We start from the raw sequence: 144,179 nt of genomic DNA on the forward strand, positions 1-144,179 counted from the left end.
TCAAGATTGAGTCCCAGGTATTTTATTGTGTCCGATGTGGGGAGAATTGAGTATATACTTTATTTATGTGACATCGGTTGATCTAGCAAGTGATAGAACGACTGTGAATTGTTTTGTTTAAAATCATAATCTTCTTTTTCAAACGTCCAGAAAAGAATACGTTTTAAGACTGAGAATTGATAACAACTGTTATTTATATCACAGTGTAATGTGTATTATTCATAGAGTAAGTATACTATAAGTATAGTATACTAAGTATGGTATTATTACACATTTTGATCAAAAATAATGATTGTAAAAAAAAACATTACTATAAAATATTTAATAGCAATATGTGGGGTATAAACTACGCCAAAATTAGTGTAAATATGAGATGTAGAACGTATTTAAAATGTAAAGATTAATAAAATATTGTTTTAAATAAGACACAAACCTAATGTGTTACCCGGCGTATAGTATAGGCAAAAAAGGTACGTTTTAAAATATTTTTTTAAATATTAGATTTCAGTCGTAGGCTATTATGGCTTAACAACGTATAAAACTTAGTGAAACGAAGTCAGCATTAGGATTGTTCGGGTTTGCATATATTTCATAGATTTTCGGTTTTGGGAGTAAAAGTATAGGTACTATAATTCTATGTTTCTACGGTCCCCGTTAACAAATTTTCAGTAGCAATAAATATTTAATGTAAGTTTATAAAGTAAATTCAAGCTCCAAAATAACACAAAAACAAACTTCAAGTGGTTCCGCCGCCTTAAGGGTGTAGTGGTCGTTTAAGTTTGGGAACCTCTATCTTAGGGAGTCACTGAAGACTATTCTAAACCTATAATTTACCAAGTATATATGTATAATGATATTATAGTGATTAGAGTAGGTTATTTTACTATTATACATTAGTATTACATAAGGTTGAAGTTCATAATAGCCAAAAAAAATATTAAAATTTATATTAAATAACAAAAAAAATTATTTTTGATTATTTATACATTTTTTATTACAGTTAATAATTCATATTATTACAAGAACCCTTATTTATAATTTTCAGTCCTCACTTAGGAGTAGTTGTAACTAATGTTTACCATGAAATACATTTTTGATGTTTTTAGAGTAAACAAAATATTGTAGACATTAATTTAAAAAAAAAAATTGTCAATCAAAAATTTAATTTGCCTATATAAGTCAAAATATTATGAAAATTTGATGGTGGAAAGAAAATGCAAATTTCCTTTTTATCTCGGCAATAGGTTCACCAGTATATTATGTACAGCATTGAAAACACTATGAATCTGCTAATATTAAATATATTTCAACTGATTGTTTCTTTAGGTGCCCAATTCTATCCATTTTTGCGTGATTATTTATTCAGGAATTTTAATTGTCAAATTAATTTCCCATGTAAAATAAAGCAGTTTTTCTTAATTAAATAGTCGATATTATTCTGTTAACATTTTTGAACTGGGTCTATATGGTTTGTTCAGGTGATTCCACTACATATATGTCTTCATGTAATAAAATATTATTTTTACTTCAAATAAATAATTATCAGATACTGTTAATTTGAAAAAAAATAAAACAATTTACAAACATATTATGTTTATTTTTTTTATTGTTACAAAAAACCATTTCATACTAAAGCCGGAACATAGTAACCACTATCCCTAAGGACTTGGTTGTATGGTTCGACTGCCTTCTTCACTTTCTTGTTGGCTTCTCTGGTCAATTTCTAAAAATAAAAACAGTTTAATATAATAAAATAAAAAGATTTAGGTGGGTTCTTACATTCCCGGTTAAGTGTTGATGAACGTTAACCGACTGTAAAAATTTAATTAGTGGCAGAATTTTGCCGGTTAAGTGTTCATTAACTGTAGCCAGACATTGTAAGAAAGACTAATAGTCATAAAAATTAATTATCACAAACGCCGGAGATGGGAAAAATAGAATATGAAACTTTACTCTTATGATAAAGAAATGTAAAATCTTAAAATATTTCATAAAAAAATGTATGAATATTTTATAATTTACTCGAATATTACAAATTATTTCTACACCAAACTGTAAACACTAAACATGTTATATTAATAGAATGATCAACTACAATAATAAAGAGTAAACTTACGTGTCTGATCTTCAAACGCTGGGCACGTTTGGCTTCACGTTCTAAACGACGTGCTTCATAGTCTTTGACTACATGTTGGTATTTCCATCCAACTTCATGTGATAAACGACCAACATCGCAGTATTTACGTCCACGTTGCAGACTCAACATTCTCATAGCCAAAGGTACTACCATTGTTTTTTGAGATGTATAACGAGCTGGGATATCTTCATATGCCTTCATACGTCTTAAAGCTTGTGCCCCACGAGTTGTTTTATGAGGGATCATACCTGAACAAATATAGAACAAATTTGAAATGTTAATAAAATATGTCTTATGTCTTGGGCATAATGGGAATGTCATTGTCATATGATGCTGTTTCTCTAGATTAACAGGGTGTTTGGTCAATATATCAAACCAACAAAAAATACTAATTTAATGGAACCATGTGAAATTTGTGGTTTACTAGTCCTTATTTAGAATTAAGAACAGTATTTTGATCAATGTGTACATTGTAAAAATCAATAACCAGTTGTTTGTATGGTTATATGTACTTATAAAATCACCACAAGATTAATTTTTAACCACCAATTACCCTAATTTTAAACTTGGATGCACTCACAACTAGAGAAACAAAGATCTCTTTCAATAATAAGTTAAAATAGCTCAAAAATTAGAATCTACAAAATAGATAAGTATGTCAGCAATATTAGGAGTTTTGGTTCGATCGGCGCATTCCCACTTTATACCATGTATTGAGTTCTCCGGTTTTTATTAGGATATATCCGGCCAATGGCGGAGAACTCAATACACGTTGAAGGAGGGGATACTTAACGGGAATGTGTGTATCATTATGTTGCTGACACACCTATCTATCTTGTCAAGCTCCTACTGTGTTTCAATAGTGTAAATTTCATATATTATAAAATAAAAATAGCATAAATAATACACTATATAGAAACATTATTTAATATACAAGCATCCCCCCCTACTAGCTTCAAATAATTGTTAAGGTTATTTTCTAGAAAACGTAGAAAAAAGCTCATACATTTTGGGGAACACTGGAGTTCTGCAAAGCACCATTAAAAAAGCTGATCTATATCATCTTTAATACAGTTGTAAAGGGTAAGACTAACAAATACTAATAAACCTTAGGTAATATTCTATTTATGTTGGTTACGATGGTAAATAGAGCATTAAAAAATATAATATTTGGAATAAAGATAACGATATTTCCAATTTTTACTATGGGTTTTATTGTCTTAGAATCATTTCCAAGTATCCTGTATACCAACATTAAGGCAATATGTCTCAATTAAAAAGTATTAAAAATAAAGTTTCATAAAAGCATTAAATGCATAGTTTTCAGGTACACAGTATATTAATCAAACGAATATGTAAAGTAGTTATATGGGCTACCTGTTATTACTACGTAAATATTTTGTGGCCATTGAGTACAACTATTTTTAGATGTGTTCAAGATTCTTTAATTAGTAAAAGTATGTTTTCAATTATATTATAAATAAATTTTTTAATTTTCTTCTCATTAATAAAATATTTCATAGAATATGTTAATACCTCAATTAATGTAGGTAAGGTAAAAATAGTAATAATCATAGAAGAATATAATAATTTAAAAACTTTGTCTAAAGCACCAGATGCCCATGTATTGTAGAATCAAACCAGTTTAGTATAATTGTAGTATTATTGATTAAATTTATAATACATAATTAGTACAAATTGTGTTGTATATTTTTACTATTCAGTATTTATTTGATGGTATGGCTGTTTATTTTGAATAGCCATAACGCTTTCGGTATTCTTAATACAAATTAATATCTGTGATATCTTAGATTTTTTTAAATTATTTTAGACGTGTGAATTAAGACTCTCGATTACTCAATTTACATATCAATATCTTTTAGTACTCGACATTTGTGCCTTCGAACAGTGAGACCGGACATAAGGCACCCAGTACTCAACTTTGTCACTGGGTGTCCGATGCTCTAGATACAGAAATTAATAAATACATACGTGTATAATATTAAGTCATCATACAACTATAACCATTTATTTTACAAAAATAAAAAGGGAGGCCCTCATTTAAAAAAAAAAGGAAGAAGAGTATACTCTAACCTAGAGGATTTATATAGTAGTATACATATATAAATTTCTTATGTAATATTTCATAATTATATCTAAACCTCAGATTTAAATCCAATTTAAAAAGATGCATTTATGACCTAAAAATTTCAAAAATGATTAGATATGTAAAATTGCGAAGGTACATTTACATATAAATATACAAAAAATTAAATTTGTATTATACTGAACTATGAGCTTCTTTAATATTTTGAATTTTAAATGATCAACGAATGTCTGACAACAGGTTTTAATAAACTGAAAATTAACTCCCGAGGTGATGACTAGATTCCCCGATGTTAAATAGTTCAAAATGAATTTTATTTTATATCATGTTGTATTATGTTTCATCAAGTAGATTTGCCAAGCCATAAGGAGAGAAATTGGGCAAATATGTCTAAAAAAATTCAATTAAAACATTTACTGAATACAACATGAAGTACTTGCAACACATTTGTAGTTTGGAAAAATTGTATTAAACATTCAAAAAAAAAAAAGGAAAATGTATTGAAATCTGAGCCCTTTAAATGATACAATAACAAGATATTTAGAGAAGTTACAACTCTTTTCATATTTAAATTATTTTCATAATTGTCATCTCAATTAATGTAAGTAAGGAATTATTTAATAATCATTAAAGAGTTTAACTAATAACTAATGTGTAATATGTATATTACATTTATAAGGATCATGTTTCTCATAATAGATTAATTTTTCATAAATTAATTTCAAATAATGTAAGTAAGGATAATAATTAATGTTAATCATAGAAAACATATTTTGATCCTCTTAACTTAATGTATTGTTATTTCAAGTGTAAAATTTAATAAATCTCTTTTCATAAACATTTTATTTTCAAAGACCATGTCTCAAGTAATGTAAGTAAGGATATTATTTTGAAATCATAAAAGAGAGAGGTTCTTTACATAATTATTTTTAGTAACACATTGAATGCGTGTGATGTGTTTACAGATCAGTTTATATGCTTCCATGTTGTTTAATAAATATAGATTTTAATGTAAATTTAAGGTGAACATAGCAAACAAACATAACAAAATGGTTTATAAATAAGTAACACATACAAATCACGATGATGTATAGTTGCATAAATTGTGTTAACTAAAATTAATGAATAAGGTGTTGTTAATTAAATTAGATCACATAGGTTATTCAACTAATTTTATAGAACTTGCATTAATAACGTTAAAAATGAAGTGTTAGGATGCTTATTTTTGGAGTTAAAGAATACAAACATGGTATTTTATAAATAAAACTTCGAAAAGCTTACCACGAACAGTTCTTCTGAATATACATCTGGGAGCACGGTGATGGAAAGGTCCACGAGCCGGGTTTACATTACATCTTTTTCTCAAGAAGGACAAGTACTTAATCTTGTTCCTATTCAAAGTATATGTATTAGGTATAAACACTAACGTTAATTATTGAAAATTAATTTCCAAACCTGTAAAAACTACCAGCAATGTTGATTTTGTCACAGTTAAAAACAACGACTTTATTTCCTTGCAGGATTGCTTTGGCTACGTATGAAGCCAACTTTCCAAGCAAATGTTCTTTAGCATCTATGTAAATGCGCTAAAAAAACAATGAACATTAAATTTTCAATAACTGAAACATAAATTTGATGAAAGAAGCATGTTTCACTCAGATGCGTGCCATAATAGTACATTTAAAAAAATCAACAAAAATATTCTCGGGGCCCTGGAGTGCTTTTCATCAAATTAACTATCTAAATAGTGAAAAGAAAGAAATCAATAATAACTAGATATTTCTTAATATCTACGACCAAAAGTTAACCACAAAACAGTGAAAAACGAAAATTTTAGAATGTAAATGTTAATTAATGTAAGGAACAGTCAAACAGAACATGCAATACATACCTTGTTGAATAAACCATGCTTCGGTGCCATTTTAGTTGGTTTAAACTAAAATGGAAAATTAATATGAAAAGTAACGCGAACGATCTTTTCACGTGCGACGTAAACCAAATGGCAGATATTTTACGAGCTTGTGACAGAATAGGTTAAGGAATAAGGAGTGCGTTTACAAAATTTTATTGTCGACAACCACGTTACTGCGGTAGCAGTTTAACCTCAAAATTGCGGTCCTTACTTTTTGTTCCAAAAAATATTTGTTCCTATGTTGTTATCACACTTTTTGATGTCTTGCACGAATTAAGATATCGTAACCGTGGTGTTGGTTTTGGCACAGAATAATTATTCTGTGGTTTTGGCGTTTTGCTGCTGTTCGTTGATAACATGATTCATAAATAAAAATCTGCACAGTGCGTCCATTTGTAAAAGTACATTTCATTTGCCATCTATTCTGTGCTCGTTAGTTGCGACTTGGCGAGCTAATGACAGAGTGTCACAAGTGTTTTGACAGCTGCTGCTTGTTCTGGTCCTCGCTCTCTTTCCAGTTTCCTTTTCTGTCGGTTGGGTTTGGTACTTTGCTCATTGCCCAATGCTCATTGAGGATCACTGATTACTGTTAAATAGTCTACTTTAGTCGTGGTATACTGCTGTCCATAACTACTATGCTACCGTCAGGATCTCGTACTTGTACCCGCCATACTTAGTACGCAGATTTATTGTTATTTAGTATGTGAAATGGTTTTTTATTTTTAGCTTTCGCACTACAAATTATTGTCCTCAGTGTATATATTCTTTTTTAAAAATCCTGTAGAGTGAAATAACTCATCGCACCACGATGAATCGCCCGAATTATAATCAAAACTACAAATTGGTAGTCGTCGGAGGCGGCGGTGTTGGGAAGTCTGCAATCACTATACAATTCATACAGGTACTTAATTAGATAGAGCTGAAATAGACTATGTTGAGTATCTTGATTGTATAGGTCTGTATTATGTGCATGTGAATTTTGGTTATTTTGTTAACATAGAACTTAACATTCTGTTTAATATTGGCTTTCAAGTTATTACATTTAAACCGTATATTTTAATATATTATACCCATTACCCACTTACTTATAACAAATCCCTGTGTAATGTATTTACAATTATATGAAAACTTAGTTGTATAGATACCGTGTGTAGCTATAATGTAAGTAGGTGATTTGTCTAGATATTTTGATTTAAATGTTTTTGCTAATCTATAAAAGGATAACATATTTATAATTTAAGATTTCAGTTCAAAAAATGTTATTGAAACATTTACAAGTATCTAGTTATTATTTAAATTAATATCATTAAGCAGTTATTTGGACTAGGCACCTATCGGCTATCACTACTTAGTGGTTAACATGATAAATCTATTATAAACTAATATATTTTGATAGAACTTAGACGTAACAGAACTTCAAAAGATAGATTATTCTGCATCCAAAAAATAAAAGATAACATTATGTTACATATTATTAACTATTTAAATTAAAAATTATAATTACTAAGTAAAGTTAATTATATTATGACTATGATTTAATTTTTTATACTTCCTACTTATAAATTATATGTAAGAAAAAAAATGCATATAGTTAAGTCATTTAATTTAAAGAAAAAAGTTTAAACTTGATTTTTAGAATGGTTTTCCATATATATTATATATCATTACTATAATTGTTTTGACCCTCGCAAGATTTGAACTTAGAAGTTTATAATTTTAATATATTTTTATAAATTGATGTAACTTATTTAAAATTTAAGATTTGTTTTTGATGAATACAAATGTATATCATGTTAAAATGATAAAAACAATTGTTGTATGAACTCTTATGGATGTAACTGCTACCAAAAATGTGTGGTTAAATTGCAACAACTAATTGCATAATATGTGGGTGTGAACATTCCCTTGCCAGTGGGTCCAATTCAAGGTACACTGTTATACCTACACAGATAATTCTCAACTCCTTATATGGATTTACTATGTATACAATATTGCAGTATATTATATACTTAAGTAAGATGTTTGATATTGTAATCTAATGAATAAAAAATTTAGATGTGGTTTAAATTAGCCATAAAATGAGGTCATTGATGTCATCTGTAAAAATCATACTACCATATTTTTCTATTTTTATCCATAACTACTAAAAACTAAAATCTTGTTTTTGATCAAATAAGTATTTTTATATATAGATTTTTATGGGACATTATTACTACCATATTTTAAATGAATATGTGTATCATTTACCAAATACAATATAATAAATAATATTATTTTAACACATGAGAAAATAATACTATATTACTACAGACATGATTTGCGATTGTATTATATTAAATACTATAGCTGAGCAATAATTTTTTTCAGCAATTGGTATATTTAAAAAATTTAATAACTTATCATAAAAAAATCTGATGATTAGACATTTATTTTATAGTAGTATATTTTAGTTCTATTAATAAGTAGTGGTTACCTCCTATTTATTTTTAATGAAAATTTGAATAACTGATTTTATTTGAATTTATGTTCATAAATAAACATTAATATACTGTATAATAAGTTTGAATGTAATAGATATTATATTACTGTTTTAGAAATATTTCGTGACAGACTATGATCCAACAATTGAAGATTCATACACAAAGCAATGTGTAGTTGATGATGTTCCAGCAAAACTAGATAGTAATTTTTTTTGAAGAAATTACTAAATACTTAATATTTGCAATAATGATGTATTTCTAATTATTTAGTTTTGGATACTGCTGGACAAGAAGAATTTAGTGCCATGAGAGAACAATATATGAGATCTGGTGAAGGGTTTTTATTAGTGTTTTCTGTAGCAGATAAAACTAGTTTCAATGAGATGGAAAAATTTCATAGACAAATACTTCGAGTTAAAGATAGGGATGAATTTCCTATGCTGATGGTTGGAAATAAGGCAGATTTAAGTAGTCAAAGAATGGTATGTTTTAATTGTTAAAGGAGTTAATTGATATAAATGATAATTATACAAATATATTTAAGGTTTCTATACAAGATGCACAAAGTATGGCCATGCAACTAAAAATACCTTACATAGAATGCAGTGCTAAAGCAGGGATGAACATCGACCAATCATTCCATGAACTTGTTCGAATTGTAAGAAGGTTTCAACTATCTGAAAGACCACCAATCAAATCTACGCCACAGAAAAGTTCAAAAAAGTGTTCCATACTTTAGCAGTTTATGCTGTTAAATATACAATGCGGGTATACTACATACCAACCCGCACTTAACTAAATTATTGTGTTCTCAATTATTGTCAATTTTAACCATTCACATTTAAAACCAAGTTTTTTCACAGTATTAAATATTAATATCTAGTCGTACACCTATTGTACATTTGAACAAATCTGTTGACATACAATTAACCTATAGGGTATTACAATTTATTTTTTCGTTAATACATAACATAATTTTAAGCGTTAGGATAGCATGTTAATTTTAACAATTCAATCCTATTTTGTTATTAAATAATTAATTGATTGCTAATTTCTTTAAGATTGCAAACGTAATACTTATTAACCAAATTTGGCAACATAGAAATATTTATATAGTATCAAAACATCAAATATTTGTACACACATAATGTAAATGGACGAGTTCGATCTTTATACAATTTTTGTCTCCTCCTTCAACCCAACTTAAAAATTGTAATGTTTGAACATTTTTTTCAAATGTCAACTTCTGGTGCAAACTACTTAAATCTTATTATTTATAATGAAAAATAATATAAAAGGCTATAGATAAATGCAATTACATTATCAGTTGTCAAAAGTGCATGTTTTAAGTTTTTTGTTATATAATTTGACATTTTTTATTTTTTCAAATTATATTTTTAATTGTTTAACAGTTAATGTGTTTTATATTAACAAATAATAATCAAAAATACAATACCTAAGCAATTTTTTTAAAGTTACCTACTATTTGTTCTTTACAACAAAACAAAATTTGTTTATTTTTGTATTATAAATGTTAACGCATAAATGATATATTTTTAATAACTCTTGTATATTAACTATTAAGTATGTAATGATTTACTTTATTAAAACTTTTTTTTTTTGTTAAATACTTAACTACTTATAATGTTTGGACAATCTGGATTCAAGATCTTAATAAAAATATAATGTCAAACAATAAAATTGTATTTTTAAATGTACATCTCTTAATTTAAATAGTAATATATTTTAGAAATGATACCCAACTATTAAAATGTATACAATTTAAATGCATTGGTGTATTTTAAGTTTATTTGAACTTAAAGTACAGTAAAATGGGATAAATTGCAACACCACTGTTCATTTTGGAGACTGTGAGTTTGACATCAGGTATTATGTATATAACAAATTGTATGGTTAACAATATTATTTATTGAGTAAAAAATTAAAAAATATAACAGTTACCTGTAATTTCATTAAGATTACATAACACTAAAAATCCTGAGGTCAGCAATCGAATACATAATTAACAACTCAAATTATAATTAAGTCAAAATGTTGATTCCCCTTTGTATTTTTTCACTCTATGTAGATTTATCAAAACTAATACAATTTAAAAAAAAACGTTATTATATATGTATATTTGTAAATATAGCCACTTCCAGTGAAAATATCTATGTACACCACTGCAAATCAAAGGATTCAACTATTTGAATGAAAAATCTAAATGTGAAATTTTGAAATTAAATTCAAGTTATGCATTCTTAGTTTCAAAGTTATGATAGTTTTAACAAATTAGGATAACATGTAGAATAGAAGTTGAATCATCCAACAAATAATTGTTATAAATAAATGTGGTGGTGGCTGGTGATGTGTAGACCAGTCTTAATGTTTTTCTTCTGACTATTTCTATTAAATATTTTATTAATATATAATAGTTAATAATAACCTAACCTCGCGGTAAAATAAAAAAAATAGCCACCTTATTCAGAAGACAACCATTGATAACTTATTTCTCATGTTTATAACCAAAATTTAAATTTAAATTAAAAAAGGCTACACGAAACAACATTGTTACCAACCATGTCAGTATCAGAAATTGTATTTTCTAAGATTAATAATTTATTTATATAACTATCTAAATGGTTATATTTAAAGTGGGGGGGGATAATATATATAATACATAAATATTATATTGTATAACCAAGGTGTTGATACCATTAATCGAAAAAGGAACATACATTTTCGAACTGATTTATAAGAGGTACTAATGTTAAAGGAGGGACCCTTTTATAAAATGTACATAATTATTAATGCTTAACATTTATAACAGAGTGAAAACTAGATAATTTTATTAGTTATTGTAGGTTTAAATGCCAAATACTATTTGATAAATGATAATTAAACTAACATATTTAACATTTGAAAACGTTCCAGAGTTAATTTAGTATTAAATTAATGAATAACTTAGAACTGAACCTTTAGATAGTATTTAAGTATTTTCAAGGATTAAGAAAAAACACAAATTTCACAAAGTTTTTTTTATTCAATTTCAATACAAGAGATACCAAAACCATATTTAAACAGCAAGAAGTTCTCTCTGAACTTTTCTCCAGTTATCCAATGGTCCATGATCAGGGCGGAATTTAACATTGGCACCATCGGGAGCTAGTCTTCCATCTTCCTTCAATGTTTCATATTCTTCACGGTCATATTTTGTAAATCCCCATTTTTTGCTTACATAAATCTAGAAAAATATTTTCATTTTAAAAAAATATACTTTTATATTATAATTATTATTCAATATTCAAATCAACATTAATAAATATTTTGATAAAATAGTTGTATCATTCTGATTTTTAACTTTAGTTTGGTTTAACCACAATTAATGACTCTTTATTTCTTGTTTTTGCTTTAAAGTACTATATCGAAGATTTACACGATGCATAAACAGGACAGAGAACATGAATACATTTGATGTGTTCCTCATTTGGTAGATTCAACATAAGTCAATACACCAAATACGCCTTGTAAAAAACAATACGTTACTGATTGGCTTTCATACATTGCAATAAGAAACAAGTTAAGGCATATAAACCGCTGGTTGACACCTGTTCTTAAAGCGTTAACTGCTTATTGGAACTGGTCATGGGTGCCAGTTTATTGATGTCATTAAAATATAAATATTTATACGTATTGCAATAGACCTACACACATTAGTATTAATAATAATGCAATTATGTACAAGCCCTGCTCATAAAAACTATTTTAACAAGTTTATTAAGTTAAAATGGTATTGGAATTGTGAGAGTGGTCATGGGTTGAATTGTTAATTTAATGTTTATTAAATTTATCCACAGGTATTTTCCATTTAAATTTCTAATATTAAAGATGAAATTAACTACTAGATTATACTATTTCAATGATATACATACCTTTTGGCGACCAGGGAACTTGAATTTAGCACGACGTAAAGCTTCAATAACAGCTGCCTTGTATCTATCAGATGAGCGAACACTCATGATTGGTTGACCAATATGTACACGAGCAACTGTACCTTGAGGCTTACCAAAAGCTCCTCTCATTCCGGTTTGGAGCCTAAAAAATTACACGACTTTCTTAAATACATCACTGTTATACCTAATAAAATATATTTTTTGTTCTGTTATTGATATTAAAGGTTTTATTTATTTCTAAGGAAAATTTTGAATTTTACTCTTATTTATGTTTGATTTAAGGATGATATCGTAAATATAAAGGTAAAAAGTGAACACCCAGTTAAAATATTAAATTACTATAGGTACATTTTTAGGAGTGCTATTGAACATGTCATAAACTTGGGTTTATCAAATTTTTAAACAAAATAAGCATATCCAACATTAATACAGATTATCAAGCACATAGAGGGCTCTCAAATTTAAATGTAACTTGAGGGGGTTCACAAACTCCCTGTAACTGTTATCATTTTGTATTTATTTGTATGTACATACAACATACATAATATATGTATATATATAAATCTACAACTTTAAACATACACTTATGTTAGTCGATAATATTATCAAATATATGATGATGCAACGCTAAAACCACTAACCCTTTTCCATATCACAGCAATCTAGCTTTTGTTTCAATTGAAATAACCAAGAGTAAACAAATAAATACATACCTATCAGCTCCAGCGCATGACAACATCTTATTGATACGAATGACATGGAAAGGATGGAGTCTCATTCTGATGTGGAACTGATCTTTACCACAATGTTTCACCATGTATTTATTGGCACAAATACGTCCAGCTTCCAAAGCTTCAGACGACAATTGTTCATATTCATCTGATACCTATGAATAATAGTTGTTAGAATACTTTGGATATAACTAACATTAAACATTACTTACAAGGTGAACACATAACGGAAAATCATCTACTCTAGCCTTCTTTTTTCCCAAGTCGAAGATCCTAATTTTGGGATCTGGCACACCACGACAAAACCGTGACTTTGGGTACGGCTTGTTTTTGCAGTAACGATAACTATTGAAAGAAGTAATGAACCATAATTAGTACAGTATTGACGAAGGCGTAAATTAGTGGTATTCTGATTCAAAATTTCGATGGTTCTAATAAGGTATTGAACTACAAATTTGGTGAATAATATGAAGTGACGAAATTTATTTCAGTCCATTACATTAACAATATACTGAGAATCAACTTATAAATTATCAGGGTTCTACTAAAAATGTGGCGATTGAGACAAGATGAAATAGAAAGGTTTTTTACTTACCATCTTGCAGGACGACGGCCCATTTCTGTGAACAAAAGGTTAAAACAATTTATAAAGAAACGCTTTTAATAGTAACGACGTAAAAAAAGTTGCTAAATTGAAGGATTGAAATGGATAAAACTTATAATAACTTACTTGGTTCTAGGCGCTCCACCAACGATTCAGAAAGTGTAAACGATAAAACAAAATAATGTTTATCAAAAGAGGACGTCGGTCGTGCTGGAGGGGAAGGTAGAAGAATTGAATTTTTAAAGGAGATTTTAAGCACGCTGCATGAGTAAATACATCATGGAAGAAAGTATGTCAAAGATATTTTAAACATTCCGCGAAATATGAATTGCATTGGGCATTTAAAAATGTATTTGTATTTAATTTTAATCTTATATTAAAATTGTTTTTTGACATTTATGTTTAGCAAATCGATATTTTAAAAATATTTATGAAATATGATAACCGGTTATTTGAGTTTCAAGCGGTGTAAATATGGTATTGTGATTTTTACAATAAACCTTACAAAAATACACTATAGGAAAGCTCTTCTTAACCCGTTACTTTAGACATTAGACATGTTGTCATTATTCTTTAGTATACAAAGTTATATAACTCAAAAACACTACTGATTTAAAAAGAATATAAATATTTTTAAATTAACTTTATTGTGTAGGTAAAGTAAATAGCAAGCACCACTCAGCATAGAATTACAAAAAAAATAATTGCCTTTTATTATTTGGGGATGTGATTAGTTAAAAATAATAATTTTTACATTAAAATTATTGGTTATAATAATTATTAAAAAGAAATTGTCATTTATGTCTTTTATTCTAATTATTTATTATAACAAAGTCACTTTAGGGCAAACGAAATATTATAACAGTACTTAACTTAACCTTGTTAGTTAAAGTAACACAAGTATGGGGACTCGATAACTAGTTAAGGTAAAATAAGTATATTATAGTATAAACTTGAGTGCGGCATTAAAGTAATATTCTGAGCAAGCTTATAAACGTACGCAATTGCAAATTTTGAAAGGAAATAACTTTTAAAATAGGTTGTGATATCCGAACATTTTTTTTTTGCACAATCGTTCTTAACTCATTGAAATATGTATGTTCCAAAAATAAATTGTAAACAAATGCTGGATAGCTTAAATAAAATATGCCCTTGAATCATTTATGCCTCAAAAATCGGACCAAATACAGGATCCAGATATTTTTATGGCCTATAGGATAGTGAAGATCACAGATTAGTTTTGAAAATACTCGTTCACATTTAACTTTAAAAGAAAAGGATTAGTGACTATGATTTAATGTATAATACATTATTAAGTTTCAAAACAATTTCCAGTTAAAAAATTTCAAAAAGCATGATCTCAATATCACTATATCTGTGATTTTTTTGCTAAAAACAAATTAATTTATATGTACACAAATATTAGTGGACTGTATTGGAAATTGGTTTTAAATTTAAAAGTCATAAATTTTAAGCAATATTCTCCATGAGTCTTACTTCCCTAATTTTCGCAATGAAAAAAAAAAAACCAATCAAAGTATAAACTTATCCAGTAAAATACACATTTTTTACTTTTCATTTGATGAGAGCCTATTTGTATAAAATATTGTACATACCAGTAGCGTAGCTGTGGACCATTTTTTTTGTGGGGGGGGGGAGCAAAATGTTGGATACTTCACTTTAAAATCATTGAAATGTAGAAGTTTAATACTCAAAACTAAATATGCAGTAAGGAAATGAGTAAAAGGTGTCTTACCTTACCTAACCTACCCCCCTCCCTCCCTCACAACACAAATATGCTGCTGGTACCCACTTTTAATGATAGAACAAGTAAACAACTAGAAATAGTAAGGCACCTAATGGATAGAACAGACAAAACATTTCTAACAACTAATTAAAGTAATTGTATCAAATATATAGTAGAATTAATAGTTTTGTAGTGAACAGAAAGACATGCAAGTTTATTGAAGCAAATCAAAATAGTGATTAACCAGTCAGGATTGCACATATTTCTATACTAAAAAAAATTGTGACACTAATAATAATACTAATATCTATTTACAATAATACCACCAACTTTTTTTTTTAAATGGCGAGTTAAGAGCATCTCAGGCCACCGTGTGTCTTTCCTCTCTAGCCCAGGAGCTTTGACGAAACCCATTCACCAAAAATAATAATTTTACTATTATGTTTTAAGAAATTTTTGAATAAAATCACCACACACAAAAATGATAGAGAATAATATTTTTGAGGCTATGACCAGGCCCAAACATTAAGTTTTGAGCCCTTGTACTGAATGTTCTTGCAGGCTCTATAAAATATTTAATATAAAATAAGTATTCCTATAAAAATTAAAAATTCATTTCAACATGCTTTTGAACTTCCCCCCCTAAATTTCTTGACCCTGAGTATGACAATTAATTTGTCTTAGACTATTTAATATCCATTGAAATTTGAAACATAATTTCTTTCAATTTTAAAGGGAAATGATAATAAATTATGAATTCTCAATCATTTTTGTGGTAGGTGACTCAATAATTACTTGAATATAATAAAAAAAATTAGTTATACATGTATGAGCTTAATCAATGTTGCGAGTGGATCTGGGAGAAAATAAATGTTGCGCTGATATCCCCTTAACAAATTCTTGTGCTGTAAATTATAATAAATAAAAACAAGATTTAAAATGTAGACAGATATTTCTTTCTACAATGTAAGCATAATAAACCTAATAAATATGTTTCTTTTTGTATTACATGCATGAATAGAATTTGAAAGATTATTTATAAAAGTTAAAATTATGCTGCACAATTATGATTAATCTGTTAATCAATTAGTCATATTAAATCAAAAATTCAAATAATTTGGCAATTGACTTAATTGAAGTATAACTATTGATACTTTGTTATCATCGTATTGTATACAATTAATTATTAATTCATTTGATGTAAATTAATTTTATTCAGCTAATTTCAAGGATATTACACTCATGCTAATGTAGGTAGATTTCACATTTACATTCTATTAAACTGATGCGAGATTCATGAAATTTCACTAGCAGAGATTAAACATTACAATAATATGTATTATGTGTCTAACCAATAAATGAGATAATTCTGAAGACCAACTGATTATTTTCATCAATACTTAAATATTCTTCTAAATTAATATTTTAATATTGTAACTCTAAACAAATTAAATTATATAAAAATTATAATTAAATATATTTCTTTATGAATAATAACATTTTTTTCTATTTCCTGAAAAACTAAAAACAATATTATATAAATATAAAAATCAGTTTTACATTTTTTTTAAATAATTTATTAAATTTACATATTATATCAATAATAGATACAAGGAAAACCTTAAAAATGTTTTGTAAATTGACATTTTGAGTTCATTCTGTTTTTTTTTTCACAAAAAATATTGGGTTCAATTATATTAGGTTAAAAAAAAAAAATAAATAAGTACACAATAATAGTTTTAAATAAATGCGGTTTTTCATGTTTTTCATGTGGTTTTTCGTGATCTACGACTCTTCATTGTTGTAATACATTGGGGACAATACCATTTACCTTTTGGTGGATCTGTTATACCGACACATTCACAATGATACCATTCATATGGACACTGCAAGAGAGAATATTATTAATTTAAATAAACATACATGAAATAAGAGTGATGAATAAATGTTGTTTTCTTTTTAAACTTAAGCCTGGGGTGCCAATGTTATGTTGTCTACAAAAATACACTTAAAAGGAAGTCATACCAATATATGTTGTCTCTATCTTACTCAAGCACAAATTTTTGTTCACAATATTCAATAGTGTGCTTTTATTTTTTATATTTGAGGCTATTGACCTATTATAACATTCAAATGTAAGATCATTATCTAGGCCTCCCAAGAACGTTTTTATCGATATTATTAGTTTTAAGTTATGACCTTTTTGTATTATACATTTTAAAACAATCATAACTAACTTAAAAATAATAATATCAATAAAAGGCTATGTGGGGCCCTAGATAATAATCTTATTCTTAAATTGTATAATAGTCAATTAACTTTAATATCAGATCTAACAGCACACTATTGAATCTGGTGAACAAAAATTTGCTATATTGTACGTGTGTAAGACAGAGACAACACATGCAGGTATAAAGTCTAAATAACTGGAATAATAGTCCCAAATTATAGAACCAATCAAGTTTGAAATTTTTGTTTTAAACTAATAGAGGGGAATATTCCACAGGCTGCAGCACAATAAAGTCAGTTTTTTTATTTTTGAACCTTAAATTCAATTAAAAGACAGTTTTTAATTCTTTTCTTCAACAATTATACAAGGTCTGAGATTTTTAATTGTGAAGTAATTTTCGTGGTATAAAACATTATAATTTATATTTATTCCCCTAATAGGTATTAGGCAGTAGATTAATGGAGACATTTTAAAATGAAGGTGGCAACTAAAATATATAATATATTAATACATTATTTTCAAATTTCACAGCATTTTGGTAGGTCCCTTAAATTAATTTAAACTAGAATTAAACATTAAATTATGTTCAGTTATCCTAAATCGTTTGAATTCCTTGTGATAGTATGTATTATTTCCAGTTGATTAAACGCTTTAGAACTATTGACACTTGACAGGGATAAAATATGATTCAGCGTTAAAGTAAAATAAACTGTTTTTGGTCTAAACATCTATATAAATGGAAAAATCTTGAAGAGTCTGCGACATTAAAAGTAGTCTCTGAGTATTGCGACCCACACTCCTTACCTTATCTGATAGCCTAGGGATGCTCAACATAAATTGTTTTTTATTGCATTCAACAAAGCTACCACCATGCAACGCATATTGGGGACCACTGAGGTGCAACAGACACTAGTTATATAATGAATGATGGTTACATTATTTAATGTTATTAAGAGTTGAAATAATCTTAAAGAGCTCGCCAAGCAATAACATCCCCTGACGCTATAAAACTTAATGGCTTTACTCTACACGACGCCAAATCTTTATCTAAAACAATCACAAGCAACATATGGCTTCGGGCTTGGAGACTAGGTTCTACAAAACTGAACGAAATCAAAAACACTACTCTAACATGGCCCTCTCCACCGAACATATCTAGGAAAACAGAAACGGCAATCAACAGAATGCGAATTGGGCACTCATCGTTGACTCACCAACACCTGATGAAGAGGGAAGACCCCCCTATCTGCACAAGCTGCGGCACACAGCTCACAATCAAACATATCATCACAGAATGCCGCCAATTTGACAGAGAAAAACAGGAAGCAGGAGTACCCCTCATTCTCGCCGAAGCCCTCCAGCCAGCCAACATTCAAAACACGATATCAATTATAATCAATTCTAATTTAATTAACCTTCTGTAAAATAATTTGTATATTAATATTAAGCAATTACCTTCCTTTGTAAACCCATAAATTTGTAGTAGCCAATGGCCCTAGATGCCGAGGCTTTTATTAATAAAAAAAAAAAAAAAAATCTTAAAGAAATATTCTATAAATTAAATAGATATATAATTTTTAATATTGACTATTCATCACTTGTATTAAACTAACTTGAATAATAACAGATATGAGTATTTAAATAGTTGTTTACATTTTGGATTAATAATCTAATGTATTGACTATTGATATATTATTCTTATATTGATTTTTTATAATTACCCCTTTATTATCACAAGCAACCATTGTACCATAAGCAACTTGATTACATATACAATAACGAGGTTCATTTGGATCAATTGGTTCATCCACATCTTCTTCAGTGGACATCTGTGAATTTTGAGTACCACCCCGCCTACAATGGATTTCCCAAAAGATTGATTAAAACATCAATAATATTGATAGGATTTGCTTATGATTTACCTTCTATGTTTTCTGGTTCCATCCATATTAGGATTGACTAAATGTGCAACACCAGCTAATTCCTTACTAATAGGCAATTCTGATGGCAGAACACCAGAAGCAGAGCTCATTTGACCTGTCAATGTAGCACCAGAATTAATTGCTTCAAGAGATGCTTTTAAACTAGCCGTCCTACGGCCTTGAGACAACTAAAAATAATACAATTTACTGTTAAATATTAATATTGAAATTATTAACAAAATTAATATGGGTTTAAGCAATTTCTATGCATTTCAAAGAAAATAAATACTTATATTTAATGCAATTTTAATAGTTTGGTAGTGTAAAATTAATAAAAATGTTATGAATAAAGAGATCTTAAAAACTCTAGATTACACGATAATAATATAATAATATAATAATATCCATGAAAATTCTTGAAATTTGTGTTTTTGACCACATATTAAATTATTTAAATTAAAACTCGATAAATTGAAACAATTATGATTAAAATCAATCACGCTTATCATCGGCTTATAATACAGAACCCCAATTTAAAAATAACCCCTGATTGAAATTTCATAAAATTATATTATCGACATTAGATTGTGTACAGTTGGGATTCATTTTTAATATTAGTTTATCACCTAATAATAAGGTACTTAAGTTAGATTTCATAGGTACATTTTACAGTCTTGAAATCAAATTGAAATAAACAAATTTCTTAAAGCCTGGTATTTTAGACCGTGAAGCGTGTCTGATCTAGGATTAACCTGGAGTATAACATGGGACAACTTAATAGGTTATTTTTTGGTAGAGACATGAACCAATTCAAAACAAAAATTCAATAATATCACTAAATGAAAATAAAAAATCTCAATTCTTAAAACGGTAATTACTAGAAATACCACTTTTAAAGAAATTCATAAACTTCCTAGTTTTACTCACCAATAATTAAATTTTTATCAAAAAATAAATTTATAAAGAATTATAATAAGTTATAAATTATAGAAAGAATAAACTCCTTAAATTGACTAGTTATTCTTCTTTGTTAAATTTAATTTAGTCTAAAACAGTAATATCCATTTTTAATTGTTAAATCTCTCATTAACAATCCTTATATTATTTAAACTAATTATATAGTAAATTACTTGTTGCGTAGCAACAATAGCTTGGGATGCAGCTGCTGCAATTGCAGGGCTTCCAGCTCCCATATGTCCCAATGTGTATGCAAGTGAAGATGGGACCATTCGAGAGTTTGCAGGACTTGTATCACGGCGTGAAGGTGATGCAACGTCACCACTACTAGTAGAATTTGAAGCTATTGAAGTTGATTTTTGTTTAGAAGTGCTAACATGGTTTAATGCTTCTTGTTTATCTGGAACAACAAAAATGATGTTGGTATTGAACGAAATTTTTTTTTTAAATACTTTTAAATAGGTAACTACTACCTAGTACTTTAAAAAAACAAAAAATCATAACTGACTAAATAAATGCTTTAACTACCTACCACCAAAAAGACATCTATTCAATTGAAACTTATTTTCTTTTTGATTGGGAATTATTATATTACTTTGTTCTGAATCCAAACTTCCTACAATAAAAAAAAAATGATAAAATATGATAATTGATAGAATATTGTACCCATTGTAACTTAATAACAAAAATAATTTTAACTTTTTACTTTTTTCAATAACTCCAGTGATACCACTATTATCAGCTTCTAGTTCCATTTTAAATTTGTGCAATTCATGATCTAACCGTCTCAAATATTTTGACATAAGTTCATGCATATGGTTAGCCAACATAACTTTTTCCTCTAAAATAAATACATTTGAGATTATGATGTAAAATAAACACTAAATTAATATAAATTTACCAGATTGTTCGACAGATTTTTCTCCTTCTTTCATGATTGCTTTAAAATTATTTTCTAATTCTTCTGGTTTCATACTATCTGCTTTTAAAAACAATGTATCCACATTTTTTTTTATGCAATCCATAGAGTCTGAAATACATTTAGTTACATTTTACAATATTTTTTTGAAGTTAATTGAATATAATATTAAACATTTTATATTAATAAAAGGCGCAAATAATGTACTTTACTCCGCCCTCCACGGATTTTGAAACATTTTATTATAACCAATTTTTAAAATACATGGGGGGCGAGGCAATGTGCATTTTAGCCTGTCAAAATTCAGTATAGTTAAGATTTAAGAACAATGGTGCAATCAGAATTTGTTGCTCGGTTTCAGAGTTATAACATAATTTATCTAGCTTCATATTATCTGCTTTTAAGAACAATATATCCAAATTTATTTTTATAAAATCTAAAATACATTTTACAATATTTTTTGAAGTTATTTGAATATAATATTAAACATTTTATATTAATAAAAGGCGCAAATAATGTACTTTACTCCGCCCTCCACGGATTTTGAAACATTTTATTATAACCAATTTTTAAAATACATGGGGGGCGGGGCAATGTGTATTTTAGCCTGTTAAAATTCAGAATAGTAAAGATTTAAGAACAATGGTGCAATCAGAATTTGTTTCCGTGTTACAACCTAATGAAGCTATGGATTTTGCATATACATTATACACAGACATTTTTATTTATCACACTTGTCTTGAAACTTTTTTTATTAATTGTTTTTTATGCAGAATTTGATGGAGCAATCAGCTTTTGGCCGCCATACTTACTTTTATTGTGTATAAAAGTAGAGTCTTAAGTTGTGCTTATTGGAACAATTTAAAAACCTAGTATCAAATTCCATAATTGAAAAAAGGCTGATGACACTAAAAGAAATGTTTGTGGTCAATCATAATATCATATAAAGAAATAATATCTAAATAAGACATTTTAAGTACAAATTATAAGAAAAGTTTATGTGCAAAGGCAAATATTGTGGCCAAAATTACGAAGTAAGTATTTAAATTTAATTTATCTCAAAACAAAAGTATAAGATTAATAATATTAAAATATGTTTTATCACAGTATTGGGTACTTTTATTCATAAAGTATACAAATATTAGGATAATTAAAAATGTACCTAACATACCTGACATAATTAATTATAAATGACAAAACTATGTATTATACTATATATATCATGTTAAATATTATTTTGATTATATTATAAGATTATTCAGATTGAAGGGCATAAAATTCAATTTTTTTTTCTTAAAAATTAAATTTTATATATTTCAAAGATATCTATTTTTTTGATCTTATTTTTTAAAACAATCCAGGAAAAAAATATTAAAGTTTGATTAAACCATACGATTCTTTTGCTAGGTAAAATATTAACTATTATGATTCTTAGAATTCAAAATCATAATTATTTGCTCCAACTTGGTCGATTTTCATTTAATTTTAATATAATTTTAAAAAATATGATCAGCGGCTATGTTGAAAATATTTTTATTTTTTTTTTATAAATATGATTTTTATTTTGAAATATTACAATCCATACAGGTGTACAAAATGTTGAAAATTAAAACTCAGTTGCATTAAAAATTATTTTTTGTAGTTTTTGAATTTTTGAAAAAAAAAAAAATGGAATCTTATGCCATTTAATCAGAATTTCCATATTAATTACTATAAAAATAACTGCATTTAAACATATTAATTTTTCATTGTGATACTCAGAGTGATAGGGGACTTTTGGGACAAACTCTATATATAGGCTCCGTTTGGGAAACTTGATGGAAGGACATCTCAGTTAGAAGCTCGGTCTAATCTATATAGTATATAGGGGGAATGTTAGGGTTTAACAAATAGGTAACTCCCTACGCCTATCAGCTCTGATCGTCAAACGTCCTACAGACCTCTTGGTTGTGGCCTCTGCTCCCAAACCCCAGAGGAATGGAAATTTCAACAAGTAGTCACTCACTTCGCCTATCAGTTTGTATCAAAAAACTCGAAGTCCTCTAGACCCCTCGGTTGGGGGCTCGTCTCAACCTAGATGATGGGAAAATGATAGTTATAACAAGCAGTAGGGTACTCTCTACGCCTACCAGCTTCGGTAGTACTAACTCAAGGTTAAATGGCCTCTTGATTGGATGGTCTTTTTATTTAGACTTATTATACACAAGACCAATAAAATAAAAAAGGTACATTTTTTTTTGATGCACCTTAAAAATAAATACAGTGGTAAACAACTGATACCTCCGTCAAATTCAGCGTATAAAAAAATTGTATGCTCCAGAAAAATTCAAAATCATGAGAGGCCAGGTGAAATAGAGGGCTGCGTATGCGCTAAACGAAAAAATTATTGTAAAATCCCTAACTTGATGAGGTTGTAACTTCAAACGAAGTCTAAGCGACAAATTTTAATAGCACCATGAAATTGGCAAGCGGGAACTAAGCTGCATTTACACCATACAGATTTAAGTAGAGTAAATACTTTCTACTTGTAAGTCCATTTCCCTCATTTTTGTGAAACGATTTCTCATCTCTTGTGGCAAGTGTTCGATATCTTGAAACAGATAAAATAAGTTAATGACATGAATTGGTATGTTGGGTATTGAAAATAGTATATATTCTACTTACTTTCGAGATAATCTTCTAAATATAACATGGTAAGCTAGATCGAAAATAGTATCCAATGAGTGTATAATGTTTTTATTTTATCTATTCCAAAAAAAAAAAAAAAAGAAACAAATAAAAACAGCAAAATCTATAAACATGCGTTATTTTGTTATAGTCAAAATGTTGTTTACAATAAAGAAAATGGTGATTTGTTAGTAACAGCGTCGCTTACCATTAACCATTACCGTGGTCACAAACTCTTACATAAAATCAGAATTGATTAAAAGGGAGGCCAGATCAACACTGGGAGCGCTGTCGTACCATATGTTCTATAGAATAATAATTATTATTATTACTCTATGAACTACTCTTCGACCATATTATCCGATTATTATAAACTATATAACCAAGTGATCAAGACTTCAAGTATATAATGTTTAATAAGTTGAAGGTCTTACCGATGACAGATGAGTGATGGTTAGGCCTTAGGCGGGTTCCTAGTGGAGTCGGGATACTATTATGAGATAGTATGTATTTTTTCGACGTTTCGTATTTTCGTATAAGTTTTACTTAAAGTGAAAAATATTGGAATATATTTGATAATATGAGTGAAATTTGTACTTACCAGAATATACAGTTACCTATGTCAGAGTATAAAGTTTCTATAACAAAATTAATTTATTATAAATAATAAAATTACAACTAAACATCCCACATCGAACGGCAGAAATTATCTTCACCGGGGCGCGTTTTGTTTATCTGTTTTCCCAGGGTGAACTGTTATTTGTTGACGTTGCCCCAAAAGGGGTGGAGAATTGGGTGGTGATTTTTTCAACTTTTTGCTACACTAGCGCTAATATAACATTTATATATTTATATATATAACATTTTATCAGAGTTCGTGGTTTTGCCACTCTTCGATAGCAAGAGCGCTAGTGCCGTAAAAAGGAGGTAAAACCGCTTGGAACTGCCTTCCTTTATCGCTAAACCACGATATAGGCAATCATTTTTATGTAAATTCAGTTTTCTACGAAATCGATTTTGATATTTGGTGCAACTCTAAAAAATAAAAATATTTATACAAGCAATTTTAAGATTATTCTTACATGTTTAAATTAGCATTTTCTATACGTCATAGCCCACACTCCATAAGCGCAATTTGGGCATGACTCCAAAAATTGGTATTTTAAATGAAGTATTTTTTTTTTTTTTTTTTTTTTTTTTTTTTTTTAGAAATTCCTAGCTGGAAAAGCTATCTAAGCCTATTGATAATGTACATACAATTTTCTTTTTACATAAGTGCGATAAAAGTGCTAAAATTAAGTTGAAGATATTATTAAACAATAAATATTAATAAGATACAATATTAGTATTAAGTATAGGTTAAATCTAGAATTTTTCTGGCTTGATGTATACGATATGTCGGGATTGGTGGTAGGTCATTTGATTCGGTCGTGGGGTCTTCCTCTCTTGAGACGGCGAATTTTTGGTGGTCTTTCGACTAAGTTGTAGTGGGCGGCGCCATTTGATTTCGTAAGAGAATGAAAGAATCTATTTGCTAGATGATTTAAGTGCTCGTCAATAGTAGGGATGTTTAAGTCCTTATGCAGGGCTTTGTTACGTACGAAACAGGGTGCATCAGTTATTATGCGGAGTATTTTGTTTTGAAAAATTTGAATTTTATTTAAGTGGCTATTGGCACAGCTGCTCCATATAGGACTTGCGTATAATATTAACGGTCTCAGTACTTGCTTATATATAATAAGAGAACATTTTTTACTAATAGTTGATTTTCTATTTAGTATTGGGTAAAGAACCCCTAGTCGTTGGTATGCTTGCTGAAGTTTAGCCGATATATGAGGCCACCAGTTTAGTTTCTTATCGAGGATAACGCCTAAGTATTTTACCGACGATTTCCAACCTATTGGCTCGTTGTCAAACTTTACTGGTTGAGGTGTTTGTGTTCTGCGTAGGGAAAAAAATACCGCTTGACTTTTTGATGGGTTTATGATAATTTAAATGAAGTATTAAATCCTTCATTAGTTACCTATCTAATCTACATAATTCAGTTAACGTTGTTTGAAGTAATTATTTTTTGTGAAGTTAAAGCAACGATTTATTATTAGTGTGTCTTCCATTGTAGATATCGGGTCCAACCGCAGAACATAATAAATTTTTTTATAGTATTACAAATTTGAAATAAGTCATTATAGACCATAATGACCTTACACTAATTAGTAATTTAGACAATTTAGTTAAGGTCTATGCTAATTAATTGCTTAATATAATACATATTACATTGAATATAGATATAGGTACTCAATGATAATACTGATACGTGATAACGTTTCGATTTATTTATACCACAGTTTAAGATATTCCTACGAGATTTAACCTACAGTGTAGGTAAAGGATACTCGATAACATAGATTCTGAGCGGAGTGATGAATTTATCGATTTTACAATGATGTGGGTTTTTATATTAAGATATTTAATTTATTCATTCATATTTTTTTGTGTCTGTCATCATGGTTTCTTGCAGTAAAAGTTCTTCGATTTTCTTCAACAGCAACTTTTCTGGTAGGAAAGTGAATTTAGTTGGTACATTCGGAAGGTCAAATTTAAAATTGCCAATAGTTTTCAAAAGCAACAGGAAAAACGGGAACTTTCACGCAAAACCAGTTTTTGCAAAAGTCGATTTTTGTTTTTACTCGAACTAAAATGGCAGTAGATGCATACACTTTTCAATATTTGTGTAAGCATTTTCCATACACCATAAAATGTTTAATATTTTGATTTGTGTTGAACTACTTATAGGCATATAAAATGTTCTATTATTATTCGTTTTTTTTAAACTAAAGTCGATAAAAAATTGTTCGCTTAGTCAAAAAACACTGTGAATGTAATAAAAGGTTCGTAGTAAGTTGTTGTTTATAGAAATTCAAAAAAAAGTTGAGTATAAATTTTTTATGAGTGTTTAAGTTTAGAATTTTGACAAAATTCGTAAAAATCACGAAAATTAACAAATTTTATTTAGTCAGAAATTCATAAAAAATGTTCTCTTTACCTCTAAAATCGAAAATTGTATACAAGATAAAAAGAGGACCAAGTTTCTCTACCTTTATCAAAATAAAAAAAATTTCTACCGGAAAGTCAAATTAAATTTTTATGAGAGTTTTAAGTTCAAATTTTTACAATATTGTATATTCAATCGATTTCTTTTGTAGAGAATTTCTTATTTTGTTGTAACTCAAAAACAAATTACAAATGTAAATAATAATTACAATTGTAAACATGCACTTAAAATGTACACCAAATGTTTATTTCATCACTTCATATACTTGTTAAAATTTTCAAAATGTTGACTCGTTTTAAGCTGTTGGTGGACATTTTCAATTTTCATTTTTTGCCATTTTTTTTCCATAAATGTCAATAAAGTAAATAAAAATTTCAGTATTGGACTATTAAATGTATATAAGTATATTATGAATTATGTCAATTGTGGTACATTATATTTCATAAAGAAATATATTTTAAAGGTGTTTGAGCCCCCCCCTCTCTGAGTTTTTTTCATTTAAATATATGTAAGGTCCCTCAAAGTCAAAAACTTATACTGTGCCTATGAACCGAACAATTTTAACATATTTTTTTAGTAGTGATATTATGTAGTGTAGGTATCCCTAAAACGCCATGTTATTTTTGTTCAATTTATGACATTCGAATTGGCATTTCTGAGGGAAATTCCATTAAAACCTTTCTTTGGTTAAGATAGAACCGTTGAGTAAACTTTTTACTTTAAATACTGTAATTGTATGACCACATATTTCATATATTCTGTTTCTATAATATGCGTATGACCAACATTACTGTGTTCAAAATGTAATTATTTTATTTAATTTTTGTATACATTTATTTATTCAATTTGTCTTTTAATGTTGATTACTCTTTTTGGAGGTTCAGAACAGAGATGGGTCGTTCGCGAACGACCTATTTCCATTGAACTATTCACCCGAGCGAACGATAAGTCCCATCTCTAGAAGTCTAGACCTCAGAACAATTTACTCATGATAATATTATGTAATTATGTAACAACAGCAGTGGGTATTGTCGTATTGGTCAATCCTAGGTTGAATGATAGGTATCAGGTATAAGTGTGTAACCAAATATTGTAATATTATACGATCGACAATCGTGTTAAGTAGGACGTACACCAGGTATAACTTACTGTACACCCGTTAATTATGTAATATCGTTGATTATAAGTTTATTTATAATCAATGGTAATATACTAATATCACAGTATAGATTCTGTGATATTAATACGTAATATCAATGATATACAACATGGTATGATCGTATAAGTCCTGGTGTCAGTCCGCGCAATACGTCACCTGCTTACCCATTTATTTTATTACTATACATCTATACACAATCATGTCATACGTCCAGTGGTCGAAATGGCTCAAGATAAGTGGAGGGATGCCTTACAATTCAGATTTAGGCCTAAACGAAAAATAAAAAGTTTTCTTATACATAGGTATAAATATAAAAATCATAATAATTATTTCATTTTAACACAAGTCTTAGGAGGAATGCGTTATTCTAGACAAAATAAGTAGAGGGATGAAAAAAGTAGAGGGATGTCATCCCTCCGTAACCCCCCCCACTTCAACCACTGCATACGTCAATACCGAAGGATCCGGCCGTCAAAATGTTCAGATCATACCATGTTTGCTTATATAAATCATATGCGGTATCATGGTATTATCATGGTATTATCACATAATAGATACCATAATTATATCGGAGTTGTAGTGGCGGAATGATAATTCTCATTTCTCATAACTTGGTACTCATAGATCGTAATTCGTATTTCGTACATAGTTGGTACTTAGGCTCAGGTACTATAGATACAAGATAGGTATTACTTATTTTGTACCTACTGAAAATCGAAACTATAAGAAACAGCATTTTTAAGTTTTCATTAGTGTAATAACTTTAATATTTTAGTATACATAAAAATTTAACCATGTTTTTAAACATCGCCAAAAATATGTCGCTTACAAAAATCATTACAAGAACATTCAGGACAACCACAAGTAATATTATGTTATTAGAGTAGAATATTTCCTCAATGCCTGAACAAATGGGATGGTCCAATAAATAATATAAATATATTATATATTAATAATAGTCATTAGACATTGATTTATATTTTTTTGTTTAGTGTATATTTATTTTATTCTTTTCCATTGCCAAAATTAATTATTCCAAAAAATTAATAGTTATTAATATTATTTAATTTTTTCTCATTATAGCTAGACACAGAATAATTAAAATTCAAGATCAAGAAGACTTTAATAAACAAGTACTGAATAGTAAAGAGCCTGTGGTGATAGATTTTTTTGCTACGTATGTAAATATTTTTTTCACTTATAAATAGTAAAAACTTACTTCTAAATATATTAGTTAGAATTTTTTTAATGCATTTAAATATTATGTAAATGTAACAATGTCATTTGTTTTGTCTGCAATAAAAAATAATATTTTTTTAAAATACATATTAATTTGCTACAGTTATTTTATAATTGTTATTAATTTTCGTATGAGTGTAGTCATTTCCTTATAAAATTATTTGAAAAATTAAAATGACACACTTGATTGTAAATAGAGCTAAGTTAAAAAAAAATCATTATAAATAATACGTTTGTTTTGTATCTACTCTCAATTTTTTTTTTAATATTCTAAATGTCATATAATCAATTTAAATAATTTTAATATGACTACTATATATTTTAAATAACTGTATTAAAATGGTAATTTTTTTTAAAATCTTTTAGATGGTGTGGACCATGTAAAACGTTACTTCCTCGAGTGGAAAAAATAATAGAAGAACATAACGGTTCAATTCATCTTGCCAAAGTTGATATTGATGACAATGCTGAAATTGCCATGGAATATGGTGTAAGTTCAATATCATAAAGACTACAGAGTGATTATTTTATTAGCAAAAAAAATTATTGTTAAAATAAAAAAAAAATTAGTTAACTCCTTGTATCAAAAATACTACATTTTTTTTTTAAAATCATAATCTTATAAAAGTATACCTATGTTATTTGAAATTGAATTACAAACAATTAGTAAGTTTTTAATAGGTTGTAACTTATTACTTGGAATTATTTTACATTTTTGTTGACTGGATTTCTGGCCCTGGGTAATTTTACGAACTATTCACTCTACCCATCTAAACCCTCAATTTTTAATAATAAGTTATAAGGAACCATTTATTTGAAATACATTTTTTGCATAAAAATCCTAAGAAAGATTATCTACATATAATATCTTATATATTATAACTTGATTAACTATAAGCTAACATACTCAAAGATTTTTTTATTTTTATCATCTCTTAAAAATCAAAGTCAAATAATTTAAAAGCTTATTATTTACAATTGACTCTTAATTGAAGAGCTGAACCCTAAACATCCTAATATAATGTATTGTTACATCTTGAACAATACTCTCATTTACTTACTTTATTATGCTTGTTAACTAACAGTTTAATTTAAATAACCTAACAGTTTATTTCTGTAACTAAACTATTATCCTGAAATACATTAATAAAGATATACAAACGTCGTAAAAGAAATATTTATTCAAAAACATTTAAACTAGTGTAACATTATTTTAAATCAATGAAATGTTTTTTTAGGTATCTGTTGTACCAGAACTGGTATTAATGAAAGATGGCAAAGTTCAAGGAAAAATGATTGGACTACAAGATGAAGATAAACTTAAACATTTTATTTCTAAGTTAACTGAGCCAACAATAGAAAAAAAATAATATATTTAATTTATGAAATTGTGTTATATAGGTAATTGGAATCAGTTAGATTTATGGTTTTAATGTTGTTTATTCAAAAAAAATAAATATGATTAAATGTATCAGTCAAACATTTGAATAATGGTCCTTGCTCGTTGATATTTAACTTCTTGCGATGAATTTAATTCCTGTTGCCCTTCATTGGAAGATGAAAATTCTGAGACAACTGTATTAGCGTTTTGAAGAATTATACTGCGACTCTTACCTTCGATAGTTTGAAGGTATTCTACTAAAGTGTCAAAATGTTCTTTAGATACCTAGAATAAAAATGTTATTTTATTATTTAACTTTGGTATTCAAACTTAATACTTTTACATCATGATGGAAAAAGATAAAACAAAGATGATAATATATTTTTTGCTAATAACAGAGTTGTACTCCAAATATATGAAGAATTTATTCATGAATAATATAAATGATATAATACTTGCCTTCAGGTGGTCATAAGTGTTTTTAATCAACCAAAGTTGATAAATTTTTTTGAACTTCCAATTTGTACGGTCATTTTTCCATTGCATCAAATACTCCACGGCTCGTTCTTGTCTGGGTGTACTAATAGCAGTAGCATTTTCTTCACATTTTTTTGCATTTTTTTGTTTATTTTTTTTTGACTTCAGCTTCTTTATATAATTCAATTTTTTTCGTTTGTTTAAGCTAATGAGTTTCAAATTGCTAGCACTACTTTTCTGATCATCTTTTTCACTTTTTACATCAGCTGCAAAAGTTACTCTCTTCTTTATAGGTACTTCATATTCAAGACTTTTATCATTATCTGTAGATTTGCGTTTTTTCTTATTACGTTTTATTTCAGTGGTTGACTTTATTGACTCATCATTATTCATATTTTTTTCATCACCATTCTCCCCAATAAATAGATTTTCAGGAGCTGTGTGTTGGTTTTGCTCTTTGTCAGTTATGGAAGGTTCTTTGCAAATATCATCTGCATCAGTTTTAATGTAAGTGTCTGCTGACGGAGTAACATGCTTGGATTTATTCTTTTTTTTCTTCATTGCAACAATTGGATTTTTTATTTTAAATTTCTTTTTTAGAACACTTTTTAAAGACATTTTGTTTTGGAAAAAAATTAAAACTATTGTCAACAGAAAAACATTGTGGTACAGAAGAAACAAAGATTAAAACTAGTACACTATAAAGTATAAATTGCAATTCTGTTAAATATTTATGTTCTTTATCACTTTGTATTAAATAAGGTAGTAACTATATTACTATAATATAATGCAACAATCAATTTTTGAAAGGTTACTTATTAATGACTATTAAATATTAATCACTGATGAGGGGCAGTAGCCAAAAAAAGATCACTTGTTAATGCAACTTCAGCAGGTGGTATACAATTATAACTATAATAGTATATTACTACAAGTTACAACAGTCAAAAGTCTTTGGTCCATAAGTTGACATGTGACATGTCACATTTTAATATTTTTAGTCTTCAATTCTTGGTTGTCTTCAGTCTTCACTCGTTGAAAAATTAAAATTACTGATAACAAAACTACAAAAGTATCAGTATTCAGTTGCAGTTATTGATTAATTAATAATTTGTGAGACGCTGGAACGCAGGATGTCTCATGTGGGAAGAATTATAATGTTAATTGTATTTTTTGGCCACTGCTCGTAGCACGCCTGCACTTAAAATTTTTGACACCCAGACAGAGAAGTATTTCTTAATTCCTACTAGACAAGCTAGGCTTGCTTAGCACGATCTTAGATTTTGAATGTATGGAAAATGGTGAGTTGAACAACATAGAGAGCTTTTCAACTACTCTTTTAATCACAAGAATGGTAGTGCGGGATAGCAGCCAGCAAAGTAAGATATTTAGATTATTGTATTTTTTCGTAAAGATAGCCTACATCACTGCTAGATATAAATTGTCAAACCGCTCGTAAATCCTTATCTTCTAAGACCGTGGTGGTGATATCACAGAATAATTCTGTGGTGATATCATAACATTATCAAATTATCAATTTTCCACGGTTTAATCTTTTCTATAGTTATGTAGTGTGTACATCATACATGGCATGACAAAATTTATGAATTTTTATGTTTTGACTATAATTTAATAATCATATTTAAGATGCCACTTAAATATTCAATTTTACTACCGACGTATAATGAAAAAGAAAATTTACCCGTTATTGTTTATCTTATCCACAAATACTTGGAAATTAGGTAATACATTTTATTTATTTATAACATGTAAAATCAGATACTATTATAACTAATAAATGTTGATCTATACATTTAATTATATGATTATAATATCTATTTTAGTTATAATTTAATCAAACATTACATTTGATATTATCTAATATTAATTATTTTTTACTCGGAGATGACAATTACTCATCATGATGTACTTCTTCTGTGTTTGAAAATTGTTATTCATTCAGTTACTTTAGGAGTTGGTTGTATATTATGTATTATAAAATAAAATAAACTAATATAGTTATCTATAGAAGTATAGTACCTAAACTAGATGTAGGCTTAGATCTTATATTTTTCTAGAAAATATAGTACAAATAATAACTTAAAATTAATCCAAAATCTATAAGGTAAAAAAGACTATTGCTCCGTCAGTTAAATATCTGAAGGGTCAATCCCCCCTCCCCTCGTAGATTATGCCGATCTATCACAGTATTGATTTAGTTCAAAACTGGTTTTGTTCAAAAAATCCTGGGTTTCCCTATTTCGATTTAAGTCATTGTTGCATATCTCTTGACGTGCCAATAGCAGTTTGTGTGTTCAAAATTTTTATATTAATTTCTAAAATACTGCAGAAAATTATTTGTATTAAAATATAATGACTATACTTATGATACAATTGGTTACAGTGAGATAGAATATGAAATAATTATAATAGACGATGGCAGTCCAGATGGAACTTTAGAAGTAGCCAAACAACTCGAAACCATTTATGGAAAAGATAAAATTGTAAGACATAAATAAATATATTTATAAATCCTAATTTATCATACATTTTGTTAAGTTATTAAGACCCAGAGGGAAAAAACTTGGATTAGGCACTGCATATATTCATGGATTGAAACATGCAACTGGGGATTTTATCATTATAATGGATGCTGATTTGTCACATCATGTAAGTTAAAATGTATTACTATTATTACTTATTTATATTTAATTATACCTTCATTTTTTTAGCCAAAATTTATACTGGATTTTATAAAAAAACAATCTGAACAAGATTATGATGTTGTTACTGGATCACGATATATTGGCAATGGAGGAGTTTCCGGTTGGGATTTTAAAAGAAAGTTAGTTAGTCGTGGTGCTAATTTTGTCAGCCAAATATTGTTGAGGCCCAAAGTATCTGATCTCACTGGTAGTTTTAGGTATTTTTTTTTTTTTGTATAAAATCAAATCTTAGTAACAAATGCTTTAACAATCTGGTGGTAATATACCATATTTGTATTTTGTTTACAGATTATATAAAAAGCCAGTTTTGGAAAAATTGATAGAATCATGTATATCAAAAGGATATGTTTTCCAAATGGAGATGATGGTACGTGCAAGGCAACTAAATTATACTATTGGTGAAGTTCCAATAACTTTTGTAGACAGAGTTTATGGGGAGTCTAAATTAGGAGGATCAGAAATTGTGCAATTTGTTAAGTCTCTGTTATATTTATTTGCTACTACATAAAATATTTCAGTATACTATTTAATATTATATTCAATTTATGTAATTATTTGCTAATATTATAAACGGGGTTATATTGGTTAACAACTACTGGTGTTGACGTTTTAGGTCCAGCAGTTCTTAGGTTAACTGTGGTCCGTCCTCCCTTCATTTGAGTCTGCGGACACTCATATTACTAAATTTTAATAAAAAATGATGTGTATGATTTTATGTACCTATTTTCGTGGTTATAATATTAAATAAGTTATAAAATATTGATTATGATAACATGGAATTTTATAAAAAAAAAAAGGTAATCATAAAAAAATTGATAGTGGGTCTGCCATTTTTAAAAGTGTCCGATAAAGAGAGTTGGAGCTGGTTTTCTTTTTTTAAATACAAAAAAAATAAATGAAATTCGACTAAAACTACAGGACAAGAGCATTTTTCCTGTGAAGTCTCTTTTCATGATATAATTCGTCTATTTATCATATGACCTCCCCCCAAGTAGGCATCAGACAATAATTAAGTGGAAATATTTAAAGGCCATTCAAACGTTAGGCCATTCAATATCATAATTTATAATAAAAAAAGTGTAAGCTATTGGCGTAGTTGTAATGGGTTTTTATTGGGTTGTATTAACATTAGATGAAATCTAAACAAAAAAACCATAACAGGTCACTCAATATTTTTCTCTATAAGGAAAATCTATGAATCAAAAATATGTCTTTGTCAATAAGTAACCATGACATTATGACCAAGAAAAATGTTTGATAAATCAGTTGGAAACATTTTATCATGTATGCAGACCAAAAACATATTTATGTTACAAATCGGAGTATTTATGTAAAATTGAATAAGGATTTGTTTAAATGTAACACCTATATTTTAAATATTTATCTTTCATTGTATTATTAAAAATGCAAAAAAATAATTAAATATGACATTTTGTCAAACTAAATAATTTGCATATACATATTGACAGTTTGGATAAATATTAAATTGAGCATTAATAACAATTAGCCAGGTGGCCATCCTAGTTGGCGACCACCAAGGACATGCAAATGTAAATGATAAACCGATTGAGCTCCATCCTTTCCATTATTAACTACCAAACGGAAACCATCATTCAATCCTTGTTCTTTTGCTACTTTGCTAGCAACCAACATTAAGTGTCCAAGTAACTGAAATCAAAAATAATTTTCAGCATTATTTTAATATATTTATGGAGGCAGTTTTGTAATTTTTTTTTACCTACACAATCAGATGAATACAATAATTAAAGGAGATAGAGCATAATAATATATGTTTTAATTATCAAAGTAAAATACCGTTTCATCAGAGCTTTCAGCGGCAGATAACATTTCAATCGGTTTCTTTGGTATCACCAAAAAATGAACAGGTGCTTGAGCATTGATGTCATGAAATGCAACACACTAATAAAAATAGTAAAATTATAATATACATAAAACAAAATGCCATATAAATAGGAACACATGTATACATGATATATTGTGCTATAAGATATAATTTATATTTATAAATTGTTATATGTTGAATCATTGGATAGTAAGTTAATGATATGATTTAGAATCTACAGTAAAAAAACATCAGTTTTAGGTATACATTACATTTATACAAAAATTACTCAACTACAAAAATAATAATATAAGTCAACATAAACCTGGTAGTACTACTTAAAATATTAGTTTGTTGCTCATGTTTAATACAAGGGAAATGGATACACACCAACAGACCTACTATATTTTTTTTTTCATTCATAATTTGTTATCTATATTATTTACTATTAAGTATTATTATATTATGGTTTTTTGAAATATAATCAACAAAATATTTTAAAACTATAAAATAGTACAATTGTATTTCACTTGCATGGATTTTTTTCTGCCTACTATTATTGGCAGCAACATTTTGTGAACTTCTATTTGACATGTTGATGGATATGCATTTTTATTGATATAGGAAAATGTTTAAGTCTAAGCATGAAAATAACACACATGTTACATCTCATAGTTGCTCACAAGACTTATTCTTTAAAGCAAAAACTACTCACAAAAACATATTTTGTTGTGAAAAACGATATTTAAAAAAATAAATTTTAAGTATCAAAAATAATAAATGATGGACAATTTTTAATGATAATACTTTTAAAAAAACAGTGCCTCTTTAAGCCATGAAAAATAGTCTTCATAGGCCTATCCACCTCGGTAGACGTGTACAAAATGCATAAGTAGTAAATACCTATACATACAGCCAATAGCCATATAAATATATAGTCAATGTTTTAAATTTATCAAATACACAATTTCATCATTACTACTTCATAAGTTACACTTACAAGATCGTCTTCGTATATGAAATTACATGGTATTTCCTTCCTAACAATTTTACCAAAAATTGTATCACCACCAGGTGTAGCGATTGCAGATTTCTCCACTTCGGACATTTTGAATCTAGGACCTGAAAATCTAGTAGAATTATAACTACTTATTCGATAACTTGACTTAGATATATTGCTTATTTGTACTAAAGACACAAAATGTAGTAACTTTCGACTGAGAGCTGACATTGATGAGAATTGATAAAATATTAAAATTAAATGAAAATATGTATGAAAATGCTTATCAAAATTAAACTGAAAAGTTCTCAATGTGATGCACGGTGTTGCCAAATATTGGAAACTTAAATAAAAATGTGATAAAACGTGATAAAAACTGAAAAGTTTATAATGTAGGTACCACGGATATAGATACTAGTATCTATATCCGTGGTAGGTACCAAACTATAGAAAAGATTAAATTTCATCAGTTCTAGTCACGATTAAAATTTAAAGATATAATTACAATAATTACATCTTTAATCGTGGTTCTAGTGTTGACCAAACGCCTAATTAGTAATTACTAAGTTAGTTATATCAATTTATATATCTTCCATAGATCACTCATAGCCCATAGGTCTATTTTCATGACCACATACATCGACTTGATTCACAATTAAATATACCTAAGTACTTAATACAATGAACAATCATACCTTCGTAATTTTTATTAATAAATTTAAAAATAGGTAATAATTAATTTTGAGACTGAGAAATGAGAATTAATCGTTTGGTTTATTGTTTGATTTTTGTTACTTGTTTAGGCAATAAGACACGATAGCTTATAATACAATTAATAAACTAAAACTAATATTATTTAATTTCGTCGATTTAAATAAAAAATGGTTCTTAATATTATAATATAAAATAAAATGTTTAGTTTTAAATTTAGATGTAAAAATAACTACTGACTATGAGGAACTTTGAGTTCGATTGTCAGACCTAATAAGTTTTAGGTATTTTTTTTTTTAAGTTCACAAATTTTTTATTCGATCTGTTACATAAAAAAAAGAACAATAAGAACAATGGATGGTAAATATAAGATAAAATAAATAAAAATAAAAAGACAGATTAGACAGACTGCAGAAGCCTCTCAGCGGAGGTACTACGACGTAGTAAGGATTTTGCAGGTCACGACACCACTGTCTTAAAGATATGGGTACCTATGAATGTTAAAAAGTTTGGTATAAAATATAAATACATAGGAAACTACGAAAAAAATTGCAAGTTTTCAGTAGGTATCTTCTGAATCCAATTTTTACAACATAACGCTATCGAAGTTATAGAATGAAGCATCTTTTTTTGTTCCAAATGAACTTAATATCATAATTAAACTTGGCTTATATTGTCTAGTGCTCTACTGACGTCTACCTCCACGGGGGGGTTAATGCTGGAGTCAAATCTAAAATATTTTATCTATAGAGGTTCGGTTTCATTTTCCACAAATCCCCTCCCACAAAACGGATTTACTAATACATAAGGTCACACGCCACACTAGCTACCGCATGGCTATATTTTTTATTATTATGTTACTCATAGGCGCCATGTGGGATTTTTAGTTGGTGGCTAAAATCGTTTAAACACAATACTACCAAAAATAATTGCTCAATCAATATCACACTCTCAAAAATTAGCAACAATATAGTATTACAAAAAGCCACTATATTTATATATATGCTATAGCATTGGCGTAGAATGATCGAATATATCGGGGCAGCTGAAGGCCCACTATACATTTTCCATGTGCCTTTCGAAGTGTTGGCTCTCTTGGGAATTCACTTATGAATAATGAATTTGTCTTTCCGGTAAACTTTTTTTATTGTTAAATGTAAGAAAGCTTAATCTTGTATAAAAGTTTCAAATCTTAGATGTACTAAGACACGTTTTATGAATTTCTAATACGAATTAGCCAATTGTAAATATTACCTACTCATTTTGACTTCTTAAATTATAGTAAGAAGTTATTACTATTAACAATTTACATGTATTGCCTAATGCCTAATGTCTAGGCCAGCGATTCCCAAAGGGTGTTCCGTGGGACAAAATCAAGGGTTCCGAAAGATGTATGTGAATATTGAAAACAATTATTTTATATTATACTCGGAAAAAAAGTTCACCTAAATAATAGTTACTACGAGTGGTATATAATATTGCTATACAATATTTGTTTTGTAGAAATTGAGATTGGACATTTGTTGTAAGAAAATTAGCAAAATAAAATATGAGGACAGTATATGGCTTCAAAAAATTCTGGGAGAGTCTTCATTCTCTGCCATATAGTTATGCCCTTAAATCATACATTCATATACTTATGTAGTTATGTAGGTAATTCCTAAGTACATTTGTTTTCCTAGGTACCTATATCATAATTACTCATCTATTATCTCATAAAAATAATGGTATATTTTTATTTTACGAGACGTTATTTTTTTTGCAATTTTTATTTTGTAACTTATGTTGTTAAGTACACTAAAAGCGATAATGAAATCAGAATTTAGGACACAGACACAGTTCCGAAGTTAGTATATATAATATGTTAAATAACTTTACAATGTCATAGTTCCCGGTGGACCATCGTGGCCCAGTGGTGTCCTCGACCTACTTGAGGTGGTCTTACACAACAGTGAACAAGTCTAGGGATATTTTCGATTTTAATATCGAAGTGAGCGAGTGACCACGTTCGAATATATATGCTTTTTAATATACGTAAAAAATAATAATCCTCAAAAAAAGTCGTTAAAATGCATGATTTGAAAAATTCATTTGGAAGCTAAATAAGAATTATTGAAATTATCATTTACCAAAAAAAAAAATTACAGACGAACATGCATTCACCATTGCGCAACGATTCATTAGACTAATATTGTAGCAAAATGGGTTTTTAAGGGCTAAATATTAAGTGAAAACTTCGATTAGCCATAACTCAAAAATAACTTAGTGTCCCAAATTTCAATTTCATCAACATTTATTCACCTAAAGAATGTCAATTCCCTCTCAAAAAAGGGTGTCTTGTAATAAGTACTAATGTTCCAAAATAATAAGCTATCAGACTATCAGAGTATCAGCTATAAGTTATCAGCTAATTGCTAATAGCTGTAGAAACTCTTATATAATTATGCAGGGTTATATTGCACATAAATTCATTGTACTTATTACAGTAGTACCTACCGGTATATCAACCCATATAATAATTATCAGTTAATACTTTTTTTTGAAACATTTTTTATCTTGATACCATATAAATATGCACTAAACATTATAGTCGTAATGTCGTATACGTTTTATAGTCTATAATTACAAATATCCGACGAGGATGATGATGATCGAAATTTATTAATTTTCCATCGAACAACGTAACTTAATCTTCTTCTATAGTTCTATGACAAACTTTTCTCTATCTTTCACACTTTTGAAGTTTCTACTACACTACATTCAGGGGCGGCTCCGGAGCCTTGGTTGAGGAGGGAGGGGGAAGTTAAAATTTCACAAAACTTAACAAATAGTATAATAAAAAGAAAACACACATTTTTATAATAATAAAGGTTCTTCATAATGTAGATAGCAGGTACATCGTACACATCGTCATACCTCTATTTACATACTTGTGTATGTCATAATATGATAGCTGATATTATAATATGCTTTTTTTGTTTGTAGTTTTTTTTTTAACAAAATACGGGCTTGGGGGGGGGGCCCTAGGCCCCCCTCCCACTGCAGCCACCCCAGACTACATCATTGATATATTATACAAATTACAAAAACAATTATTGAGTATTTGACGATGTCGTGGCCTGTGCTCTACGGCCTAGACGTCTATATAGTATATTATAGTATTATAGTGCAATTAGTGTTTACAGTCCACGCCAGGAACGGGAGAGCCCGAATATCCGACATCCACCAGCAGCCCGCTGAAATATCCCCACTATTCCGTGACCGACTAACACTAATCCATGGAAGAGACGACCAACAGTCCATGGTCAGTGCCGAAACCGTCACGGGCGTGACGTTCGCGCTTCGGGAAAACTGCAAGTTTTCACGGAAAAAAGTGGGAAAATAAGGTAGATTGAAGGAGAATGTCAGTAAAATGCAACAGCAGAAAAAGCTATCGATGGTAGTTTATATCAATTTAGTAGAATGATTTATGATATTAATAAGCATTAAGTAATAACTGAGCGGCATCTCGATTCGAACAGACTACTGCCATTTTCTACGCCATGATATTTGTGATGAGCCTGGTGTTGATTGGCCGCCTGCAATCGGGGTATCGGACAACACTCGCAGGCGGCTCCTATGGCCAAGTTTACAGGTTACTAGGTTAGTGTAAGTAAATTTGCAGTCCAAAAAGTCAAGTGAAATCTGCTACGTTCCTCGGTGTCTTAGTTATTTTTGTTTTTTTTATTATTTGAATTTTTTTTAAACTTAATTACGTGTGTGTGTTTTGTAGTTATAATACTTTAATAATAATAATAAATATTATTATTATTACATACTTTTATAACGTGTGCCCGATTACGCGATTGCACGCCATTGCTGCTGCCCCGGATTTTACGTGAGTATATTAATATTATTATTTATTATCGTCGTGTCGTTGTCACACAATATAATTAATACACCTTTGTCGTTCGACTCGAGTAGTTGAGGTGAAGACGGCGGGTTCTCGGGGAGACGTGTACGAACGGCAAAAATGAGCGTGTCGGCGGTGACCGCCGTCCGCCAGCGGACCGGGGGAGCGGGAGCGCTTGAGCGCGCGTGTATAGACGATATGGCCGCCCGGCCGGTTTCCGCCAAAATTCTTGTGCTTGTCTTATTGAGTATGATTACGAAGGCATTCTTCAACACACGAAACTCTATGTGCACAACGTAAATGCACTAACCTTGTACTATCGCGACGACCATGTGAGATAGCGCCCCGGGGACCGGGACAGATTATACATAGACCTTCGATAATGTGATGTCGTGCGCAAGTGTATGCGGAGTACAATCATCAAATTGTGTCTTGTGAATTAGATATTCGAATCCTAAGTCCGTACCTGACAACAACACTGATTCCCTACTAGTTGACAGTTGTAGTTAAGCGGTCTGCTTGAATTAGTTGTATGTGTCTGTCAAATAGAACAATAACAATAATATATATATATATATATATATATATATATATTTATATTATTTGGTTTATCTGATCTAGGTTATGTGTCTAGTCTATGATTTTATTATTATATAATATTGTAGTATTGAAATGAAATGGGATTTTCAGAACTTTAATGAAATGTTTACCTTAAGCTATGTAAAAAAACAGATATAGTCACTAAACACCCAAACAATTCTTATTACATTTTACATCTTTTAATCAATTCATTTGGTGAATGTAAATTATTTTATGATTTCATCATAAGAAATTTACTGTTTACTATTTAATGCAAGAAACTTAATTTTTAAGAATATTAGAACATTGTTTAATTATCAACTGATACTTTGGGTTATTAATTGGTTTTAATTTATCCCAATCTCATGGATTCTATAGTATACTATTTTATTCCCTTTGTTGTCAAATTTATTTTTGTTCTACCTAGTGAAAATTTCATGTTTTTTTTATATTTGCCTAAAAACGCATTATTATTTTACAGTGAAATGTTCTTTGGACTTCATTATTCATGTTTATATTTTCTAATTTAATTTAGGTAGTTTAAATATTGATGGATAAATGTGTAATTGTCCACATTTAATATTTATTACCTTTCATTAATACATTTATTTTCTAATTACTTAATAATAATATATTTTTCTGATAGTACCTACATAGAACATTTCTGTATCTTATTTTTAGGCATTCTCGTGATTATATTTTTAATTTGTACTGTGGTTTCACTGTTATAGGTTATTTATACATATCAATTGCACAATTGTATATTTTGATAGTGTTATTATTGTTTATAATTCCCTAATCTTATAGGTAATATTAAATGGTAACTCAAAGTTGTAGGCATATCTTTTAAAATATATAAATCTCTTTATTAATTTATTTTATTATAAAAACATTTTATATTAAATTTATAATAATTATAGTAAATTACATTATAACCTGTAAAAATGTGACGTTTAAAATAAAGAAATTGAATTAGTTATTTTGTTTTTCAGATAATTAAGTTTACCGTATGATGAGTTTGAATTATAATAATGCCAGCCGCAAGCAATCAAATAGGTTCAGCTTTGTTTCAGTCTCTTTCTAACAAAGTTACTGATCGGCGGATTCACCATTCTTCTGTGGCAGACGACCGTTCTAGTTATTTATATATAGCATCAAGTAGAATTTTAGATAAAAGTATAGAATTTGAAATGTTAGACCATAAACCATCAATGTTATCTCAGATGAAAAACAATTGTATCATGTTACTACAAAATGGTTGTAGTAAAAAAGATATGATAAAAAAAAATGAAAGGCTAAATGGTGAATCCAATAAAATATCCCATTTACCTAAACCTAAAGTAGTGTTATATCCTCCTGAACGTGTACAACTAGGCTGGCAAGATAAAAAAATGTCTGTTGGTTCTGGATTAGATAATCCTGGTGTAATATGTTACATCAATTCTACATTACAAGTATGTGTTACAGTTCATTTTATTATATTATTTATATGTAAGTATTTAATTGTATTGTTTTTTATTTTCCTAAATATGTTCAGGCACTATTTCATATACCTGCATTTACGAATTGGCTAATGAATGATGAACAACATCAAAAAACATGTCAACAAAAAAGTAAATATGAATATTATTTATATGATTAAAAAATGTGTTGTGTAAAATTAATAGTTGTTACATTATACATACATTTGTAACAATATTATGTACTAATTTTTTTAAATAATATATTCACAGTGTAGGCCTAGTTGTAAATGGACATGTATGATATAATTATTTATATATGACAACAAGTACCTATATAAGAATATTTTTTCATTTATTTTTAGCTGGGTTTCAAAAAGATTGTATTGTATGCATGGTCTGTAATACATTTACATTATCTCAAAAACACACTGGTTCTAGCTTCAAAGCATCAATCATAACTAATCGCCTATCTTGTATGTATTTTTAACCAAAAATCAAATTTGAGTTTCAACAAAAAGATAATTTATTTTTCATTGTTAGTAATATGTAAACATTTGTCAACATATCGTCAAGAGGATGCCCATGAGTTCCTTCGTTACCTTATTGAAAGTATGGAACGGTGCTATTTGTCCGTTTTAGGACATGCTGCTAAATCGTATGTATATTATATAAATAATAATATAAATATAATATTGTCTTTTATTTTTTTCATAGCCTAGACAATTATTCTAAAGAAACTACACCTATAAACCAAATATTTGGTGGTTATATCCGCACTGAAGGTATATTTACTCTTAAACATATTATAATCAATTAATTTAATTTAATATATTAACATAAAATATATGTTTTATGTTTAGTAACGTGTGGTAAATGTGGACACATATCAACTACATTTCAACATTTCCAAGATCTCATACTTGATATCAGGCAATCTGATAATGTTAATGATGCTTTAGATAACTATTTTGAAAAAGAACCATTAGACGAATCATATGTTTGTGAAAGATGTCGACGACAAGTTGCTGCTGATAAAAAGTTCTCCATTGAAAGAGCACCAAACGTATTATGCATTCAGTTGAAAAGGTGAATTATTGCTCGAATATTAAAATTTATTGTGTAGAATATTAATGTGCTGTCAGTGAAGTAACTAAAAAATAATGATAAATTCTTACATTAATATTACAGGTATAGTGTTGGTATGGGTGGATTTAGTGGAAATAAAAACAGTAAAGCCATTCAAATTAATGAACGATTAGATTTATCCAGTTATCAATTTGACCATCATAAGTTTAAAATTGATGCTAGACCATTAAGGTACCATCTGGTATCCATGGTAATTCATTATGGTTCAAGTTTGAATAGTGGACATTACACAGCTCTTGGTTTAACGCCCTCTGGATCTTATTATTATTTCAATGATTCAAATGTATGTATTTTAATTATTATATTTTTGTAACATTTTATTTATTTATTGATCTTGTCTATAGGTTTATCAAACAAATTTCAAAAATTATTCAACAAGTAATGATTCCTATATAATATTTTATGAATTGGAACCATCAGGAAACATGAATAATACTAATATAGAAAGTAAGACATCAACTGTAACGTCTACTTCAACCTGTAAACCTTCCGTAAATGGCTTTTTTTCAAGTAAGAATAAAAGTTTTATAATTAAGTTTTTATGCATTTTTAATATAATGTTTGTATTTATGTAGACAAGAGCAATGGAGTTACAAAACCTTTAAACGGTGTTACGAAACCATTGAATGGTTTAAACAACATTAAAAAAAATATTATTAAAGACAAAAAAAGTCAAATTTATGATAAATGGGATTCAAATATTAAAATGTAAGTTATCGTTTTATTAATATTATATTATAATTAATGGAAAAAAATGTATATACTCCATTAATCATTACAAATCTATCACTTTTAAATTTAAGGTTGAAACAAGGACAACAAAAAGATAAATCACTAACTGAGAACACTTGGAATTCAAATAGTAAAACAATAGAACCTTCAACTAATGGAATCAAACCATCATTAATTTTTAATAGCTTAGTACCTTATATTGATTCTGATAAAGATAATAGCGATGATGAGAATAGTTCACTATCTGGTGAAGATAATGTGTCTTCACCAGTAATATTAGGAAAAGTCAAACACTCATCAGACCAAAGAGTTCCTGATAAAAAGCCTTTAGTTATGAGACCAAAGGAAGATCCTAGCGGAGTTACTACAGAAACACCACCTAAGAAATGTCTGGTATTGAAACCACCAAATGATGATTCTCCTATCAATGAACAAGAGAGAGAAATTCTACCAGCAAAAAAATGTTTAGTATTGAAGCCTAAAGACGAAGACCCATTAGAAGTGAAACCGGAACCTGAACCTATCAAAAAATGTTTAGTTCGAATTCCAAAAGATGATAGTAATTCAAATACTAATAAGGTGGTATTTCATTCAACTGAAGGAAAAGATTCAGAAAAAAAAAATCGCCGGCGTGAAAATGGAATTTTGGAATTAGATGTTAATAAGCCCAAAGTTCGACTTGATCACAATTATAATGGGTTGGTATTGGTAGTAGCTTTATAATACATTAATTAAGTATACAGTATATTATATGGTTTTAATGTTACAGAACTAAGTCACCAACTGATAATAAAACAAATGGAAATGATTCTCTTGATGATAAACCTTGGTGAGTTTGAATAATTTAAGTTCAATGGAATATTTATGTTTGCTTAACTTTAAATTGTATTGTAAAATAGTTATTTTGTAAACTCATGATTTTTCCTCCTAATTTCTGAGAATAGTTGTATGGCATGCAAAGTACCTCAGAGTTTTTCATACTCCAATCAATGGTTTATATTTATTTATTTTTCGTTAATTTTTAGGAGTAAGTTATCTAATGGGAATAGCCATAAGCATTCAAATGGAACAAAGAACTGGCAAGTTATTTATTTTATTACATATTCATTTTAGTGATGATAAATTGTTATTTTTGATTTTAATTATAATAATTTATTTTAGGCCCAAATTTACCAATGATTTTCAAACTAATGGTAATAGTAAACCAAATGGCAACAATTTTAAAGATAGTATGAAATCGAGAACGCATTTGGGTTTTGGCGGAGATGGTAAATATTCATTATGTTGTTCTTAATTGTTCGTATTTAATAATTTATGAGAACTGAAGTCATATCTGTGGCAGATTATTAAGTATAGTACTGTTATATTTTCACTAAAATAACACAATAGTTTGGTTCTTAGTATTCATTTCAAAATATGTCATTAAATTGTACTTAGCCCAAATATCAATGCACATAAATAAATTATTTTATTTTATTTTTGTTATCACTTGTATAATATTCCAATTATATATTTATCCAAGTTGTGTTATTTTATTGGAAGGATCTTTTGTTATTCAATTCTTATAAATTTGTAAGTAATTATGTAAGCTAACACATTTTTAAAAACATACTTAACTCGCAGGAAAATATGCCAGTGAAGTGTAAAATAATATATTTTATTTTCAAAAGTACTCTTTTATGTAATGTTCCTAACTTATTTAGACTATTGGAATTAGATTTTAAATCTATATTTTTAAAAGTTGTAATAAAGATCGCTTAAGTTGTTGAAATATATTTTTTAGATTTAAATTAATTAAACATTTTTCTTCTTTCAAATAATATTAAAATCATTAAAATCCAACTATTGTAGAAAGTTTTTCTTCCCATGGGCTGTCACGCATCACAAATAGAAATTCCTGAATTGTTGTCTTTTTTTGCCAGTTTTTTGATTATTTTAATTATAATATTTAATTTTTCTTAGTGTATGTGAATGTTTTCTCAATTTTCAACAGTATTAACTGCTTAAGAATTTGATACGTAAAATTGTTAACAAATACAGACTAAATTAACTATTAATCAACGATTTGAATTTTGAAATATTATTATGCTCATAATAATTATTTTTATTTCAAGTTTTATTTAAAAAAAATAAAGTAATGATTAAAACACTAGTTTTTATGCATAATTTAAATTTCTAGTGATAAAATGTATCTATTATAAATACTGATAATTATTGAAGACAAACTTCACCACCACTCACCTCTAATGTAGTATTAATATGAAATATATTTATTTTAAAATTAGTAATACGGTAATTTTAATTAATGTTAGCAAATAAATTTGATTTATTATAATAGCCTTAGCTATTTATATTATATTTTTTATAAGTTTTTAACTACAAAAAAATTAGTAATATTGACAATTTTTGTCAACGTTTGAAATTAAAATGCTTATAAAAAAATGTGCTATGTATTTCTCTGTTATTAAACTGTTGTATTAAATTTTCGAGACCTCGCATCGGTTATGCTTTAATTTTTAACATCAACTTGCAGACCACTCATTGAGAACTATTGCCCTAGATTACCTTCTTACCTTTAAATTTCATGTAAATTCTTTCAAATATTAAAGTTATACAAATTACAATACAGAAGTGGTTCCACTGCAAGCAGGTCTGTTATGTTGCATGTTTGTAATACAAAGGCGGCGCATGTGAATATGATGTCCTCTTAAAATTCATAGTTGCATGGTATTTTAATCAGTGCCTCAGACATATTGTACTGCTTCCATTTTCTCCGTTTTTATTTTTTCATGATCATCAATCTAGAATATTTCTATTTTTGCGAATTATGATAACCATATATTTGATATAATATTACTTTTCTTAATTCGGTTTTCAGTGTTGGCTTCAGTTAATAAATTTATAGAAATATTAGTTTGTTCCTTAGAACATATAATAATTTTGAGTTTTAGGGTTTGGGGCTGAACCTTACATTATCAAGTATGTATCTATAGGCGCTTATGAAAAGTTTGAGCTGGTTGAACCAGTGAATCTTACATGCATAATAAATGCTTATTATATCTTCAGGTCGACTTCAATACAACTTTTTTTAAGCGCCTTAGTGTACTCAATGATCGCCCACTTCAGGTGGCCCTGGATCCGCTCAGTGAAAAATACTGTCATTCAACATATTGGTCCAATTACAAGGTCCATCCAAAAATACACACTTTAAATGTTTGAATTCCTGATGTGATTAAATAAAATTATAATTCAACTGTATACAGTTGTAAGATTTAATGCTTGATGATTGTGCTCTAAAAACCAGAATATATACTAAAATCTATTTAAATAATATATCCTGAATTTAATTGGTAATGAATTAAGTCATATTTGATTCTGAATTTCATCTTCATAATGTCATGATCATTTGTTTAAAATTCTTTATCAACATATATTTTCAATAACATTTTCACGCATCTGAATGACTTCTGAAATTCTCCTATTTAAACATATATTAATCAAATAATGTTTAGTATGAACAACGGTAATTAATTTTCAGAAAACTCAGAAGTTAGAACTATTACAGTGATAAATATTTTACTATCTTTATTATTCTGATTTTTAGTTAAAACCTGGAATGGTGAAAAAAGTTTTGTGGACCGAGAGGCTGAACAGGATAAAATGAATGGAGTTAAACGTTCATTCGATGATGAATACAATGAAGATTTCGATAGAGGGGTTGTGAGTATATTTAAATAATTTTTAAAAATAAGTGAATAAATAAGGTAATTTTCTATTAATATATTTATTATTGATGGTAAAATTTCACATTTATTACATTACATTTTAATGTCTGAACACTAAGACTGTTAATAATGATAAATAAAATATTATAGGTAAAAAAGAAGAAATTTGATAGTAAAAATCACCATTCAAAAGAAAATGGTTCCAATGCATTACAGATATTACATAATCAATTAAATCAATGTAGTGGTAAAATGGGACGAAGTAAAATCACTTGGATGAATCGAACCAAAAATTACAGACAATATAACAATGGATATCGTCACAATGGCAGTAATGGAAATGGTGGCGGAGGCTATAAGAAACCCAGGTATAATAATAATCGTCGCCATTGGCATAACCAGCATTAGATATTGTGTGTTAAGTTTGTTTATCAAAAACATTTTGTAAAATGTTGTAAATTATAATAATATTCTAGGTTTAAATAAAATTTAGAATGTAATAAGTTCAATGACAAAAAAAAAAAAAAACGATAAACTTAACAAATTAATGTTCATTAGAAATTCCATTACCAACTGCCTTGATTTCAGCTTTGCTGAATAGAATATTCTAGTCTGACATTTGTAGTATTGTAGTTTTATTTTTGACAATTTATCATCAAACAAAATTGTTGTTTGTTTTGTTTTTATAATTACACATCATTAATAATATTATATTATTGATACCTGTTGTAAATACTGGACAAATTTAATAATTTTTTTTAAATGTCTAAAAACTAAATTTCAATTTTTAGGCAATATTTAACTCATAGTTTCTTACTAAATAAATAGTTATAGAGCATATTTATAATTATAACTAAAAAAAAAATTTACATAGTTCGATTTCTTCTACTTCAAGACCATTTATTTTTATTCTATGAAAGTATTGCACTATTTATCTCTTTAACTTTTATTTTAGTTTGTGTGTTTTCTATTTATGAAGTTGTTCCATTTTTAATTTCCTTTACCCAACAACTAATTAAATAAAAAAAAATTTATTTTAAGTATCTTAATGTAAAGTAAATAAAATAATTTTTTTTTTTAAGATTATTGGTTTTTTTTTTTTATAACCCGTCATTTGTTCAATTTAATTTTTAATGAAAGAGAGCAATTAACCTAGATATTTTTTTGTATTATGATGATAATTATTTTTATAAAATTTGTTTACTTAATAAATTATGTATTTATGTAGGGTGGGATGGGATTTACATTAGTTATTAAAATACCTATTAAAATATTGTCCATTTTCCCTGTTTAAGTTTAGAAAATAAAAACAAGTTTTTTCAAGTGTATTTGGATGCTGAAAATGTTAGCAATGTTTTAAATCCTCAAGTAGTCCCCACTTAACATTCAATTTCCGTCTCGTGATTCGTAAAATAAAATTGTGTGCACGCGTTGTTAGTATGACTACTTGTAATTTTTTTTAAATTTCTAAGTTTATAGGCTCTACTGAAGCGCCTGTTGTAATAACAATGTTTGTACTCCGATTTTCACGGTCGGTTCCTAACTTCAGAACATCCAGACTACAGTGTTGTTGTTGTTATTATTATTATTACGATTTTTTATATATATATATATGTCTACAGTCAATAGGTCATTAACGAAGTAAATATTTTGTTTTGACCCTCAGAATAGAAAAAATTTTGATTTTACTTGTATATAAACTGTAATTAAATGTATGGAAAAACTACGCGTGTACAATATTACTTTGTTGAAATCTAAAACACAAAATGTTCATTTATAATCTCAAAATACATTTATGTTAAACTATATAATACTAATAATATAATATATACATGCATAAATATATTAATGGCATTTTATTGATGCAATATAATTTATAATTTAGTGATTTTAAAGATAAAACACCTTGATAATGTTATTCTATACGCATTGTAAACTTGAATATAAGATATATTTTAAATATGTAAATAAATGTTTATATTGTGTATTGTGTACCTATTTGTAAAAAATTGAATTGTATTGCTTAAAATTTTTATTTTTAAATGTATATTTAGATAGACAAATATTGTAAGATGACTTTTATGTACGTGCGATTGAATGTGAAGTATGAGTTGAAAAAAAGTAAAGAATTACATAATATTTCAAATTGAAATTGTTTCATACTTTGATAACTGTATGTTGATAGGATGGTATAATATATATATGAAAATATTATAATTGAATGTTAAAAGCATTGCAGATAAAAGATATATAGATTCTACCATTATAGATTATTATCTGTAAATGGGTAAACGATGTCGATATAGGATTTAGTAGCTCCTGTGTTAATACATTGCACAGTGTGTTTTGGTTGGCAATCTGGTATTTTGTATTTAAAATAATTTTCAACATTTTTGTTGTCACTCTGTTAAAATATCTAAAAAACACTCGAAGGCGACAAAATAAGCCCTCGGAAGTAGAAGTCCATGCGAGTGCCATATAAATTGTATTAATTTCTATTTCGTTGATTATAATTATTTAAAAAAGCATAATACAATAATACTTAGAAGTACGTAATATTGATAACAGAAAAATATCAAATAATAACAATGACTAATGGCAAAGTAACTGATGTTACTAAGATGAATAATCAAATAAAAACATAGTAGGTTCATTAGTGTGGTGTATCCATTCCACTTCTTTTAAACTTGAGCAACGAACTAATAGTATAGGTACACCGCCTGTTTAGTATTGACCTATCATATTTTTTTTATAATTGTGTAATTTTTGTATAAATATAGTAGGTATACATATACCCATAGAGTAGATTAGATACTAATAGATTACTCTATGCATATACCTAAGATAGATGTTTTTCGACTATAGGTTCTATATTATATTATTAACTAAATAATGAGTAATGATCAATATAAAACAACTTATAAACATACATTTTAACTTGTAACAGTGTAACACAGTATATTATGTATACGTATGTTCGATAATCGGTCAAAATATCCAAATGTATCCGTTTTTATGTAAATTAGTAGATTACACTTTACTTACTAATAAAATTAGCTCAAATCACTAATTACTAATAGTAATATAAATTACGTCAATAGTAATAATATCACAAATTATACTGCACATTCATTCGATATTTTGTCCTAGATTCCTTATGTTCATATTAAAATTTTTTTTTGGTCTTTTTCGCAATTCTTTCATCACATCAAGCCATATCATATTATGAACTAAGCAATTCTACCAAAGTTAATAAATATACTGTAGTTGAATTAAATCTAATAGGTGCATTACGCGAATATCCCTAAAAATATAAATTATTTTTCTTAGTTTTTTTATGTTGTAAATTAATTTTGGTTTCCGCCACATATGGCTACAAATACGAATTCCTAAATACCTATTTAAATAAATTAGAAATAGAAATTGATTCACAAAATCATACAATTTTTGTGTATATATTCACGGATTAAATACAACTATTATTTAATCTGTGATGTAGTTGTGTAAAGCAAGGTATTGTGTTATGAATTTATTACTTAATAGTTATAATTAATAATATTGTAAAGAACATAAGTTATCAATTCAATTATTTTGTTTGTAAAAAATATTTAAAAATAAATTAATAATTCACTATTGATAAAATGATAAATTGCGTATTGTGTTCGCGGATTCTCAATAATAAATTACTGACGGAAAAACAAAACATTTTTATGAAACCCACTTCCATTGATTAAATATATTACATAGGTAAAAATTGAATGATCGGGCACGACGAGTTTATAGACCTCAGAGCAGTGGCGGATTTGATTCGTCTTTTTAGGGGGGGGGGCAATATCCATTGGGTCCAAAAATGATACTACTTTTTGGGCGGTACTGGTTTGCGCACAAATACCAAAAAGACAACTTTTTTGGGCACAAAACTACCACTCGTTTGGGAACAGTTGAGCCGTAAACATGCACATGGTTTGCGCACAGTTACCTTTTGGCCTGACCTTTTAATACCATCTTAATAAGTAAATTATTAAAGTACCTACATACATTTTCCTTCTCACTTAACAGACTTAGGACTGTCTATGAATATATTCATAGGTGTGGTTAAAAATGTATGTTAATACTTGCTTATTATTAATAATAATTGTTAATAAATTATGTTAAAAATGCATATAATATAATGTTTGTGTAAAATGAGTTAATTTTAATTTTAATATAATGATATAGACCTATAGTCGATATGATTGGGAAACGTGTCTATTATTTTCCGTAATAACAGTATCCCATTATTTATAAGTATTTCATTCGGTCTATTTCGCCAGATCTATATTTTGTCCATAAGCTTATGCGATGTTCGACTGATTCTATTGACTCCTTACGGCGATAATTATTTATACTTTTGTTGATTGATGTTATTTTTAAATCTGATTCCGTTTGTATTTTAAGAATAATAAAATAATAAAACTTCACTAATTTCTAAATCCATGTTCAGTAAATATAGGTTAGAGTCATAAATTCTATGTATGCACACTATAAGTTCTCGAGACGTACTGATTGTAAGGAATTTAATAACATTTCCGTACTCTTTATCGATGATTATCATTGCCTACTAAATATAGTTATTTTCCGGTGGAAGACATAAGCACCAAAATGAGATAAGAAAAAAAAAGTGGTATCGTACAAAAGCGCCAAAATCGTGTATCGTACATAAACTCATACTCCAAGTTCATACTCAAAAGTTTAATCTTAATCGACAAATGTATAAGCTGATTGTCACATAGACAGTTGTGTGTGAGCAGTTTTGTGTTGTAACATATTGTTATAGTACCTATTTCGTAAGCATTCGTTAAAATGGATTTTACAAAAATTGTTACGAATGAAGGTGTTGTGTGTATTTTGTTTAAAGAGCAAAAATATAGAAAATATTCTATATTCTAATATTCTATATAAAAATATTCTTATAAGACAGCAATTTTCAAATAACTATTTATAGAAAATAATATTAATATAATATAGTATACATATATAATATCATTTTTATAAGATATATCAATTTAGAAAAACTACTTATATAAAATATTTATTTTGGCGCAAATGATATGTCATTTTTAACAGTTAAAAGTTAAGTTAATGAAAAGCCAAAAGTAACTAGTTAAGTTAAAAAGTTAATATAAAATTAACTTATTAACTTAACTTTAACTTTTTAACTCGTTATTGCCCAGCCTTGCATTTTTGCACCTTTGGCGCTTATGTCATATAGCCTTATTTTCGTGTGCGCAAACCAGTTGTACATTTAGGANTTAATGTAATATATTATATGAAATAAAATATTAAATTTGGCGCAAATGATAGGTCATTATTATACCTTTGGCGCTTATGCCATGTGTTAAGTACAACAGGTATACAATATTAGATTGGCGCTTATGTCATACAAATTTTGGCGCAAATGATAGGTCATTTTTGTACCTTTGGCGCTTATGTCATGTAGCCCTACTAAATATAGTTATTTTCCGGTGGAAGACATAAGCACCAAAATGAGATAAGAAAAAAAAAGTGGTATCGTACAAAAGCGCCAAAATCGTGTATCGTACATAAACTCATACTCCAAGTTCATACTCAAAAGTTTAATCTTAATCGACAAATGTATAAGCTGATTGTCACATAGACAGTTGTGTGTGAGCAGTTTTGTGTTGTAACATATTGTTATAGTACCTATTTCGTAAGCATTCGTTAAAATGGATTTTACAAAAATTGTTACGAATGAAGGTGTTGTGTGTATTTTGTTTAAAGAGCAAAAATATAGAAAATATTCTATATTCTAATATTCTATATAAAAATATTCTTATAAGACAGCAATTTTCAAATAACTATTTATAGAAAATAATATTAATATAATATAGTATACATATATAATATCATTTTTATAAGATATATCAATTTAGAAAAACTACTTATATAAAATATTTATTTTGGCGCAAATGATATGTCATTTTTAACAGTTAAAAGTTAAGTTAATGAAAAGCCAAAAGTAACTAGTTAAGTTAAAAAGTTAATATAAAATTAACTTATTAACTTAACTTTAACTTTTTAACTCGTTATTGCCCAGCCTTGCATTTTTGCACCTTTGGCGCTTATGTCATATAGCCTTATTTTCGTGTGCGCAAACCAGTTGTACATTTAGGACAACCGTGTGCGCAAATGAGTTACTATTTTTCAGGTAAAAATTATAAAATGTGCGCAAACAAGTTGCAGCCTACTTTTTAACCTACTGAGGAAAAAAACATGTACAGTGGATTCCGCTTAATGTGGGCACGTTGGGACCAGCCCTGTTTGCCCACATTAAGCGGTTGGCCATAAAAACCGAATTAACATTGTTAATATACATTTGTATTGGGACCAGCTCTGTTTGCCCATATTAACCGGTGCCCACAATAAGCGGATTCCACTGTAATAGGTTGGTATGGGCGAATGTAAGTTCCTACACGAGAGTAGTAGGTACACAAAATACATACGTTAGTTCCTACACGACGGAAAAAGGTACATATGTAAGTTCCTACACGGTAAAAACCAGGTACGTATGTTAGTTCCTACACGGCGGAAAAAGGTACGTACGTAAGTTCCTACACGGTAAAAACTAGGTACGTATGTTAGATACTGCGGAAAAGGTTAAATATGTATATTATACACAATTTTAATATGTATCTACGAATTAAAAAAAACAAATATATTATGATGATTAAAAAATATAATAAAAATCGTCATTGTGCATTTTCACAAATAAATAGTATATAATATGGTGATTAAAAAATATAATAAAAATCGTTTTTTCCCGTAATTTTGTATAAGTTTTGCTTTAAATGAAGTATATTAATTTAATGTATATTAGTAAGCTACGGCTGGACATATTATTATTAAAACGATACGTCTATGTATAATATACATATTTAACCCTTTCCGCAGTGTAGGAACTAACATACGTACCTGTTTTTTACCGTGTGGGAACTTACATATGTACCTTTTTCCGTCGTGTAGGAAGTAACGTATGTAATTGTTTACCTGCTACTCTCGTGTAGGAACTTACTATTCCCCGTTAGTAGGAAGGTAAAAATGTAAAATAAATATTTATATTAAAAAATTTAAATGGTTAATTAACATATACAAATTTATATATATTAAAAAACTATTTACACCCTACAGAGGCCGTGATTATAATTCTTAGAACTTCTATACGGATTTCTGAAAAAAATTATTATTTATACGTAGTTTGATGTCTAGGGGGGGGCCCATGCCCCCCCCCTAAACGCCGCGCCTGCCTCAGAGTAAAATATTAATTATGTAGGTAATATACTAATATACATTAATCTTTAGATCATATTATTTTGGTCAGATGATCTGAGCCACAAGATTTAAGTTACAAAATATCATTATTACATTGATTGGCTTACCCTTGGTGGATCCACCTTGGGCTTATCTTTTAACATGGACCAGTTCTGTACTTCAGTCTGTAGATGTTACTGTCTGTGCTATCACAGAATAAATAAATTGTCGACAAACAACAATATTATTATTCCGACGATTGTCGTGGCTCACGCCGCCAGATGGCGCCTTATATTATCAAAACAATCAGACTGGCAGGTAGGTATAATATAATATTATTTATTTTATATTTTGTAAACACAAACATGAAGTGTGTTTCTTTCGCTACGAAATTAAGATTAAATACGTTTTACGAGTGTACGCTTCGCCGACACCATCAGATATTCAGATTCTGATGAGTTGAGACGATTCCAACGCATTCGTCATCAAGAAGGTTCTTAACCGGCCCCCAAAGTCGGAAGTATCGATCATGTTACCAAACTTTAGTCCGGTCGTCCAGACACTGTTCGGCACTTTGTTTACATGGGGCTTAACGGCTGTCGGGTCCAGTTTAATACTGGTATTCAGCGGTACTCAAGTAAATATGGATTCTAAATTTTAGTGTATTTTTCCTCTAAAACAGCAATTTGACAAGTGGAATGTAAATTTAAATTGGTGATTGATGTCTTTTGCAGAGAAAGCTACTAGATGGGAGCTTGGGATTTTCAAGTGGTGTGATGATAGCGGCATCGTATTGGTCACTGTTAGCACCAGCAATTGAACTTGCTGGACAGGACAGTACTTATGGAAATGACGGACAGTTTTCATTTATACCGGCACTTGTTGGTTTTGTATTTGGTGCATTTTTTGTGTATTTATCAGACTTAATCATATCAATGTATGAAATGGACGTACTTAATATTTTAATACCTGGTAAATATTTTTTTTATACATCTAAAGTTTATACTTACAATTGATTAACAATATATAAACAAATGCGTCAAGTTGAAATTTCATATTCTGAGTAAAATATAAGACCCTCAAATAAGTATACACGGTACCTATTTTTTAAAGATTTAATTTGAGAATCAATATGCTTCAATATTAAAATTTATAATAAAATAATCACAAAATATATTGTCTGCTAGGTTTTCTTCTATTTTAGAATCTAACAATAGTTCAGTGATTTTCAATACTTTTCTTAGAGTTAATCTTAAATTGTTGTCATTAACCACTACATATTATAATGAAAAATAATTCAAAAATATTAATCTTTTAAAGAGTAGTTTTCCAAATATTAAATACTGCTATTATTTTAATATTCGTTTTTACTTTAAGCTTAATAATTATATACAATTATTATTTATTATATAATTTTTCCATGTCATTTTGTTTCACATTATTTATTTATTTAAAATTTTTATTTTATTTCTAGAAGCAAACCAGTGTTCAAAAAAGAAGTTCAAATGTGATTCTGATACAGAGCATACTTATTATAAAGACAATCAACAATCAATTGGAATTACAGATGGTAAGAATTGTAGTTAATCTTGTTAAGTGTACTGGTTATTAAGGCAAAATTCAGAATGAATACCTTTCTGGCCTAACAATTAAAACTCTAGTGGTTCTCTATTCATGAAATGTATTAGAATCAGGGCCGGCGACAATGGGGGTATGGTGGGTCGTCACCCCCCCCCCCCCTGTTGAATTTTTTTGTAATTATCAGTCGGCAATTTCAAGGAGCCGTTGTCCGTTGGAAATTTTACTTTTTAAAAAAAAAAAATGTATATTTAATGGTATAGGAACGGGTCCCGGCAGTCGGCAGTTGAGAATTTACCGATTTAGAAATCTAAATACTGCCGACTGATATTGTCGGCTAAGGAGTAAGGACCCATATTATAATTTATAATACTATAATAAATATTTGTTTTTGTACGTTGTACACCGTTAAGTCTGTCGGCATATCATTGCCATCGCTAATCGGCATTCGGCAATCCCTATCTCAGGTACCCGTATATAATCTATTTTATAAAATAATATGATGTACCTACTGCCATCTGCCGTCTGCTAAATTAAAAAAAAATTTTATTATTTACTTAATTTTTTAAATTATTGACAAACACTGATTGATTTATATTCGTACACGACTTATTTTTTAGATCTTATAATAGTTCCGACAGCCTTGTATCTTTACATCTGTATGAAATACAAGTAAAAAATATTTTAACTATGCATAAAATGGTTTAAAATGTTTTAGTTCTATATTTTGTTTTTGTTTTTACTATTTTACTTCATCTTAACACAGAAAAACCTGGAATTTTTATACTTAACATATTTTTTTTTAGAAATTTTGTGTCGGCATAAATTAAATTTGAGTCGGCAATACTTGATCTCACACCCCCCCGACAAAATTGTGTAACACCGACCCAGATTAGAATTAATTATTTGAAATGATGATTTCTCAGCCTGTCACATATTTTTAAATTGGCTGCTATTTTCTTTCAGACCTGGTTATAATAAGTATTTAAAATGTTGAAATTTGAATATTTAAAAAATTTTATGTTTTAATGTGAAATTGAGTTTTGCTGCATAGAATATAATGTTAGTGTTAATGTTTTTTTTCTTAAATATATTGCTGACTTTTTATTTATGAGTACTATAAATACAACATACTATGTAAAAAAATTAACCTCACTTCCCTAAACAACTCGTTCATTTTATAATTGTATAGTTAAGAAATAATTCAAATAATTTATTATATAATTTAAATATTTATAAATAATTATATTTCAAAGTTATGTTATAAAAATGCCTAAAGTAATATTAGTAGAATACAATTTTATGTAATATATATTTTACATTAATTTGTTTTTCTTATCAATTTGTCAGATCTTATACATATGTCTAATATAAATTGTGTTTTAATATTTTTTTTAGAAATATCAGATGCAAGACAGCGATGCTATAAATCTACCCATCCGCCACCAGAATACACTGAAATAGAATGTGATAATGATGTGAAAGCATGTAGTTGGAAACGTATACTATTACTCATTATCGCTATCACTGTGCACAATATTCCTGAAGGCCTTGCTGTTGGCATAGCGTTTGGAGCTGTTGATTCATCGCCTTCTTCTACATTTAATAGTGCCAGGTAAATTACCTTATTATAGAACAAAAATATAAATGAATAATTATTTTTCTGAAAACCTAATGTTTTGTAATTAATTACAAGCCGGTAATTAGGGTTATAGAATTAGGGTGGCCTAATTATGGCCAACATTTACTTACTCTCCTCCCCTGAATATAATTGAATAAAAAATATTACATTATATGAACTCTTGCACCACTTTCACAGTTGTGATAAAATTGTGCACTTTGTGTAAGAATTATTTGTCATCAACAATTATTGTAGGATACTGATGATTATAATGATTTGTCTAGATTATATAAAGATACCTAGTGCCTACCGGCTACCACAAATATTATAAATTGTAGTACTTGCACCAAGCAGTGATGGGAAATTTTAAAATAGGAACCATGGGTTAATACGACTGTAGTATAGATTCATTGTATCCTACATAATATGACTAGTACCCTCAAATAATTTTTATTCCAACAATGCTGTTTAAAAATTGAGTAGAACCGGTGTGATAAATTACAACCGCTTTTAATCATATTTGTCTTTATTGTGTTTATATCACTTTAATAATAATTATGTAATAACACCTAACAAATATAATTATAGTCAACATTTTAAAATATGGTTTAACTGTTTTTATTATATTTGAGCCTTGAGTATTTCATCAATAAATTGGGGAGTCTGGACATTCTAAGCCACCAATTAACGATGTGTCTGATTAAGTTTATAATTTGTTTGACAAGTAATACAATATATAAATTACTTGTAAGGTTATAAATATATAACAAAAATTAAAAACTTTGTCTTATGTACAATTATTTAATACTAGATAAGAAAAAATTGAATAATTCTTAATGTCCATTTTTTAATTTAAGACTCAATCACTAGTTATGTAATTATCAACTTAATTGTTATACACATTTAAAATTATATCAGTTAAAAATTTTAGTTTTTCAAAAACTTATATAGTAGGTTAGTCCTTTATGCAGTAAAAAAATCCAAATCAAATTATAGGACATCCGGCTGAAGTTTTAAGTATTACCATGAATTGGGACCTCACTGTATATATTTTTATTTTATCATAAAATGTTATTTGTTCTTGTTATAAATATCTATTTTATTATATAAACCTATGATAGTAATATATTTCAGATTTCAAACAAATAATTTAAATTACACATGGTTATAAATAATTGTCATTTATGTTATTACTTTAATAATAGTTAGATTAGATAGCACCATAGTAAAATGTATTATATTTATTAAACAAAATATTTTATTTTTACTAGATATTAACATTATTGGCATGGTAGACATATAAAAGCATTAACCATAGTTCTTTTTATAGTAGGACTGGCATTATGAATATTTTTTAATTTTTATTACTATAGTAATATCATTGATTATGTAAACCATTTGTTTATATAATCAATGGTAATATGAATATCAACATTAAAACTCAAACAAATCTTATAGAGCTGAAGTAAGTAAAGACCAGTTTTAATCTTCAGCTTATAAATTGTAAATTTGAATTGTTCTCTAATTTCCAGTGTTGCATTACTTAAGTGCTAAAGGGGCATATGCCTCTAACTTTGCCTGTAACTACTTAACCAAAAAAAATAAATATGTTATAATAATGATTTACAATTCATTTATAAATTTAAATCATGACCTTAAATTATTTTAATATAGATTTAAAAACAAATTAATACAATTTAAATGATATATAAGGAATAATAATCATTTTTAACAATGTGGTGGACTATCGTGTATTTTCTGGGTTTTTGTCTTCAAAAAATGATTCCAAACTTTATTTAAAACGGAGTTTTTGTCAACCAACCAACCATTTGAAAAACTTGTTAAGTTTCACACCCAATTCAGACATTCGAACCGTTATTACTGACCTAAATTAATATAGTATACATAATTGTAAACTTCCTTAAACAGTTATAAATGCCATATGTCATTCAATATTTCCCAACTATTTAAAATTAAGAAAAATGGATATTGTACTAAGGGAATTTTTATAAAAGACATATAAAAATAGCATTAAAAATAATAATGTTTAATGTGATTTAATACACACTCTATAATTATATCTATTGTTATTTTAGTGATAGGGTAAGGGCCCTCGGAAAATTTTACAATCAATGTTTCTATCCACTTCCAGTAAAAAAAAAACCTGTGAACTGGGTAGGATTTGGGATGGTCAAAAAAATACACTTCAATTAATTGATGATTGATATTATAATATGAAACCAGCATAGCTTTTTTGTTGTACATTTTAATTCCTAATAATAATTATTAACTACCAAAAAAAGAACACTGGTTAAGATTATCGTTTTATAAAAATGTACATTGTTTATTTATTATTATTTCAATAAATAAATTAAAATAGTTAAAACTTGTATCTTACATTTTTGAAAACTATTTACGTATTTAATGTACAACATGCCGTGGATTGTGGTCATATTATAATCAATGGAATCAACATAATATAACGATTCCACGAATTTCTTCTGGTGATAAAATAAAATATAACCAATAGGCAATAATTATTATTTTTGTTGTAACAGTCGGAGATTAATATCGGTGCACCAGTGCATACAGGGGAGAGGGAAATATAATACATATTTTAGGTTCATGTGGGTGGTCTATTCTTGGAAAAAGGGATGCCTTAATATCCCCCAACGTTAAATCATGTTAAACGTAAATGTACCCATGTTTCAAATATAGTCTGTAACTTATTTTCTCACGTTTACCATAAACTATTTTATAATTTATTATAAAATTCATAAATATTAAGCGATATACTGTTAACTGAAACAATAATGTTTAGTTCACGTTTTTAATTCATATTTAGTTATAAGTAAAATATCAAAATATAATCATTTGTATAGGTTATAATTAGGAAAATGTGAAGGTCTCCAAACTCATAATATTTCGTTTTTATTTAGATCTTAATGCAACTACTACAGGTACTTTTTTACTTAACTCATTTTACGATTATGCGTTTAAAATTGTCTTTGTTCGTGTTATGATGAGGTACAACATTCCTCGCAGATATGTTCATTCAATGATACGATTCTCAGAGATCAAAAATCGTAAAAAAAAAATTAACCACTCATTCTGTTATCCATTCAAATATTTCTTAGTCTATACAGAGTTGCATATAAAGTTAAAAAGCATTTTTTTTCATTATTCATGTGTGATTGTCTGAAACATTAAAAAGGCAAAACAGGTTTATTGGCGTTTTGTCAGAGCGCCAGCAGGTGCACCTATGGTACCCCAGGTATCCCCTCCAATCTACCCTCCCTACCACATGACCCGGCTAAGATCCATTATGCGAGTTTTTGTACTTATATACGTGAGTGTATATATATATAATATAAATTTGTATATATATAAATAAAAATAAATATAAATAATATATGTACGTGTGTGTGTGTATGTACTTAGCTATGCCTGGAATGCCGATTCATACCTCATTTCATCACGTTTTTGACCACCATTTTCTTCCTTTTATTAACTGCCGCGTACTGTTCCTTTTGTCTGTTCTGCTTTCTCCAAATCGTATAAAAAAAAATGAATAATTAATATGGATGATACACTGTGATGTTGGAATGTTTAACATAACAAAATTAAAACAATTTACTGGTTTCTTTAACTTTTTAGTTTCTGACATTTTTTTTTGCAAATGGTTTTTATTCCTATGTTTTTCTCAAAACAAAATATAGTTGTTGCATACATTTTGGTTCATTCACTTCATTCAAAAACAGATTATAACTTACAGATTACAGAAATGTGTATATTATTTCTGTAAAACCATAATTTGAGTTTAATTGGTTTTTTTTACTTATGAGAATTTTTTATGAATAGGACATCGTATCTGTGTGATGTTGACTACTCTTCTGACACACTGGAAACATATTATCTAAAAATCGGATCCTTACTTTTCGCAAGAGCTTATATATAGAGCCAATAGTCATATAGGTATTTAATATTAGAGTATAATTATCAATTTTATTTTGGCTCTAATATTAAATTTGAATAAAACATTGTTTCGAAAGGTCAAAATTTAAAATTCCCAGTAATTTCCAAAAGAGCCGGAAAAAATAAAAAAAAACAATTTAGGAAAAACGGGAATTTTTCTCAAAATCGATTTTGGTTTATGGCGTCATTCGATTGCGTCCGTTTCAGCCTTTTATACCTTTTCTGTGTTTTAATTGCGTCCTATTGTACAGTGGGTGAGCGTTAACATACACATAGTATATTTATCCCATATGATGGTGTGCACTGTGCAGATCTATTTAAACACAATCTGGTCTTCACTTAATGAGCTTACGAAAATTGTATTTCATGACCAGTATGTACCAATATGTATATATTGATTAATATATTTTGACTGATTATTATTTATTTTTGTATTATTTTTTGAATATCATTAACAAAATAATTACTAATTATGACTAATGTATCGGACGCAATCGGAACTTCAAAAAAGATCGAAAAAATTGTATAAATATCTAACTTGCAACACTGCAGAAAAGTATAAAAGGTTGAATCGGAAGGGGTACAATAGGGATGCAATCGGAACACAGAAAAGGTTGGAAAAAAAAATCATATGCCTGTGTCTGGGTCGCAATCGACGGTCTCCGGTGTAACTAGGCCTGGTTCATAGAATGATGGGCCCTGGGGCAAATAGTAACACCAAACAAATTATTTATCATACATATAGTTCGTAAAATAATTTATAATTTAATATGTACAGAAATTCTGTATTAACATGTGTATACAGTACTACAACTTTTGTCTGTCTATATGTGATACAAGTACCGAAAAATAAGACATAACCGATAATCACGATATCATGCCTTAAGTCTTAAATGTAATTTTTTTGTGCATGTCTTTCGTCCCTATTTGGGTCAGTAAAAATGCTTCAATTTTCTTCAACAGAATCTTTTCTGGTAAGACAGTGAAATTAGTTGATACTTTGGAGGGGAGTGTCTAAAGTGAAAAATTCCAAATAGTTTTCAAAAGCGTCAGGAAAAACAAACAAACAATGAAAGCAAAACTGAGATTTGACCAAATCCATTTTGGTTTTGGTGTAACTCTAAAAAAATTTCAGTACATCCATGCAATTTTCACAAATTTTTTATAATTGCATTTATCCATATAATTTTCAAAATATTATAACTCGTGTTGAAGTTGAGTTAGAAATTCATAAAAATGTTCTATGTCTACCGGAAAGTCAAATTACATTTTTATGAGCGCTTGAAGTTCAAATTTTTACAACAATGGATATTCTCTCGATTTCTCATGGAGTGATTTTCTTATTTACCTAGTTGTAATCAAAAAACAATTAACTGTAGGTACTTGAAATTTGTAGTATATGTTTATCATTTTTTGTACTTTATAAAATGTTCAAAATATTTTGACTCGTTTTGAGCTGTTAACAGACATTTTCAATTTTCAGTTTTTTTTGGTTTTTTCATATTTTAGTGTCAGTAAAATGGTATTCGTTGGGTGTAAAAGCTTAACAAATTAATACAAGGCTCCTTACAAATTGTTTCAACACCAGTTTAAAAATATTAAAAATATAAAGACAAGATTTTTTTTATGAGCATTTAAAATTCAAATTCTTATTGCCAAGGATTGAAAATTTAAAACAAGGTAAATACATTTTATAACCAAAAAATACATAAACAGTTTTTTTATAGTTATTTTAAGTCTAGTAATACTAGAAAGACTTTATGTATAGTATAGTAAAATGAATTACTTTTATTAAAATAATATTATAAAATATACCTACTTAGTAAAATTATAGGCTGATAGACCGTCTATGCTCAGAATCGTTTTCGTATACAATGATTATATTTCATCGAATTAAAATTTAACACATCCATTTCTGTGACTCTCTAATCTCTATATACACCTAATGTATAGCAGTGCGTTACCCACTTCCCCGAATTTTTTATATTAAATATTAAAATCCAGTGTTTTAAAAATGCTTAATATTCTATAATAATATTAATGTTTAAAGTATTATTTTACTGTACAAAAATGTATCGAGGCGTTCTGTAATTATCCACATTTTATTCATGTGTGATTATTTCTCTATGAATGTAAAGATTTATTCGTATTGTTATTGGTCATACCATATTGACATGAATCTCCAATAAAAAACTGATTTTGATATTACCTTAAATATTACCTATTAACTAAATAGTAAAAACTAAGTACAAATTGTACTTTGAATGTTCTTGCTTTTTTAACATAATTGACGACTGTTAACACTTTTAATTTGTATTTAAATGTATGGCTCTAAAAGAGTTAGCTCTTTAAGAGTTTTGCAGGAAACCTACAAGTAGCCCCTTATGTCATATATACATAATACATAATACATATGGCTAGGTTCTCGGAAAGTAGTATAAGCTGGTAGCGGTAGCGACGACGATGTCTAGCTGCCAGGAATGTTAGCAATCACGCTGTATACCGGTTCCCTACTCTTTTTGCCTTTATGATATTGTTTATACATAAGTAGTAGAAAATCCCCTTCTCCGCCAGTTTCATCCTCTTTTTTTCTACAATGTCTCGCTCTTTCTCATTCTATATTATTATTATGATTGTGAGCGCAGTAAAATTTATGGTGTATTGTTATTAGCGAGTCGTATTTTGTCTTATTAGAATATCCAGGTCGACGGTGACTTAATGTGGTCAGGTGCGGTTTCGGAGGTTCGCAAAAAAATGTATTTATATAATATATATAAATTGAACAAAATGGATGTTCTTTGATCTGAATTTTCCCATATTAAAGTAGCCTCTCCTTTGTTATCTCAGCTTTCGACATCCCCCTTTCCCAGAGGAATCCGCATTTTATGTTTACATTACTATTCGGCTTAACAAATACATAGAAATATAAACGTTTTATGTTTTATTATTATTATACATTGTACAATGTAAATTCGTTTATCATAAAAAAGTCTGGCAGGAATGCAGGATACAGATCAGGTATTGAGAAATCGTTTCTTTTTGGTCTCTCGGCGCAGGATAGTTGTGAATTATTATTATTAATATCTGTTTGAATACAATAATAAATTATACATTATGAAATATAGTTTTTTGTAAGCGACGTTTATCTTTTTTTGTTTAAAAAATTCACTTTGTTTTTTTTTTTAAATTACTACAATTTCGTTAATTTGTATAAACTATTTGTTTTTTAAACATTGTTTTACGTTTTTAATATACATTTATAATTTTCATAGTTCAAAGCTTTTATTTTTCATAAGAAATTTATTAATGTATGAGTTCGACATAGTATAGGTAATAATTTTTTTTTTATTTGGAGACTACGCAATTATAAGGATAATCATCAACTGGAATCAATCTGGAAAATCTAATTTTTATATCTACATTAACATTACACCATAATATACATTTCTCACCTATACTATTTACATCTATCTCCGTGTTAATCTATACTAGAGCAATTTACTGTTATTGTAATTGTGTGTTTATACTTTAAGAGGACATCGTTCCCGCATGTGTTTTTCAGTCTTACACACTGACGGCATAGCAAATTATCGTTCACCAGATTCAATAGTGGGCTGTTAGTTATGGTACTAGAGTGAATTGACTTATTATGTAATTAAAAAGTAAAATTATTATCTAGGGCCCCTCATAGACTTTTATTGATATTATTTTTAAGTAAGTTTTAACCTTTTTGAAATTTTACATTTTAAAATTATCGTAACTAACTTAAAAATAATATGAATAAAAGACTACTTGCGGCCCTAGATCTTACCTTTAAATTCTAAAATAAGTCCTTTCACTCTAATATCTAAACTAACGGCACTCAATTGAATATGGGGAACGAAAATTTGCTTCATGGTGTGTGTCACGTGTGTAAGACGGAGACAACGCATGCGGGTAAGACTACGCCCACTTACCATGTTTTTCAATTAACATTTCCAATAATATGAGGTAATAAAAAAATATTCATACTATATTTACTATTTGTTATATTTTTTTAGATGACAACTGTTCAATATAATTGATTAAAAATGATGATCAATCAATCTGAATTACTTAATCTTAATTCTTAAGTTGACACCATACCTGCATACGTTTTCTCCGTCTTACAAACGTATAACATAACAAATTGTACATCCAGAACAATGCATTTAACTCTGTTGTGTCTGATTTTAGAGTGAATTGGTTTTCAACCATATTTAAAAGTAAAAATATCTAGACTATGACATAGGTTATTTTTTTGTATTTCACTTTTAACGTGAGTTATGCGTATTTTAAAATGCTTAGCACTTACTTTAAAATTAGAATATAAAAAAAAATGTCGTGGCTGATAATATTCTTACTTCTAAATTTGGTTGTGAGTCAATTCACTTTTAAATCAAATATAACAGAGTTAAATGAATTATTCAGAATGTACAATTAGCTATTTTATATGTTTAAATATAATGGCGTCCTTTTAAGTCAGCGGTTCCCAAACTGTGCACCTCGGCGCCTCAGGGCACCGCTAACACTTTCCAAAGGCACCACGACTCATTAAAAATGATTTATAATTCATTGTAATTTTTGTGAATTTCAAATTAAATCTTGTAAAAAAATATGTATCGTGTAGCTCGAATCGAAACTGATTATCAATGAGAATAAGTGTTTTTTATGTATATTTTTTAAGATATTTAAGGCAGGGCACTGTGGCTAAATTTAGTCCAAAAAAGTTCAACACCGAATAAAAATGTTGGGAACTGTTTTAAGTGCTGAATGTTTTAGATAAAAATAAGAAATTCTCTCAAAATACGACAAAGGTTATTCGAACTTTTTCTTAAGAACTGTTCGTAAGCATTAATTTAATGTATAATAGGTACAGATTATTATTTAGAGTATCAGGTATTTGGTTTATTACCTTGCAGTTTGTAGTTTTTTACCTACCTACGACCTAAATAAATGTTCTTATATAGGAATAAAAAAAAATGTTAGTACCTATCAAATAACTTGTCTGGATAAAAAAATAGTTATTGAAAAACAATAGGTACCATATTTATAGAAAATTCACATAACAACTTAAATTGTTGTTTAAGTTATATTGACTTTTGTTCTTTATATACTTATTTCGAATGAGTAAATAGAATATTGGATATTTAGTGGTCATATATATGTATTCATATTTCATATATCTTAATTTTATGTTTATTCCAACTTGAAGAATAAGCATTCATTCATCATTGAACAATATTGTTCAAATTCAATGTGTCTTACTTTGAGTTCTACATTTTTATTTTAAATTTATTTCTGTATTGATGGTACCTATAACAATAAGTAATAATAATTTATTTATTATTAATTTTATTGATATACTGATACATTATACATTTTTATAATTATTACGCTACGTCACTATTGATCATAATAATGATCAGGGGAAATGTATTTTTTAATTTGACCACCCACATTTTAACAGATCTAATTTTTATACTAATGATAATTACGGTATTTAAATATTTATTAAACTGCACTAAGGCCATTAAACTGTACATTGAATAACTATTATCTTTGTGCACATGAATCCACTTCATCGCTTATTATACACTGTAAACTCACTCATTTGAGCCTATACTCGGGTCACGTGTTCTGCGAGAACCCGAATGTATAATAATTGTGTATCTTTTCTGTCCTATTCCTCTTTAGTTTGCGTTTTAGTGAAGTGTGTACACTATAATATACACAATAGATATGACCAAAGTCTTAAAAGATAATAGCCTAATTTATTAAAAAAAGTTTTCATTGGCCCAAAGGAATTTATAAATGTACACTATTCAGAAGAAATTACCTTTATGGCTCTATGATATTATATTATAATTTGTCTTAAAGGTATAGGTAATAATTATTACACAACTTTATATATATAGTGATATAATCCGTTAAATGTGTATTCAAAATACATAGTTTCTTATGGTTTATTTTACATGATAATATTTTTATACAATTAAAAATCATTTGATGAAATCATGGAATTTTTTTTAAAAGTATAACAACTTAATACATTTTTAAAACACTATTTAATTTAGTGAATCAAGCCCTCTTTTGTAGAAGTAAATTATTTCTTATTGGTCAATAACATAATTATGTAGGTAATTGTTTGTTGTGCTCTCAATATAACACAATAATATATTAATATACTAATTAATAACATTATTATGTTTTAACTTATAACTACTATAAAATTCAAGTGTATAAAATCGTGTCTACGAGATGTTCTTTATTTGTCAATCATAGCGTTTGTAAAATCGATAACCAATAGGCATGTCTTGGTAACAATATTATTATAGGGCTAACAAGATGGTGTTAGGGAATAAGTAGTTGCGCGTGGTGCATTCCTGATGTCTATTTATAAATGCGAGTGTATAATGGGTACAGAAAAACTGCTAACTGTGTACCTAAATACATATTATGTGCGCTTGCGCTATATCCGTATGTCATTCTGGGAACTGTCAACGTCCGTCACGGCCACGGTCTTCTCCAGCACTCCACACCTTTCATACTTAACCGCTCTCGTCTTTTTCTTCCATCGTTGGAGTAGTAGCATAAGTAGTAGGTCTTAACTGCAGCTCACGATAATAAAACGTCGCCGATGGAATGTTTTAAATTTTAACTTTTTTATGCTATTTTATAAAATAATTAATATGTAATGACTAATGAGTTAATGACTATATTATTCGTAAACTCAAATAAATTATTTTCTCAGCTGATAAGCTTTTTTTTTTATACTCAGATACTTAAAAAATAAAGTTCACTCGTTTATTAATTACAAAATATCATTGCTACTCATTAATGTATTTGAAATTTGAATGTATATGTATTACATTATTATTATGTATTTATAAATAATTAGGTTTTTAGAGAAAAAAATATTTCAGATAAAAAAAAGAAATAGATACCTATCTGTTTAATAAAGCCTATATGTGTGGAGAGCAGCTTGGAACACAATTATTAAAAAAGAATTCATGATGAAACGTTGTAAAATGTAATACGTAGGTAGTATTATAAAATATTTTGTAGACAATATTATTAAACTAATATATGTTGGCGGTATATTGATATTGTATAATAATAATATTAATATATTATTATCGTTGCCACGTGCATCTTGCGTGACCATCTCGTTCAGTGTTGTTTCTGAACCAATTTATTATAGTGGGAGCTAGTGAACTCAATATAATGTCCATTATTCGTATTTGTATATTATACTGTTATCTTGGTCATACTGGCTCATCTAGAGATGAAAATATATAAGGGTTACTAAAATTATATAAGTATTAGATCCATTTTTTCAAGTAATGTAAATTAAATGTGTTGACTAGGTCCTTACAATTAATTTTTAATTTTTACTATTTTTATTGATTGCATTTTTGAACCAATATTTCTAAAATTATTGTACCTGCATTTAGGATTTAGATTAGTGATACTTAAATTTTTATTTTGAATGCGATCATTATAAATTTATAAACAACAGATTTTGATTATCGCCCAAAGAACAGTAAAAGGCATATTAATTTGTTACTTCTTTGATGCTAATCCGTTTTTGTTTTATTTTCTAAACGTCACTGGATTCATCTTTGAATGTATAATCTATTGACACATAGTACTAAAGGTTGTAAGGTGGGCTCATAAATGCGTAAATCAATGGGTTGCTTATATGGATTCATGCACACTGGATTCAAATTATTCTTACTTTAAAAAAAATATTAAACATTATCTTGAGAAAACTAAGACCCTGTAATAGGCAGGGGACAATGTGCTTATTAACTTCAATTAACTTCAAAAAATGTTGTTTTTTCATTTTAATGATGCCGAACTTAATGTAATTAAACACATTATATTTTATATTGCTGGATAAAATTTAAAACCACGAGGGCTGCAGCTTTGCTTCGCTTCCCTCTCCCCCTGAAACGCTTTGAGAACCTTATACAGTTTGTCACAGACATATAAGATGTGTTTTCCGAAATATCCGTCTCCATCAGACTGTATAATAATATATCGATTGTTGAATGTGCCTGTGCGCGCGTGCGCGAACATTCCGGAAATTCTTTCGCCATGGATTCTTCTTAGGGAATGAACTAGTTTGTGTTTTGTACGTGTACATAATAATATAACAAAAGTACCTACACGCGGTGGTCGGTTGGTCTTGTCATCGACTCGGTGCGTAAGAACAGCGCCGTCGCCGCCCCACACGGTTTCGCTTGTTACGCGCGTACTTTACGTTTTTACGCGTTTCGACGCTGTGGCAACAACCGGTGAATTCGGAGAACCGCCGCCGTGATCGTACGGCGGCGAGAACAAAAAATATCAAATGTATATAATAATACTTGTACACTGTACATGCAAGAAGCGCTCAGAAACGAGACGATGCAAAAAAAACTATTTAAAAAAAAATAAATAGAATCTGGTTTTCTGCTTAGCGTCCTACTCGTATTGATTTCCCGAAAAAGGATCTCTCATCTCATATACAATCGCGTCGTTATCGATCAAAAAGCGTATTTATTAACATATTTTGTTGTCTGAATCCTTTTGTCCGGGCACCCCATGCCGACGCCCGGCCAGGACGACGACGATATACATTTAATTATTTTTAATACTCGTCGTCATCATCCGAGTGAACCCCAAATTTCGCCTCTAACCATTATTCTCTATATTTCTCTTATCCGTTGTGCGCGCCTCCGCCGTCCGTTTGCTTGCAGTGGTTATAGGACCGGTTGAAAAATGTATATTGTGTGTGTGTTCCCGACGCGTTAAAAAGCCGCCGCCACCCGCCCTCACACCCGCCACCGTAAACGTTACACGGTGTTGTTGTACCTATAATATGGGTTGGCGGCGGTGCCCACACGGTGATGGTGATCCACGCTAAACCACAGGCGCCTTGGTCGTCGTTTTACAATAATCTTTAATCACAACCGCCGCCACACGTTCATAATAGTACCATCAGGTCGTAAATATGCGCCTAACTCCCCAATATATTATCGGTTATTATTACGATGTGTCTTTTCGTCTTCTTCCATTTCGTTCGTTTCCGTCTACTTTGATCCATTTGCTTTTTACAATTATACATTTCTGTTACTTTTTCTATACCGGTAACACCTAACCTAACTCAACCTTATTATATGTATTGCCTTCTGTGCAGGATTCATCGTTGTCACGTGTGTTATTTGTGAATCTCTGTAGAACATCTTGACATCAAATATAAATAAAATAATTTATGATACAGACTAGGCGGGTGTAATGAGAAACGATTATTAATGTCGACATCGTGAGATTTTAACTTTCAATAAAATGTATTTAGTCAATAATTTGTATTATAGCCAAAGTCATAATATTATACAGCGTGCTTTCAGAATTTTAACAAAATTATCTTTCAAAAAAGTTATATTTTTTCTTTTAACGTTTTATAAAGCCACGGAAAGAACCAAAACATTTCGTTCACCAGTTACCCACTGCACTGTGGATTGGAAATTACACTTTTCAAGAGTAGATGTTTAAGTCTGTGAGTAATATAAGCATGCTTCCTTTTATAACAAAATGTTTACAATTTATTTGCGTTTGAACTAAGCTCTGCACAAGATAGTTTTTCGAAAGCAATGATCCCTAGAATTTTGGACAAATGTTGAGTCCCGGGGTGTTCAAGTCCTTCTAGCATACGCCTGTTACAAAGTTTGGCTGTATGTCAGACAATACTCATTTTTTATATTTTTGTGTTTTAATAAAAAATTACTGCTGTTGCGCAAAGAGAGATAATTGATATTTTCGTTCTTCAATATCACGGATACTGGAACGTAATGTTCATTTATAAATGTAGAAAAAACTTATTGAACTGCAAACTTAAAATTAATGAACGTCAGCCAAATCAAATTATTTAGTTGTTATTCTGATGGTATATTACTATTACATTTTTAGATAACCAAGCAACAGCATTAATTTATTTAAAGAGCCATGTATAAAACGGCTTATGCCAAACTTACGTACGTTTACTGTAGACTGTACAAGTTATTTTTATTTTTAGCAATCTTATTCCTACATTTGTACAATTTCTAGTAGATATTGACTGAACAAAGATTGAAGATTATTTATTTTGCGATAGTATAAATTATAACAGAATGATTTTTAAGCTATTCTGTTTTATATTATGTACACGTGAACTAAACAGTTTAATTCGCTTTATATAATTACCATTTAAACGTTCAAAGTTCAAAGCTGCGATATTTTAAGTATATAAGTGTAATGCTATCCCTTTGTAATAAAGTAATTATTTTGATTTAAATTTGTTTATCTATGATAACTTATTTTTTTAGTTATTATTTTATATAAGATATCGAAGATATCTTAACCGACTAAATTCTAGTAGAATATATTTTAAATAATTTAAAAAAATCCAAATTTTTAACGTAATATTCTGTAGAATTCATGAAAAATACTATTTAATTTAAATCAATCACAATGTGAATATACCAATATACGAGTATCACAATATACAATTCAATAGTAAGAGAACCTAGCTCATTATTCTATGAAAAAAGTTTTTATGTAAATATTTGTATGCAAGTTGAAAAAAAATTACTGCTTTAAGAATATTATGTGACTTAAAACTTTTATGTATATATTATATTCCCAAATATCATTGGTTATGATATTAATTCAAAACATTTCAACACTTATATTATAAAAAATGTTGTTAGCCACATTTTTTAAATACTTCAGATTCACATTTAAATATGGTATATTACTTCTAGAGTCTATACTACAAAAGTATATATTTCATGTTTTGTTTTACTAATCTAAATTAGGTACTACCCGCCTCGTATAAATGTATTTGTTCATTGTTGCATTGTTAAAAAAAAGCTTAAAATATAATAGTTATGAATTTATTATAATTAAATGTACTAAATAATATATATTTATACATATTTTTTTTATTAGGGGGAACTTGCGGCAACGTTAGCCATTGGGGTGTGGCGTGGTACGTAGGGAGTTTTTTAGTATAGGTTTAGTAGGTTTTTATGGTGGTAGAATTGTAATACGTGTTTGCGTATGTGTGGCATAAAGAAAGTTGCTAAAAATCCCGTTGGTCACCCATCCGGGAACTAGCAACGTCGGCCGGTACGTACACTCAGAGCGTTTCTGCAGATTGAGCGTTCGACCGCGCCTCACCAAGCCACCTAAACAATATTATACACATATAATTTGTGCTCGATGATCAATAACTGTGTAATATTTTCAATTTCAACATTTTACCATACGGAGTATACCTACTGTACATTTTAAAGGTAACATAACATATTTCTGTCCAGCGCCTTCGAATTTAAATGTGGTTTTCGGGAAGAGATAACAATACATATTTGTTTACTATTTTCAAATTCTTAGTCCAGTCATTATGTGTATGCATAATATAACATGTAGACTTGGATATCATCAGAACTAGATAGACCATAAAGTTATTTTGACCTTTTACAATCATATTTTCATAGGCGCAAATCGCAACGGACTAAGGAGGCTTAGTCCCCCAAAGTATACAGTTTTTATTTGTGTGGGATCGAAGCCTCCCTGCTCACGTTAATGTTAAAAATATTAGCATCCCTAAAATTTTAATGGATTATCGCCTATATGCATATTATTATATTTGGAGTATCATTGATCAATTCACTAATCTAAATTGAAACTTTAATTCGTTGTAAGTCAGTTTTAGTTTTGGAGCATTTATTGTTGAAAGATCGAAATTATTTAAAAATATTTTTATTAAGTTGTTGTGAAATATATATACTTTTCGCCACATGGACCATTGGTTTTTTTTTGGGGGGGGGGATTATGATTGAACCACTTATTTTATTCGGGAGAAGGATACGTCGCAATGAACGTGATCACCCATACGGTCATCCGGAAGCCTTGCGACGCCAGATAATGGTTGACCGCAGCGGAAGCACACATTAGCGGCTTACCACCGCGCTACACCAGGCCCCAATTTTTACTTTTTTGTGTAGAAAATTGAATATGATATTAATAGTTGATAAGCAAATTTCACAGAAAATAAGTATTGACTTAGTTGTTTGTTACTATATTTGTATAATTTTCAAATATTTTTAAATTTTTATCAAATCATTAATTTTATGTTAAATCTATTTTTCCTTTTATTTTTAAGCTCAGTTAAAAGTACTTAAAAATTACCAATAGTTTTATAAAATGTGATTTTGACAGTTTACAAATGGCTAAAAAAATTAATTGAATGTTTCCATTAATGACGACAACTCCTACCACATGTGTGGAACGCAAGCGCTCTCTGTCGCTTTATCAGTTGAGAAAAAAAACTTATTCGTTCCAAAACAGAGAGCACTAATGCAGTATTTATTCTTCGGCTTGGATCTCCACTGTTGTCTGTTGCACTTGCAGTACATACAATTTATCGCATAAATCATGAAGCTTATTACAATATTATTGGTTATGTTTTAATTCCGTATTAATGGCGGGTAACAATATAGTTACATTTCTCCGTCGCAATTATTTCATTTTTCAAATGTAATAATATGTACAGTGACCTGAAAACGATGTATAATGGATTAACAACTATTTCGATGACTGTTTCTCGCTCTTGCTGTTTGTTCACTGTGGGAGGGGGGCTATGTTACCGTATCTAAGGGATTGTTTTATTGTTAAATTCAAGGGCTTTCGAGGATGCGTCTCATTGAGAAAGGCAACTGAAAAGTGCCACCGGTTCATGGCTTAGGGTCTCCATAAACCATAAAGTTGATCCTCATTACATTATATTATACTGACTCATATCCTCAGGTTGTGGAATCGTGTTACGTTTTGTAGATTCCAAGTGGAATGTACAGAGAGCGATTACGTAGGTAATGCATCCTTACTCGGCTCTCGCTTCGTTTATCAAATGCAATCATAGTTCATCCTTTCCATTCAATTTGAAAAACGACTGCTCTCATCGAAGTCTCCCGTCCAATCTCATTGTCTCACCGTTCTTATAAAAATTATTATTATAATATGTCTCACAAATATGAGGCTACATTACTCAAAATTCGAAAAAAATGTATCACCCCTAGAATTTGTATACGCGTTTCGCAGCACCCGTTAGCATATAATTCGTGATCTGCATTTGGTACAGTAATACAATTATAATAGAAGACGGTCTGCACGAGCCTTACAGCCCGTCCTACCGCGGTCTTTACAGTCGGCAGTCCATCACGCCGCGGCGGTGACGGCGACGCGAAACAGTTTTCACGTTCGGACAGTAAACATTTTTGTCTCTCGTTCTGTTTTGTTTTTGTTTTTGTTTTTTTTTATTTTTATTATTATTCAAACCATCGATATTAAAAGACACAACTCGTCACGTAAACACGTCGATACACGCGCACACAACAAACGCGTGGCGGCGAGCCCCATAAAACGGCGGCGTCGGAGGCGGAGGCCTATAACATACACGCACACTCACTCACGCGCTCGAGACGACAGCATTCCTTCGGCCACTGACCTTGGTACCAGACGCACAGCATAGCCCCGTTCACGTACATACACTCTATATGTGTCTACGTGCGTGTGTGTGTGTCCCTATATCGTATTTCGACTTGTCCGAACTCATCGCCGATTCATCTGCACCACCGCCGCAGCCGCCACCGCCACCGCTTTTCCCTATATTTTTTTATTTTATTTAACGCCACACAGTATCCGTCGGTTTCTATACCGCTGCAAACATTCCAACGTTTCCTCACCTTTTGTCTGCTGCTGCCGCCGCCGCAGCCGCTGTTACGATCACGGGTTTATTCTCTTCGCCAACAACCGAGCGAGTGCAGCATCGGCGGTGCAGGTCACCGTCGTGCTCTACATAATAATAATTAATAATACGTATACAGTTGCATATTTTTTGTTTGTTTTCAATATTCATCGAATGTGATATGATATAATATAATAATAATAATAGTAATAATAATAATAATAATAATAATAATAATAACAACAACAACAACAACAACAACAACAACAACAACAACAACATACTACCGCGTTGGTAGTGATGCAAATTTTACTGATAAAACTTTCCTTAACCCGGACGGCCGGACCATGACAGTGATTTTAGACTGAAACCGTTTTCAGAGGGGTATTATTCAAAGTGAAAAACTACGGAGTAAAACCACTTGATACGTACATTTTTTTTCATGACCTTTACGCCAAATAATTGAATTGTAACCATCCTTTTTTATTCACCCCCTTTAATATTATAGTAACATGTTTTTCCATCTATTTGTTTTAAATTGTGTACCACTCCTGCAAACACTTTGAAATAACATGGCAAATCAACACATACTGTTACGCCACGACGGTCGACCATCCCAAAACTCTATATACGCCTCGAGTGAGATTTTTCTTACGTTTGTTCTCAAGACTTACAATTTTATTTTAGTGAGTCTGCAGTACAAGACCTTATTCAACTGCAGTGACATCATCTCGACTTAGGACTTACGGTTTCTAGATATTTTTGATAGTAATAATATACTCATCATCTCTGTATCGTGTTGTCTCCGCCCTGTGTGTGTCGCCGGCTATCATATCTGAGTTTTCAACATCCCTAATAATAATAAAGTCTAAGCTTATATACTATATTATACTATATTTGCTTTTATTATAAAGTTCAGTTATCAGAAACCGCCTGTAGACAGTATGTATAACTTAAGATGTGCAAATGTCATCAAACAACATGCAACACTTTGCTGAACACGTGTGTCATGTTTTTTATCATTTTTATGACGAGAAAGGTGGAAAGTAGGTACCGCTCTGCTGTGTGAGTCTTCATTGAGTAAATTCTGTAAATTGTAATGTATGCGCCTATGTTACTAAGTATATTTTATGATATATTTATATTTCTATAATAGTAATTTATTTTACTATATGTAATATGTTAGTATGGTACCTTCTGTGATTGAATTCATTTTTGTCCAAAACATTGCTTATTTTATGATTATAATAATATACAGGATGATAATAAATACTACAGCTAACATCACATAGTGTTTAAATTTGTATAAAACCATTATTAAGGATTTTTATCCTTATTATAAACATTTTAATAACTCAGAAATCACTCATTAGAATTTTTATTTAGATACATAAAATTATCAAAAAAAATCATCCGTTAAATAATTTTCAGTTAGAAAGGGAAGTTTTCATTTGGAAAAAATAGAAGTTTGTATCGTTACATTATGATTCTTGAGTATACCTAGGTAATGCAAAACATATCAGAAATTTGAAAATATGGTCTTTACGCCTGCTTATAAATTCTACAAATCAGAATTTGAATAAATTTATTAGTAAAGGGAAAAATGGGGGGGGGGGTGAGCATTCTTAAAAAATCATCCTGTGTTTTAAATATTTATATCAAAATTATTATTATTAACTTTTTAGTCAATACCTATTACCGACTTATTGTATTAAGTCGATGTTTCTAATATTTCATTGTGTATACATAGGTATCATAAAATATTATAATATACGTAAAAGTTGAAAAACAGTGCAAAATAATTAAAATTGTTATTCTTCGTTTAATATCTAATTTCGTCTGAATTTGAACACAAAATGTCTTCACAATAATCATGTTTACATATCTTTTTTAGATTTTTTAGTTCTAGTATTAACCATCACGAGTAACAAAATAAGAAAATCAAATTTGTTGAAAACTGCTTTTGGGTAAAAATTCCCGTTTTTCTCGATTATTTTAAAGTTACTGAGTTTTTTTAATTTTGAATACCGATTAAATTAACTTTCTACCGAAAAAAAAATAGTAGTATTAATAAATATTCTTCGCTCTTCTCGGAATCTAGAGCATGTAGCTCCGATGCTCATATTATTTGTTACATTGAACTGCAGGACTGCAAAGTTAAAGCGGTTGGGTTTAACTATGTATCAGCATTTTAAGTTCTGTTTTTACTGGGCTGGGAATTAACGAGAAATAGATTTAAACATCAGAATACCTAAATACTTAACATGTGTCATATCATTATCCATTATTCACAATTGATTTATTTTTGGTAGGTACTTCTATATAAAATTACCAATGTTGACATCAGACATTCTCAATAGTAACATTCATGTCTCTGTGAATTACCATTGAAATATTCAACTAAAACGGATATCTATATTTTATCTGATTTTCTGTGTTGTATGTATATTTGTTCTTGTATTAGTATACTTGTGTTATAATATATAAAAAAAATCATTAATAAATACACGTACCGACTAGGTTTAGGTACTATTAATAATGTGTTTCATTGACATTTAACACTTAAACATTAAACGATAATTATAAAATATAAATTATTATACATTTTTATTGTATTTAGCCTCTGCCCGATGGCCATTAACGTTTTTATTACAAATGCTTTAAATTAATTGTTAAATCGTTTTTTTATATACCTACACAGATCCTACAATTGTATAGTACCGCATACAATAGTACAATCATTGCTTCGAGTACAAATCAAACTGTATCGACGGACTGAAAACAATTGTTGTACAGCGCACATAAAAGTATTTCACATTTTGATATTTATCTAGTTTCCACCTATTCTATGTATATCATTCTCTAATTCATTATCGATACAACATAATTTCATATGTATTGTAAAATTATATTATTATGTATGCCCGGAAACTATTTTACACCCTGCAGACTGTAGCAACGTCCTTATTTCTACCGAAACAAAAACATTCAAAACATTGAGCATTAATAATTGCATGATAAAATTGATTACCACATTTTGACTACTTGTTATAAATATGTTAACAATTGTAAAAATAATATTTATTTTTAATTTTTGATTTTTAAAACATCATCTTAGCTCATAGGCGCAAATAGATATTTATTTTTGGTGGACTAGAATTATTATTTATCAATTATGCATTTCTAGATAAGAAAGATAATTTTTGAACATATTTTTAAAAACACTAAGGGCCAGTTCTACCATCTCCGATTAAAGTTAACCGAAGTTTATAATCGGCCGAATTTGGCCGGTTATAAAATCTGTTAACAGCTGATTAAGCGTAATCGAAGTGTAACCGTAGACGGCACACATACTAGCCCTAAGTATGTTGACACAGTTAATTAAATGTATAAACAACTTTTTTCTTATTACCTTCTGTAGATATTTAATTTAATGTTTCTTACTATTGATGATTTTTTTTTTATCTTGAAATAAAATTTAATATTTTTCGTCACATTTTGTTGCATTGGTGGAATTATTTAGAGTGGACTATAGACAATGCATTTTTCACAATTATATATATACGTACTTCAAAAGAAATTTATCTTGGTAAAAAACTTTATTGCGTCTTGTAAAATATGGCATATGCTGTATATACGGTTCAGAAATACTAAAGCATTTATTTCATTATGCGTAGGTTTCTATGGACCAGAAGAGTATCGGTATTTTTGTGACACACTGCACGACATACCACTGTTTTTTTCTTAAAATTACATCCGGTCTCCGCCGTCACGCATGTATAAAATAAAACATTAGAAAAAATTAACAATATTGTATAATATACGTATTTATAAAAACATCACATATTCTGCAGTTGTCAGGATAATAATAATAATAATAATAATAATAATAATATGTATACAAATTGTGCCATATGTACGTTTTCAGTTGTTTTCATCGAATTTTATAGCCTCCATTTCCTTCCTCTCACCTCTGCTGTAGTATTTGGTACTTTTTTTCATCACGAGAGTATGCAATATTTATCGACTCTGTATAAAACCAAATAATAGTATAACATAATATACAAACGAAAAACAGCAATTTAGCCGGTTTATCGGTGACTGTTTACATATTAATATATTAGAATATTAGTATATTATACTATCATAGCATCGTTAAACAACCGCGGGAGTGTGCGGCAAAAGAATATTATTATTTATATACATTGTAATATTATGGGTAATAAATACGAAATGCATAACATACGGTCTCGTTTTGATATTTTGGTTTTGTAGTGTGTTTAGAGAAAAAAAATGAAACTGAATAATATTGCAGCTTGTTATCAGCTCGCACACGAACTTGGGTCTGTATTCGTAATTTGGTAGTGTTTATCAGTGTTCGGCCGACATTGTAGAGCACCTAGATAGTTCAATGAACCGTATTATGCCGAATTTTGACATTATCTAAATCGTATGTACACGCCGTCTATAACCATTATAAGTAGTTACATTGTGACCCGGGCACAGAATATGCTACAGTATTATTGTTGTGTAAGCGGTGGGGCCACCGCGCTTCCCCGCCACCCGCAGTGCAATTAAAAGTCCGCGTTTTCGAGAAACTTTTAACCTCTTGTACATTAATTATTTGAAATCGACAAAATGTTACTGGTCGACTAGTGTTAATAAATAATAATACTAAACCGTTGAAAAAAGCTCACTATTTTTATTTACTGTTATATCGACACTTCGGGCGAAGTGCAAACGCACATACCGGGAACCAAAACCGTCGAGCAGCCGGCCAAAAGAACGAAAAAGCGAAAGCCGATCGACCGTGTATGTGGGTTGCAGTATTATCATCATTTTATTACATTATTATTATATACGGTGTACCTACTACTTATGTATGAAACAACGGTCCGCTCTTGTTAGCGGTATGTGCGTGTGATTTATGTATAGAGAGTTGTTCTCGGACGGTAGCTGCACTCGCTCTGTAACTGTATAGTGTATAACCTAACCTACACGTCGACTATGTGTATATTGTAGTTTATCATATCCGTCAACTTTTCCGTGCCGTCTACTCTACCATGCAAGTGCGCTGACGGACGTGTGTGTCAAGTAGTGCAGTGCATCGGCACGGCGGCGCAATGCTGACGAACTTGAAAGTATATTGCTGTTGTCCTATTGTGTATTTTACATTTTATATAGAATTTTTCAATTGCTATGCTATCTTTACTGGTCGTAATTCTTTGGCAATCGGTTAAGAAACGTTTCCAAAGTCACTCGGAAAACTGCAGTTAGTAGTCATACGTGAAATAATAGCTACGTTTAACAGATGATTTTCAACTAGTAAAATTCAACTATTTTTAAAATTAGCACCAAAAAAATTGGAATTGCTGAACGAACATTTTCTATTTTGTATGTTTATATATTTAACAGATATTTCATATAATGCGTGAGGGTGTCCTCTTAATAATTACTCGACGTGTATTTTTATAACGCATGAAAAATGTATTCTGATCGTTTAATATTAATCGATTATTTTGTGAGCGAGCTTTTGAATTATATGGTGATACAAAATGACCCTGCAGCCTGGGAAGATTGGGAACTTTCGTCATCACGCTACTGAGTACTGATAAACAAATTTTTACTATACGAATTGGAAAACATTGACCATGATGCTGTAATATTGTTTTATTTTTATTTTTTTGATGCGACTAAAACGAAGTCTATATAGTTTCTGAATTCAATATTTTATATTTAAAAACGATATTGCACAATAAAAATTCATTACTCCACAAGGAAAAAATTTAGTTTCTTATCAGCTATAAACTAAGGATTTTCGGTTCTTCCCCCCCGCAAAATCTTTTTACTATTTATAATTTTGTAATTACGTGTAACAACTATTAATGATATACAAACTAATGACGCTTGGCCACCCGCCTGAAATGTATCATGGGGGAGGTTGCAAAATAAAATAAAATACCATAAATTACATTAAAAACAAAAAAAAGAATGTTTATTCCCTGAAAATTATAATATACGTCATCAATCCTAATTGCTATTGTTATTCGTTATGATATAAAATCTGCAGTTGTTTGAATCTCGGGTTGTTTTATTGAAAACGCGATAAACTGTTTTTCTTACATGTAAAAACAGCCACTTTTGTCTTAGAGATACATTCAAATTGCCTATACCAAACCCCTTAAAAATCAAATGCGTACCATGATATATCATCCCTGTTATTGATTCTATGAATCGAGTGTTTTCTGATGTACCTAGTACATGCAGGACTAAACTATATTAATTTTTACAGGCATACGATTCAGCTATCTGTTTTTTTTTTGTAAAACAAAGGTGAATTATACATTTTTTATATAACAGGTACGTACAAAAAATAATTGGTGGGGAGGTTGAACCCCTAAACATCTTGTTGATGTGCCTATATCATATTGTTTATTAATATATGGGAAAGTTGTCCGAAAATTTTTTGAATTTTTAAAGATTTGCATGATAAATAGTGTATAATATTCTCTTGCACTCGATTATATTTGTGGGTTTGGAATCCTATATTATTCCATCTATATTAAAGTTTTGGACAAAATAAAAAATGCATGTAAGTATAGAAAGGAGACTGAAGACCTGTTCATTGTAGAGTTTATATATAATTGATATTATTACATTCGAAGACTGCAGTTCAACCTATAAATTATAAATTATAAATATTATATTATATTTCTCTCAATTTTAATCCTAAACATGCCTTTTAAGCTAGGCTTAAAATTTAGATATCATGATATTATATTCATGTTTACATTTCATGATGACGTGTGTCTGTTGAGTTTTTTTCCTGTGTGGTTTTTCGTTTAGTCAATACGGGACAATACAGTTGCCCACCCTGCAGTGTATTCATTTGTCTTGGTATGTGAATATTTTATCCCCACACATCGTTTATATTTATTAAAAAATGATTTCACTTCTAGTTTGTTTCATTTTGTTTTTTATTAAATGTAAACTGGTTGCGTTATTATTATTAATTTTTGTTATACGATTGTTAACGGTATTCTCAAACAAATCTAGTCTTGGCCGTATATATATATATAGTATATGCCGGACGTGACATTTCATAAGCATTTTTCTTTTACTTGTTTTTATTCGTTATTACAATTATAGTCACGAATTAAGTCAGTACTTTGGAAAAAAGTTCCGTGGAAAAGAAATATTCAAACATCGGACGTGACAGAAATGATTTCACCTTATATAGTAGGTACCTATAGTACAAATAATTATTATTAAAATTCGTTGGAACCACGGATAAAAACAATATATTTTATTTTCTGACGTCTCAACTATAAAGACGTGTTTTATATTGTAATATGGATTTAAAAGAAGTCATCCTGCATTCTCGCCTAACTTTATCTCTCCCACGTGGAGCATATAGGTAGGTATAGCAAAAACAAAATGACGGAAATCTATCGTATTGATTGAACAGTGGTTGTAAAGTTAAAATACCGGTTATTACTTGTAAAAAATATTTATAAAATATAAACAAATATTTTCGAGGGACTATAAATTATATTTCTGTGAAATATTGCTAAAATTATTAATGCACCTAAGTGTAATATGTATCTAAACATTCTAGGTCCATGCGTTATATTTATAGTATAATAAAAAAAGGCCATGAAATTCCCAAGAAAATGTTATTTAATTTAATTTGCATAGCATATATACCATTATTATATTTTATAATACCTATAAAGTTGTTATAGCTCTTAAAATTAAAATCACTTTCCAATCATTTACGACAGATCTGAGATCTTAGTGAACTTGTTTTTGCTGTGCTCCACGCATGGACATTGGACAGCCATGGTGTATTCAAATACTTTGGTTTCTTTACATTTTCTAAATTGATTTTTTTTTAGAATTCATTACATATTTATTGACTTACTGTCATGTATTGTAGTGTGTATACTAGTAGTACCGTAGTACTGTAGCTGTTTTATATGTATAATTATCCTTTTAAAATAGCTACAAACTAATATTGTTCTCTATTATCCATAGATATAGATAGCTTACGGCTAGGAATGTCTTATTTTATTAATTAAAAAAAAAAAGTAGGACTGTAGTTTCAGTATAACATAGTCATCATTTAAATATTAAAATATAACTTATTTTATAATCGAAACTTCTTTAGTATCAAATCATTACAGCTTACTCGACAACGAGCAATATAAATTTAAAAACATACAATGTTTTATCACCAAAAATGAGATTACCATGACCGGGAGTGTATGAATGTGATTAAACGACTATTAAATTGTCTACACAGGATCGTTGGGTTCATGTTATATCTCATTGGCTCGACAAATGCTCGATTATCTGTCATTAATATATTATTAATTTCTATTAATCGAAAGATTGTACTGAAGTCTCTAGCCAAAAAAACTGAATGACTTGTTTTGAAGAGTTTATTTGTTCGTTTACTCGTGTGACACGTGTGACCCTTTGATTTATATGTCTTACTGTAACAGTTATAATAGTAATATTACTAGTGTAAAATATATCCGTGATACATTTTACGTTCACGAGCAAACTTCTCTTCAAATATTTTCATAACATCCTTAAAAATGTATTGGATGATAATAGACAATGATTATAAAAAATGATTTCAATCATTCTAAAAATTGGACAAGAATAAGTTTGCTGTAAGACCGTTTCTACAATTTGGATGTTTATAATAGGTATTGAATGAGATAATGTTGTCAATTTATTAAAGAATGACGATATATATTGGAAAAATATAATTTAAAAGATCGAACATTTCAAATTTGTATTAAAATTTACATATAGATATATATATTAATATTAATGTAAATTGTTATTTATTATAAGCCACTTGCAAATATACAAACGCAGTAGAAGGCGTCGAGGAAATTTTCACACATATCAAGGGTCATCCAGAACAATAGTGAAAATTGTTGGAGGCGTTATATTTGACGTTGAAAGAAAAAACAAATAACGTTATTATCGCAAAATATTTAAAAAACTGCGATAATACCAAATGTTATTTTCTTTTCATGGATCAATAATTTAATAAAACTGAGCGTTGTGCTGTGTATGTGCGTGTAAACGTACGTGACAGAAAGTTCGGAAGACGATGACTGTAAAATGTCAAACGATCATTCTCCCAATTATTTTGAGGGACGAGAATTACGTCCGAAGAACGCGAACGCTTGTGTTCTGAACAAGAACGACCAACAAAATATTTAGAATTGTCTAGAATTTCACTATGCTACAGTATACCTCCCAGGAGTTGATTCGATTTCGTACCTACTAAATACGTACAGTTATGCAATTGAAAGAATTATTTCTTCTTCACAATAAACGTTGTTAATCAATGATCACTGATTCACTTGCATAAATGTCAGTGCGTGCGTTGAATCTCGAGGTGATCGGTTATCACTGTCATTATCACTATCATCATCAACATTTCATATAAGTTTATTTTTTCTTCGTTATTTTCTTTTCTCGACATTCCGGTGTTACAAGTTGAACACACACACACACACATCAATCGCCCCAAGACTCGAGAGTACATAATATTCTCATATGCGCGCGCACGCGGTTCATTCACTCGAACGACGCCGCCGCCACTTTACTCGTCGTGATCGTCTCCGCGCATCGCCAACACCGCCGCCGCGTCCTCGACCCGTTATTATTACACGGACGTGTGTCACACTCACACGCGCGGCACTGCGCGCTTTGCGGCGGCCCAGTTCACCGCCGTCGACGACAACCAGTTTCCCACCCCCCCGGAGACGATAATTATAATAATATTATTATTATTCTTACAGAAACGGCGAGAGTACACACCAATTATGTGTTAGTGGTCCCTACAAAGTATAATCTAATCGTCGCTGCGTTTTGTCCCGAGTCGAAGGGTTTTCGTTTCTTCCCTCCGGATGGCCAACACTATGTTACAATATTATAAATTATTATAATACTAAATCATTATTATTTATTATCATGCGTCCCATAAACGCGACGGTTGGCGGCAGTGCGCGTTTCAATGAATATTTTCTGATTCATTCATATACATAATAGTATAAATGTATATACACGTATATATGCGTATAATATGTGTCGTATAATATATAATGTGTGTACGTCTTTCGTTCCCCCGAGGGGTTTCTCGGCACCACCACCACTATAACCCTCCGTATTCGTGAAACGGCCGTTAAGCTCTTCCATAAAAAAAAAAAAATTTAAAAAAAAAAAAGAAAGAAAAAACGTGTTGGTAGAAATACACGCTGCGTATTGTGTACACTCCTATATTGTACGTATATTATTATTATTATTATAAATATATATATAAACGCGCGTGTTTGCGTCTGGAGAACGGTCGTCGGCGGTGGGCACGTTGAACCGGGGCAACGAGATTTTTATCCGTCGCATTCCGCGCATTCTCCGAATAGATGTACACGTCTCGGTTCCATTCCGCTATGTACGCTATAATATACGCTGAGCACACGATCGCGTGTACGCGCACTCACGCGCCCACAACCCAGTACCCCGTCGTCTGCTTTATAGACGTAGGCCGTACGCAGCGCCACCGTCATAACGATATCGTTAAAATGTAGGTACATAACATATTATTAAATCGTATGATATGATTTTTCAAACATTTTCCGTTTCTATATTTAAATATCATGCAGCCGTATATTATATTGAAGGGGACCTATAATTATTATGGCGGACGCATTATTTACAGTCAAAAAGACACGTGCTACGTGCATGGTGGCGAGAAGTGAGAACGGCTGCAGAAAAAGTTCTGCGTCGCTTTTTCGATGCATACGCCAATTAATAAACTTGGCTGCTAAAATCGTCTTGTACGAACCACATAAGCTTACTGACTACTGTTGTAGCACAAATACGATCCATCCGTTGAAGAACCGTATGACATTTTATAGGCACGTAGTATTATCTACGTGCTAATTTATGGGGAATGAGTATAACGTATAAGGATTAAAGTCTAACTCTGCCTGAACCATCATCAAAATGTATAAGGCCACTGCTTGTGTAACGTGTATACCTACAGCCCCAACTGCACTACTGCAGTGGCGCCGAATACATTTTCGCGTCTTGCGTGGGTGACTTCGCAGTGTATTAATATATTTTTGAGGGGAAGGGAGGGGAGGGTGGTTTTAGGTGGGGTCTTGGACATTCAGGAATAAACCGTTATCTGTATAAGCTATATAATCATATTTCGTTTATGCAGACACTATTCATTCTATATTTTACCCCGCCATCGCCAGTTGAAATGCACTTTGACACAACTGACTTCAAAAATTATAATAATATTGTTATTATTTAAATTAAATATTAATGTAAACTGTAAATATTGTTTCAGAAATTTAGCCATGGGCATTGGCATACAAAATTTTCCGGAAGGATTGGCTGTCAGCTTACCCTTGCAAGCAGCCGGATGTTCGAAGTGGAAAAGCTTTTGGTAAGCATTCTTCTCTTTGAAAATTACCCCCTCTATTCAACTTTGACTACTTGAAGATCGAATTCTTCGGATTGCCGGTCAACCAGTATGTCTATTATTATCTAATGGTCGTATTATATTTCATACACGCGCGTTTATAGTACCTACGTATGTAATGCGTGTAGTTTTTTCCCCGTCGCCGTCATGCTCGCCGACGCAAAACCTACGTCTCCCAAAGAAATCGGCATGTCGAGTTTTATAGACCATTAAAAATACATCATAATAATTTAATGTATATATATATATATATATTATATATTATTTATTATAAAACCGTTATAATTCTTATGTTCGAAAATTACCACACTAATTACAAGGCGCGGTTCGTTCTCTACCGGGAAAATAAACACATTCTACAAGTAGCGTTTATGGAAATCCGGATTTCCGTCTGGCATATCGCTGCTACAAATACCACGCGGTGATACGATGAATCAAATACTTGATTTATGTGAAGGAAAAAAGATTGATCCGATTTTCTCTTTTGACACCGTACAGTCGCACAGATCACATATGAGTAAATAACTATACTATTCAGTTTGCACTTGGTACACACTTGCGATAATATGATGTTAAAATTATTAGACAATACTGACTTTTCAGCTCAACATTGTGATATCTCTTAATGATTTGATATTTGCATTCAAAAAATATAAAGACTACATCACCCTCTATATGAGGAGAAATACGTATTCGTAATTCGTTGCTTAATGTCAGCCATTATAATGCTTATAAGACCCAACCGTATACTTAGGCATTGTTAATATATGTTGTTCCAATTGCTCGAATATAATATAATACTACTTATTTTAATATTTAACATATTTTTTTTAACACATTGAAAGAATAATACTAATTAAAATATGAGAATTCTAGTGTTATCAAACCATGTACGTACTTACATATATGTTATAGGCGTGATTAGGTTTGCTCAAAACGACTTTTTTGTATTATTTTTCAGGACCTTATAAAACCGATTCCGTTTTCGCTTAGTACAGTTAAACGACGTTTTCTCACTAATGTACACACGAATTTGGTATACCAATTTATTAATTATAAAAAATGAATAGTACAAATGGTTTATTTTTTATTCAAACATAAATCCACGTATATTTTTAAATTATATTAATATTGTTAGTAAATAAAACAAATCGTTAATTTATTTTAAATTGTTTTTCCTTATGTATTTTGTACATTTTATAAATTCATATCGAGAAAGTTTGTGTGTATAATAAAATCGTTAAATTTGTTTTGGAGGCCCATTTTTAAACGGGATTCTTACATATGAACCCCATATAAATTCAAACGACAGTCATATACGGAACTACGGATGTCGTTTAAGAATTGGCCCCTTGGGCGAAAACAGAAAGGACAGTTATCTGATTCGACAAAAATGGAACCATTTTTATCTGGTTTGGGCTATGACAGAAATGTCGATTTTTGCGAGTTAAAATAGATATGCTCAATTTTGTTTCACTGAACGTATTACATCTATACAGCGAAAATAATCTCGATTTAATCTTTTTATGTAGACAACTATAAGAAAAGCGTAACATAAGGACAATTTATTATAATATTATGTACCTATAACTGTATTTTTTAAGAGTATGAATGATTTTATTTAATTGTATAATTTTTTGTTTATTGATGGAATCGTATCATTGATACATATAAAAAGACTGTTAAGAATGTAATAATTTTTCTTTTCTTTTTTAAATTAACTTATTAAGTGTTGTATTATAAAATTATCGTAAGTAAAAAAAAATATTCGTGATATTTTACTATCAGTATATTATGGTCCAATTAAAATCCATTAAAAAAAGTATAGGTAGTAATACGTTATATATTAAATAAATTGTGTTGTATTAGAAGACTTATGAATTAAAATTATGAATTAAATTTCTGTTGTACGAGCAACGAATGAACAAACACACAATAATATCAGTGTAGTACCTATTAGTATAGACTGTTTATTAGGTAACAGTTAAGGAAGTTCATTGCTCTGTTATAATATATAATATAAGTATATATTAACAGTACCTACCTATATTCGTGTGTATATATGTAATACGTTATTACTGGATGATCTGAATTACATGTCATTAATAATTTATTAGTTCGTTAGATCAGTGTTATATATAGGTATTGTATAATTACCAGATTACGAGAATAATTAATAACAATCGTCTGGTCTTAACACTCAAAATATGAAACGAATTTATTAAAATTGTCATTATTAACTTTAAGACTTAAGTTATAGCAAGGCTATAGTGCTGTGTTGTATACGTATAAAAAACCAATAATAATAGGTACTCCGGTGTATCAAATATTTTCTTATTTATAAATTTCACAGTGCCACGAAACATTTTGCATGCCGTTTCAGCTTTTTCTTTTTTGGTGTTTACTGTTCCCGTTTCTTATAAAATATTTAACAGACACTTTAAACCCTGTATACCGTATATCTGCTCGCAGAGAGGTGATGGGGGGCGTACAATGTACATAGTACCTATAGAAAACTTAGTCTATATACTCCGTACATACCCTCGATTCGTGAGTAAAATAAATCGTATCCAACTCCCCAATCGCCCCATATCGATTTGTTATCTCCGTCTTCGCGCGACGCAGCAAATTAACTTTTCCTACGAGTTACGTCCGAGGGTCGGTATATAAAGTTAATACTTAATTGACCTGCTATCAAACTCATGGGGTGTTAAATCATAGTTTATAGCACACGCATTTATGTGTGCTCTCGTGTGTGTTTAAAGTGTATATTTTGTAATATATAAAAACAGAGCTTTTGCGTGGGAATAGAACACTGCAACCACTCAATCTCGCGAGTCTCGATACCTATACGGTTATACGCGACGGCTATTGACTCTTGTCATCTATAATATATGTTTTGATAACATTGCTTTGATTGTATGATCTGTACGTATACACATATAATTATTTTTTTCACAGGTACGGACAGCTTAGCGGCATGGTGGAGCCGATCGCCGGACTCGTGGGCATATTCGCCGTTTCGTTTATCAAGCCGCTGTTGCCTTACGCCCTGGCGTTCGCCGCGGGTGCGATGATTTACGTGGTCGTCAACGACATCATACCAGAGTCGAATTCCAGGTATATACAATTGTGTAGTGTACACGGACGCCAAACCACGTCACTGCAGCGACGCGACAACTACGCTTTAATAATAATACGCCCGTCCGCCCGCCCACCGCTCACCACCCACTCCTGCGTCCGATTCACCGCGTATCATACCTGGCTGCACCCTTCTCCCCTCGCAGCAGATGACACCCCCGCGCGCTTTACTTATAATACTCAATATTATTAATTTACAATGTTATTATAATATTGGATATATTTATTAGTATTTGATGTAGGTACTCGCACCCACTCCGCTCCAGTGTGGTGTACAGGTATGTGCCGCGTGTGCGGTGCATACCTACCCAACATTATTATATATTTATATTATATTATAGTATTATTATTATTGTTATTATATTATATACGCACACATAACGTGTGACCCTGACGGTGCCGCCGCCGTCTCGTGCGTATATACAATATCAATGGTTTCTCACTCTCTGGGGGTCATATAACTGTAAAATCTCTGTATGCAATCTCCTTTGACGCCAGGAATGCAGCAGTACAACTACGCTACAAACACACACACACAATTAGACGATTCCTTAGTGAGAGCGAGCGAGCGGCGTCGACTATCGCGACCTCTATTGCCTACTATGGCGTTTAACGCGAGCCGACGTTCGTCATGAATGGGCCGCCGCCGCGCCGTCATATTATTATTATTATCATCGATACTTCGTCCGGCCGCCGCGGCCTTGTAACCGAAACGCGGAGGCTGTCGCTGCCGACGCCGCCGCCGCCCGCATCTTATTTTTAATTGCCCGAAACGACGCGACGATATGACGTTTCGTCTCCAAAATCTGTACACGATAAATTACGACTGCAGTACTGCACAATCGGAAATGATTCTCGTTTTATTAAACAGTGTTTTCGGTGTATGTATTAGGCATTTTTCGTTTTTTGTTATTTAAACGCGATTTTTCCCCTCTGAAATATATTCAAAACAAAATGTCTACCTTAACATCTCTCGAGCACCCCGCTACTACTGCTTACTCGCTTTTACGAAATACTATTAGCCTATAATTACGATATACTTATGATATTACGATATGCTGTTTAAAGAAATTGAGTGTAGTATTATTTATTAGTTATTACTTATTACCAATCATGCTCATAGATCATTTGCTCACTCTTGTTTATCCTTTATATTTATTAAAATTTTAGGATTTTGAATTTTTGAGTTAAGTTAAACTTTGCTAAAATGTAACTAATATTATATTTTCAAGTACTTAGATTTTTTCCATTGAAGAAAGGAGAGTCCTGAAATCCTGTGATGATGGAAATTTCCTTTTTTAAATGAAAACAACACTTCTCTGTAAATCCATAAGAAGATGATATTTTTGAAATTGTCATACAAACAAAATTCGAATTAATATTTCAACTTCCAAGATATAAAATTTAACATTTTTAAGGACCTACAACTAAATTTTTTCTTTTAAATACGATCTTTAAGTATACTTAAAAATTCAAAAAATCAAAATTTGAACAAATGCATAATTATTACAATAATAATATAGGGTTGAATATGTTTGGTGAATCACGTTGTGTATAAATAGTTTATATAAATATATTATTCCTTGTTTTGCTATCATATAATACATAATGCCTATAATTTTATAATTGTAGTTATATATGTGTCTTATAGTACAATGTGTTTGACAAATGTATTACTTAACAATGATTTAGGTTTAATCTGTACTTACTGTTTGCATATATGTTCGGGTTCCGAAAATGTTAGTCAAACTATTCTCACACTCTTAATCTGCAGCTGATCTGTTCTGTCGTAAGGAGATAAATTTTTATTTTTGATATCTGTGATTACATATTTATTTATATGTGCTTTGACCATAAGACCTGAGTAGATCCAAATTCAGGAATAATAACAATTATAGTAATTTAAAAAAAATTAATTTTTAATTTTTGACCCGGAGAACATCTACTGTGTATTTGCCAAATCCCCTACGACTCTACGGCAGAGCTGCCAGAAACATATTTTAACTTTAACAATTGCCTTTGAAGCCGGCGTGCATCGAGGGTTAATTTTTGGCGAACATATTGTACTGTTATATTAACATGCTTATAACACATTCTTGTTCGAAAAACTGGAGCAACGAAAACGATCATTGTCATATTTTGTCAGACACACGTTGCCATTTAATCGAATCACCGTGTTTAATTTTGTTACAGTGGCAACGGGAAGCTGGCCAGTTGGTGCTGTATCGTGGGATTCGTTGTGATGATGTCATTAGACGTGGGACTCGGTTGACTTCATTAGGTATTACCCGTCATTTTTTCCTACACTGACCCATATTATTATTAATTTTTTTTTTTTTTGATTCACCTATCCTATATTTAATGCAATTTATTTATAGACTTTAATTTAGTTTTATGTGCTAATCAATGCATGTTTAAAATATAAAATATTTTTATTTATTTACACACTTTTTTTTGTTGAACACCGTTAAGTAGATGTAAAACACATTTAAAAATAAATGTGTGATGTTTATAATTATTGTTTACAATCGTATACACTATACGTACAGTTACAGTTGGATTTGAGCAACACTTGTGCATATGGGGTGAGAATTCGTCTCTAAAACCCGGATGGATGACCATCCGGGAGCTAGCGATGTCGGACGATGCCTGACCACAGTACATATTAGTGACTGTGGCCATCACTAGGCCCCATGTATCAAAATTAATTTATAACATTTAAATTATAAAATATATACGAGTACAATCAATGGATAAAAAAAATGAACAGATGAGTTATATGTAAAGAAATTATCCTGAAAATTACAGGGAGATTGATTGTTTGTGAAGGGTGGGCGAAGATAGTTCCGTTTTAACTTTCATGTCTGTATAAAATGGAGCTAGAATTCTATAGGGCTTGCCTTAGTATTCAATGCTCATATTGTGTCAAGTGTCCTTAGCAACAAAAATTAATTTTAACAAATTGAAATCGACGCGTTTTTAAAATTGCAGTGTTTTGTTAAAACTGATTCTTGTCTGTGTCTCCAAGTACTATACAATATAAAATATACAACTTTATCGTCTAGTGTTGTATACATTATATTAATTTGGTTTTGGGCTGTCCAGCTGTATATAGTGTGTATATATTCGTACCTATCGTTTTTAAACTTAACCTAGGTATTTGATTATCCGAAACATATTAATTGAGCATCCATTCGTGTGTATTTCCTTTGGCCCCCTCGCCATAAAAAATAACAAAATAAATATTTTTTAAATTTAATTTGTAAACGTAAATTATATTGCTATATTATACTATATTATCGTTCCGAATCATGTTTCGCCTCTTGGTTCTTTTACTTTTCGTTTTCGTTTTTTCGTAAAACGAACGGCTTAAATATGATATGTGTATACGAGAATTACTACAGATCACATTCCTGCCATGACAATATAGTTTAATAATATAAATCATGCTACCCCGAAATAATTAAACGTGTACAACTGTAATACCCATGCTAAATATCAATTTATTTTCATTCCTACTTCAATTTTCAAACGGGATTGGGGGAACTATTCAAAAGCAATTTTGGCTAAATCTAGCAGCGTATGGTTATTAAACATACATTACATATTCAAACTTTTATTTGTTCGTACAAATCTGTTATCAATTAAAAGTACGTAAACCCAATCGTTCTTTTGATTTAAACAGATTATAGAATGAAATAGATTTAATATCGATTTCGTTTCCGGTGGAATAGAAACACGTGTATTTTCTCTTCAGCGACGTTTGCAGCTTATAAGTTATAATATCAAATTGTGTGTATCGGCATGACTCAACCATAGATTTATTACAACAATAATTTTTTTATTTTAACTTCGTAATTACAATTAGTTTGAACAATTATTTAATACGAAATAGAGGTTGTTTACAATAAGAAGAGTAATAATATAAAATTAAATTAAAAAGCCGGAATATGTTATGTATGATAATTAATAGTAATATATAGGTATAATAGAACAATCATAATTTTCTCACGGATTAATGGCATATTGGTGTCGGATTATGAATTGTCTTACAAGCGGGGATTCTTAACAAATATAGATAATATTTTTCTATATTAGAACCTGCGCAGTAATTTCGCTAAAACCCTAAATTTGTGATTAAAAAAAAAAACCATTTTTTGGACGATACGTAAATGATTTTTTTTCACCTTAAATTTTGCTCAGTCATTAATAGATAGCACCGTCTCCGTATATCACGCACCGTATGACAGAGAGGGGGGGAGACCGATCCGACGGCGGCATCGAAAAGAGGAAAGGCTGGCGCGCGCGTAATTCTGCTAATAATAAGGCACACGGCCGCGGCGTACACACACGCACACATATTGTGTGTATCCGGTTGGGCTGAAGAAAAAGGAATATGGATGGGATGATGATGTGTGTGTGTGTGTGTGTGTTATGTAGAACACAGGAAGGCGGCTCGGACCGGGTGAACGACCCCGCGTTTCCGGTGACGACTTTGCCGCCGCCGTCGCAGCTCAAACCGTACGTACACATATTATTGTGTTTATATATAATAATAATAATCATATATATATGTATATATTGTATGCACACAAAGTGGCGGCGACGACGGTAACGGCAGCTGTTGTTTTAATCGTGGAAAAAATACTCCCTCCCTCCCCCTCAGACACACACAGACGGTACACACTAACCGAAACCATCGTAGTAATTTTTTGTTCCCCGGTCACCCCTCCACTATTAAAACTGTATCTGCTCGCGTAAGTTTTTATTATTATTTTAATCACCCACCACGATTGTTTTGTTAATTTATTATTATTTTTTGACCCACTGCGCGTCAGCTCGAGCCCACACGTGAAAAAAAATTCGCGGAACACTCATAATACACCTGTGTATATTACGATATCGGTACACGTGTATGTTGTTAGCTATTACTGTAGGTTTGTATAAAATATTGTAATATAATTATATGCGTTAGGTTAGATGTATACCGAACGACCGGCCTGCAGAGAAAGCCAGCTGAAAAGAAAAGGGTTATTATATTTTATTTAAAAAAAAACTCCGATTCGCCGAAACCTTTCTACTTGTTCCGAGATGGCAATTGTTCTCGCCGACTTCGCCATCATTTTATTATATTTATTTATACATATTATAGGTATGCAACGGCACAACGCTGTGTATGTGTAAATAAAACTATGCAATATAGTACACTGCTTGCACGCGCATACCTAATAATATAATAATAATTATAGTCATATATAATATTATGTGCCGTGAAAAAAAATCGAACAAGATAAGCCTGCACCTTATCGATGGAATTAAAGTATATTCGTATATTGTGTTACATAAGGTGAACATTTTAATTTATTTTTTTTTTCACACGATAAATTGAACGATTGAGCCAAAATTAATTAGCATTTAATAGCCTCATACGAATCAGATATACTAACTGTATTATAGTTACACACTAGTTTACACACTTTATTGCTGAGTCGACGTTTTGAATAACACGGGATTCAAGCGCGCCATTTAACGTACGCATCAAATATAATTACAAAAGTAATCGTGTTTATCAAATTTTAATGGTTTTAAACTAGGAGGCTTTTTAAGAACGTTTACTATGCCGAAGACGTTTACTATACCTACCGAGTTATCTATACCAAGGACAGAAAAGGACGAAATTACCATAATGTATTACACTATTTCTAGGTAGGTATTTGTTAAAATATGTAGGTATACATCATAATTGACATAAACCGAAAAGAAAAACAAGAATCGTCCACTTCTAACGAAATCGGATTATTTAATTAGTTTTTTTTACATTATTTCCAAATCTAGTTTTTGAATTATTGACTTGGTCCATTATTTTTATGAAAACAGCATACTCAAAAACATGTTTTTGCTTGGGAATTCAGAACGTTTTCACACATGTTTTTAATTACTTTTTTTAAATATTTTAATAATACCCATGATCACTTAATAATCTAGATGTAAAAAGTCGTATTATGTGTATAAAATTGTTCCCTCATGGTTTCACGTCCGTTGATTATGTCGGGATATTGTGGTAGATCGGGCAACAAAAAGCTTTTTTTATAGTAATTTATGTTTCTTTAACGTCATTCAATGCGATTAAAACGAGTTTTGGTCGAGCGATAAAAGTCATTGTGGTGATGGTTTGCAGACATGTAGACGACGCCATCACATTCGTTTAAACACTGACAACGTATATTATCATATTTAAATGATATCAATTTATACAGTATTATTAATTTTTTAATATTTCCCATTTGTAAGTCATTATTATGTGACATAATACGTGTACAATATATTTTTTATATGATTGGATTCTTAATGAATACATTTATTACGATGCGATAATCTCATTCGAAATTATATTATTGTACTTGCCAGTATTGATTGTTTTTAAGTTTTTTTTGTGACCAGTTTAAACTGTATATCTCACAATCTTAGTGTATTTTTCAATTTTTCAAAAAATTAATTTATTAAAGGTTGGTATAACCATGTTATTAATAATGCTCTAAAAATATTTTAAAATCAAAAAAATTACTGTTTAACTATGGTACAAGGTAGTACCTGTACATTTAATGATCGAAATTTCGGGGAATGTATTTGTTAATTATACCAATGGTTTTTCTTTCTGTGTTGTTGTCCAAGTTTGAACATTAAAATTTTACAAAATCTAGAAAGAATTGTGTGTGTGTTAGCGAGTTGAGATGCCGTCTGTGAACTATAATTGACGACTTCCGGTGGACTTGCTTTTTTAAAAACAATTTGGGGAAGAAATTATGGCAGACTTGTGTCATTTGTGATTTTTTTTTCGCCGAAATTGCCGCCTGCTGCAGAAGTCTGGATATTAATATTTAGAAAATTAGAACACAGTCGCGTGTGAAAATCTTTCGAATTTCCGGTTGTAAATTATTTATATTTTTTGCATCCTAAATTATTCGTGAAATACATGTTAAGTGACGTACTTCGTACTTTTATAGTTCAATTTATTATTCACTAATTACGATTATATATGGGTATTATAATATGTAGTACCCATGTATATTATGCTGAATAAACATGTTTGATTCATTTGCTATTTTTATAATACTTTACCTACTTTTTACCTAATCTATGATATATTGTCTAAATTAATATTACCTGACAATTCTGTCCTAAAATTATAAAAGTTTAATATTTTCACAGGATAATGTTCAGGGCATGTGCCTATTATGAATTTTTACACTTTTCGCTTACTTGAGTACGAAATTCTATAACATAAAAACGTAAAAATAATTATTAATAACCCCGTAAATATTGTGGGGTTGTTGTTTCAGAATTTACAACAACAGTGTTGTGAGTGGTATCATTATGACTTGTGAACTAAGTATGAAGAAGTAGGTATACTGTATAGTGTTTTATTACTGTGTTAAGGAATACAAGTGAATAAGGAACATTTTACCCATTTAATGTACACGAGGCTTATTAGCTCTACAAAATGTTATTATTCTCAAAGAGATTAACGCGCTTACGTTTTGATAAGATAACGTCAAGAATCGAATGTTTTAAATTGAAAATTACATTGGATATATAAATGTATTGTACACACCGAGATCTACGTTATTTACCGGATTATTTTTGAAAACCCACCCTTCAATAGTTTAATTAATACATTTTCAATTTTGTGATGATGATGTTTATTACTCACTTAATATTATAATTAAAGAATAACAAAATCATTACGACAAGGTAAGTCTAAATAATTTGTTTTTTTTTTATAATAATATATAATTTAGTCTCTTGTCTTAGATGCTAATGTATATCTCTATGATGTCTTTCAATGCTCTTACTAGTCTATTACTTCAATACCACCCATTGAAAATAACTATGTACATTTACGGTAAAGTGAGATATTAGAAAACGATTCAGCATGGATTTTTATGCAACATTATTGTCATTCATTTGTTTGTTTTATACTTAATAATATTTGTATAAATGTATTATGTTATAAATTATAATTTAAGAGTAAAAAGAAACACAAAGTCATGAGAAGTGTCAAGTATATATTATGTATAAAATAAAAATAATAAAAATTGATAAATATTTTAAGTTATTTCACTTGAAGTGTATATTTAGATCTATTTAGATCTATTTTTTAGATTTTTCCATTTTTCAATTATTAATGGTTGTGAAATAAAAGTAAGTTACTATGCTATAATTTTCTAAAAAATTTTTCAATGGATTATAGAATATAAAAATTAAATGCATGAACGTTTGACAGTTGACATCAATGCCGTTCGCCGTTGTACGAAAAAAGAACAACGTGTTAGTATCAAATTAAAGCCTATAAAATGTCTCAAAGTTTGTAATAATTTCCAAATACATTGAAAACTATAGTCTTATTAGAATCATTATAAGAAAATAAATCGCAAGTCCAAGTCAGAATATCAAATACAATAAATCCAATGAGTAGTACGAAGTGTAAGTAAAATCATGTTTTTCCAAAAGCGATGTTTTTAAAACAGCAGAGTCGTATATTCCACAAAACCATTTTATTTACGTTACAATAATTTAATATGTTTTTTTACATTTTTTCCGTATGGCAACGTTGCATTTAAAAGTTAAGACCATGCGGAATCGTGTATATAAAAATTAAATTTGCGTAATCGTGTATGTTTATAAATGGTTAAAAAATTTACAAAATTTTGCAATTTTAGTTTTTACGGAGTCGTGTTGGAACCAATAATTATGTATCTGTAGGTAGATATGTTATTATAGGCAGAAAAATTATTTTATCTAATAACTTATAAATATTGATCCCGGAATCTTCATGAACATCGTGTAAAAACGAGATTTTAAAAATGTCTAACATTTACTTGTTATCATAGAATAGTTTACAGTATTCAAATTTAAATATATGTAAGTATATTTATTATAATCAAAGCAGTTTGGCGTAGAAAATTTATAATCACATTCATAAAATAAAAATATTGAAATGTAGGTATTATTTATTATTATTATGTTAAGTCTTTAATATTTTAGTAAAATAAAACCAATACATTTAGGTACTTATACTGTATATTATATTCGTTTTTAATTAAAACTGCAGTTTTTATAATCTATCAACTTAGCTAAATGGTCTCCATAGTAAGACCAAGTTTTAACTTTTGACCTATTTTAACTGACGTAATATATTATGAAAATATTAAACATATCGGTTAATAAAAAAAAGAATTTAAAAAAAAATATTAAAAATCTGTAGCACATAATAAATGCGAATTGTATTGGTAGTCTTAGGGAAAGTAAAAATAATTAAACTTGTATTAAATAATGAACAGAATTAATTATAAGTAATAGCAAACTTATAACATTAAATTATGTGTATAATCTATGCATAGTATATATATATTTTATATATCATAAAACGAATTAACTTATTTCCTTGGCTCAGAGCCCCGAAAAGCTACCCTAGACATTTTATATGACTCGTTCCTATTGGCTCGTTCTTAAGTATGGAAACATCTGAACTGGATAATTATTTACAAATTAATAACTACTAATTTTGTTTAAAGACTTATACAAGAAAAATTAATTAAGAGTTATAATTTACCTCACAATATACTTATATACTTCTTATGAACTCTATTCGTTTATACTCTTAACTCGGTACAAAAGTTCTTATAATTTATTAATTATTTTTCTTTATAACAACATTTTATCGTGATATTGGTGAAATTATTTTTTTTATGAAAACGCAAAACGTATAGGAATAGTACTTAAGTACATGTTTATATCGCATGATTAATAATAAATTATTATTACTTAATTTTTGGTTCTCAACTAGAATATATATTAATTCAAATTGAATTACCTACCTAATTATATAACATGCATATTTCCACATTAATGTGTTTAAATAACATAAATAATTTAATTAGCAATTAGCTTAGATGCAAGTGTTATGGAAGCCAAAATGATTATATAGGTATCTTGAGTATCTTCAATACCTAATTAACCAAATTCCAGTGTGATTAAAAATATTACCATATAACAAGTATACTCAAATCTCATTAATAATATGGGCATTAATGTACATCAAGATATATCTTTACCGAACAAATAGCAATCATTTATATCCTTACAAAATATTAGACGATTTTGAAGATAGCCATTTTGTTGAGTTCATTTTTTTTGAAAATATTGACTTTTCAACATTTTATTTTTATTAATCTCCTGACCTCGAAAAAAATTGCGAATTATTTGATACCATAGTGGTATCAAATATATCTGGCGCTTACTCTTACAACCCGCCAATGCTTTCAGTGTGTTCCGCTATTTTTCTCGAAACTAAAAAAAATATTTAAAATCAGGAGATTAATAAAAATAATAATGATATTTTACCATTGAGTTTGAGATGTAAATATCATTTTTACATATTTATTTTAAGTGATACTGATTCTTCATTTTAACATGCTAACAACATTTCATGCCAATGAATATTCATTAAAACGTTTATTATATCTGTTAATTATAAGCGTTATTTTTAAATTAACGCATAAATAGAGCAAAAATCTTGTCGAAGAATTTCGTAGTAATTTGAAAAAAAAAGTTCAATTATAAACTCTTTATTACAAATTTATTTTAATCTGAGTTGTATAATTTCACATACGATATAACAACCTGGACGAGTTATGATGTAAACTACCAATATATTTTTTAATTTGAACTGCGTCAAAGTCTTTATAGTTTGGGTACATAATTTTAAAAATTAACAGTTTATTAGATTATATTGTCGACTATAATATTATATCTCTCTATTATACATTTATACGTGTCAGTGTGTCACTCGCTTCGATCATTTTAATAGCATATGTAAATCGCTTACATACAACTAGTTAGTAGTAGGTATCTACAACATTTTATGTACATATAACGTAACTGTACATACATACGACTTAGAATATATTCAATTTTAATTAATATCGCACGATTTCATAAAATATTCACTTAATTCTGACATGGTCATATAGGTAACATGGTAACACATTTTTCAAGGTTCCTGTAAGGTTATCCCCAATATTCAAACTTTCAGAAGAAAATAGTATGTCCTAGACTAATACTGTTTTTCTTTACTTACTTCTTTCTTTATTTTATTTATTTTCCACAGCAATTAAAAACTATTTTTATGGTGGACAAGTCAGAACTATCTTGAAAGTTGTAGACCTTCATATGAACTATCCAAAATTGCTATAAGACATGGTACTGTTTATCTTAGACTCGTTGGGTTAATTCCTTCGACCGCTACTGGTTCAATTATATAACTGTACGATAAGTGTAAACTACAAATTGATAGCATAGGCGCTCATCAGGTGGAATATAAGAAGATCTATGTCTATATTAAGGGTTCTTTATTTGATAGGTACCTACGGGGGGCGCTACCATCCCCTCCTCACTATCATGTGGTACTTGGTGTTCAATGATACTATGGTTAGTAGGTATAACATATTATATTCAATGCATTTATAATGATTATATTATAATATCATACATGATAGATATTAGGTTATTTATCAGTCATCGACCGTAGCCCGTAGGAAACAACGTCAGAAAAATATGTGACACGTGAACTTTTTTACCTATATACGCTGCAGCTTAAGGTTTTTATTTGTTAGGAGGCATCGCATCGTCGGTTCCCCAACCGTAATGTCGAAAAAGCCGACCGGTACCGCCAAGAATACTAAACGTGCGTCGCCGTAGCTCGCTAATCTGTATGCAGAGTATAATAATTGTGATGATTGAGTAGTGAGTAGCACACGTATTTGAATCCACGGCGTCTTTCCCATTGTCTACACGTTGTCAGTTGTCACAGTACACATAGGTAGATATATCTATGGTGTCATGGTGATGTATGTTACATATTCTAAAAATATGCGAATGTTCTCATTCGACGTAAGTAAATAATGTAAGTACCTACATAATATAATATTGTTCGCGTGAGTCGTGTATGGAATTCGTCGTTGTTTTGATAAAATACACGAAGGTTTACACGCGTATTCGCGTATCATATTATTTATTTACAAGATGATTGTTATTTAAAGGTAAACATTTGTTTTTTTTAAATGCCTATCAATATTTTTGGAAATGTTTATTTGCATAATTTGAAGTACCGAAGTTACCAAACATGATATTTCAGAAAAAAACATTATTTTTACAAGTTTTTACTTTGAAATTTGAATGGTACATAGCACACCATTTTAGTTTTATATTCTGAATCAGAATATTTTCCTGCCAATTACAATTAACAGCATTTGAATTTCGAACAGTGAATATAAATTAATAATGAGTAATAAATATTTAAAGTTTAGATGAGTCATGAGCGGAGTGGTAACTAGGAAGGTACCCTGCAAAATGTTGATACACTTTTCTGTCTATATAATTTAGAGCTTTGCTCATCTGAACTTTAAATACTTATCAGTTATCACTATAATCAAAATATCAAAATTCGATTTCTACGTAGGTAATTCAATTTAAAAAAATCTAAATATGTATGCTAATGTACCTACTTAAAAAAGTAATAAAATAATAACGATAAAATGTTTCCAAAAACGTAGATATACTTTCTTTTCAAGAAAAAGATTACCTCTAAAATAATCACGTATTTTGCTCTTATATCGTTATTGTTTATTATTGCTATCATGATATTGCTTGCTATATACTATAGTTTTACTTTTATTTCCTACGAATGTAGGTACCTACAATAAAAATTACGTTTACCGTTATATTTAAAAAAAATTATAAATTAACATTTTACGAAAACTTATAAGATACCTTACCAGCTAATATACCTATTGCCTATGCAATCTCGCACGTATCCTCTATACGAACGTACTGAAACTAAGTGAAACTCTCAAACGACTAAGTAAATGAAAACGCGTTCGTGTTAAACTCCTAAATTATACCTGATATAATATATAAGTGTTACTGCAAATGCCTATACACGTGCGTAGGACGCGTTTATGACATGTATAATAATAGGTACATGGACTGTAATAATTTCATTAAGCCCACAAAACCAATCGGCTGGTAAAAATCAACGTTGTTTGTTTTAGTTTCGGATCGAGTATACAGCCATACAGGTATACCTGTAATCTGTTTATATGTTACATTTTAGGCGCTTATGTTATGTGCTCTGTTATGGCTTCTCTCCACAGGAGCGTAAACGCTATACCTATATAATAATGTGATATTATTACGAACGCTTATAATAATAGTAATAATAATATACATAGAGATAGAATCAGTGTAGTATATAATTCTACTGCTATTTGATTATAATTTTTTTTACGTATTTAGTTGTAAATATATTATGTTCTATACGTTATTTCATGGAGTGTCATTTATATCCTACTCAATAGTTATTAATTAAAATACATTAATATAAATTATTATACTTAATGTAAAAACATTTTTTTATATATATTATCTATAACTTGAATCACACCTGATCATTATTATTTATCTATTTTTATATTGATCTGATAGGTAGTTCTATATACAATATGAACCTATAAACGTACATACAATATTATATTGACTTGGGTTCTAAACAAAAATATTCATTTCTTTTAGACCATTACATAGGTATAATATAATATATTATGCAGATAACCACTTATATAGGAGATCATCAAAAAATAATTAAGGCATTTATTTTAATTATATCACAGGCTAATTAACTTTTTTCACAACTATTGATCTGAGTTAATGTTTGGTTGGTAAAATTTCACACGGAGTTTTATTAATTTGTTATAAAATGCAAATACGTGTATAGTACCTACTTATTAGTTATTTAACTCACGGTTTCTCATAAGTTTTTATAATACCAGTCCAAAAACATTAAAGATACATAGGCCATGATTTTTTTTTTATAAGCATTTAAAGTTCAAATTTAGACAAAATTCGTCAAAATTCGTCAAAATCCTGAAATTATTTTGTAGTTAAAAATGTATAAAATATTCAATTTTTACGTTAAGGATTGAACATTTAAAACATGGTTTTCATAAGTATTTCATACAGTAACCAAAAAATCTTTTTATTCCTCACAATTCTATTCTATTCCATCTGTTTCAATTAGAACAATAAGCTCAAATTATAAAAACAATAAATAATGACATAGAACGAAACAAAGAGAAGAGGCACCACATCGGAGGTACTTCGACGTGAATATCAATTGATAAAATAACGATACTAAATACTAACCAACGAATAATAATTATACAATAAATTAATAATAACCATAAAGTATTAAGTAATAATAATTATAGTCGTAGCTGAATGTGATATACATTTTTTTTTAATTGTAGAGAAGCTGGTCGCGACACCGCTGTCTTTTTAGCTTTTCTATGGGATTTCCTGGAAATTGGAATAGTTGCTGATGATAGCTGAGTTATAAGGGAAGGGGGTTGAGATGGTGAGTAAGTTTGCTATTGAATTGCTTATAGGAGTTTTTTTTATTATATATGAGCCAACCAAGTAAGTCAACGATTGGTGTTGAGTGTTGACCCCATGGTAGCGTACACATTTGGCTATGGGCAGCGGAAAGGGGTTAATTGTTAAGGAGGAAGCTCTAATCCAAATTAGAGATATTTACAAACGGAAAATAACGGTTTTAGTTATTTTTTTTGTAATTTAAAAATAGTATTCGGGGTGATTGAAACTTTTAAAGTATATCAATTGAAAGCAAAAATAAATTCAACCTACTGTTGTACTAACAGAAAATGCTAAAAGATCATCTTCGTTCCAAATTGTTTTTCGAATAATATAATTTTATATTATTAAGTTCAAATTTAACACACGCATTATAGATTACAGTGACACACGTCCCACAGGACACCTAATGTACAACAGAGCAGTACTCACTTACCCAAAAGGTGCACCTTTAAATTTTAACCTTACAACTATCGTTAAACCCAAAATTTATTGATATTGTAAAATCATATTTTTTTCCTACATCGTTTAATTTGTTATCTAAAGAGGAGTGCTGTATGAAACTTATGTACAGTCCTTAAAAGTAAGAGGCCAAAAATAACAATAGTCCTTGCAAAGCAAAGCACATCACTATACATTATATATTATTATCTATATATCTATACATTTTCACTGGGGATTTAAAATGTATACGATTTATTAATATTTATTTTCGCGTGCAATGATACACTGCGCGTCATTAAGTGCTGCAGAAGAGGAGTGCAGAATTTCTTAGAATACCTACCGACATCGGTGTATATTAATAATACGAGTATGTACCTACTACCTACTATGAGACTTTTACAGTTAACACTATAATCAAAAAGTGAAATGTTTAAATTGAATTACAGTTTACCAAACGTAATAATTACGAATTACCCAAATGAATTCGATACGCTTTCTCCAGAATTTTTAGTTGCATATATAGGTACACATATTTTTTTAAAATCTCGCGTTTAACAATCGGATAGTCAGATCATCAATGTGCATGTGCTAGAGTAACATGTAGTGACCAGTGAGGCCAGATTTAAGTGAATACTACGAGTACCTATCACCTATGTGATACTACAGAGTACAGAGTAATGGATCATTATCTTATAAGGGGACATGATTGAACATTTTTTATGCCTACTTAAAAGTGAAATAACTAAACCATTGTTGCGTATAATATAATACTGCAGATACTAATGATGATTTTAATAACTAACCAAAATATAAATCTGTGTAAATGAAAACATACAAATATACAATAAATATAAATACTGTTTGTTTAATTTTAATTCGTAACTTTTAGTTTCTTAGTAGCAATGAATGTATTATTTAAAATTCCCTATAGTTTTCAAAAAAGCCTAGAAAAACAAAAATATTAAGAAAAAGCTAGAATTTTTACGCAAAATCGGTTTTTGACAAACCGATGGTGTAACTCAGTATAGCAATTGAAACCTATATTGTCAATATTTATACATTTCTATATAATTTATTTGACACTTTGATAATATATTTATAGTATTTATTGTTTAGTTAATGAGTTGCTTAGCTAGATATAGCGCTATGTGACTTATGCTGTATGTATTATAGTGTACCTAAGTACTAATAGTATAAACATTACGTAAAATATCGAATTAATGGGTAGGTATACACTGATACACATATCCACAGCCGGTCGTAAATCGTAATATACTCCTAAGCAAGCTTTATTGGTCCTAATTCATAGCTTTTTTGTTTAACATATAAATCATAACGTATATGTCATATATATGTGTACGATATTGGATGTATCTATACAGTTGTACAATATACATATTAGTATTTCATAATATAATATATTAGTACTTAATACACACACTACTAATAAATAATAATCATATCGCAGCTCGTGTCCTCGTTAGACCGTATTCTTATTATTCTATACTAACCATTCAATAGTGACTGGTAATGTTATATTTATGCACAGATTACTGCGGATAAATGAAATTTCCACTGGTTATATTGGCATTTTATGTACACCATAACATTTTCAAAATATTTTGACTAATATTGAGTTATTTATAGGCATATGAAACTTTTTTTTAGTATTCGATTTTTATTAGTTTTTTTAAAATTTAATGTCATCAATAAAACAATTATCTCTTGATCAAAAAACTTTAAAATGAAATACAAGGTTTTTCATAAGTTCTGTAAGTGAAAACTTAAAAAAACGTTTAGGGCAAATCCCACAATGGAACGATTTTCTTATCTTGTTGTAAATTAAAAACAAGTAACCGTCGATACTTGAACTGTACGACAAATGTTTATTTTATCTTTTTATGTACCTGATACAATTTTCAAAATATTTTGACACGTTTTGTTAATGGACATTTTTAATATTTAATTGTTTAGATTTTTTTCTATAAATGTCAATCAAATTGTATTTGTAGGGGAAAAAAATGCTTGAAAATGTAGCACAAGGCTCCTTACAAGTTGTTACTGCATAAATTTGAAATTACATAGACATATTTGGATGAAATTACATATTTTATCATATATATTTTTATAATTACATCGAAACTTTTAGGGAAGGTAATTACTATATTTTAATATTTTATACACACAATGACATTTTTAAATTCATTTTTTCGACTAAAATGATATTAATCCACTGTAATACTTTGCCTAATAGTAAAATAAATTACTAGAAATCACTAGAATATCATAAGTAGTACCTACATAGTAATATTATAGGCTTATCGTTTTTCTTATACAATGATCTTACATCATTTTAATGATGAATCGAATGACAATTATTTAGATAAAAAAAAATTACACACTAAGGGATGTCGGTTGTGTTCAGAAATCGAATTGAAACAATATATCGGCGGTCTTGTATATACCTATATACTATACCTACAACGCAAGAGTAAAAAGTCACTCGTGCGACAAGATGCGACCGACGGAGAGAGAGAGAGAGAGAGAGAGAAACGAAGACCCTCGGAAACGTGGATGACGAGAAAAGAAAAACATAATCGTCGCGAACTCGCGGTGGAAAATGCACCTGGTGGTCCTCCCTTAGCTGTAACGGCGTCGCGCTAACAGAGTGGTGTTCCGGTTCTCCTTGTATTATTGTACACGCGTAATATTATATCGTTATAACTTACAATAATAATAATAATATTATTACGTATTCTCGGGGCACGCGCTGCCGAGCCCCGGCGGTTTCTTTCGCGCGCTCTTTTTTCTCCACTCGTCATCGTGTGGCGGGAAAAAAAATAACCCGAAAAACACCGACAGCTGCGCACGTCCATACGACCATACACACGAGGAGGGCGCCGGCAAACGCTCATACCTTTATACCTTAACAATATATATACCAACACATAAGAGTACGAGAAAACGCGGGCGCGGGAACACACGGACCATGTGTTGATGTGTGTACGTATGTATATGTGTATAATAATTTTATTATTTCCCTCTCGCGCGTACATTCATATATAGGTGTATGTATGTGTATGCGTGTATATACGTGCAGCGTGTAAGCCGCCATTGCCTATATATTTACCTATATGTACTGTGTAGGTACATAATAAGTGTTGGCGACGGGCGCGCGTGCAGAGTCCATATGTATAAGAAAAAATGAAGAAAAAAAAGGTCCGGAGGACAGCTGCCCGGCCGTTCGTCTAATTATACATTATATTATATTGTGAGACGCGGCAGCAAGCGCGCTCGGCAGCTGCTTCTCGTACACACACTCACATATTATTATTATTATTATTATTATTATTATATGCAGCCGATACGTATATACTATATAGGTGTACCTTAGTTTATTATTATTGTTAAACGCGTATTATTTTTTTTCCTCTCTTTCACTCTTCCTTCTACCTTTCTACGCCCCACTTCACCCTCCCCCCCAACCGTTTCAAAAACCCGCGCAGGGTCTTTTCTCCGCGTATGTACGCGGCGTCGTTTCCTTCTTCGCGCGCGAAGACTGCTGCCTGCAACAGCAGTCGGCGGCACACATCACATTTTATCATCATCTCACAAGGTGCAACTTATAATATTACCACCTTGACAATGCAGCCCCGTCACTAATGCAGGTCGCGTGCACACGTGCATATACGTAATAACAATATTATATGTACAGGATGATTTACCAGGCTTGCTCATCCCCATTTTTTTCCTTGAACAATGATTTTTTTTCAAAATATTCTGTTTTTTTAAATTGTAATATACTTTAACTCCGTAGTTTCGGGTTCTTGAGATTTGTTTGTACTACTTAAGGAGTTTGTCTGTGGCGATACAACTTCGGTATTTCAATTATGAACTCCCCTTTTTTACTGTAAATTATATTGTGGATAATTTTTTTTTTTTGTAAATGTTTTTGTACCTTCAATTAATCTAACTTATTTCCAATGAGTCTCTCCGATATTAAAATGTTTATAATAATTATTTTATACAAATTATAAAGTATGTTGATGATGGGTTACAATTAATTACTAAAAATCTTCCTATCTTATTATTATCTTAAGTACGTAGGTATATAGCCGGGCCATAGGTACCTACACAGAATTAAATAATCCTAAAACTGCAAGTTCGAATTTTAATTTTGATACTTAAAAATTTCCAAGATAACTGTCCGCTAAATAAATAACAGTAAATAATTTGAATTTGAAAAACAGAAGTTCGCATCTCTACAACTGCTTTATTGAAGAAAAATGGGGGGTATCATGTTTGGTTAACCTCCCTGTATATACCATCTGCCGTCGCAGAAGCAGCGGTTCTCGCGCGCACGAGGTTTGGCGCGTGTGGCTGCCACATAATAATATAATAATATTATATTATAATATATTATTATTGTACATACGCGTAACGTATAATATTCTCTTTTGACGTGCGTATAACAAACGGCGTGTGTGCGTTTTACGTGTACGTTAAACTGTGCGAGCCGCTTCCGATGTATTTCAAGAACACACATTTTCTATAAATGTACTTAAACGACGTGCGTCAGGTGTTCGGGATAATTTTAATCAACGCTCGCCGAACCAGCCGAAATTGTATATTATTATTTGTAATTATAATTGTTGAACTGTTTTACGCTCGTCCGGCTATATTTAGAATGTCCGGCTACGTCATTTTGGTTTCCGGAGTGAGGAGGCCGATTTTTGTTCACCATGTACTAACCGCCTATACCATTGCAACTCTACAATTAAACAATGCATATAAATGTATAATAATATATTCGCATCACGTCATCACGAGCTTCGGCGTCATAATTTGCTAACAGCCAACGGTGGTGCGAACGATGTGTTGGTCGACGTGTGCAGCACACTATAAAGATATCGAAATATCGAATCTAGGAGGTATCGTCTCTGTGATTTTGTCCCGGTTGAAAAGTTGAGGTTACGCCCGTGCCGTTGCGGACTCATTTATTGCGCCCGGAAAATATTAAGATACGTCATTAAGTTCCTAGGACTTAGGAGTTATAAGTCCCATATTCCTATAACCGTATTTTCCGGTCTCTAACCATGAAATTGCTTGTTATTTTATCTGTATTATTTTCGTAAGAAAAAAATGTTTAAATCCAATCCATACAGTAGAACCTCATAAATCCTCGGATTGGTCCACTAATCCACTGATTGGTGGTGCCCTATGTTGTTCGAATTAATGAAAATCCGGATTCAACAAAATGACCTACGAAAAGAACCAAGGTATATATTAAATATATCATTTAACACACTGTTCGGTGTTCAGTAAAAAATGTGTATTATAAATTTAAGATATACAAAGGTTAAATACTAGAAGTCAATAACATAGTATACTCGTACAAGATATATATTTAACACGCAGTATTAATCCCTACAAAATACAAAATGACTACCTAGTTATTATTCCGATTATTCTTTGAATAACATACTGATAGTATGTATTATTAAACAGCTGTCCGAATCAATGACGTCCTATACAGTAAATAAATTTGTTTTATTGAATTGATTTCAAAACTTTAAATTATAATTTTAAAAAAACAATACAACAACAATTTAATAACAATCTAATAAACATAGATCAAACATCCCATAATGGTCAATATAATGCACATTATTATATCTTAATTTTTTTTTCCAGGGATAAAACGTCCATAAACTCAATTTATTTTCGGGGAGGGGGATAGAAATCGGACGTTTGGCCCGGTTGCAAAGTAGTCACTAGCTGTAACGGCAATGCGCCAATAACGCTTTAAAGTGTGCTGCAGCTTTCATACGAATTCGGTGGAAACTTAGTTGCAAATCACATTCGTATTGACACGTAGACCGACCAGTAACCACGATGTGTAGAACCGGACGAGTGACAGTTAATGTGTAAAATGTTAGTACCTCTAATATAGGTACCATACAAATATCATATTGGATAATTCCAAATGGGAATTTTCCTAAAATATTTAAATGAATATTACAGTACTTACATAAATCTATGCAGTTCGTATCTTGAATGCCGTATAATTTTTGGATAGGTTTATTGTCAAATGCAGGACATTTGTATAAAGTATGACCATACAAAATTACCGTGTTTAGGTTTCGTTTTAAAATGATTGAATTTTAAGAAATTTAACAACACTTTGTCCTGATTCATCTAAAATAATTATATAATTTCGTCAGGTCTTCGGTTTCGCACACGATGCCTAGGTGTATTCTAATGACATCCAGATATATGAAAGACCCCAACGTGTACAAATATATATTTATTGTAATACCTTTTACCTATGTATAGCATCATGTATGTCGTGTGATGCTATTATTCTATATTGGTTCGGTAAAAAGGATAACTCGTTCCCATTTTAATATTATTGTTATTGTATAAATAATAATATATATGTATAAATATAAATAAGCAGCGTGTACCCGATCGCTTGTACGAAACGTGTGCCGAATGTGTTTTTTTTAATGTTGTTACATTATTCTTATAATATGTTTAATATATTTCGACGGCGGCGGTACAATGTGTGCGGCCTTTTGGCCCCCGCGGGAGTTATTCGTACATGACGTCATTTCCGTTGTCGTGATAACGGCCGCACTGACATACCCATGATTTTTATAGTTCCGGCCGTTCCGGGAAACATTATTATATAATATTAATGATACATATAATATTATGTATACCATATAGATGTATACGCGTTATAGTAGTAATAATATTGGACCGCCACGAACCGACGGAGCGCACATGCAGCACAACCTTTGAAGAATCTGCAGATAACGCAGAAAATAAAAACAAGTCTTCTCATGGCTTATGTTTCTGCGGCGGCATATTATTACTAGCATATTTATTTATAACATAATATTATTATTACATGCTATCACGCGCCGCGTTGATGGTGTGCTCTGCCGTTTCGGGAAAGGTCGCTCCTAATTTTCTCTCGTGCCGCATAAAACGTTTTCTCGACATTTGTACATAATATTACCTTATGGCATATGGCAGTAGTTCTCAATCTTTTTAATACTGGGACCTAAATTTCCCCCGAAGAATCTTTCGCGACCCACATTGTTTCACTTTTTAACAATTTGTGGAAAACAAAATTTGTAACATATAAATATGTATACATTTTTATTAGGTATTTAGTTTTTTTATAGGTTTATAATTAATATGAATAAAAATATAATTAATATGATTAAAATGTACTTTTTACAATAAGGTACCTAACATAAATTTCTTGGAATCTATATAATTCAAAAAAGTGTTCCCGGCCCACCAAAAATTGACTGACAACCCACCAGTGGGTCGCGACCCACACTTTGAGAAACGCTGACATATGGTATAATTCGAACTAGGGACTCAAAAGAGCCTATATGTTTTCGAATATTCATTCGAAACATGGTTTATAGTGATAGGTATAGAAATCTGTTTCATAATACCAGGAGTCTACAGAAATTAATTTTCTTTGCGTATCTTGCATATTTTACTCTTTTTCACATGTTAGTGCATATTTTGTTAAATTCACACTTGAAGTGCATATTTTACATTTATTTGTAAATTAAAATTTAATTTTTCTTTAAATCGATAAAAAAAAATTAACGTTATCTTCGTTACCTCGAAGAAATTTCAAAGAAATTAGTGTGGGTTGTGTTTTCTTCGTCTTCGGGACATTTATAGCACTGATATGCTTTTATTGATTTTATTCACAGAATGTTGTACATTAAACAACTATTAATTTAGATAGTAATTAGTATTTATTAAATTAATTATAGAAAAATAAATTGAAATTGGTAAATGGAATTTTCGTTATTTTTTCTAGACAAGCTTAAAAAGATCAGGTGTCTGAAGATATAAACATCGTTTTACATGGATTTAATAAAATAATTTAATTTTTATACAACGTAAGCTTATACATATTTTGTACAACATAAATTAATAATGTACCAATAGGAGCGTACAAATCTCAACTTCCGAAATTCTCGGACCAAACCCCGATCAAAATATGAAAATTATAACCTTCTTAAAACTAACCAACCTTACAGATAAAATATAATTGTAATTATAACTGTTAAGATAATATAAACATAATGTAAACTTCACAAAAATTGTAAAAACTGTAATTAGCATTTAAGAGATTAGCTAATGGCTTTTGCTGCCATGTTATATATAAAGATGAATAAAAAAAAAAATTAATAATGTTACCAATAAAAATATTTTTCTGATATATAGCGCAGTCAAAATGTTTCAGTTTTTTATTCATATTTTAATATAAATAAAAGCTGATTAGGAAAAAAAGAGCATATTTCAGTGATTGCTCATGTATGAAGGGTATATTTAGTGATTTTAGGGCATAAATAAATGTAATTTTTAAGATTTTTAAGGGCATGAAGTCCCTATCCTTCGTTATAATATAGGTTGGTATGTATGTATCATAGGCCTGCGCAGAGTCTAATCTGGGAGTATAAAGTTAACTTTTTTAAGCTCAAAAGAAAAATATGACCTTTGACCTTTGTTTGACATCTTGGATACAATTATACTATATCTTTCTCTCAAACGTAATAATAATTTAATAGCACTTAATACGTATCATAAATAACATAATTATACATCTATATTATTTTATATTTTATGTACAATACATGATAATACAAACATATAATTATTTTATTACTCTTACTTTTCGGATTACCAACTTATTTTCTATTGAGCATTATACCGCTTGTCCAGCTTAGACCTGTTCAGCCGTTAAAAATCTATTAAAATCGTCAAGAGGCAGCAAGAGCACACCCTGATGCCCCTGTGCTCACGCCTATGGAATGTATTGTTATGTTGTATGATTCCAACCCCACAAACACGCTTTTAAAGGCCATTATCAGGCTTGTTCCGTCAATATTGAAAAATGTCTGATTCCTGTTAGCTTGAATAAAATTACCATTTTCATAATAATTGAATTGTGTACAAATTACGTACACAGTAAAATATACATATACGTATTACGTATACTTGGATTTAAAAATTATTATCAAACCTATTCATCTTATATTCTGCGTATTGTTAGATAAGAAACACGAAACATATTTAAATATATTACCTATGTTTTATGAAATAAAAATATGACCAACTTAACTTTGTATTTAATCTAACAAGTGCAACAATTGACAGTGAAATTGCAATTCATAATGCTGTGCAATTACTATAGCTAAACACAACAAAATTATTTTATGTGTCGCAGATTTTATTTAACGTTTCCATATTTGAAATTATTTATATTGAATTTTTCAAAAAATGTATATTATTTGCAAAAAAAATAAAACCATCACTAACATTAACTGGGCTAACAGGCAAATTGGCGGAAAGTGTAATTCGGACAATATTATATTCCCCTTAAAAACGCCTCAATCAATCTGCCTCCGGCTAATGACTTCAATATCGGTGTGATGACATTTTGATTTTGAATTTATTTTACACCATTTTTTCCCTATTTTCCTGAGAGCGTACCACATTCCTGGGTCAACCTCCCGCTATTTTAGTTAATATTAATTATTTTATCACTATTGTAAAAAAACAAAAAAAATAGCATGTGCCATGTTATCAGAGTATATTGACTTTGCCCACCCGGCTTATATTTCTGCAGGCACCCTTGAGGACAGTCGTACCTATAAGCCTAAAGGGTTTTTTGGATTTTAACATTAAGAACATCAAAATTATTTTGTTATTAATTAGGTATAAATTATTATTGTTATGTAACCAGCAATCTATGTAAAGTTTTCTTTTCTTTCTTTTTTATTAATTTAAGTTTTACTGACATCATGTCATCTAAACTTATGACTAATGGAATTACATATTTTTACGTTTATAAAAGAGATAACAACAACAATAATAGTATCTTAAGTCAGTAATTTGAAATATTTTATTTTTTAAAATTATGTAATTAACTATAAAACATTAGTAATTCAATAAATATTATAAAACTACGTTATAGAGTACACATTTACAATAATTAAGAAAGTAATAATATTATGATAAAAGGTCGTGTGGACGTCCACGAGTCGGCGTACAGAAGGTAGGTCACTTTGTCGGTAACATTTCGCAATGCGAGCAGAATCGATGTGGTTGAAGAAGTTGATTGTTGATTTTTTTATGTAGGTACTCAGTTATTGTGGGTAGTTGGAAAGCTTTGTGAAATGCATCATTACGAGGATTTTCTTCTATGCGTACAGTTATAACTTATATTATAATATTACACATGTTCACAACCATTAATCGGCCGGTGTTACCATGCACGCATTATGTATAATATAATATTATGATATTATGTGCAATGTATTCCATCTATTTGTTTACTTTAGGATTACAAGTCATCGAAGGAAGAATTTCGTTTTAGGTAGGTAGGTAGTAAAATTTTCTGGTTTCAAAAGGTAGCTCGTTAAAATTTTTCCTGCTGAGTCTTTAGCTCCGATTTAGTAAGACCCAGACGCATTGCATGGACCGCCGTGCAGTATGGTGGGCCTATATTGCAAGTGGTTCCATAAAATATGTGGTGTTATAACCAAAAATAAACAAGCATTATAGTGAGAAAATAAAAAATTCTACTTTGGTTGTCCTTGGAAATCTATATGGATATTACGTGTCATATACTTATATAATAATGCGCAGTACCTAAACTATTAAAAATATTTATTTAAAAAAATTCAGATGGCCATATTTATTATTTACTAATAGTATTCAGTATTTTATGAATATGTATTTGTTTTCAATTAATAAATAAGATTTGTCTTAATTTAATTCATAGGTGATTCAATGGTATATACAAGTTATACGACTATTCAAATTTTATACAGCCTTTTTGCATCACATTTTGACTATTTATTTTTATAAAATAGTGAGTATATTCTTTGTAAAACATTTATGGTAGGTATCTATAAAAGTTAATTGAATGTCAAATTTGATGGTCGTCTAATTTTAGTGTACTTAATTTAAATAAAATACTTGTGAGAACATTTTAGGTGTACAATATATTTGTTCGATGTACATAATTCGGTGTTGGTTAAATGAGTATTTTATATTTGAATAAACATCAATATTGTAAAATGACATGTATTATATATTTATATAACAGTTTAACGATTATTAAACATTATTAAACACTATTAAATCCCTTAAGCAACTTAATTTCGTACTTGTTGAATCAATTACATTATATTTTAAATAAATTATTAATTACTGTCATAGTTTATAAGGTTAGTAACTTTTTAATAATGTGTGTTTTATACTATTTTTAGAGGACATTTTTTTGGAAGACCGAAAAGACTAAAAAAAAAATCGTGCTACTAACCTCTCTTATTGTGGACGACAATCAGGGTTATTATTTGTCATGTTTCAAGAAGTGTTTGAGAAATGTGCCAAAAATAATGATACAAAATCTGAGGAGAACCGTAAGCAAGCATCAATTTTTATCATGTCTATTTTTGGGTATAAACAGAGTCTCACTATTATAGTAATTATAAAGGTGATAATTTCTGTACATACCAGATTACTATGTATGTAGGTATTAGGTATAGTTTTTAGTTTATCGTATATTATATTATATCAACTCATGTGTATAGAATAAGTTTATTTAATATTTTAAACAACAGCGGCTAGCAGTGTAGTAAGAGTTACTTTGTATGTCATATAGTGTACCTAAATATTTAATAAAAGTCCAAAAACTCAGTGAAATGTACACGAAAAGTAATATTTATTTTCTGTCAACAATTATTGTTGTATAGTATTTACATAAATAAAAATTTAACAAATTTAATGAATAATTTATTAATTCGTCTGAATTTCTTTAGTAATATTTTTAACGCATTAGGTGCGCAAGTGACTTATCTGCTACAAAGTATAAAACAATTTTTTCAAGAAATAATAAGTGAACTGAAATGAATTGAAATTTTATATTATTTTTATTTGGACAAGTCATAAACATTATTAATTTTGTTTTATTGCAGATAATGCAAATAATTAAATATATTATGATTAAATACCGGATATAATTGCGTTTAAAATATGTTAAAATAGCAATGAAAATATATCAAAATTGCAGCATATAAACATACTAAAATGTTTATGAAAAATACCATCAAGTTACACATAATAAAATCATATCATAAAATATATAACTGTTAATTACATACTTAAATGACATGACTGACGTTAAAAAATTTCAGAACTATAAAATAATATTAAAAAAAAATTTGTGAAAAAGTATCTAAAAATTAAAATTTATTATTTTTCTGAATCAACATTTTTTAGTTTCTAAATAAGTAAAAGGACATCTAACGTCTACACTTGTTATCAGGACATATTTAAAATAATTTTAAAAATCTGGTGTTATATATCTAAGTTAACATTTTGATTTCCTGCCATAACCTCAGAGTAAGTTTTAATAGTCTTATATCCTTCATTCTTTTTCTAAGACATACTTTAATTTAACTTTAACTTGGAATAAATTATTATTATCGATATATTAATAATATCACGACACTCGGATAGTCGTGTCAGTACATTATTGTATTTATATTGAACGCTTCCCTACCATTAGGAAAAATCATCATTAGAATATTTACATCGTATAGTTATATTTAGTTGTAAAATTATAACATAAAAAATAATAATTTGTTTATTTTATCACGTGAAGTGTACAAAAATTCCAAAAATTTCAAAAAATGGCAGCATAAAATTTTGATTTTATATAATTAAGTCTGATTTGTGTACAATGTCTACATATTTGATCAAATTTGATTTACCCGATATCAATAAAAAGTTGCTACATCAATTAAGTCCGGTCTTTAATTATGATACTAAAAATTTAAATCATCAATCAATCAATCAATTATAATAAAACACAGCCAATGGTTGGTCTCCCCAATCGCTCCTCCCTCACTAAATCCATGTCATAACCTGCATTGGACCACCACATTAGAAGTGTATAGAGGTAGGTAAGTAAAATTGTAAATTTACTGGTAAAGGCTATTTTTTTTTAATACATATACATAGGAATTTGTATTAATTTTAACTTACTACAAATTATAATAACATTTGTAAATGCGATTGATTATCATTATTGGGTGCCTATAGCAGAATATATAGGAAGCATTAATTGTTATTAATATTTATGTTTTAGGCATAAATGCATTGATAATGATTGATACCCATTAATTTTAACAAAATAATAGGACTAACACCTCTGATATTTGATTATTAGTTTTTTAAATATATACCTATAAGCCGTAAAAAATTATTTAATGACACTATCACAAATATACCTAATATGTATATTATACTTGCAAATAATTCTATTCAAACAATTATATAAGTTGTCTCTAATTATAGGTTGTTAATAATTAATTACCTATTTATTATAATTATTTATAAACGATAAACGATACCAATAATGTTTTAATTTAATATTTTAATTTAATATAAAAAAAATACCAAAGACACAATATGATTTGGAATTCATTCATTTGACATTGATTATCTAAATATTTCTAATGAAGTGCCGTATTTATATGAAATTTAATATACACACATTAACCAAACCATAACATCCTTGTTTAAATAAAATAGTTGATAGTACCATGGATACATATTTTAATAGCTAACAAGAATAATCAGATAGACACAAATGGGTGTGATAGCGGTAGTATATAATGGAAATCTCCTCCGACAATAAGTCAAATACTTACAATTCTTTAAATTCCATTAAATTTTATCAACGACAGCAAACATTACCATACATAAATAACTTCTTTAAACGTTGGTGTTTGATCAACACACAACAAGATCATTAACGTTTCATACTTTGAACTCTCATTCATTGAATAGTGAACATCAAATGTGTGATTTGTTAGTATGTATAATTATTGAGTATATATCTGTATACTGTATATACTATATTATTATCATACGTCACTATTTTAACTATAATATGTTTACTTTTTTTATATTCACTACAGTAACCCATCTCTAGTCGATAAAATATCGAAAACTGAAAGGAAAAAAATCCAATGAACATATTATTGCATTTATCGTGTATATTATTATATTCACAAACGCCTGCTATGCATTGTTTGTTAGTTCAGTCTCGTTTCGCTCGTTAACCATTGATAGTAATAGGTATATAGGTCGGTTCACCGACTATGCTCAATATATGCTCACCCCCATTTTTTCTTTAATAATAAATTTATTTAAAATCCGATTTTTTGAATTTTTAAGTAACTTATACTGGCTATACTTGTGAGGACCATATTTTCAAACATTTTGATTTTTATACAATTTAAGGAGTGCCCCGTAGCAATACCAATTTCTTTTTTTAAATGCAAATCGACTTTTGTCCTGTAAATTGTTAAGCAAATTACTTTTTTGAGAAATTTGATGCTTCTAAATCAAAATTTGAAAAAGTAGTTTTTGAAATATTTTACGTTGAATCATTATACTATTTAAGGATTATAAGAGTATCGTGTATGTGATAGAAGGTGGTCTGAAACAAATGGATTATTGGGACAATGATGATTAAAATATTATGGTAGATTATTAAATATTGATAAATTAAAATTGTAAAATTTGTAAATTTGTAAACATTGTCGGAGCTTAATAATTAATAAGTATAATATAATATTATATTGTATATTAATAATTCAGAAACTATACTAAGTATTCGAATTTTGATTTATATACCTAATATCAACATTTAAAAAAAAAATCTTCTGATTATAACTAAAAATGTTAGTAAAAAAGGTTGGTTCTTATTTAAAAAAAAAATAATTTTATATCGCCAATAGACCACTACTTAAATGGTATAACAAATCTAAGAATGTGTTAAAAGATGGTCCTCGAGAATTGGGGTACATAAAAATCCCAGAAATCTGAATTTAAATAAACTCAATATTACAGGAGGAAAGAAGGGAGCCAGGAGCGAGGAGTGAGGTTTTGTTTTTGGAATCATTGTGGGTTAGGTAATAATATTAGGTACATAACCTACTTATGTATACAGTTTGTTGAATAATTTAGTATTTTAGTGATTTCGGAAGGGCTGCTCAGAGGATATACCTAATGTATTATATGTAATTATAAAACTGGACTATAATATTTTAATATAAGAATAAAGAAACCATACACTCCATTAATTTATCGTAAGTTGCAATACATATTTCATACCAATAATCAGTCTATAGTCTAAATACAGTTCAAGTAGGGGATAGTAGGTAGTAGGTACTTACAACTCGTTCGATATATGCCACTTGAATAAATACGATAAGTTATGTAATGAATCTTTAAACAACAAACCTAAATAACAATTAATTCATTTAACTGCAGCGGGATAGTTAAAGTTTTTTTTCTGGAAGTAAAATGTTATTCTTAGGTATACAGTTGTTCATTCCATATGAATCTACAATAATACGTGCACCTACCTACATAGGTATAATACTATAATACAGAAGGACTATTGAAAAAAAAAAAATATTTGAAGTATCAAATTCCATTTCAATGCCAAAGCGACTGGTTCATTCAGTTTTTTATCATACATCTATAACTATACACAGCAATTATTGGTCTTATACACATCCAGGCCCTCCACATCAAATTTTGGTCCCCATAAAATATTATTATTAATATAAAAGAAGTATATCTATCAAAATTTCAAAATTTCATAAATTACAAATTCATTTCAATAGACCGCTAAAATATTAGTACAGGGGTACTCCAGGTCCAACCGCACGCCCCTCCCTCTTGTGGGGTCCTTGTATACATATATAAACAACCAACTTCATTATTACAAATATATATTTATATAATTAAAAAAACGTGCGGCCCCTTATTTTTGCTATAACGCGTACAGTATACTACATTGCATCATCTTTACAGTATAGCTACTGCTACAGTATATATAAGTGTTAAAGTGTCTGTATAGTGTATACCAAATACGAATTTAAAATGCTAGCATTCGTTAACTGTATAGATTATTTAGGTACGTGTGTGTGTTTGCATAACAAATCTAAACAAGTTACTGTGGTAATCTTTTACCAATAGGCAATAAGTAGAGGAGTGAATCGTAAAAAAAAAGAGGAGCATAAACTTGTATTATAGGTCCCTATTGCAGTTTTATGCATAAAACATACTTCTTAGTTCTTAGGAGGAATTTACAAAGTGATAATTTACTTATTTATACATATTATTGCATTATATTATTCTCAATGGATTTCTTGTGGACAGGATAGTTGAAGTAATGAAAAATCTGTCATTAACCCCAACCTAAACCTTTATAAACACCTAAACATCTATAATAATAATTAATATAGTATTAAGTAGGTACACGAACCGCGTAATACTTCTTCGACCCACATTGTGTTAATTTGCCGAATTCGCCAATTGCAAGGCTGTTTACTATTATAATTTATAGTGCATTGATCCATGTAATTATACGATATAGACGAGTTGATGCGAAGCAAAATTTTTATTATTTGTAATCGTCGTCGGTACATAGGTAGGTAGGTATAGGTACAATATAATATTATAAAATAATGTAACAGTCGACTAAAAAATGCCTGCTGCAGTGCCGTCAAGTGTGTAGGTATACGTCTAAATATTATATTATACATTTGTGATGTATGCATTTCTGCAGTGATTGAGTATAAACGTTTTTTAACATATTTTTAAATGATAACTTTACTCCAATTGATGGAATCTACCTCATTACCACCAGCACAAAAAAAAAATTCTAATATAATCGAAACTTTGGGAGCAGCTGTATGATGTGTCTGTACCTACTACCTACCTATATTTATATATATATGTAGCCTATATAATATTATATATATATATATATATATGTACGTTTACCGATAATATATTTATGCAAGTGGTGTGTAGAAAGAAATTCCTCCTAATTTGGTCGGAACAATCTTATACACGTGGGTGGTGGATCGGTGACTACAGGGGTTTACGCGCAGGAAAGACTGAGCAATCGATTTTTCCACTTTTCGATGTAATATAATATATATAGTGCGCGCCTAGCCGACGCCTGCTGGAGAGGGTTCGCCGTCGCGTTGTCCACGACCTAGGGCACGTGACCATTGTATATGATGTGTGGAAAGCCGAAAGATATACATATATATATTATTATATTGTTGTTGCTATTATCAATACCTATTGCAGTTTTATTACACACGTTGTTGTCTGTATTATTAGTGCCTGTCGGCGCTTATAAGGAGAACGGGAATGGTTTAACTTATAATTAAAATGCGTTTGTGCTATGGATTGGGGAATCATCCTGGAGCCAAACTCTCCGATGAGCGTCTCTTTATCGAAAAAAAAATTTTGAATTTTAAAACTGAGTATTATAAAATTATAATGTTAAGGCAAACAACAGTTTGTATGTTGTGCATCAAATACCTATAAACATACTTGAAAACTGTAATAGATCTTGCAATAACCTCATTGTGCTCACATTTTTTATAAGACGTAGTAATAATTTTAATGCGTATATCACTATGAATACATTGTTATTATTTATTATGTATAAAAACGATGGTGATTTTGTTAGTATAGGTACTAGCTAATGTCTGGAAACACTTATCCAATTGGCACCAAATTATTCACACATATTACTTGAGATTAGGATAGTCGGATAGTGTTTATTTATAGCCTCGTTTTTCAGGTTATAAGGTGGCCATACAGGTATTTCGTTTTTAGATTTTGATCACGAAAATCGAATAAATTGCTTATATATACTGAATAGGGATATAGGGTTATTTTATATGGTCTATATGGATATATAAGCTAATTGATCAATTTAGAAGAAAATTTCAGCAATTGTCCTTAGAGATTTCAAGTAAATGTCTAGAATTTAGTTTGAACCACATTCGATAACATGCCTAATGCTATAATCACACCACGGGCTGTTTGCCCATCTCAGTCGAAATAGTTGACAAATCGAGGTACACCGACTCCGATTTTCCCGTACACCGAGATACTCCTATATAGCACCGTATTTTACACTTGTGTCCGGGGCCAAGTAGCCAGTAGGGTTATACAGCAACTAAGCTACAAGTTAGAGTTTTTTAATACATACCTATATATCACTGATGAAAACATATAGGTAGTGACGGAACGTGATGTACAAACAAATATAAATCCAACATGATCTAAAATTGCTGCAAAACGACAATATTGCCATTTTTTATCAAATTTTATAAAACATACGGTATATCTATCTAATAAAAATAATATTCACTAAAAGAAAATGTCAATAATCGACTGTGGCCCCGTGGACCGTGACCTTCTATACTTACTACCTATGCACAGTTAGATATGTCAACCAGTATCGTCGTTTGTCCTGCATCACGCGCTCGCCGAGGGAAACGCAGCATTCCACTTCCGTCCACCTCGAGAATCCACCTAACTACCCAAGTATAGGGGATTCACGGCCTATGGATTTTTGCGTGCACGCGCGAGGTACCTTACCCATATTATACTAAACTAATAAACGTACCGCGAAACGGGTTCGATCGTAACTCGCAATATACCGTCAGATAGCAGCACCGGTAGACCGCAATAATAATATAGTTATACCGTTTTCCTGCGGCGTGGAAACCTTGAAAAATACACCGTTCACAATGATTTTATACTGCGACTTCGAATGTATTAGGTACATTATTGCTATATACGCGTGTACTATATGCACATACATTTATTGTGGTTGGCCCGTGTCACCGCCAAATCGTATTTTTTTTCTCTCGTTGGCAAATATATTTTTTATACACGTTATACACCTATTCCCAATAAGTACAATTACATATCATGTTATTGTTATTACTTATTACTAACCTACACACTATATTTCGCACTACACCATGCAGCCATTGCGTTCGTCTCGACATCATATTAATAATATTATACTATGCACATCTATAAAACCACGATAATGACGATAGTATATATCATATATACCTTTATACGTCCTATCATCATCTATACATAATTATCTCGTTCCTGGTGTGTTCTATAATTTGAAATAAAATATTTGCAACGATTTCAAAAACATCATTCCGACGTTTTGTCGTATACAGCAATATGTTACCTATAAGGCTATAACATTGCCAGTGTTGAATAATATAATAATAATAATTGTGCACAAGCCGCGTTTATTTTAAACGCACGCATGCAAAACAGGAATCACTATATTATGTTATATAATATTATTTATATTTTTTTTTTTCGGAACACTCGTCGTGTATAATATATTACTATTATATATTTTCGGGGAATTTTTTTTTTCCGTTCATTATTGTACTTTTTTTTCGCTAACGGCTGGCGCGAGGTTCACGACTCCAGGGGCACGATTTAGGAGTCCGGCGGGCCCGGGGGCTCTGTATAGGTGAACTTATATAGTTTTGCCATGGCGGCGCGGGTCTTTCTAGACGAGTCGCATACCGACCGATAATTTCCGTCCACACGTAATATATATTATATTATTATATAATGGGTACACGTCGCGGCCTTTCGGATGGGTTTTATAGTTTATGGCATCGTTTTCGCGCCGTGCTACAGTCCGACATGTGCGGTGTCCGTGTCGGAAACGACGACAACGATAACGTTTAATATTATCTATATTATACCTCTCCTGTGTCCTGTTTCCTACACTCGTAATATTATAAAATAATTAATACCCTTCAACAATTCCCCTTCATGTCCCCACCGTGGTTGTCACTCTCGGCCGCATGTGCCACTGTTTGGAATTGTCCTCGTTTTTATAGGTTCCACCAACCCAGGTATACGAAAGTACCGGTGGTACACATCTATACACATACCGGCGGTACACATATATACAATATACATATACCGGTGGACGGAGGTCCGTCCGGCGTTCTGCATAGACGTATTTTTCTCTGCGATCCCCCTGGCCGTCCGGCATATTATAATATTATAAGAATATCAAATATATATTTTTTACACCTATGGGACGACAGTATTATATTTTTAACTGTAATACACATATTAACATGTTGTTATATTTTATTCATGGTAAACGTGTGCATAATTATTATTCGCTTTTGTCACAATACATTTTATACGAAAATATATAATACGTAATGGTATATGTATTCCCCCGATCCGTTATTTTATTGTTAGTTTTCTTTATCGTTGGTTTTTTTTTTTTTTTAAACTCGCACACACGCGATAATAACGTGCGAAACGAGGCAGCACTGCTTGTCCCGTCATATTATTCGTATTATAAAATATAATATATTTATGTATACGGTATACCTATATAGTATTGTGCGCGCGCGCGCACACGCGTGTGTATGCGTGTGTGTGAACGCGTGTGTGTGTACGCGTGTGTGTGTACGCGTGTGTGTGCAGCCGTCGCCAAGATAGCGGTGGCGCGGCCAACGTTGGGGCCCTGTGTAGGTTGGTGAATGCGCGCCGTGACGTCACCGGCCACGCGCGACTAACAAAATGGACGTCTTTCGCGAAATCCGCACCGCCGCCGAAATACATTTTTCCTCGTCCTTTTCGCGATCTCGTGTCGCCGAATTTTCGTTTTTTTTTCTTCACTTCTCCATTCTACTTATTTACCAATTCTACATGATTATACTCTGCAGCAACATCATTATTATTATCATTATCATTGATATATCAATATTAAAATGTCATCGTCACTGCAGTTCGTCGTTTGTTTTTATCATAGTATCATAGTATTATCTAGGTACCTACAAGAGAGGCGTGTGACGTTATAATATGCCTATTTTTATTTTAGAAGGATATAGGAAAGTGTTTGCGCATCGTTGAATGAACAATAACGTATATCTATATAATATTATATAATATTACATATTTACATTTGATGTAATATATATATATACACAGAACAAATATCGTTGTCGCCCCTTTGCTAATTATAATATCATGATCTATTATGAAAACGCTCCTGTGTATGGAGTTTGATAATTAATAATTAATATTGATTGGCATAGGTATAAAGTTAAACGACGGGAAACCGTGCGTATAATCTGTATACACCCATTTGGTTTACGTAGGTGTACAATAATGAACTGCAGCGACGAGACTTTGGAAAAGAAAAAAACACCACCCCCGAGGTGGGGCGCGTATTCGCTGCATCCGCAGTGACGGCGTGACGCCACTCGACGTGTGTGCGGGGAGGGCGCGGCGGCCCCGCAGCAACAACGTCCGTCGCCACTGTGCATATTGCAGTCATCGTTAGGCGTGTCCGAAATGTATCGCTATCATATCATATTATGATGACTATATGGATACGTCATATTTATTTTTTGCACATATTGCGCATATTGCAGTATTGCAGACTCTATATTGATTATGTATATAATATTATATAATTGTTATGTATATATAATATATATATATATATTATAGATATTATTTGGATAAATTCCCAGGTTGAATATTTTCGAAAAACTTAGGATTTCCGCGGTTTACGCGACAATAGCCTTTATATATGTATAATGTATATATGGGTATTACGAATTATGTTTTGGGCGGTTTCTATATGTATATATAGAGTGCAGCTGCAGGAACACTGCTAGGATTATTATGTTACCTATGTTATACGCGTATATTACAAATGTTTAAGATGGATGCGACTGCACTGCAACAGGTATATACAATATTATGATATATCCTATAGTCTATATTATAATATGTATAGGTATATTGAGGCACATAATAATAATATACCGCGTGTTATATTTTCTATATATATTATATATACCTATAATAGATATTTTAAATTGCGTGTATTTATAATGTGATAAAATGCGATGTTTTATTACATGCAGGACAATGCACGAATATAAATAATATAAAGCATGACTGTTGTAATATATGGAACTCGAATATAAGATGACCAATTCAAAAACATAATTTGCAGTCGAAAAGTGGGCGTGACTGAGTGATACGCGTACGCGTTAAACGTGCGGACACCAGCTCATATATATATTATATGTGTACATCCGATGATGTTTAAATGCAATCGTTGGTAAACGTATATTATAAATTATATACATAAATATTAAATATATTTTAATATATATATAATACAGTTTTGCGATTGACAACTTCATCATTGCGATTGTACATATACATTTATATATATGTGCTTCATCCTAGGTATATATACATACGCGTTACACCTAATATTATTATATATTATTTATATATTATTATGTATGTTGTCATTGTATTACTCATGATTTACCAACATAAAATACTGAAACACAACGAATATAATTATCTTGAAAATTAATTTCAGTTCAGAGAATATTGACTTTAAGACAAGTATATTTTATTGTTGTAAAAATCTATAATTCTTTAAAACCAATACCATAATACGCATAGACGCATCACAGACGATATTATACGAATTATAGAGGTAAACTATTGAACCACAATGATATCTAAATGCACAAATTACCTAATTCGTCGGATTTCAAAAACAAATAGGTATCGCGTTGGAATATAAGCATAAATAAATTATTGCTCCGTGATCGTACATTTTCAATTTATTAACAACATCTCAAATACCTTGAATTGTTCATAAAATTAAATAACATACCATACCTATACCTAAAGGTACTTATATTATATATATTATATTATGACACTACATGATGGTGCACTGTTTACAACAATAATATCAAACTAAGCAACCCCTTGTAAGCGCTAATTAAAATTATGTATTGCTGCATGACTGCGGTATAAGTAGGTATGTATAATATATATATAAGTACTTACAAGTTTTAAGACTTTTCGTATGTTACTATACTGTATAAATGTATAATGTATATATATTATATATGTATACCTACACATATACCTGTCTTAAACTTCTCAATTATACTTGGTCGAAGTTTTTAAATATTGTCTTGTTAGATTTTGAAAACGTCTATCATAAAATAAATAAACTATATACCTATATATGTGTATGACCGCCATTGCACATTTATATTATTTGTATTAGATACACGTGTACGGTTGAGTATTGTACTTTAAAAGTGTTTTTGAGTATTGGTATTATTATTATTTTGTATTTGTTAGTACCTACTTAGTAATTTGTATGATCTATATTATAATAAATAACAAACGTAATAATTATAATAAATAGTGAGAAAAAAACTTGTGATTGGTAATTTTGATAAGTAATCTGAGCATCCAAATATCCAATAGAATACGATCAAAATCAACAATAGATCTATCCAATCATCGATTGAACTTGACACTTTTAACGTTTAGACGTTTAGTTATGAGTGCTTTTTTTTATCGGAAATGAAAATTATAATTAATATAAGTACGTCCTAGAATTATTACTACATAAAATTTTTATATTTCTCTTAAAATGCAAAAGCAGTGCATTCTCACTTCGACCCTTACCCAATACTTTGGGATGAACATCGATCGAAAACTATCACTTATTACGACTATACCTCATATAAAATATAAGTATGGTCTCTCAATGACCAGCCCTGACGCTTGTTATCGTCCGACCTTAACCAAAAATAACATAAAACTATCTTCCAAGTTATTCATTTCTGTTCAAACTACTGGTAGGACGCATTTGGTCTTAAGGCATACGGCATACCAATATCCAACTATATAGGTATCGACGTAACGCACAGTCAACATTTCCAATACACGCAAGTGTGTCCGAAAATTCAAATGCAAATATTCCATCACTTCATCTCAAATTCATTTTAGTTTTCTAATAATATACTCTTTATTCATATTTAAAAATATACTTAGGTAAAGTCATTTAGAGACACTTAACTAGCAAAGCTTCATTATAAGCTCTTTACTAACCAATTAACTCGCAATTCTAACTCTTGTGTTTGCAACTATTCCAGATAATTCCAAAATAAAGCTAAAAGATAGCGGTGTTGTAAATTGTAACTTGTATACACCTATTATATTTATACATATGTGATCATTGTTATTAATACATCTTGTATAACTATAATTAATATTTCATGTTGAAGACTTGAAGTACGACTCCAGTGAAGGCCTCTTCACAATATTATTTATATATTTTATCAATTTAGCTAACTGTTTAGCTTCTGTAATAGATAGACTTATAAAAAAAAGAAAAACGTGCAGATCAAATAATAATATTAAGTGAATCTAAGTTTTTAAAAAAACTTTTATTTACTAAATTAATAATATTTATACGAAAGGCATCCTATATAGGTACCTAGATATGATTGTATGTGAATATTGGGATTGGATTTTAGTAGTACCTATTATTATTTGTTTTTCGTAATTTTATTATAGAACTTAATACCTTCGTCAATAAATGAGTAGCTAATTTATTAATGAAATATATATTTTTAATTGTATATATTACTGTTATAATATTATATGTGTAATTTATTTATGGTTTTTACCAAAATACCTATTTATTTGTTTATTTGTTTAATGATTTCTTTAGATCCTTAACAATTATTTAACAATGTAGAATTTTGATTTTGATTTTATTCTAAATGATACGTAAGTTGTTACATGTTGGGATTTATTAAATATTGAAACATCAATATGGCTATCAGCGTATCGAACGTAAGTTCTTCGCTGAAGATTCTATGTTATAACCTGTTCCTTATACATGTATGAGTTGCCTCCAAAATTATTGGAGGGAATTCGAGGGTATATAGTTATGGTGGGTTTACATTTATACTCGAGTTCCCTCCAATAATTTTGGAGGGAACTCGTCCAAGCAACAGGTAAAGAACCATTATCTCCGGAGAAGAATTCACATATTGTATATATACAGTCATTGAAACCTATAGTGTTGTGAACTGTGAAAAAAAGTGGGACATGTACAATATTTTGTTATATTATTATTAATTATATATCTTTGATTACGGCTGTAAAATTAGAATTCTGTGGGGGGTATACATTTCGAAAAACATAAAAGTTTACCGGTTTAGCATAATATATAACTCACATTATTATGTGCGTTGTATTATGTAGCGCGTAAGCGATACCTACGTATTTGGAAGTAAAAAAATCGAACGCGTGAGAACCAAACGATATACAACAGCGGCGGCGTCGGTCGTCATTGTAATGATCGTGCCCATATTGTACTTGACCAAAAACCCGTATTGGGCTTAGCGTCGCGGTCGCCTTAAACGATTCCGTATTACGCGAGGGGGCAACGGGCAACGGCTGCATTTTTTATTGCTGTCGCGGCGGATCGCGAAATGAAAAACTCGCGCCCGTTCAATCGAAATTGTATACAATAAATAATAATATAATAACAATAATTAAACGGCGCCGCCTTCGCGGCGCGCGGAGGACGATGTACATTATTATTAAAGGAATGTCCCTGGAGCCACCACCACCACCACCACCACCACCACCAGTCGCCGCCGCCGCCGCCACCTGCTGGACAAAAGCTACATACGCGCGGATTCCCGTGTGAATCGGGGGCGCCGCCGATGATCGCGTCGGAATAGGCGGGCGAGTGAGACGACGGACTGCGGAGAGAGATGGCTGCTGCAGTCTCCGCCGCTCAAATATTGTAGCGCCGCATTCTCACACACACAAACGCAAACACTCTCTCTCTCACACACACACGCACGCACACACAAACACAAACAGACAGACAGACAGACACACACACACACACACACACACACACACACATCACAGACGAAAACTGACTCACACACAACCCTCCTTGTGCATGCGTGTATAGTGTTCTCACGGTGGTGGCCCGCCGCCGCGTCACCCCTCTTCTGTCGCACACACTCGCACGCACGCACATATACCCCCTTGTCCCTGGCGCAACCAGTTTTCTCCAAGGTTCGATGGTGGTGGCGGCGGCGGCGGCGTTTGCGGGGTGACTGCACCGAACTCGAAAATAACACTGGAGCAGAGCACAAAACGAGAGGAATAGAATAAAAATACACACACGCATACCTTTAGAAAATAATAATGTTTTTCTTTAAACAAACGGCGGCGCGGCGCGCTGGTGCCCTGCAATATACCACGACCACGACCACGGCGGCGCTATTCTTGTACGTGTTTTGCGTGTGAGACCTATCACAAAAGCGCGCGTTCACGTCGTCGTCGTCGTCGTCGAAGGGTCGGATCGCTCTCCGCCCTACCAACCGCCCGCCCGCCCGTCTGACTGTCTGTCACTGTCTCTTTCACTCCATAGCTTATACACACGACCCGACACAGCCGTCGTCGTAAGAACCGCAAAAAGAATTTCGGCTGCACCCTACTCCCTTCCGACGGTGCACCCCTCACCCATATTCTGGACCTAACCCTTCGACCGATCCCGCCGTCGTCGCGCGATCTATTTACGGTCACACAACTCCATTCCGCGGTACCTGTGAAGCCACCATCAGCTCCGGGAGATTGATAAAAACGCCTCCAAATAATCTTTTCTCTATATAAAATTATTTGAAAAATATTTTTCTAGTCTCCATAAAGTACTACCTACACCGCATAATTTCGATCGGTTTTCACATGATATTTTTTGAGTAATATATTATTTTCAGCAATACATTAATTGTATTTAAATTTATTATTTACATTTACATTCACCTGGTATTCGGACTTAACGAAATGCGGTGCTCTCGCGTATTATTGTTCAATATGTATTATACTATGAATTTGTATTTGTTTTATTTCTCTATAAAAAAAAAATTCGTGCAATTATATGAAAATTTCCTTTTATTAGTAAGTATGTGAACTAATACCGCACAAACATATTGTTTTTTTTTTAAATTTAATTTATATTGAGAAGTCGGCTTATAACTTTAGGTATATATTATATAATGTACTTATATTATATCTCTATACGATTACTTATACAAAATACAAATTGAAAATAATATAAGCTATAACATAAACATGACATATTATTATTCTACTACATATTGTAATTAGTACATTAAACGTTGTATATACTAGATAATAATGACAAAAATATGATAAAATGATCAAGGTGCTATTGTTATCATTATGGAATGAAAATAGAAGACGATTGAAGATAATTTAATAATGTTGGTTATAATAACATTAAGAACAGTAGTGGGCTCATGATGGTCTTATGTTCATCGAGGAAGTTGGAGATCATATTTTCTGGTTGAACTGCAGATAGTGATGCATTATTATTTATTAGCTATATTATTGGCGTATGATTGTTTATGTTTAGATTAAAGCTGGGAGCGGAGTCACTTCGTGCCCTTACTGCGAAGGTAGAGGTAGAACAATTATTATATCCGACCATTCTATGTTTTATACGTGTTGATATGAGGTTTTTGAAAAAGGGACATCGACACGAGGGGAACAGTGGCGGTAATTCTTGGTGTGATAGTAAGCCTGGCAATAAATGTACTGCGGTTGAAAGCATTATTTCTTTGGCAGTTTAATTTTTCTTTTCTTGTGAAGAACTCGTAAATCAATTCGAAATAATGGCAATTACAATTGTGTGATACGATGAACGATATTGACTGCAGCACGAATTGCATCTTGACCGTTGCCAGTTAAACTATCTTACGTCTTGAATACTTGTGAAGAGACCAAAATACATTTTTAAAGATATTTTCCATACAAAATTATTTTCATCATTTTGCAAAGGTAGACAATTTTATACCTCTCCGGAATTCAATATTATTGGTAGGTACATACTTTTTTGCGATACATTTTTTACGATCGTCAAACGTTCGGGCAAATAGTATAAGTAACGATTACAAGATGTCAAGATTATCGACGGTCTAAATGTGCTGCAGACACATATATTATACATACTACATATTATATACGATATATCATATAATATGTAAGTATGTAATATAGAGTTCGACTGTTGTAAAATGTGGTCGATGTTTATCCATACATCACAGGTATACTGCAACGACGACTGGGCATACCACACACTCTGCAATACACAAGGTCTACAGTCTAATGTGCGTATACAGCACTATTGAAAATTACTCTTTGGGTATATAGTCTGTTAATACATCGTACACGCTACAAAAAACAGTATAGATCACGGTTTTCGAAAACGTTTTTCGTTGTGTGAAAGTTTCGCTGCATTGACACCGGATAAGAAGTACGTGTACTTATGATACCTATTATAATGTCAGGGCTCGTGCATTCAACTGTGGAAAAAGTACGTTTATTTTTACAATAATCCGCGAGAACTGAACTCGAGATAAACCGCCAAGTCCGTTTACCACCTGTACAATAATATATATTTCTATTTTCTGCCACCACGAATTTCAATTTTTATATTTTGGTAACCCCTTATTGTAAGAATTGAAATATTACACTTAGGAAATGATTAAAAATAATCAAATTAATATGTATAATTAGTTAGTAAGTGATAATAATAATCTTTAAGTTGTACCTATATCCATAAAAGATTGATAAAAATATATAATAATAAAATGTATTAGACTAGTAAAAATAATAATTTGTGTAATTTAATGGTGTGCCTCATAGTATAATTTACTTGTATAGCTATAGCTGAATATTTAACCTGTTACTTATTTGATTTATATATTTTAACTTTTAACAAATCAATTAATATAAACTTCATTATATTATTACATATTTATACAGGTACTCCATTTGTTTTACCTATATAATTTATTTTTGTTACTTATGTACTTGATTTTTATATTTAATTATACATTATACAAGTTTCTATGAATACAATAAAAGAGTATTTATTTAATTCATAAGTATTACATGAATGTGTTTTTTTTTTAATATTTAATTAATAATCAATTACCTAATATTTTTTTTTTTAAGTCATTGCCAAATATCAATAACTTGACATGTTTTCATAATAAGGGGTCACCAAAGTATAAATACTGAAATTTGCGGTGACGGAAAGTGGAAGTGTATATATTTGTACTGTAGGCTGTAAACGGAAAGGTTGATTTTGGAGGAAGAGTGGATAACTCATAAAATATAAGCACCTACTCATATGACGAATATGGGGGGCTATTAATTATTATTGACTAAAAATAATCTAATAGTCAGAAGTATAGACTTGTATAAAATCATATAAAAATCTCGAGGTTAATTCCAATTTAAATTATCGACCCTTTGCTTAGACCCTCGGCCAACATTCGCGGCCTAATACCATGACCACATCATACCACAAGTGGGTCGGGAACCGCTGATGGTGAATCTATTATTGAAAATTCTAAAGTAAAATAGATTCTTCTAAACATAAAATTTGCCATGTTGTGTGTTTGTAAGGCCGAGACTACACATTCGGGTATGAATGTATGACATCTCCTAACGAAACATGTGTTCATCGTGCGTCATATTAATATAATATTTTTTATTTCCAATAATATTTCACACGAGTTGTATAACAGTTACAATATTGTGAAGACCATGACAATATTGAATGGCCACCAAACATGTAGATACCTAGGCTATAATATTATTTTTTGACGTAACTTTCCTTGAAATAATATCAAACCTGTGTCATCGTACGTATTGACATAAATGTTATAACTTATTCCATTATAAATTAATAAATACGTGACATAATTATGGAAAATATGCTATGTGGGTTAATTCATTTTGAGAAAAATAACGTAAAACGGTACTATGGATTTTTAATTTATTCAGTTTGAATAAATAGTTTTATTTTATAATAACGCACCAAATTTAGATACCTAAATTTTCTAAAAACAACAAAATTACTAAATAGAATATAAAAGTGAATGGTACCTCTCCAGCATTCCCCGCTATCAGACCACAAAGGAGCCAACTATAAAAAAGGATTGATGGCGATTATGCTCCTAATAGTTTTTCAAATACTTACTTATGTTTTTACAAATAATTCTATAAAGCTATAAAGGTAAATGATATTTTTATTTTAAAGTTCTTAATTAGAAAATCTATAAATAAGGAAGTCTGTAGATCACAAAATCCTTTAGATCACACATCGGACCGGTCCCTGCAATTACTTTAATGGAAAAACAATCGACTTTATATAAATAGGTTCTAGGTAGGTATAATGTAAATGTTATAAGATGAGTTTTACCTATATTTTAAATATGTTTCGAGTTTAGTTTCACATTACTCTAGAAAAATACAATGGATACAATTTAATATTTATTTATTATATCATTGTAAATATACTATAATAAATGATAATATAATAATAGTAAATAATTAGCAGATGTCAATTTTTTCAATAATCTTGAGCCCAAATTGTATTAAGGCTAATCTATAACAAATTTTATATTAATAATTGTGTACTATTTGGCATTCATTGTATCATAAATAATTCAATTTTCGTGCCTACCTACTTCGTAATTTCCTCAATTAATATTTCAATTAAATTTTTTGTTCTTTGTTGTACTGATTTATAGAGTTTAAATGTATTTCTATAGGTATTTAAACGTGTTATCTGCCTTAAAAATAAAATTAATTCTTGTTACTTATCACTTGTTGATTACAATTATTGTATCAAACACAATATCATGTCCTTTTAAAAACATCATTATATAGGTTTTTCTATTCGTTATTAGTTATCACTTACTTTATACGTTGTTGTAGACTTGGTTAAAAATGTTCAAACTTCAGATTAATAAATTCATATTTCTTTCTCTCTTCTCTCATTTCTCTGATCTTCCTTCAAATCATTTTAATAACTATCGAAAAACCGTTTGATATAATTTTGTTAAGTGTACTCGATATTGGGTAGTGTTGGATAGTAACTTGACACAAATTACAAATTACTATAACGAAATTACTTTTGCAGTAACGCTGCATTATATTTTAATTAAATTAACACAATTGTAAAAGTAATTTCTATGGAGTAACGTGTAATTTTCCAGGTTATTAAAGTACGTTATGAATGTAAAATGTACCTATTACAAAATCTAGGAGCTAGGATATTCGAGAAAAATTAAAAACCAATTCAATTTATTTACGATTAAACCTACTTTAATGAATGAAAAAATAATGTCTGGTAACGCGAATGTAATTAAAATTATAATATTTAATTTAATGAGTAAAGTAATTTTATTACTTTTCAAAAGTAATTTACCCAACACTGGATATTGCCATATTGGTGATTTATTATTATTCATAAATAAGTTAAAGTACTTACTAGTAACTATATACACAAATATGTAGCTATAATTTATCACATCAACCAAAAATAAAATGGTTCACGAAAATGTAGTTTTTTTTTTTATTGATTTTGAAATCTTACAATTTCTGCTTCAGCAACTAAGACCATTAGCATTACATTTCAACATTTGTATACACATTTACAAGAAAAAGAAAAAGAAGATTATCAAATAATTAAACAGTACAGTTTTAAAATACAATTTAGTTATTTATGAACAAAAAGGTGATTTGTTGTTTTAGTAGGTGTCAAATGATTTAATTTCAGTTTCCATATTGTTTCTTTCGTGAAGAAACTCTAGTACCAATGTTTTTATGTTTATGCCTGTATTTTTTTTAGAATACTTTTTGTAAATTGATGGACTGATTGTTATATAATTATAACCATTGAGAAACTGCTTCACATCATATTCATTCATAAGGGGATTTAAAGAGATAACAACGATTAAATTTTTATGTTTACGAATTATACTGTACAAAAAAAAATATTTTAATGATTACATTTTAAATGAAATGCTGTTGAATATGGTTCGGTAATATTTAAAGAAAGGCTAATTGTTTATCAACTGATTATTAGTGATCCCCGATATGATTTATGTGAACTACAATTTCCGGTCAAATACAAATAATAGTTATAGTATGATATTAGTCATTAATATATTGGTTATGAATTTACACCATATAATTATAGGATTTAAAATTTAAAATATTATAATGATTTAATATGTCGTTTTCGACTTTTGATATAAAACAGAATCGGTTGTCGAGCGAGACGCCTTTAAAGAGGAGATATTTGAACATCACGAACCATACAGCTGTTATACGTACCTATATAACGTTACAGTTTAAACGTTGAGTTTTTCTTCCAAAAATGTCGGCGGCCCTCACCAGTACGCTGGAATCTTATCATTTACGAATTATTGCTTTTGTAATAATAAAGAAAAACATAATTTATCAACGAAGCTATACAGAAACGAGTCAACTTTATCATTAACTATATAGGCCGTATTAGTAGATACAAAATACATAATATAATTTTATATCCAGCAGTATAAATTATACTGTGTAGTACGAGTACCTATACCTACATATACGACTTACAAGTGTCTCCTCGGAAACTAATCGGATGACGCAATTTACAGCTTATACAAACGCGGGACGCGCGTTTATATAAATATAATATTATGTACCTATTATTTTTTTTTAAATCCTCATTTTTCAAGTCATGGCCCCCCTAGCTCCGGTCCACGGGAAATGACAAAGTCTATTTTTAAGCTGGTTTCACGCCCACGCCGCAGCCGGACATTTTTCTATATAACCCTTAAAAGGGGCTGCGTGTACCTATTTTTAACTGCTAAATGCGTCGGGCGAAAGCTTCAAATAGCATAATATTTTATATAGGTACCTAATAAAATAATATAATATGCACGGGCGCGTGCACTGTAGTTTTCCCCGCTCATATGCGACTCACAGTCGTCGATGAAACACGGAAAATAACCAAATTCAATCTTGTCATATACATGACGCGCATCATCGGATGGGTATAAACACAGTACAATAGTCAATAGCATAGTATTACAATAAAATATACCTATAGTGACTATATTATACTGTTTTTCCCCTATATTATCATACATTCATCATATTATATCAGATGGTGTTCGGCTGCAGTACGCGGAAACGCCGTCGCATCAGTAGAAAATATTTAGAGGACACGGCGATTGATCGTTCCATATAAACTATAGTATTACATACAATATTATACACTGCACAAACACAATATCATATTATATTTGTAATTTGTGTGTGTGTGTGTGTGTGTGTGTGTGTGTGTGTGTGTGTGTGTGTGTGTGTGTGTGTGTGTGTGTGTGTGTGTGTGTGTGTGTGAGTGTGTAGTGCACGTGGGAAATGCGGTTATGTCAATTTGGTGTTTTGTACAACCGCTAATAATTTTGAACACGATATTTAATGAAATAATTTGTAAGTATATATATATAATATAATATATGTGCACCACACCGGGATATGTCGCACGCGGCGTAGTACATTTTTTCGCGACGAATAAATCGGATTGTTCAATTTATAACAGCGGTATACCGTATACATACGCTGTATGGCTGTAGTACGTATAATATCAAATCCAAAATAAATATAGATACACGCGTATCATCTGCAAGTCGATTCGCATGTCAACACTTCGTCAGTTGTATTGCATAACATTATTGTATTATACGAATTTTTTTAACGATTCAAGTTTGAAAGGAGTCGGTTCGTATTGTTTAATTTTTTAGTATGTACTTGCTGCATAATGAAAGTTGAACCTTAAAAAGTTTTTTTAGGACAATAGCATGGAACTGTAACCAACAACAATGCTTAGATTAAAATTTAAAATGTTTTTATGTAATACAGGGTAATTCAACCCTATTTGTTTCATAAAAAAATGAATTTTTGGAATTTTTGATAAACTTGAAAGTTGAAGATCATATTTTCAAATTCTTGAGATTTTTCGTACTACTTAAGGATTATTCTGCAGTGATACAAACTTCTATTTTTCCAATAAAAAATCTCCTTGTTTATTGTAAATTATTTAGTTGATACCTTTTCTAAAAATGTTGGAGTATCAAAATCAAAATTCGAAAGATTAATTTTTGAATTATCTAACTTTAGGTGCCTTCTGCTTCCCAAGGACAATCAGTCCAAGTCTAATGTATGCTAATGCATGATAGTAGGTTTAGAAGTTATGAGGTCTATAATAATTTAAACATTTTAGTAATTTCTAAAAATGGCCCATGTATAAATACTAGATCCGATATTGCATATACTTTGTATTATTTCCAAACCATTTTTAGAACTATTATCCTTAACATAAACATTTTAATATAACTGAAAAACTAACTATACTCGTTCGAATTTTGAATTATAAACTAAAGAATTACCTATTCACTGAATAATTTACAGTCTTATTGAAAAACAGAAGTTCGTGGTTGCACGATACTCCTCAAGTCTCATAACTGTATGGGTAGTATTCAAGAAATCATAAGAATTTGAAAATATGGTCCTTCAGTATGTAACTATGAAATTCAGATTTGGTATAAATTCATTTTTGAATGCAATAATAAGGGTGATTCAACAAGCATGCTTGTTGAATCACTCTGTATAATATCATATGCTATGAACACGTAAAAAGTGGTTTAGTATTTTTAACATTTTATGATAACTAATTTTATGTAGTTAGTAGTTACCTACCTATACCTATTATTATTATAAAAAAATTATTTTAAACTTTCTTTTCGCTTTTTATAATATTCCCGTAGGCGTGCGATTACTCAAAAAAGAACCACGTTTCGCTTTTATCAGTACAAACGAGACCTCCCTAGGTGTTTTCCTCTAAATAAGCGGCGTCAAACGATTGTGTCTGGAATCGCCGTTTGAAAAAATAAAATACGAAAATACCTAAGTAGACAAAAATTGATCGCGTTTATATATACCATAGGTACCTACTGATCTTTTAATATAATGAATCTTCGAGATTCGAGAATCAAGAAACGACTGCACTCTATGTAGCAGCGGCAGACGACAATAATAATGTTTCGAAAGGTCAAATTACAACGTCTTGTAGACATTTTTCTACTCTCCACTATGTGCGTATACATCATTTTAATATGTCTATATAATTGTTTATATATCTAAAGGTATATTTTAATTATAAGTATTTTTAACATGACACATTCGAACCTATATAATAATGTCTTTTTAATTATAACATTAAAATATTAAAGTTTTTATAATTTTTAAATTTGTATTCGTTTATTATATTTTAATATTTATTACGACGTAGGTATATAATATATAGGTAGTATTCGAGTTGACCTACAGATCATATTTTCTGTAACGGCTAACGCGTAAATTCCACCTGTTGTTCGCCTGTATTAACATATTATATATATATGTAGTATTAAAATATTTCTAAACGATGGTCCGGCCTATATTATAAAACACGTGGTTCGCGTTCATGTACTATCACCTATATATTATAATAAAAAACGATTACCCATTTGCGTATCTGCATACATTATTAAAACTCGACTGTGGCAAGTATATATTTTAATATATTTTAATATGTATATATCCAATATATTATTATATGTTAGTTATATAATATTTGAATATATGTCGTGTATATGTATAATATGTATTATATTATGTGTGCAGAGGTACCCTTCTAGAAATTCCAGATTCCCGAGAACGTTATTTTCGAATTTGTCCCACGGCCATTGTGAAAATTTCCGGCTTTCATCGCGGGTTTGTTGACCTCGAAGACGGCAGCGTCGGTTAAAGCCATGGGAAAATATTGATATTGCCCCCGTCCCTGTCGTGTTCGGAACGCTTTAATCCACTGCGCAGGTGCGTCTGAAGGGTATAGAAGGTCAGACAGCGGTGCGAAAAGACCGGAGGTTGTGCCCCGCTTCTTCATCCCCTTCGCCGTTCTATTCACCTATATTTAGGTATCATATTATATATATATCACATGTACCTAGTAATGTATATGTACAGGCGTATAGTGCCCGAACTTGTATACATTATATTATGCTAAAACAGAGTGTATGGTACAACAATCATCGTGTACTAATGTACTATATATTATCATAGTCGCGATTGAGCGATGCAATTTTCGAGCGCCAGTTGACTTCGAATAACGAACGGAAATGTAGGTACATAATGGATGGCCAAAACATAATATTTGACTCATCATTGCGACATTTATCGACACATACAAATTAAAGAAAACATTATATGACTCTGTATGTTATTATATTGTGTAGCTCTTACACGATTATTATTTATTATTATAGTGCATACTGTATGTATAACGTGGTAATCTAAACGGAAACGTTCACTTAAAACTCTGACGTTTTGTTAATTATAAAATTATTCTCAAATAATATATTAATGTTAAATATAGTTTTTACAGTTAATTACAGAGAAATAAAAATGGATAGAAAATAAATTGGACATTTTGTAAGCATTAATAATAAATACTACCGATTTAATTATAAAGAGGATTGTACAAGACCGTTGCCAGAAAAATATTTAGGGGGGGTTGAGTATAAATACGTTATATTATATAATAAAATATGAACATCAAAGCTGTAGCCAGAAAAATATTTAAGGGGGGTTAGAGTATAAATATGTTATATTATATAATAAAATATGAAAATATAAAAATATTATTTAAATTAAATTAATCTTTATTTAAAAAAATAATTAATCTTATTTCAAAAAAAATTACGGGGAGGGTTTGAACCCTGACCCCTCAAGGCTACGGCCTTGGGATTATACGCCCTCTACTGTATAGTCCTCTCCTTGACTCCTACCATTCACAATCCATGCTTACCCCCGATAATTTAAGAAGTGTAGGTCCTGTGGTGATAAAAACTTAATTTTTCAAATAAAAGTCACCTTTTTGTATATAAATTGTTATGGAGATGATTTATTTTGAAATTTAAACAAGTAGTTTCTGAGTTTTAATTTTTTAGCTCTAAGAATAATATTATCCATAATATCCCATTATTTTGATGATAATAGGT

At 29.8% G+C, this 144,179-nt stretch overlaps 10 protein-coding genes across 13 annotated transcripts; 5 read left to right on the forward strand and 5 right to left on the reverse strand.

Annotated features, from left to right (window-relative positions):
- Window positions 1–1,576: 1,576 nt before the first annotated feature.
- On the reverse strand, window positions 1,577–6,278 carry LOC111041486 (60S ribosomal protein L13a). Its single transcript, XM_022325763.1, has 5 exons — window positions 6,136–6,278; window positions 5,700–5,830; window positions 5,526–5,635; window positions 2,117–2,385; window positions 1,577–1,723 (listed from the first exon to the last, which is right to left on the reverse strand). The coding sequence occupies exons 1-5, from the start codon at window positions 6,163–6,165 to the stop codon at window positions 1,625–1,627; spliced, it is 639 nt and encodes a 212-aa protein (XP_022181455.1). The 5' UTR covers window positions 6,166–6,278; the 3' UTR covers window positions 1,577–1,624.
- Window positions 6,279–6,708: 430 nt separating this feature from the next.
- On the forward strand, window positions 6,709–9,417 carry LOC111041494 (ras-like protein 2). Its single transcript, XM_022325771.1, has 5 exons — window positions 6,709–6,855; window positions 6,941–7,057; window positions 8,751–8,838; window positions 8,907–9,118; window positions 9,181–9,417. Exons 2-5 carry the CDS (start codon window positions 6,965–6,967, stop codon window positions 9,373–9,375), a joined length of 588 nt encoding a protein of 195 aa, XP_022181463.1. The 5' UTR covers window positions 6,709–6,855; window positions 6,941–6,964; the 3' UTR covers window positions 9,376–9,417.
- A 2,242-nt stretch (window positions 9,418–11,659) lies between these two features.
- LOC111041972 (60S ribosomal protein L10) lies at window positions 11,660–14,160 on the reverse strand. The gene is made up of 6 exons (XM_022326448.1): window positions 14,051–14,160; window positions 13,916–13,940; window positions 13,533–13,665; window positions 13,303–13,475; window positions 12,569–12,731; window positions 11,660–11,880 (listed from the first exon to the last, which is right to left on the reverse strand). Exons 2-6 carry the CDS (start codon window positions 13,936–13,938, stop codon window positions 11,713–11,715), a joined length of 660 nt encoding a protein of 219 aa, XP_022182140.1. The 5' UTR covers window positions 13,939–13,940; window positions 14,051–14,160; the 3' UTR covers window positions 11,660–11,712.
- A 3,277-nt stretch (window positions 14,161–17,437) lies between these two features.
- Window positions 17,438–24,391, reverse strand: LOC111041897 (inhibitor of growth protein 3-like). The gene is made up of 9 exons (XM_022326352.1): window positions 24,364–24,391; window positions 24,218–24,289; window positions 21,682–21,810; window positions 21,487–21,621; window positions 21,313–21,396; window positions 20,954–21,180; window positions 19,824–20,011; window positions 19,623–19,755; window positions 17,438–17,557 (listed from the first exon to the last, which is right to left on the reverse strand). The coding sequence occupies exons 1-9, from the start codon at window positions 24,389–24,391 to the stop codon at window positions 17,438–17,440; spliced, it is 1,116 nt and encodes a 371-aa protein (XP_022182044.1).
- Window positions 24,392–29,154: 4,763 nt separating this feature from the next.
- On the forward strand, window positions 29,155–31,304 carry LOC111041837 (thioredoxin C-1-like). The gene is made up of 4 exons (XM_022326279.1): window positions 29,155–29,441; window positions 29,661–29,754; window positions 30,183–30,306; window positions 31,055–31,304. Exons 1-4 carry the CDS (start codon window positions 29,372–29,374, stop codon window positions 31,184–31,186), a joined length of 420 nt encoding a protein of 139 aa, XP_022181971.1. The 5' UTR covers window positions 29,155–29,371; the 3' UTR covers window positions 31,187–31,304.
- On the reverse strand, window positions 31,237–32,746 carry LOC111041821 (uncharacterized protein C7orf50 homolog). Its single transcript, XM_022326261.1, has 2 exons — window positions 31,657–32,746; window positions 31,237–31,482 (listed from the first exon to the last, which is right to left on the reverse strand). The coding sequence occupies exons 1-2, from the start codon at window positions 32,290–32,292 to the stop codon at window positions 31,288–31,290; spliced, it is 831 nt and encodes a 276-aa protein (XP_022181953.1). The 5' UTR covers window positions 32,293–32,746; the 3' UTR covers window positions 31,237–31,287.
- Window positions 32,747–33,204: 458 nt separating this feature from the next.
- LOC111041830 (probable dolichol-phosphate mannosyltransferase) lies at window positions 33,205–35,163 on the forward strand. The gene is made up of 5 exons (XM_022326271.1): window positions 33,205–33,416; window positions 34,079–34,178; window positions 34,234–34,344; window positions 34,407–34,597; window positions 34,689–35,163. Exons 1-5 carry the CDS (start codon window positions 33,322–33,324, stop codon window positions 34,906–34,908), a joined length of 717 nt encoding a protein of 238 aa, XP_022181963.1. The 5' UTR covers window positions 33,205–33,321; the 3' UTR covers window positions 34,909–35,163.
- A 652-nt stretch (window positions 35,164–35,815) lies between these two features.
- LOC111042114 (histidine triad nucleotide-binding protein 1) lies at window positions 35,816–37,517 on the reverse strand. The gene is made up of 3 exons (XM_022326614.1): window positions 37,244–37,517; window positions 36,216–36,320; window positions 35,816–36,068 (listed from the first exon to the last, which is right to left on the reverse strand). The coding sequence occupies exons 1-3, from the start codon at window positions 37,472–37,474 to the stop codon at window positions 35,904–35,906; spliced, it is 501 nt and encodes a 166-aa protein (XP_022182306.1). The 5' UTR covers window positions 37,475–37,517; the 3' UTR covers window positions 35,816–35,903.
- A 4,055-nt stretch (window positions 37,518–41,572) lies between these two features.
- Window positions 41,573–51,643, forward strand: LOC111041594 (ubiquitin carboxyl-terminal hydrolase 36). Of its 3 annotated transcripts, none has more exons than XM_022325906.1 (17): window positions 41,573–41,831; window positions 43,418–43,879; window positions 43,963–44,038; window positions 44,251–44,361; window positions 44,429–44,543; window positions 44,603–44,670; window positions 44,749–44,974; window positions 45,077–45,317; window positions 45,379–45,544; window positions 45,610–45,742; window positions 45,838–46,464; window positions 46,536–46,595; window positions 46,792–46,845; window positions 46,928–47,034; window positions 49,371–49,486; window positions 49,642–49,859; window positions 50,971–51,643. In XM_022325906.1, the coding sequence occupies exons 2-17, from the start codon at window positions 43,457–43,459 to the stop codon at window positions 50,978–50,980; spliced, it is 2,751 nt and encodes a 916-aa protein (XP_022181598.1). In that variant the 5' UTR covers window positions 41,573–41,831; window positions 43,418–43,456; the 3' UTR covers window positions 50,981–51,643. The 3 variants fall into 3 exon arrangements, with proteins under 3 accessions (XP_022181598.1, XP_022181606.1, XP_022181591.1); XM_022325914.1 differs by having other exon boundaries at window positions 41,574–41,831; window positions 50,964–51,643; XM_022325899.1 differs by lacking the exon at window positions 50,971–51,643 and having other exon boundaries at window positions 41,574–41,831; window positions 49,642–50,091.
- A 5,465-nt stretch (window positions 51,644–57,108) lies between these two features.
- On the forward strand, window positions 57,109–118,712 carry LOC111041746 (zinc transporter ZIP11). 2 transcript variants are annotated; one of them, XM_022326147.1, is made up of 8 exons: window positions 57,163–57,436; window positions 57,534–57,771; window positions 58,274–58,369; window positions 59,776–59,992; window positions 89,152–89,250; window positions 92,248–92,406; window positions 94,621–94,708; window positions 118,683–118,712. In XM_022326147.1, exons 1-7 carry the CDS (start codon window positions 57,329–57,331, stop codon window positions 94,697–94,699), a joined length of 996 nt encoding a protein of 331 aa, XP_022181839.1. In that variant the 5' UTR covers window positions 57,163–57,328; the 3' UTR covers window positions 94,700–94,708; window positions 118,683–118,712. The 2 variants fall into 2 exon arrangements, with proteins under 2 accessions (XP_022181847.1, XP_022181839.1); XM_022326155.1 differs by lacking the exon at window positions 118,683–118,712 and having other exon boundaries at window positions 57,109–57,436; window positions 94,621–94,866.
- Window positions 118,713–144,179: the final 25,467 nt, after the last annotated feature.

This window comes from Myzus persicae, unplaced genomic scaffold (assembly GCF_001856785.1).
Source record: "Myzus persicae strain clone G006 unplaced genomic scaffold, MPER_G0061.0, whole genome shotgun sequence".
NCBI classification, from domain to species: Eukaryota; Metazoa; Arthropoda; class Insecta; order Hemiptera; family Aphididae; genus Myzus; species Myzus persicae.

What these genes read in the sequence shown, in the direction of transcription:
- LOC111042114 (XM_022326614.1), bottom strand. Translation starts at nt 37,474, where the DNA reads ATGTCAGCTCTCAGTCGAAAGTTACTACATTTTGTGTCTTTAGTACAA. An exon ending in TCATATACGAAGACGATCTT is followed by an intron (nt 36,321 to 37,243) that starts GTAAGTGTAACT and finishes TATTTTTATTAG; the next exon opens with TGTGTTGCATTTCATGACAT. An exon ending in CTGAAAGCTCTGATGAAACG is followed by an intron (nt 36,069 to 36,215) that starts GTATTTTACTTT and finishes TTTTGATTTCAG; the next exon opens with TTACTTGGACACTTAATGTT.
- LOC111041972 (XM_022326448.1), bottom strand. Translation starts at nt 13,938, where the DNA reads ATGGGCCGTCGTCCTGCAAGATG. An exon ending in GGCCGTCGTCCTGCAAGATG is followed by an intron (nt 13,666 to 13,915) that starts GTAAGTAAAAAA and finishes TTCTTTCAATAG; the next exon opens with TTATCGTTACTGCAAAAACA. An exon ending in AGTTCCCTGGTCGCCAAAAG is followed by an intron (nt 11,881 to 12,568) that starts GTATGTATATCA and finishes ATATTTTTCTAG; the next exon opens with ATTTATGTAAGCAAAAAATG.
- LOC111041830 (XM_022326271.1), top strand. Translation starts at nt 33,322, where the DNA reads ATGCCACTTAAATATTCAATTTTACTACCGACGTATAATGAAAAAGAA. An exon ending in ATGCTGATTTGTCACATCAT is followed by an intron (nt 34,345 to 34,406) that starts GTAAGTTAAAAT and finishes TCATTTTTTTAG; the next exon opens with CCAAAATTTATACTGGATTT. An exon ending in GATCTCACTGGTAGTTTTAG is followed by an intron (nt 34,598 to 34,688) that starts GTATTTTTTTTT and finishes TTTTGTTTACAG; the next exon opens with ATTATATAAAAAGCCAGTTT.
- LOC111041837 (XM_022326279.1), top strand. Translation starts at nt 29,372, where the DNA reads ATGTTTTTAAACATCGCCAAAAATATGTCGCTTACAAAAATCATTACA. An exon ending in AACATTCAGGACAACCACAA is followed by an intron (nt 29,442 to 29,660) that starts GTAATATTATGT and finishes TTCTCATTATAG; the next exon opens with CTAGACACAGAATAATTAAA. An exon ending in GTGATAGATTTTTTTGCTAC is followed by an intron (nt 29,755 to 30,182) that starts GTATGTAAATAT and finishes AAAATCTTTTAG; the next exon opens with ATGGTGTGGACCATGTAAAA.
- LOC111041746 (XM_022326155.1), top strand. Translation starts at nt 57,329, where the DNA reads ATGTTACCAAACTTTAGTCCGGTCGTCCAGACACTGTTCGGCACTTTG. An exon ending in ACTTAATATTTTAATACCTG is followed by an intron (nt 57,772 to 58,273) that starts GTAAATATTTTT and finishes TTTTATTTCTAG; the next exon opens with AAGCAAACCAGTGTTCAAAA. An exon ending in TCTACATTTAATAGTGCCAG is followed by an intron (nt 59,993 to 89,151) that starts GTAAATTACCTT and finishes ATATTGTTTCAG; the next exon opens with AAATTTAGCCATGGGCATTG.
- LOC111041486 (XM_022325763.1), bottom strand. Translation starts at nt 6,165, where the DNA reads ATGGCACCGAAGCATGGTTTATTCAACAAG. An exon ending in ATTCAGAAGAACTGTTCGTG is followed by an intron (nt 2,386 to 5,525) that starts GTAAGCTTTTCG and finishes ATATTTGTTCAG; the next exon opens with GTATGATCCCTCATAAAACA. An exon ending in AGCGTTTGAAGATCAGACAC is followed by an intron (nt 1,724 to 2,116) that starts GTAAGTTTACTC and finishes TTTTATTTTTAG; the next exon opens with AAATTGACCAGAGAAGCCAA.
- LOC111041821 (XM_022326261.1), bottom strand. Translation starts at nt 32,292, where the DNA reads ATGTCTTTAAAAAGTGTTCTAAAAAAGAAATTTAAAATAAAAAATCCA. An exon ending in ACACTTATGACCACCTGAAG is followed by an intron (nt 31,483 to 31,656) that starts GCAAGTATTATA and finishes TTTTTATTCTAG; the next exon opens with GTATCTAAAGAACATTTTGA.
- LOC111041494 (XM_022325771.1), top strand. Translation starts at nt 6,965, where the DNA reads ATGAATCGCCCGAATTATAATCAAAACTACAAATTGGTAGTCGTCGGA. An exon ending in TCACTATACAATTCATACAG is followed by an intron (nt 7,058 to 8,750) that starts GTACTTAATTAG and finishes TTACTGTTTTAG; the next exon opens with AAATATTTCGTGACAGACTA. An exon ending in ATTTAAGTAGTCAAAGAATG is followed by an intron (nt 9,119 to 9,180) that starts GTATGTTTTAAT and finishes AATATATTTAAG; the next exon opens with GTTTCTATACAAGATGCACA.
- LOC111041897 (XM_022326352.1), bottom strand. Translation starts at nt 24,391, where the DNA reads ATGTTATATTTAGAAGATTATCTCGAAA. An exon ending in AAAATCTGTCGAACAATCTG is followed by an intron (nt 21,622 to 21,681) that starts GTAAATTTATAT and finishes TATTTATTTTAG; the next exon opens with AGGAAAAAGTTATGTTGGCT. An exon ending in GGAACCAGAAAACATAGAAG is followed by an intron (nt 19,756 to 19,823) that starts GTAAATCATAAG and finishes AATCCATTGTAG; the next exon opens with GCGGGGTGGTACTCAAAATT.
- LOC111041594 (XM_022325899.1), top strand. Translation starts at nt 43,457, where the DNA reads ATGCCAGCCGCAAGCAATCAAATAGGTTCAGCTTTGTTTCAGTCTCTT. An exon ending in TTATGCATTCAGTTGAAAAG is followed by an intron (nt 44,975 to 45,076) that starts GTGAATTATTGC and finishes TTAATATTACAG; the next exon opens with GTATAGTGTTGGTATGGGTG. An exon ending in TCTCTTGATGATAAACCTTG is followed by an intron (nt 46,596 to 46,791) that starts GTGAGTTTGAAT and finishes GTTAATTTTTAG; the next exon opens with GAGTAAGTTATCTAATGGGA.